Source organism: Hydra vulgaris, chromosome 14, assembly GCF_038396675.1.
Source record: "Hydra vulgaris chromosome 14, alternate assembly HydraT2T_AEP".
In the NCBI taxonomy this organism is placed as follows: Eukaryota; Metazoa; Cnidaria; class Hydrozoa; order Anthoathecata; family Hydridae; genus Hydra; species Hydra vulgaris.
This window is the reverse complement of record NC_088933.1, coordinates 42467315-42611493: the sequence shown is the minus strand read 5'-3', so window position 1 is coordinate 42611493 and position 144179 is coordinate 42467315. Positions and strand designations below refer to the sequence as shown.

General features: G+C 28.3%; 2 protein-coding genes across 10 annotated transcripts; one reads left to right on the top strand and one right to left on the bottom strand.

Annotated features, from left to right (window-relative positions):
• Positions 1-55945: 55945 nt before the first annotated feature.
• Positions 55946-120744, bottom strand: LOC136090522 (uncharacterized). 9 transcript variants are annotated; one of them, XM_065817270.1, is made up of 5 exons: positions 120398-120744; positions 111420-111487; positions 58375-59715; positions 56737-57744; positions 55946-56610 (listed from the first exon to the last, which is right to left on the bottom strand). In XM_065817270.1, exons 2-5 carry the CDS (start codon positions 111463-111465, stop codon positions 56045-56047), a joined length of 2961 nt encoding a protein of 986 aa, XP_065673342.1. In that variant the 5' UTR covers positions 111466-111487; positions 120398-120744; the 3' UTR covers positions 55946-56044. The 9 variants fall into 9 exon arrangements, with proteins under 9 accessions (XP_065673342.1, XP_065673341.1, XP_065673340.1 ...); XM_065817269.1 differs by having other exon boundaries at positions 57241-57870; positions 57997-59715; positions 120398-120600; XM_065817268.1 differs by having other exon boundaries at positions 56737-57366; positions 57997-59715; positions 120398-120537.
• Positions 113085-113892, top strand: LOC136090742 (uncharacterized). The gene is made up of 2 exons (XM_065817625.1): positions 113085-113402; positions 113497-113892. Exons 1-2 carry the CDS (start codon positions 113107-113109, stop codon positions 113675-113677), a joined length of 477 nt encoding a protein of 158 aa, XP_065673697.1. The 5' UTR covers positions 113085-113106; the 3' UTR covers positions 113678-113892.
• Positions 120745-144179: the final 23435 nt, after the last annotated feature.

Below are 144179 nucleotides of genomic sequence, written 5' to 3'. Positions count from 1 at the left end.
ATGAAAAGTGGTCTTTGCACTTTGATGAAAAACAAATAAAGAAAATGGAACATCAAGTAGTTGTTTTGAAAAATGAAAATAGAGAGGTTAGGCTTGCTGTTCTGGAAATGATGAATGGAAAAAGTGAAACAATATATAATGGGATAAAGCATGTGCTAGATGAGTATGAGCTGTGGCCAGCCATAAAAATGATTGTATCTGACACAACATCTACAAATACAGGATTAAGAAATGGTGTAGTTACACGGTTACAGAAACATTTTAAAACCATTGGACTAGAAAAGCCTGTTTTTATTGGATGCCAACACCATATTCTAGATACTCTTTTGAAACATGTCATGAATGATCTTTTGAAGGATCGACAATGTCACCATATCTCCATTACCCTTTTGTGACAAGGTTGCAGCAAGATTAAGAGAACTTGAAGCTATTGTTTAGTAATACTGGAAATCCTTTGACGAAAGTGAAGCGAACTCGCTGGAGAGATGACATGGATTTCCTGAATCACTTAATAGCATGTTATAGAAAGTTTAAAAGCACAGGTAACTTTCCAAAAGTTAATTTCAAATCACTTCCTGCTATAAGCAATGCAAGGTGGAATTCGAGAGCCATTTTTATTCTACTTGCTTACATTTTAGTACCAGAATACCAAGAATCAGAATCAGCTCAAGCAGCATGTGACTTCATCTGTGGTTCATGGGGTGATATATGGTTTGGGGGTCACTATTTCAATCCTGCAGACTTTGTTAATCTATTAGAAGCATGCAATGAGCATCCTAAAGCATTGAAATCATTGAAAAGGTTTTGGTCCACTGAGCCAACACCAATACCAACACAACGTTCAAATATATGTGCAGAACGTGCTGTGAAAGTGATGCAAGACTTAATGCCATTATGCCATAGCATAGAAAAACTAAATATTAAATACTTATTGTCAAATACACAGTAGACAAATTTTAATTATACATGTTTATTGGTTTCTATAAAGTAGTGGAAGATGTGTTGCAAAACTACATTTTTAAAAAAAAAATTTACAAATATTTTTTAATTGGGGGTGAACTTTTTTGACATATAGTAAAAATGCTTGTTATTTTTCTGATTTTTGCACAAAATCTCCACTAAATTTAGTATGGGGATATAGGGTTGCAAAATTGTCATATCCCTAGTGTATATATATATATATATATATATATATATATATATATATATATATATATATATATAAATATATATATATATATAATATATATATATATATATATATATATATATATATATATATATATATATATATATATATATGTACATATATATATATATATATATGTATATATATATATATATATATATATGTATGTATATATATATATATATATATATATATATATATATATATATATATATATATATGTATATATATATATATATATATATATTTACATACATATATATATATATATATACAATATATATATATATATATATATATATATATATATATATATATATATATATATATATATATATATATATATAATTAATATTTATTAATTAAATATATAATTAAATATATAATATATATATTTATTAAAATAATATATATATATATATATATATATATATATATATATATATATATATATATATATATATATATATATATATATATATATATATATTCATATATAGATTTTATTTTTTGTAAACAACTTTTGCTCTCCTACAGTAAGTGTAGGGTAGATTATGATGAGCATCTTAAGCGGAAATTGGAATACTTTCATATATAATTTTGCTGGATCCAAAATTTTTGCGAATAACCAATTTTTAGGGATCTCTATTCATGATTCACTTAGATGTTTGGACATTAATTAAATTAAAAAATAATAGAACTAAATTTTTTTTATCAAAAACATTTTCTAATTTTTGGCATATTCTTAAATTTTAAAAAAAAGAGCCTAATATCTCTTACTTCTGTTTTTAAATGTTTTTAGTTATATGTATATAGAAAACATGTCTGTTAAGATTTACTGTAATGTGATCTTACAAACATCTTGAGCTATTTGCTAATGCTTTTTTGTGATAATTGTTGTGATGTTATTGTTGTAATGTTTTGTGTTGATAGACAGCTTGGCTTACCTTCCGGTTGGTGTCTATCGTTAAAAATGATTACAGGTAGTTTCACTAACTGCTTTTAATCATTCACTAAAAGCCAAGAAAACATTTGATATTACTACAGTACAATTTTTATACCTCATATTAATTTTTTTTTATCTTTAGTGATATTAATTATTTTCCTCTTTGAATGAGATTAGTTAAATAAGTTGGCTTTTGATTAAAAGATTTTAGTTTCAAAACTGAACACCATTGTCAAAATACTCTGGGTTAAGTAGTTTTTAAAAATCCGGTTTCTATTTTGTTCTTTTTTATTTTTTACTAACTTACTTTTCTATAACTACCTGTAATTATGGAATCACGTAAATTTTTAAATATGTTTAATCATAGTCCCTATCGGTAATAACTATTTTTAATTATTTTAATATGGTTTTCTATGCAATTGGCAATGATTGGCTCCTCGGTCCTGTAGAATACGGCTGATATAACTGATTTTGAAAAGTGCCTTTAATGTTAATCAATTGTTTTTAATTGTCTTCTATTGTTTTTAATGAAAAATTTGTTTTAAGAAGGGTTTTTATTATATATGTATATATTTTGTTACACATTTAGTTACATATCATGTAAATAAATTTGTTTAAAAAAAAGTAAACACATGTTCAAATATACTTTTTACAACTACTTTATATGGTTTTAACATCTGTTTTATAATCTTTTCAGCTCATGCTGGGTGAATAAAAAAATCAACTCTTTTTACTCAGCGCTTTTAGGCTAATTGCTCACCTTAATGTGAATACATTTATCGATTTTGCTCAAATTTGTATTCACGTAAAGCGTAACGTTTACTTCAAAAATGTTGAGTAAAAGCCATCGCGTTCTTGAATAAAAGAAATTCTTTTCATACAAGTTGGCAAGTTATATATTAATAAGTTATATTAACATACAAGTTAAGGTATAATTTTTGTGAATATTTATTTTTTAAGCTTCACTCATCATTCTTAGAAAAATAAAGAACAGTTTAAAAAGAATTAGAAACTACTCAGTTAAAAGTAAAATTAAGAGAAAGAAAAGGGAAAATTTATTCCCGATATTTTACCTAAACAATTTTTCGCAATTTTAAAATAAGACTTGGATAATCTATGCACATAATTCAAGTCATATTTTAACATTACGATTTTGTTGTTATTTGCGCATATAATGTTCGAATCATAGATATATAAATTACTGAATACGGCATAGGCATGCCCAGCCTTATAATTTTGGAAAAATTTTTGAAGCCGACCTTCTGTTAAAAAAGTGACGTAGAGTGAGGCAAAAAGTTAAAATACAAATTTAAATGTTTAATAAGCTAAATCCAAAATTTATTATGTTAGCTTATATATTCCATATGATGAAATTACTAGACTAAAGACTGAAGTCTATTAACAATTTACTAGTATCGCGTTAATCGAGAGACCTGAAAATCCAATGATTGACAAATAAAATATAGTCTAAATATTACCAATATATTTTCGTTGAATCAATTTGGTTTTCCAAAAAATGGTGTTTTTAATAGACAGTAAACAAGTTTAAATACATATTTATTTATGTGTATTATATTTACTATAATATATATTTATATTTATGTATATTATAAATATTTGGTGTATCCAACATTGACGAAGAATTTAAATTTTTTAGTTGAAGGTAGTTCATTTTATTTAAATAAAATGTGTAAAACCGATCATAACAAGGATTGAACTTATACAAATTTTATATACAAATGTATGTATGTATCTATATTATATAAAAACATACAAACGTGCATACATACATACATACATACATACATACATACATACATACATACATACATACATACATACATACATACATACATACATACATACATACATACATAATATGTATATATATATATATATATATATATATATATATATATACATACATATGTATGTATATATACATATATCTATATATATATATATATATGTATATATATATATATATATATATACATATATATACACACCTTCATACATACATTCATACATATGTGCGTAAGTGTATACATGTAAATACTATATATATATATATTTATATATAGATATATATATATATATATATATATATATACATATATATATATATGTATACATATATCTATATATATATATATATATATATATATATATATATATATATATATATATATATATATATATATATATATATATATATATATATATATATATATATATATATATATATATATATATATATATATATATACATATATATATAAACATATATATATATATATATATATATATATATATATATATATATATATATATATATATATATATATATATATATATATATATATATATATATATATATGTATATATTAGGGTGGTCCTTGATTTTCAAAGTTTGATTTTTGTACAGGGCACCCTTGAATTTTATTTATATGCATGCATAAAAAATTCACAAAAAAAATCAGCTAAATCTGAAAACATTTAGAGGTCCCTACCACATATATAATAGTTAAGTATCATGTGGGGTTCCATGGCTGCATTTCACTAGTTGTTATGCTGGTGAACTCTTTCACCGCACACTATACCGCCTGCATAATTTATCAATATGATGTTACTTATTTATTGTTAAATTATCCAGAATGCATTTCACCAGCTGTCAACCATTTGTAATTAGACACTGACAGACAATCACTCAATATAACAATAATATTTGATGAATCTGAATTAGTGACTACTGACTCTCTCAGGGAAACTTCCGTTACAACTGACCTTGTGGATACTGGATCAAAAGTGAGTGTTTTCTTTGTTTATTTTTGCTTAAATAATAATTTGCCAAATTATATTGATTTAACAATGAATTATTATAAAACAGACAGAATGACCAATCCGCTGTGCTAAATCTATTTTAAATTGTTATTTAATATCAATTGGCTGAGTGCCATAGTATTGAACTTGAATTTTCATTTATGCACATAATTGTGTATTTTATTTATTGGTTTTAGACCTTGTCAGAGTTTTCATATGTCATTGTTGTTTATTTATATTGCATAACATAAATTTTGTCAGTTAGTTTTCTGAGTTCTATAAGTTTTTGTTAGAAATTACATATAATTTGAATAATTAAATTGGATGGTAACAAATAAAATTTATTATTTTAAGGGAGATAGCCAATGCTTGCTGTAGGACTTCGAAACCAACTACAAGACGAGAAACTGAGTTGTGGCTGATAGGCCAAATGTCTGAAATTCTCAGCTCTACAAAGTTTCCGTCAAAGAAGGAAGTTATGACACTTTTCTTCTATTACAAAAACGCGACCAAACAGACCATTTTTGAAGCATCACATTCAACAACTAATGACGTTCTTGAAGTGTGGGCTAAAGCCCGCATCCCGACACGGTTGAAGAAACACGTTGTTGAAAAAGTTGAATGTCTGTTCCATAAATATGACAAACTGAAGAAAAATAAGGAAAATAAAGCAAAGCGCTCTGAAAGTCTACTGAAGAAGGAAGAAGAATGGAAGGAGGGCTTAGAGAGTCTTTTTGACATTGCTCATGCGGACGCCATGAAGATGATTAGCAAGCAGGAGGACAGGGAGTTCCTGTTAGCTCAGCGTAAGGCGGGACAACGTGGTAAGATGGGAAGTGTTGACAAAGCCATGGCCAAAAGAGAAAGAGATGTTCACAGTAGAGAAGAAAACTTCAAGAGAAGAAAAGAGAGAGAAGAACAGGACAGAGTGGCCAGAGAGGAGAAAGCTATTCTTCAGAATTCCGAAAGCGAACAGGAGTCTGGTAATGATAATGAAGCATTTGGTGAGCCATCATCAAGCACAACATCAAAGAGAACTCAACGTAAACGTGGCACACACAAAATACTGAATTACAAGTTAGCAGTATGTCTGGATATGGCAAAGGTCAGTGATAGAAATGCTGCACAAGTCCTGATTCAAGCACTGCAGCATCTCGGTCATGACCCAGCAGAGTTTAATATCAATCGATCGTCCATTTGAAGAGAAAGGATGAATTGTAGGCAGAGAATGGCAGAGAACTTGAAAGCAGAATTCAAGCCAACAGTTCCACTAACAATACACTGGGATTGGAAATTGCTGGAAGATATCAGTAGCAAAAAAATTGTGGACCGGCTCTCAATCCTCGTATCTGGACTAGGAGTTGACCAACTTCTTTGTGTACCGAAGCTGCCATCTGGAACTGGAGAAGCTGCAGCAACAGCTGTTTATGCAACTTTAGCGTGGGGCATAGCTGATAAAGTCAAGTGCGTGTGCTTCGACAATACTTCCGTCAATAGTGGTCCAAGAAATGGTGCTTGCATCATACTGGAGCAGAAGTTTGACAAAGATTTGCTCTGGTTTGCTTGCCGTCATCACATTTTAGAAATAGTCTTAGAGGCAACGGTTACTCTTTCTCTTGGCCCTTCAAAAGGTCCAGACATCATGATTTTTAAAAGGTTTCAAAGCAGTTTGAAAATCATTGACCGGTCAAACTTTCAGGCATCTAGTTTGAATGACATCGTGCACAGTGCCGTTTCCAGTGTTGCAAATGAAATTATTGCATTTGCTGAAAACCAACTGCAACAGTTTCAGCCTTGTGATGATTATCGCGAACTGCTAGAGCTGACAATAATGTTTCTGGGAGGCGTTCCATCTCAAGGATGCTCATTCAAAGCTCCGGCAGGACTGCATCGAGCCAGATGGATGGCCAAGGCTATTTATTCATTGAAAAAATGGATGCTGAGAAGCCAGATGACAAAGAAAGAAGAGAAGGGAATAGCAGACGTGTGTCTTTTCACAGTGACTCTGTATGTCAAGGCCTGGTTTAGAGCGCCGTCAGCGCCATCTTCGCCTCGTGTTGATCTCGAGCTTATCAAGGAGATCAACAAATACAAGGCACAGAATCAAACAGTCTATCAGATCGCAATGAAAAAAATTGTAGGAAATTTGTGGTACTTGTCAGAAGAACTGATTGCATTGGCTTTCTTTGATGACGAAGTCTTCGATGACACTAAACGTCTGATGGTCAGTGCCCTGCAAGCACCAGGTGCAGAACATCCTTTGAAGAGGATAACTGTTGATCCTACGCTGGTGAGCTCCAAGAACTTGGAAGACTTTGTCACCGAGAGCAGTCGTAGATTCATCACCATCACTGGTCTACCGTCAACTTTCCTCAACAAAGATGTGAAGCTCTGGTCTGCAGATGCCGGCTATCAGTTGGCAAAGAACACTGTCAGTAGTATGAGAGTTGTGAATGACATAGCAGAACGTGGAGTTGCCTTAATGGACAGTATGTATATATATTTAAAGTATTGCGTGCATCTGTCATGTTTTTAGAAATATGTTGTTATAAATAACTTTTTCTTATCTTAATTTAATTGTATCTATGAATTTTGGGCCTGTTTATACAAACATGTTGTTAGGAATGAATACGTTGTACAGTGTAATGCTAGGAAAACATCTGAGATAGAGATTAGGAATAGTGAGTGTGCTTGATAAGATGCCTCAGGTAAAACGAAGTTGATTTGGGCAAGTAGATGATTAGAATAATAATACATTTTTGATGAATAAAAATGCTAATGTTAATGCAAAAGTTGATAAAACAAACAATAAAATCAAAATTTTTTATATTTATGAAAATAATATTTAAATTTGGTTTTGCATTTCATTCTTTTTAGAATTAAATCTTTAATATCAGAATTAAGACTTTTTTCGAGAAATGAAAGAGAATTAAGACCTATTTCGAGAAAACAAGCTGAAACTTGTAAATTGTCAATCACTTTTCAAAGCAAAATTTTTTTTGCATTAAACATCTGAAAAGCTTTCTTTGTAATTTTTTAGGAATTCAATACAAAAAAAAACAACAACTTCTTGATGACATGAATCTTTTTTCAGTATTATGTTTTTTTCAAAATTGCACCTATACTTTTTCTTATTTACATTTTTTAAAGGATTCTTTTAGTGCAATTTATTTTAGGTTTTCGAATATTTTATGGCTGGTTTTAAATACCAAAAATTTAATATTTTACGACATTTTAAGCAAGTAATTGTTGTTATAGCATCAATTGTTATAGCATCAAATTGTTGTTATAGCATCAGGACTCAAATATTTTTGTAAACAGTAACCAGTTTTTTTGCAATTTAAAAAACAAATATAACTTGTTGAAGAGGCGAAAAATTATTTTGCTTTGTCGGACTTTTATCAAAGGATATCTATTTAACAATGAATAGCTAAGATTTGTTATACATACTGTGCTTCTAAAATCTACACAAAAAATTATATTAAATTTATAAAAACAAAATGTTTGAAATATAATACAATTCAAACATTCTGTTCTTATACATAAACAGTATATAATAAGAATACAATAATACTAATATTATTAGTACTATATATATTTAGTATAAATATGTATGTATGTATATATATATATATATATATATATATATATATATTTATATATATATATATATATATATATATATATATATATATATATATATATATATATATATATATAAATATATATATATATACACTACTGCTCAAAAATTTAGCACACGTTAGATTTAAGTTGCGTTTTTTTCTTTAAAAATGAAATAAAAGTAAAAAATAAGAAATTCAGGGTTTTTTAAAAAACGAAACATTTATTTGACTTTTTTAATTACATTAAGAGAAAAACAAATAAAAAAAACAAATGTCTGCCACTAAATATCTTTAATCAAAGTTAGTATATAAAAAAATAGTTAAAAAAAAGCTGCTCATAAGTTTAGCACACCTGAATTTAAGTTTGCTTTAATAGCAAGATCAATAAGGGATATGTCCACCTTTTTTCTTTATGCATAGTTCACATCTTCTTTTAACTGAATCAAAAAGTTTTCGCCAATAATCAGTTGATAAGCTGTCGAACGACTCTTTCAAACTTTCCCTAAGATGTTCAGCTGATGTTACGGGAGCTTTAGTGAGTTTGCGGTCCAGTACAGTCCATATATTTTCGATTGGATTAAGGTCAGGTGATCGAGCGGGCCACTGAAGTACCTTAATGTTGTTTTCTTGAAACCAAATAGTCACCGTTTTCGCCTTGTGACAAGGAGCGTTGTCTTGTTGAAACTGCCACTCAGACTCATTGCTAAAAAAAATGTCTCTAGTCGGGATTAAATAATTTTCAAGCGTTTCTATATATTTATGTTGATCCATACGACCATCGCATAAGTAGCAGAGACCTAGGCCGTCATAAGTGATGCAACCCCATATGCCTACAGAACCTCCACCACCTTGTAGTCGCGGTACAACGTAGCGACTACGAAACTTCTCATTATAGTGTCTTTAGATAATCACTCTGTTCTTTCGGTTAATAACTGTAAAGTTTGATTCGTCACTAAATATTATTCTTTTTAGTTCATAATTAGTCATTTTTAAAATAGCTCTACAAAATTTGATACGTTTTAACCGATCAATTGGTTTAAGCAGTGGTTTTTTAGCAGCAACGTAGAAACAAAGTTTTCGATCAATCAATCTTCTATTTACAGTTTGTCTTGAGATATGATTTTTAGAGTCAAATTTACTTCTTATGCTATCTCTTTGGCTGAGTATTTAGGGTTTTTTCTTGCAATTCTATAGATACTATTATCATCGGTGATACTTGTTATTATTGGTCGTCCAGATCGGTTTTTGTCTGCAGTAGTGCCAGTTTTTTCAAATTTTTGAATTATTCTGAGTACACATGAACGAGCAATTTTAGAACTGTTGAAACCACCAAGGTGTAGTCCTACAATAGAAAAATACCAAGTTTAATTCAAATGAGATAATACATGCTATGCATATCTTAGAAGCTTTTGTTCAGTTAAAATGTAAAAATGGATAGTTAAATTTACTTTTTAGTAAAAATTTGACATCAAAAAGTAAAGAGCGGCAGTTAAAAGACAATAGAAGTGCAAGTGTGCTAAACTTATGAGCAGCTTTTTTAAACCGCTTTAATTAGCGGTCTCTGTTTAAATAAAAAATAGATGGTTAAATTAACGTAATTTTTTTTCTTTTTTTTTCCTATATAAGGTATGTTTTAATTAACTGTAAAAAAAACAAACTAAAATGGCGTAAGAAGTTTACCGCCTAAAAATTCAATTAAAAGAAGAAAAAGGAAACTTAAATCTTATGTGTGCTAAATTCTTGAGCAGCATTGTATATATATATATATATATATATATATATATACAGTTTATTTATGAACTATATTCCTACCTATGAAAACATCTTCAGATCCCTTCGAAAGATTTATCAGTACATCCAAAAGCACATTTTAATTCTTATATCAAGCCTTTAAGCATATAGTACACAAACATATATGTATATTATACATAAATATATTATACATATAAGTAGATGTAAATTTTTATACTCAAAGTTAATCTTCTTTAAACTCCATATAAATCTTGCAATATAAGAATTACATACTAAGTTACTTCGTGGCAAACTAATTTAATAAAATTATCACTTGCATTGCAGAGTTATGGAATAGATTTTTTTTTTTTTGAATTTAATTTTATTGAAATCTTGGACAAGTTTTTTCAGTTTATCTAAAGTGAACTTATATTTAAAAATTATTTATGAACTTTAAATGCCTCCAAAATAATTTTAAATTCTATGAAATGCAAAATATAACTTGAAATTGAAATATAAAATGTAAATATGTGAATAACATAAATGCTGTTCTCAACTAAATTTGTTACTTCTGCCTCACTCTACGTCATCACGGTAAAGTTTACCCGGCTTCAATTTTTTCTGCCTATGCCGCATCCAGTAATTTATATATCCATGGTTCGAACGTTCGAATTTAACTTAACTGTAATCTGTATTTTAAACGAAGTTTAATGAAGGCTAACTGTATCTTTAATGAAGCTTACAATTTAGTTGAACTAGGAAGCCAAGAAAAATAAATGTAAGCAGAACTAGAAAAACATTAATAAATTTATAATTCGTTAGAGAAAACAAATAAAAATTAAATTGTTTTAATTTATTTACTAACACTTTTTTTTACTTATTTTAATTACTAAATAAGACTTGGATGGATGCGTGTAATTCAAGTCATATTTTAACAAAATGATTTTGTTGTGATTTGCGCATTTAATGTTTGAACATTGCAGAATAAATGGTTAACTGTATCTTTAATGAAGCTCACAGTTTTGTTTAACTAAGAAGACAAGAATAATTAAATTAAGCACAACTAAAAAGTATTAACACATTTATATTTCATTAGAGAAAACAAATAAAAATTAAATTGTTATTAATTATTTATTTACTAAAAACCCGTATTACGGGTTGCCTACTGCTAGTAGATTACACTTTGTTTAAAATAAAAATCAATTTCTGGTTTCTTCTTTAATTAATTAAATGGAGCAATTGGTTGTAACATTTGAGTTTTGATTATAATACTCATGTGAGAAATTATTATTTATTTAATGTTGGTTTTAGAAAAATAAAATTTTGAAATTAAATATTATATTAATGGCTGGAATATCACAATGCTCAGTTGGCTTGATTTTAAAATCATATTGTCACAAGTTAAGATTTACAAACCACATTGAAATAAAATTTTTTAAAGATTTAGCCCGAGATGACCAAAATTTAATTTTGATTATTGACTTATGTTTTTATCATCAAAAGTTCTATCTTGAGATAGAACTTTTGATGATGAAAAGTTCCCTGTGTTTCAGAATAAATGCTGTGATCTGCTGTTAGTCCACAAAAGACCGTGCAAAGGTTAGGAAAGCTTGTCATAAATTTTTTTATAAATGTTACTTTGTCATAATTTTATGTTCTTTATGTTTAATAATACTAGGCACATTTTATTTGCTTAAGTTATATTATTTATTTTAGCATCAATCTGAGAAGTCATGTTAAAAACCATAGCTTTAAACAAAGGTTCAATATTGTACCTGGTCAAAAAATTTGTACAAATTGCTTAGTCGAATTAAAATCTTCCACTGAAATTAATACTGATAACATTGATATTTCTGATGATTACACAAATGAAAGTATAAATAAAGAAAACGTATTTAATGCTCAACAAGCTGATATAAATAAAAACATGCAAGAACTTTCTGATTGTCTCAGTATAATTGGCATGTCACCGGTCAAGCTTCATGGAAAACCATTTGCGAATCGTATGGGTATTGGGAAAAAAAAAATTAAAACTATTACAACAGTTTTCAAAGAAAAGTTATCGAGTCCTTTAAAAATTCCATTGACAGAAGTTGAAGTTTTCAATAATGAATATATTCTTGATTAAAAAAAAAAAAAGTTGTTCAGTTCATAAAATTGTTAATTTTGATAAAAGATTAAGTTGAAAAATGCTGTTCATTTACGGACAAAATTCAAGTGTTGACTTTGTGCCCACAAGAATGGTCAATTGAAGCAGCAAGTGAGTATTTTGGTGTTCAAAGTATCTAATAATAAAATCTAGATTTTTAGCAAAGAAGGAAGGAGTTCTTGCAGTTCCACAAACTAAGCAAGGTAAAATGCTGCCTGATCAAATAAATATTTTAGTGAAAAATGTTTACGAAGATGGTGAAAACTCTCGCCAGATGCCTGTTCAAAAAGATTTTGTAAGTGTTAGTTGGAAAGTCCATATGCAAAAGCGGCTACGTTTATCAAGCTTGAAAGAGTTATTTGTCTCATTTAAAATTCTATATCCACATGTAAAGTTAGGTTTTTCCAAGTTTTGTGTTTTAAGACCTAAATGGGTGTGTTTTGCCAAACTCATCAGGAACCCATTCTGTGTGCGTTTGTATCTACCATCAAAACATGAAGTTAATTCTCCTACCCATTAAAATTGATTACCACGAACTATATATAAATTTATTGTTTGTGATATGCAAAACAAAGAATGCATGTTAAATCGATGTCCAAAAAATACATCTAAATTAGAAGAAAAGCTATTCAAACTAATAGGGCAGTTTGAGGAAGAAGATACTATCGAATTTAACCAATGGGTTACTACTGATAGATCAGATTTAGTTATACAGCTTGTAAGCATACCAGATTATGTAGATATGGTGATGAAAAAACTAGTCAAGCTAACTGCCCATTCATATATTTCTAAATGCCAATCTAAATATTTAAAAAATCTTAAAGAAGAACTGCCGTCAAATAGTGCAATAATACTAGGAGATTTTGCAGAAAACTATAGTTTTGTTGTGCAGGATGAAGTTCACGGTTTCCATTATAATAATCGTCAGTGCACACTTCATCCAGTAGTTGCGTACTATAAAGAAAATCAGGTTTTGCATTCCACCTCATATTGCATTATATCAGATGATAAAAATCATGATACCAATGGTTTACGAGGTACAAAAATCAATTATAAATAATCTGAAGCAAAAGATACCTAGCATTGCAAACGTGATCTACTTTTCTAATGGCTGTTCATCTCAATATAAAAACTGCAAAAACATTTTTAACCTATATCAGCAAAAATCAGACTTTGGAATAGATGCAAAACGGGTTTTCTTTGCAACCAGCCATGGAAAGCAACCTTGTAATGGTATAGGAGGAACGGTTAAACGGCTTGTAGCTAATGTTAGTTTGCAGAGAATTTCTACAAATCAAATATTGAACTCACGTGATATGTTCTACATATTGCACTAACAACATCAAAGGTATAAACTTTATTTTTATTTCAAGTGAAAGTTTGGTTAAAACAAGATTATTACAATCTGAACGATTTAAAATTGTAAAAACAGTACCAGGAACAAGAGACTTTCATGAATTTATTCCTGTATGTCAAAATGAAGTTAAGATGAGATACTGCAGTGATGACACTAAGCCTAGTTTGACTTAAAAATTGTGAGATGCAAGGTGATGTGCAAAGCTGATGTTGAATTTAAATTTATGTACCAACATGGCCCTTGAATCTTGAAAGACATTTGCTTGCTTCTTTTTATCAATTATTACTCAAAATCGACTGTTTGTGTATGTCTATGATATGTATATGACAATATATTTCATTTGTTAAAAAAAAATTACCTAATTTTGTTTTGTTTTACAGTTCAAAGAAAAACAAAAAAATATTTATAGTTCACTAACTTGTATAAAAATTTGTCAATTCATAAAAACACAAAATTCTAAGAGTTAATGCGTTTTGATATTTAAAATTGAGTTTATTCATGTACATGCATGTCATGGATATTGCGGTTTTACACCTAAGTGAAAATACCTTTTATTTTTTTGACTAGCTCTGAGTGAATATACCTGTCTTTAATATTTAAATATTTTTAATTGAGTTCATTAAATATGCATATTGTAGTTTTACACATAAGTGATAACTCTTACTTTCTGATTGTGCCTAAACATAAATACTAACCAATCTTCTGTCCAATCTCAATATACTTTCAATCAAAAGTAAAAATTAAATTTTTTAGATTAGTCAAAAAAACAGCTCCAATTTTTTTTTTTTTTTAGATATTTATATATACTTTAAGAATAGGAAGTTTGGAAATATATAGATCATAACCTTTTCTGTAATTCTTCTTAAAGTAAGCATGTTTACTTTTAAATTTTATTAAAAACGCCGATTTACTCTTCTTGATTTATTAATAAATATAAAAAATTATTATTTAGTATAATTTTATGGTTTAACATCTAATAATATGTGGAAAATTTCAAATTATGAAATAATATAGTCAAGGTAACAACGTATGTATCGACATTTACTTGTTAGCAAGGACGTTGCTATGGGAGCGTGATAAGTAAAAATGCTACTTAGTTTTGAATTTCAAACTTCTAAAATATTCCGATTTGTTTAAAACAACTTTGGGAAATTCTTTTTAGCGTAGTTAAGTACCTTTGTTGGAAAAATTAAGTTGCTTAGAGATAGTGGGTTATTTTTTTGAATTTTTGTTGTAGTTTTGACATGGAATTACCCTGTTGCAAAAATTAAGTTATTTAGAGATAGTGGGTTATTTTTTTGAATTTTTGTTGTTGTTTTGACATGGAAATACCCTGAAGTGAGTTTTTCTTTTTTTTTAATATATATATATTAAATTTAATTAGGAGTTTTTCGAGTTTTATTGTAATATTGTTGTAACCAATGAAAAGTAATTATTAAAATGTTCAACTTAGTATTTCAAGTACAATCAAAGTATTTCGAAGTAATGAAATTCGAATTTTAATATTTCGAAGTTTATATTTTCAAAATTAAATAAATGTTTAGAAGATAGTATGGTTTGTTGAGCATTAATTTATAGTTTTAGATTTAGTAAATACAAGTTTTTAACAAAAGCAATAATTTACGACTTTAGCTGATTAAATATCAGAGTAAGTAAACAAATATTCAATATATTATCACGAATTATTTAGTTGTACAACTTGAAAAAAAACCTTTTTACAAGTTAAAAAATGGCTCCTTCAACAAATCATTGTGGAAAGAGTTTGACAAAATAAAGGCTCCTGATGACGCACCTCCAGGTGAGCGTGATCCTTCTGGAAAGTGTAAGGAATGCGGAAGAATTTTTAAAATGAAAAACTCATCAGTTAACGCTTTAAGGTTTCATCAACAGTCCATCAAACAACACTTCTCTGAAAACACACAAACAGAAGAAGTTGTTGACAGCCCAATCCACACCAAACAATTCAATTGTTGGATACTTTCAGCTTAAAGTTTCAATTTTTGACAAGCGCCAACTTGACTATGATTTCGACCTACTTAAGCTGTTGGTGAGTTGTTTCCTCTCATTCAACATTGTTGAGACGGAAGGATTCAAAAAGTATGCGGCCAAAAGGGAACCCAGGATGACGGTCAAGTCTGCAACAACTTTTCAAGGTGTGTGTGTGTGTAAAATTCTTTTCTAGTAAAGCATGCTGCTGTCAAAAATAAGTTGCTAATGTAAAACCGTTTGCATGGATAATTGTAATTGGAATTGAAACTCTGGCATTATATATATTTAATTGGTTATTATTTTATTTTTTAGGAAAAAACTCCCATTGCTTTACGGATAGGTAAAGCAATAAATCTGAGGAATTGGCTAAAGAACTCAATGACTGTGAAGGCCTTGGGGCTTCGACAGACATGTGGACAAGCAAAAGCGACAATTCTTACATATCTGCAACACTTCATTTCATCAACAAAAACTTTGAGCTGAAAAAGTTTGTTCTTGCTTGCCAGCCATTTAGTGGCCAACATACAGTTGCAGCCTTAGCCAAAACTTTGGATAAGGTTATGCAAACAGACCTTTCTTTTCCCAGAGCCAGCATTCAAAGAATTGCTGTGCACGATTCAGCAGCTAATATAAAGGCTACATTTCCAAAAACAGTAGAGATTACAGACTCTCTGCTTTGCGCTGATCACTTGATTAACTTAGTGCTGCAAAAAGCCAACGAAAAGAAAATTTTTAAGTCTACAAGCCACAATGGGAAGTTCCAATCTTCTGAGGAAGACGACAACGACATTTACAAGGCAATCAAACAAGCCCAGGATTTCTCTGCAAAGATTCACAGAAGTTCAAATTGTTAAAAGGACATAAAAAAAAGTGTCAAGAAAATGAAGGTTATATTAATAATATTTTGGTCTATTATTGAAACTTTTAATTTAATAAAAGTATTTGGTAAAAATTAACATTACACATCTCATAAACACTGAAATATTGTCCACCCCCTCCTCCTCCTCACACATGCAAATAATTGTGACATTTAATATTTATTTTTTGTTTTTCTATTTTTAGTTTCTTACGTCAAGATCATCACAGACTGCTTGAATAGATGGAACTCGAAGTTGTGATCGTTGTGAAAGTTGTGAAAGTTGTGATCGAAGTTGTGATCGTTGTGAAAGTTGTGAAGAAATGGATCACCTCTGTAATTCGGTTGAGAGAAATCCTTTAAGAATTGAGAGACAGTAAATGTGAATCTGCTGATGTCATCCCGTCAGAGAGTCAGTTTTTACTTTTGGCGGAAGTTCAACCCATCTTAGATTCAATCAAAAAAGTCAGCAAGGTCTTTTCTGATGACAAGCATCCTACACTTCATCTTGCCTGCAGCCAACTGGTCAACTTTCAGATGAAGCTAAACTCCATTGCTCAGACATACAATCTGGCACAAAAGACTTTATCCAAATTCTGACTGGTGAGCTGAATAGGCGATTTCCAAACAGTGGAACAAAGAATCACTACCATGCCATGGGAAATTTTCTCCACCCCTTCTTCAAGGGTGCATTGGTGAAAAAGTATGGTAATTTGGAAGGGCTCAAGGACAGGTTGGTGAATGAGCATCCAAGTCATCAAGAACTTTTGTCCTAAATCAGGAATGCTTCCCTTAATCTGCAGGGTCTGGCTTTGACCTTGAAAAAGCTGAAATAATGGCAGTAGAAATGTCTAGAGAAGTAATTCTGTTCAGGTCTGGAAAGACAAAAATTGAAATTGAGTTAGACATATACAAAGGTCTCCTCGTCCCAATTCCTCAAACACTGATATCCTTAAGTAGTGGGAAGCCCATGCAAAAATGATTCCACTACTTTCCCAAGTTGCAAGAAAATACTTGGCCATTCCTTTAACTTCTGCATCAAGTGAAAGGGTTTTCTCAGCTTCAGGCAGTGTGGTTGATTCGAGAGCAAAATTGGATCCCGAAAATGTTGACAAAATTTTTACCTCAAGACCAGCATTGGAAAGATGAATAATGCACGATCTGCTTTGACAATTGAAGCAGCAGAAGAAGAAACAGAAAGGAAAACCAAGACCTACCAAAAAGATCAATCTGCTGTCACTCCACTACGACAAAACAAGAGGATTCACAAACAGTGGTTCCATTTTATATTTCTGATGATTAAACTTACTTTGTACATCTGTAAATTGTAATACAAATCGATTACAAGCAATAATAGTTGTTACAAAGAATAAAATCTAAAAAATGTTTTATATATTTACTTTTCTGTTCTTTCATAATTTTTACACTCTTAAATCCATTAAAATTGGTCTAAAACTGGGTTAGATATACATTAGGAAAATTTCGGAATACTTCGAAAAAAATTTAAAATACTTCGGAAAAAAATTCGAACATTTTCGAAGTCCGAATTTCCTTTGATTGACTTCGAAACTTTAACTTCGATTTTCGTAGTTACAAATGTTCACTTTGAAACTTCGACTTCGAAAGACTTCGTCACCCGTAATGCAGAAGCTTAATTAAGGTGCCAGAGTATGCATATTTTTCAATGAAATTTGGCAGGTAGTAAGAAAAAAGGTTTTTAAAGTTGAGAGAATATATTAGAAAACGAACCAGCATTCCTTCGATATATACTTGATGTCCAAAAAACAAGTAAATTTTTAACAACAATAAATTCATAATAAATAAAATTTTAACTCAAAGAAATCCATGCAAAATTAAAGTTCCATAATTCTAGTATTCAAAAAACATCTATGTTGATACATATTTCTAAAAAAATAACAAAGCAAAACAAGTTCATACCACGCAACTTTTCAACAAACTTGAAAAAGCGTGTCACAGAATTTGGCAGTTAAAACGGCTCCGTAAAATCCGGATTGACGCGTACCTATATTTAATTAGTTAAGAGTCGTGTTAATAATGATACAGAAATTGGTACAGGTATTGAAAGAAATAGTTTAAAACTGGTTATATGATATACAATATATATTTATACTGATTATATACTTGATGCTTGATATAGTATATCAAGTATAATACTTGATATACTATATCAACAACCAAGTTTTGACTATTTGAAAGATTTAGACATGGCAGAATCTCATACAGAATTATATTTTTCAAAAGGAAAACCTATTAATGATACAGAGAGTTTGTCCTGATAATTCAATAGAATTTAATATCTTTAATTGAAAACTTTTAGATTGTGCTATTCAAAATAATTGAACCAGTACATTAGTTAATGAACTTATTGAAATATTACAAGTCAGGTTTGCAACTTCGCAATGATGCAAAAAAAATTTTGAAAAACACCTAGAGGTAAAACTAAGTTATACCTATAGGTGTTTTTAAAATTTGGCCAATATTAGCTTGCTTTGATTATTTTAATATTTGTGTTGTTGGCAATTATTTTAATGAAACCAAGCCTTATTTTGTAACTATATAACTATTTTTTTCTTTGAGTTAAGAAATAATACAAAATGGTTTTCTATACAACAAAAAGTACATTTTGTAACCGTCAAGTCTTTCTTTTGTGCGATGTTCCAGCTAAATTCTTTTTAAATTCTCATAATAGTTACAACTTTTGTGAAAAGTGTTCTGTTTATGGAACTTATGAAGGAATAATTGTGTTTAATAAGGAAATTTTCTACCCACCTATCTCTTATATAAATCAGCTGTTTCGACTGGTTAAATTTTGTAAATTAAACTTTTTTTTTTTTCAATTACCTCCTCAAGATCGAGAAGGCCACCACAGGTGAGGAGGCTACTTATTTGTGGTATAACCCTCTCTCAACTCTATAACTCCGAAACACGAACCTTGATAAACAAGACCGCTGGTACTTCCAGGGGCGTGATGGGTATCAAAATCGGAACCTCTCGCTTATGAAGCGAGCGCTCTACCACTACACCACTACCATTTTAGGGTTAGGGTCATTGTATGAATAATATTTGAAAGTATAATATTTTTTATAATATAATTTGAATGTAAAAAAAATCCCACAAAAGAATAAAGACGTTAGTTGTACCAGACATGTCAAAAGTCTGCTTTAAATAATCCTTTAGAAGATAGATGTAATTAATTTCTCTATTTTATTTATCGTTCTTTAAAAATTCCGGAAAAAAAATTATAATTAAAATCAATATTTATATTTATTATTTAGTTAGTTAGTATTTATTGCTGTAACTGGATTGGCCAGTGAGAATGCTTTTAAGCACACTGTGACAGCCGCTTCAATCGATTGTTGTTCCTCTAACAGTCAAATTCTGCTTTAAAGAAGTTTACAGACGATGATTTGACTAGTTCCAAAGGCAATGAGTTCCATAAGTTTACCGATCTATTGTAAAAGAAACTATGCCTTTGCAGATTTTTTGTTGTTTCCCTATAATACTTGAAACAGTGACCTCTAATATGATTTTGAACAGTTTGTATGTTATGTTATGTTTTATTAATGTTGTTCATTATTTTAAATAGACGGATCACATCACCTCTTTCTCTTCGTTTAGTTAGAGTTGTCAATATCAAAACTTTTAATCGGTCTTCATAACTGAAAAACCTAATTGATTTAATGAGTTTGGTGGCTCGACGCTGAATTTGTTCAATTACTTAACAGTACTTTTTGGTACTGAGAACTTTAGAAATGGATGAATAAAGGTTACTTATAGTGATTTAAGTAAATGACAGTCCAATCTTGCAAACGATTTTTTAATTCGACCTAACATTCTATTTGCATTATTTGTTACAGATTTGGGATTTTTAGAAAATATTACAACAATTTGCATTTATTCATTAATTGGCAGATCGTTAATGTATATAATAAACATTAAGGGTCCAATAACAGAGCCTTGTGGCACGCCACTAAAAATTTCAACTCACTCAGAAACAACTTCACCAAGAACTATTCTTTGTCTTTTATTATTTAGAAAAGCTTCGATACATTTTAGAACTAAGCCATTAATACCATATGCATTTAATTTAGCAAAGAGTCTCTTGTTAGGAACACTATCGAAAGCTTTAGCAAAGTCTAGCATTACTACATCAACAGTTATACCATCGCTGTTGCACGAAGAAATAAAGTCAAGAGTCTCTAACAAATTTGTGGTACAAGACTATCCTTTTACGAAACCATGCTGTTGGATTGTTAGTAAGTTGGTTTCGTCGAGATGTTTTTCAATTCTTTCTCTTATAATAGATTCTAATATTTTGCAAGGAATAGAAGTTAATGAAATAGGGCGATAATTGCTGGCCACTGTTTTTTCACCTTTTTTATAAATAAATGTTACATTTGCTGGCCTGAACTGGATCGGCAGTTGATTGGTTTTAAGTGATTCTCTAAATATAAGAGTTAGTGGTAAAGTAAACGATGTAGCACAATTCTTGAGGACTATTGAAAAAAGTTTATCAGCTCCAGGTGATTTATTGTCTTTAAGTGATTTAAGTTTAGATAAAACTAACTCAAAGCTAATATTATCAGGTTCAATATTCTCAAATTTAATTACATCATTTAATTCTAGATAAAAAGGTGGAAGATCTCCTTTTTCTTCAATAGTAAAGACATCCTGAAAATGTTTATTTAGGCAGTTTACAATTTTGTTTGGTTCATGGAATAAATTGCCATCAGGCATTCTCATGGCCTTTATTGAGTCTTTTATTGAATTTGTACTGTTTAAATACTTATATAACAGTTTAGGATTAAGTTTAGAGGTTAACACTAGATTCTTTTCAAATAAAAGTCGAACATTGTATATTTCTGTTTTAACTAATTTGCATAACTATTTATATTCTTTGGTGAGTTTAACATCATTCCTTCTGCGAGCACAATTTATGTATCTTAAATTACTTTTTCTTCTTATTAACTGCTTGATTTTGTTAATAATCCAAGGAGTTGTTAAGCTTTTGGTTCGTGAAATGTCTATGGTTGGAACAAACAAATTGCATGCTTCAGTGGTAAAGTAAATTAATTCGTTGTACATGTCTTGCACTTTGTTTTCGTACAACTTCACCCAACCAATATTAGACATAAAATCAGTAATTTTATCAAATTTAGCTTTGCTATACAAAAACTTAAAGTTACTACAAGCTAATCTGCTAACCTTATTTTTAAGACGAATTTAAAGTATATAATTTGATGACCCTTGTTTATGTCACCAAGCACAAAACTTGAATCAACAGCATATTCACTGCCAGATTCTGTTGTGAATAATAAATCTAGAACATTTGAGGTTGAGCCATTAGCCAATTGAAAAGTTGGTATGTTTATATGTTGATAGAGGAAAGTATCACTTAAAGTTTTATAGAATTTATGTTCTATGCCACTGTCATTTGAAATTGATGCTATACTACCATTTGACCATTTAATAGCTGGGAAATTGAAATCACCCATAACTAGTACATCTTTAAAGGCATTAATATCAACATATCTTCTTGCTATTTTAAAAATATTGTCAAAGTCTACCATATCAACAAAGTAATTTGGTCTGTATAGAAAACCAACTAGGTATTTATCTTGGCCAAAATAAACTACTGCCCAAACTTGTTCTATTTTGCTAATACTAAAATCAGTATCGACCAGCTCGTATGAATCTATTGAATTTTTTATATATAAGCATACACCGCCGCCTCTACGATCACCAGTTCTATCATATCTGTATAAAATGTACCCAGGAATATTTACAATTGAGTTTTTTTTGAACCATGTTTCTCTTACTCCAACAATTTTATGACAATACAAACTAGTTACAACCTTTAATTCATCTAATTTATGTTCGAGTGAGGTAGCATTCTCATATATACAATTGAGTTCTGTTATCCTTTCAGGTGATAAAGGTGCTTTAAGTACAGTTTTGATTTTTCTTGAACTTTTGCAATTGGTTACCACGGATACCAATATCGAAATGTAAAGTTTGTTTCAAGATTTGCATTAGGCCTGTTTCTTTCTTGTCTTAGCTTGAGATCGAGTTGTCTTTCGGCTTCAGTTAGATCTGGACTTATATAAATCTGTTTATGATCGATACTGTTTCTTAATTTTTTTGCTGCTAAAAGAACTGGATTTCTAATAGATGGTTCATTCAGTTCAACTAAAATTAGACCAGGCTTTGTTTTGTCTTTTGATCTAAGTCTTCTGGTATAAACTGGTTTAATATCTGCTTTGCCAATAAAATCAAAAACATCTGCTCTCTTTTTTTCATCTTCATTTTTCTTGTTTAAAAAATTTGTTTGAGTTAATTCTGGGATTCCAAAAACAATTAAAGTTATTTTTCTCTTCTCTCTATCATGAAGCTCATTTATGGTTGCATTAGCAACCACTTATTGTTCAGGTGGCTTTTTACCACTTTTGCTACCTTTTGTAACAATTAGCACCCATTCGTTGGGAATATTGGCTGAATTTTCATTTTGCTTTGATTTACATAGATCATCTTTCAGGCCATCAATGAATTTCAAATAATTTTTTTATTTATCCTCAAGATTTTTTATTTTGTTTGATAGTTCTAAGTTACTTGGAAATTTTACCGCACCACTCGTGTAACAGGTTTGAGGCTGGAGAATGATTTCCCTCTCCAAAAGATGGCCAGTTTATTTGGTATAAAAAATTGCTTTCCAATTCCATCTTCTATCACATTATTGGAAGACCATCCTAAACAGTGGATTACTTCCTGTATTGAACTTTTAACCTTGTAAACACAGTATTGCACTGAAAAAATATGTGTTATTTTCCTTATTACGCAGGGATTAAAAAGTTTCAGTATGTGTTTTTACCGATATTTGATTTCTGATATTTGATAATTTTTTTAGTTTCTTATCCAACTTCAAATAAGAATGAGAAAAATGTATTTAAAGATGGAAGTGAGTTAATATTTTTTTTCTATATGAATGAATTTTTGATAATTTATGGTTTTTAGTTTTAATATTGAGTAAAAAAATATATAACACAGCAAACATTTAAAAAGGAATTTCAGTAGACCTATATAAGTAATATTTTTTCTTGTAATATTTATCTTGGAAGTTATTTTAATTATATAGGTTTCTTTTTCTTTATAAATTTATTTTTTTAATTCTCCACATTACTCAAAATAGCTACCTAGTACCTAGTCAGTTTAAAGTTCCTAGCAAGTTTTCAGCAAGATAAAAGACCATTTAAGATTTTCCTTTCGAAGGATGAAATTATTAAAATTTTAAGTTGGTTGTTTATATATATATATATATATATATATATATATATATATATATATATATATATATATATATATATATTAGGGTGATCCAAAAAAACTTTCTTTTACTTTTTGTTATTCCTAAGCTCTAAATGTGTTCATTTATGAAAGAAAACATTGTACCAAAAAAATCAGCCAAATCGGTTAATATTTAGAGGTCGCGCTGGGGCGATCTTTATACCCCTCTAAAATTGGAATTTTCAAAAGTTCAGTAAAATATTGACCTTCGTTTTCTGTACACATTTCGGTTATTTACCGTTCGATTTTAATAAAATAAAAACGAAAATAATGCTCTTATAACACATAATAATTTTTGTTAAACAACATTAAACAACAACAGCTGCTTATTGTCGCCTGGTTTGTTGATTTTTTTGCATCTGGTTAGACAGCCCTGTTTTCTGCAACTAAATTTAGCACATACTTTTGCTGCTCTTCATCTTTTGTTAAGACAGCATTAACGTCTTGTACTAACTTCACCCCTCTTTCGGCGCAATCATTAACAACTTTAAGAGGCTTCACTACTTCTTTAGAGTCGGCATACGACTCATTGTTTTTCCAGTTTGAAGGATCTTCTTCAAGAAAGGAAATGTCGATATTTAAGAAATTAAAAAATGAAAGTGATTTACACGTTACAAAGTCCTCAAGGGATATACTCATTACATTTGTAATATCTGCTAATTTCTTTGATGGCCTATTATTGTCTACGCATTGACGCTGAAGGGCAGTTATCATTTTTCTTTTAACTTCAATCTCTACATCATCACTAAAAAAGGCCAAAGATATAAGTTCTTCGCTTAAATACCATAGATGCCGCTTCATTGCCTTGGTTGCAGCGGTCGCTATAATTTCATTCATTTCACGATATTCCTCATTATTTATTAGAAAATCTAAATCATTAAATGGGGCCGAGGCACTGAGTAATGCAGTAAACCACTGTCGAACATATATTAACGCAGCAAACACGCTAATATCTCTTATTGCGTTTAATTCATGTTGCAGCATTTTAAACTGATCTCTAAATAACCATATTTTAATTGAATAAATAAGTTTTGCCATCCACCGAGCATGATGGAAGGCTCCAGGTGCTTTAAATCTTATTTCCACAAGGAGGTTGCTTTCCTAAATATATTAGACATAATTCAAGAAGTTCTTTATAATCATCTTGTGGTTGTGTGTCTTGCAAACATTTTTTTAAGAAATTAATTATAGACGATTTTTTTTCAATCAAGACGTTTGAAAGATATCTTTCAGCTTCTTCATCTTGCACTGTTGGGCTAAAATCATCTTTCTTGATATTGATCCAGGCTTGTTTAAATCGTTTGAAAATAGCAACATCTGGTCCGGACGTTGTTGGAGAATAAATTTTAAACACAGATCCTGCAACAATTTCAGTAATGTGATGACGACAAGCTAAATTCAATAATTCTTTTCCTAACTTTTCTTCAAGTAAATTACAAGCACCTTTCTCAGATCCTGTATTGCTAGCTGTGGTATCAAACAACATGAGGCTACAACTGCAATAGCAATGGCTTCTCCTTTTGAATCAGGAAGTTTTAGCACTCACAGAAGTTTTTCAACACCACGCCCTGTTACTAAAACTGACAAACGCTCAACATTTCCACTTCCATTGATGTCTGCCATCATTTTTCCATCCCAATGAACTACGAGAGGTACATCCGGTTTGAAATTTTCTTTCGTTTCATTGTAATGAGTTTCACGATAATCAGTTCTTGCCCTATGAAAAGTAGTAACAGATATAGAAAACTCTTCAATGGGAGCTCCTAAACTTTGCATTGTAGCTGCTATAGTTTGCATTGCCACACGATTGCTTACTTTTCCTCTATCTAAGGAAGCGACAACTTCAGGGGTAATAATTTTTTTATAGAACGCTTCCTTTTTAGACCGGAGCTTTCAGCATCATCTTTTCTTTTCAAAACTACGATATCATCATGATCGCTACTAGCAGAACTTGAAGGCGAAGTTGAATTCTCAAGAACAACTACTTCTTCAGAACGTTGTTTCCTTAACGCTTCTTTTTGCAAACGTTTATCCAAACTTATCTCGCTGCAAAATTTATTTTCTTCTTTCTCTGCATCATCTTTATGAATGGAACCCAAGACCATGTTTCTATCATCTCGTTGATCTATGAGGAAATCGCGATCTTCAGCAATTTTTATTAAATCAAAAACATTAGTTGGCGCAATATCAAAAAGTTTCATAATTCTCTTTTCAAAGTCTGTTACTTTGCTTCTAGCAACAGCTGATTTCTTATTTCTGTCTTTTAATAGATCCGTATATTCTTTATGAAATTTTTCAAGCCTTGTAACTGCATTATCCTTTCGAATTGTAGCTTTTTTTTTTTTTTTAGCTTTTTCCCAAATTTCACAAGTTGATTTGATAACTGTTACCAAACTTTCATGTATACTCAATCCTTTCACCTCATGGTGGAAGAAAAAACATTTTAATACTTCCAAAATCGTTGGAAGCTTAAGATGGGAAAGCATTGATATTGGTTGACCAATTAACCATTTTGCTGTAGAACTGCGTGTTGACTTTGCGACTGCAGCCATTTTAAATTTTTTTGAATACAGTGTATGAATGAAAATATATTTTGTTGTCACCTATATTTCCAAACAAAATTAGTTTCGTTGAAACTCGCAATTATATCACTTTCTTAAAATACTGTAATTAATATTATTAGTCAAGCAAAATAGATAAACTATTGTAATTTTATTTCAGGAATCACAACACTCTCGATAAAGTCTCGAACTGAACTAAACCATATAATAAACCAATATAATAAAATATAATGACATTTGGCTTAGTTTGCAACTTATTTTGCCGCTTTAATATGCATTTAAAAAGGAAATGTTGTTTAACAAAATTTATTATGCGTAATAAAAGCTTTATTTTCGTCTTTATTTTATTAAAATCGAACAGTAAATAACCGAAATGTGCACAGAAAACGAAGGTCAATATTTTACTGAACTTTTGAAAATCGGTTAATATTTAGAGGTCGCCCCAGCGCGACCTCTAAATATTAACCGATTTGGCTGATTTTTTTGGTACAATGTTTTCTTTCATAAATGAACACATTTAGACCTTAGGAATAACAAAAAGTAAAAAAAAAAATTTTTTGGTCATTTTTGGATCATCCTAATATATATATATATATATATATATATATATATATATATATATATATATATATATATATATATATATATATATATATATATATATATATATATATATATATCATAGAATTTATCAAAACACTAATGAATTATCTTATGTCCAATATAACTTACACTAAATCGCCCCATATCACTTATCACTAGTGTTATTTTTTAAATTTAGAAATAGAAGTTATTAAATGCTGGTGGCTCATCATGCAGTGCAGTTGAGAAGGGCATGCTTTTTAAAGTAAGCATAATTTTTCTATAAAAAGAGCATTTTTAGTATCATCATTTTATATATGTGTGTGTATGCGTGTGATATGTGTTTGTTTGTATTATATATATATATATATATATATATATATATATATATATATATATATATATATATATATATATATATATATATGTATATATATATATATATATATACATATATAAACAATTTAAAAATGTTTATTTATATTTATACAAATATATATATATATATATATATATATATATATACATATATATATATATATATATATATATATATATATATATATATATACATATGTATATATATATATATATATATATATATATGTATATATATGTATATACATATATATATATATATATATATATATATATATATATATATATATATATATATATATATATATATATATATATATATATATATATATATATATATATTAGGATGATCCAAAAATGACCAAAAAAATTTTTTTTTTACTTTTTGTTATATATATATATATATATATATATATATATATATATATATATATATATATATATATATATATATATATATATATATATATATATATGTATATATATATATATATATATATATATATATATATATATATATATATATATATATATATATATATATATATATATCTATAATGGGTGGTTACTAAAAATCCGGACAAACTTTCATAGGCAATTACTCCCATAGTTTTTATGGTAGAGATTAAATAAAACTATCATTAAAAAGAGTTTTTAGTTATTTATTTATTTTAATTAAGTTTGTCTTCAACCAGTCTGTTTCTTCGGATTCGGCAAACTCTAACACGAGTTGATCCAAAAAGTGAAAATACAAGGTTAAGGTCAATTTTTTTCAGGCAAAGCTTTATTCTGGTTTGTAGTTGTTTCACGTTTTATGCTTGCTGTCATTTGTTTTCCAGTTACTCTCATACATTTTGCCTTTCAAAATAGCCCAAATGTCTTCTATTGGACGACATTCCGGTACGGCTGGCGGATTGTCAACTTTTTTGATAAAACTGATGTTATGGTTCTCATAGCAGCGGCCAGCCAGACAAGCATCTTAGATTTGAACTTGCGCTTTTTGCGATATTTAACACTTGGTGGAAGTCTCGTCTCTGTTGCTAAAGTAGTAGGTGCTGTTTCCATTAATTGTTGAGTGTGACAGCGTAAAGTAAGACTCGTCGTCAAGGATGACCGATTTTACTTTAAAATCACGATAAAGACGATCAATGCCGGTTTTGATTTGGTCATTCTGGTGCTCCTATCAATGAAGTATACCCTGTTTTGTATAACTTTTAATTTCAGTGTACTTGGCAAGAGTTTTAATGATATGTGAATGACTGAATCCATATTTTCGACCAGCTTGCCTCATCAAAACTTGGTCACTGTAATCAAATATGGTTTTCAGGCGCTTGATACCCTTAAGGGTCATGATTTTGGCCAAACGACCACTTCCTTGCACTCTTTTGTGCCCACAATCAATCTCAACACGTTTGATTATATCATAGATAGTGCTTCTTGGAATTTTTTCAGCATTGAAGTGAGCTACTGTGAACTTTTACCTTGTAACTTATTATTCAAATAGAACTCTTAAATCCGTTTTCTTACCTCTTCTTGCTTGGCCATCATTATTTTCTTATTTATTATTAATTATATAAAAACAAGTAAATTAACTTATAGAAAATTAAATAAGCTTTAAAATGGATATAAGCATGAAAAAAAAAAGATTTAGCTTGTGGCATTTAAAATTCAGTTAAAGTTAGTCCGGATTTTTAGTAACCACTCGTTATATATATATATATATATATATATATATATATATATATATATATATATATATATATATATATATATATATATATATATATATATATATATATATATAAGTATATTATTCTAATTAAAAAAATTAAAAAAGAGTACATAAAAATAAAAATAATAAATCGTAGTTAAATAAATAAATACAAATTATACTCAAAAATAAAGTTTGAACATATATGACACAAAACAATAAAACATAATTTCATCACAAAATAAATTAAAAATATTCTTAGATGCTTTCATTAGAGAGAGTGAATTTTTTATATTAAAAAACAGGATAAGTTAGAGGTAAGTCAAAGTTAGACAAAACTGTTTTGTTCCAGAGATGAGCTGCACACCCAGCTAACAATTAAGGCGGTAACCCTAGATTTATGATGATATTTAAAAAAACAATATTTCTATTATATTTAATTAAAAATTTTAATACCTTTTCAAAAATGTATAACATGAATAGATTTTTTTAATATGATTTTCAATATATTGATATAATTGTGAATTGGTTGCTATTACTTTTCCCTAGCAACGCCCTAGCAACATGTAAATACCCTAGAAAATGCAGCAGAATACTATTTTTGAAACATTTAATGGCTATACTTTAAAGCTATATAGTGACTATTAGCTATACTTTAAAAACTAAAACACTTTTTAAAGTTAAAAGGATAAGAATAAAGTTTGTCTTGTGACACGAATTGCTTATCGAAGGCAAATTTCTTTTTTTTTTTGAAGTCTATTTGGCTGAATTTTTTATTTTTTAAATTTAAGTTAGTATAAATGAAATTTTTAATAACTAAAATTTAAAATTTTTTAAATTTTAGTTAGTAAAAATTTCAACAAAACAAAGTTTGCAAAGAAAAAAAAAAAACCACCAAAGAATCGCCACATGGTTAAAACAAAAGAAAAAAACTTTAACAACAACAAAACTAAAGCAAGTTTAGAAACTGAATGTGCAAGCTCCAGGAAACTTAAAACTGCAGGTTTTGTTACTGAATCTAGTAATAATGATGATGGTAAATATTTTATGCTTATGGATATTGAACAAATGAAAAAAATAATTTTACCAATTCTGTACTTCCAAAATGTGATAACAAACAACCAATAGAATTTATTGATAACCTGAAAAGAAGAATGGGATTTGTGCATTTGTTAGAAATGTATAAGCTGTGATTGGATTAACTCCTGTTTCCCAAGTAAAGAGTGCCATGATTCTAATCGAAAAACTAAACGTGGTCGCAAATTGTATGAGTCAAATGTTCGAGCAGCCGTTAGTTTTTGTGAGATTGGTAGAGGGAAGACAGCATTGAAAATGTTTACTAACTATTTTAACATGTATAATATTGGTGAATCAGCTATTGAGAAAATTGAATGACAACTGCATTTCAACTGCATATGTTAAATTAGCTAAAGTATCAATGAAAAGAGCTGCCGGTGAATTTTCTCAAGGGAGTAGTCAGCTGGTATGCAAACGCGTTACAATAGATAGTTCTTGGCACAAGAGAGAGGTAATGCATCATTGAATGGTGTAGTTACATCTGTTGTTGGTGATAAAGTTTTAGATTATCAGGATTTCCCAAAACAATGTAAAGGTTGTACAATGTGTAGATCCAAGGAAGGTACACCTGAACATCATAGATGAAAAGTAAATCATGATTGTCATATAAACCACATTAGATCCTCTGGTGCCATGGAAGCTGCTGGTGATTCAAGTTTTTGCACGTTCCATCCAGAAAAATAATATAATTTATTCCCAATATTTAGGAGATGGAGATACTTCTTCTTTTAAAGAAGTTGTTGAATCTAATCCTTACAAGGAGAACGGAATTAACATTGAGAAATTAGAGTGTATTAGCCATGTACAAAAGCGACTTGGTACTAGAGTTCGAAATTTAGTGAAAAACTTTAAAGGGACAAAAACTCCAATACATGGTAAAGGTAAACTTATTGATACTATTATTAGTTCCATGCAAAACTACAATGGTCTTGCTATTCGGAAAAAACTCTGATAATGTATACGCAACAAAGAAAGCTATAGAAGCCATTCTCTACCATTGCACCGCACTTAAAGATTCTGCAGGTCGCCATGCTATGTGTCCAAGAGATAAAAATATTTGGTGTAAGTGGCAACTTGATCAACTAAATGGTACTAAGTTTCATAAAGATAAATTTAATATATCAATATGAAACTATTTAAAGCTGAAACCAATTCTTCAAGATTTATCTGATTATAAATTGCTAACCAAATGCCTCCATGGAAAAACCAAAAATGCAAACGAAGCATTTAGCGCAATAATAGGGACTCGCTGTTCTAAAATGTATTCTTATCCAGAGGAACGTTTAAATTGGCAATTAATTCTGCAGTTCTTCATTTCAATGATGGCGGGGATGGAGTAATATCTGTTTTGGAAAGTTTTGGAATTAAAGGACAAATAACTTCCAAAAAACTAATGGAGGCTGATAATAAACGTATCAAACATATGAAGCGCAAATCTTTTAATATGGTGTTAAAACAGCGTAAAAACTACGAAAAATTAAAAAAGGCATAGTGGATGTTGAGGTTTGCAAATGAAAAACAAACTTCATATATATCTGGTGGTTTTTAAGCATTATTTTTGAAATACTTTATTAAAACTCTCATTTCCCAGGTTTAATAATTTTCGAGACATTGCACATTTTAAAACATGGTTATTTAAAAATGGTATGGATTTATGAACTAAAATTTTCGGAACATTTTTATAAGACATTGATAAATCATTTCTCATACGACTTTGTAATATAAAGAACGAATTTCAGATTTATATGAAATTTAGTACTTATTTGAGTGATTAAATAAATAAACTCTGAAAAATTTTGCATAACTTAAGAGTTAACGAGACAAATCGAAAAATCCTATGACAAAAGAAAATATTATATATATAACAAACATTTTTGCAAAGTTTCAAAGCTGTAGAGTTATTATACAGTGAGATATGTTTTCAAATACACCCCATTGTTTGAGGTTTAATTTATTTATTTTTAGATAATCAAGGCAAAAAGAAATTTTGAATGATTTTTTTTTTAATTTTTTCAATCAAGTTTTACAACAAAATATCAATAATTAGCTTAAACTCAAAATATAAATTATTTCTAGGGTTACCACCTTAATGTTCAAGAAACTTTCCCACAACGTTCGCTTAGGTTTTCAAAAACTTGGGCTTCAAAACTTGTAAACCTAATAATAAGTAAAAAAGGACCATCAAATTTTATTTAATTTGTAAAAACCATAAAAACTTTTTTTAAATTTATTAACAAAAATAAATTAAAGCATTTTAACTTCTATCAACCATTTTCACTATGCATACTGTCAGTTGTTGCAATATGTGCAAGATTCACTTGACTAACAGGTGTAGAAGGTTGGTAAATAAGGCTTGCAGCATATTTTGGTGCAAAAGGAAGAACAATTTTTGTGCTTGGAGGATTGTGGTCATCAAAAGAAGTTTCAGTAAAAGAAATAAAATTTTAGTTACAGCAGAATGGAATTTTAAATGTTAGTGTAAGTAAAATCGTGCTAAACTACATAATTTAATTAACAAAACTCCAGACATATATGTCATAATAGTGATATAGATGGTTCTTTATGTCATATAAGTCATATAGACAGATAGTGCTATATGCCATATAAGTCATAGAGACGGATAGTGCTATATGTCATAATAATGTCAACACGGTTTAAATTTTGAACACTTTATTATTAAAACAGAAACTAACTCTTGCCTTTGTTTTGTTTTATATATTATTTTGGTGCAGATAAAAGTTTGATTTTTTTGCTTGGAGGACTGCGATCACCTTAAGAGATTTTGGTAAATGTAGCAATATAAAAGTAATAAAACTTGAGTTATAACTGCATGGATTTGTAAATGCTAGCGTAAGTAAAATCGTTTTACAATAAATAGTTTAATCAACTACACACCATCTTCAATATTAGAAGAAGTGTCTTTGTTTATATCAGTGTCTTCCACATTTGAATTTACTAAGGCTTTCAAAGCTAAATCTGATACCTTGCTATAACTTTCCACTGGTAATATATAAAACTTAATATACAATCCCTCTAAGACCTGATTATAATATTTTAATATATTTAAAAGAATAATGTAACATTATTGTATTAAACATATATTGAATCGATCGTGTATCAATAAACAATATCGTAAAATAACTATATTTTATTGTTATTATACATATTAACAGTGAATTTTTTACATGTTAATGCTGTAAAAATGCACCATTACTATATTCATTTTTGAATTCCATTTATATCATGTGACAAAATAAAAAACATTCAACCAACAACTTATTTTAAGTCTTTATCTGCTCCAAAAGTCTTAATTTTGTATAAAGGCCATTTCAGATGAGGTAGTTCACTCTTTTTCACTCTGCACACTGGGTCCTTTCTATGCCAATAATAAACCCTTGCTAATAAACAAACACAAAATCATTTCAACATGTATTCAATAACATTTTAAAGTATAGCGAACTCCCAATATAAAGTTTCGATCTCAAAGCGGGGTTAGAGATATTGAGACTTGAATATTACAAAACAGATAACTGCACTGCCTTATTAATTAATTGTAGTAATAATATACTTCATTCTCGTAAACTACCCAACTTTTCGATATTACCTCCACTGATTGCTCATCAATAAACTGAACAACAACGAAGGGACCGTCACTTATTTTCTAAACAAGAAAAATAAATTATTGTTAATTAAAAATAATTAAATTTGTAAGTTGATAGTTAGCTAATTAAAAAATAAACATTAAAACCTAAGCAAAATGATTCAGTCACATGAATACAACTTTTTTTTTAAACATATCTTTTACATATTCAGTTTTACATGTTGTGTAGGAAAGTCATAAGTATAATTTTTTCTTATTTTCTTTATTGAATCATAAAAACCTTTTATGGCTGCTGTTGATAAAACAACTTTAATAATAGATTATTCAAAATTTGCAGCATGGACTCCAATAAGTCGGGAGTCACAAGGCATATTAAACAACGACTTTATTCTTTGAAATATTCTGCAACGATATTGTTGTAAGTCAAAGTTTATTTTTTCCCCTACTTTGCAAAGAATTTCAAAGTATCTTCCATCATGCAACATATACAAAATGTTCGGGCGACTCATTCAAATTTTTTTAGTGTGCAATTTATTTTGTGGGATTATAACATCCATTTCACTAAGACGCTTAACACCCTGGCTAGACGGAGCTCTACCTATTGTACCTTAATTTTTAAAACATGAAGATAGTTTTCAAAACAAAAACCACTGCACATTTCTGCATTACCATATTTTTAGCAACTGCAACTAGGTGTACTAAACTATGGACATTATATACAAGAAACTGAAACAAAAATATAAAAGTAATTGATGTGCATAAGTTTCATATTGTCTAACCAATCTTGTACTGACTAATATAGACAAAGCGACACTTTTTTTGTTTAATGCATTTAAAAGCCATTTTGTTTTCAATGTTTGTATTACTTATCAACAACCTCAACGTTTTTACAAAAAATTGTTCGCCATTTATAGCATTTAAAAATACAACTTGTGACTATTGTCAACAATTACTGATTGTTATACAAAACGTTATAATAATAAAAATTTGCAACGTGTGACTTTTGGCAACAATTAGCAAAGCTAATTATTGACAAGTTAAGAGAGAAAAGTATCATGATTATGTATGAGCTCTCAACAAGAGCTCATACATAATCATGATACTTTTGATTAGGAAACACTCTTCTCCCATAGCGAATGAACCGAACAGGCTGTATATTCTGTCTCACAATCAGCGCGGTCCACACTATTGTCAGTTTCGCCATCGTCTTGGGAATTTATTTGAGAACTTGGATCTTCAATTATGTTGTGTTTTAAGTTCGTTTTGGGAGGTTTAACCAGGGTCAGATCGTAATCGTCATCAGTTGTTGTATCTTCTTCTTTTTTGGTTACACGACGATGTTGCAGATGAGAAAAATGTCGTGGCAACGTATGTCCGTTAACTTCAACTTCAGCTGTGTACTTCTTTTTAACCAACGCTGTGTACGCGGCATCGTATGCTTGGGCTTCACCAACACTTTATCACCAACTTTCTATTCTTGAAACTTTGTCAGGGACTTTTGTATCGATTCGACTTTATCGATTCCAGGAATTCGGACGCGTTTGTATTGTTGGTAAAAGATTTTAAAAGATGTGCCGTGTTTTGATAAAACGTTATTTTTTAAATTTATTAACAAAAATAAATTAAAGCATTTTAACTTCTATCAACCATTTTCACTATGCATACTGTCAGTTGTTGCAATATGTGCAAGATTCACATTCACACAAAAGAATACAGACATGGGTATACCACATTTTGCTCTCGCATTTGTTCTTTTTATCATCCGAACTTCGAAAGGAGGTCCAAGTGATGACCATATTATTTCTAAGATTGAACAACCATTGTTGAACTTTCGTCGCCTAATGGTGTCCACCACGTATATCTGCTCCGACACTTTGCTGACAGCAAGATTTCCTTTATTCCACAAAATCACATTAGGATCAATTGAATTGCATTCATCACATTCAGCGACAGCTTGTTTCACTGTGTATCTTTTAACGTGGATACCAGCACGCGAGCATAACTCCATACTCTTGGAAACTCCCATGTTTGCTATTGAATGAACTTTTTTGATCTGCTGATTATTGTGCTTATAAATGATATAAAATTCTTGCGTTGCAACTTTATTTTTTATCCATTTTGTTGGCACTCGCGTGAGTTCATGAGCGATATTTTTTGTTTTTGATATCCATGTAACATTTATATTTATGGCGTGATTCTTGACCAATTTTCCAAATGTTTGAAGCCTTCGTCGAATTAGCATTTAGCATTGCCCAGCACATTTTACAGGTTTATCACGAGTGAATTCATAATTTAACCAACTGAAAACACTATGAGAATCAGTCTTGATAGAGACATAAGTTGGGGTCTATTTTAATGCCATACTGAGATCTTCAATACATGCGTCTAATTCAGCTACGTTGATATGCATTGCATCAGAATTTGGTTGGAGCCATATTGCATCTTCTATTTTTTTGTCACCTTGCATTATCATAACTCCTTTTGCCAGAGAACTTCATCACACCATACAGTTAGAGAAGCATTCGGTTTGACATTTCATACGCCTTTTGCTGGATCGCATTTAATGACTTTATCCACGACTTCCTGCATCATTTCATTAACATGTTTATTTGTAATAGGTTTATCCCAACCTGCTTCGTTTGTACATCTCTTTATAAAGCTGTATGCGAGTCTCAACCATCCAGCAACTAGTAGATCAGCAACCAGATTACCACACAATGAGAATATCTCCCTCTTGGTGAGAACATATTTAATAATTGGAGTCTCGCGTCCTCTCTTCCAAAACATTTTCATTGTAAACGGGTTTACTGTTACTTCCAATCCTAGTGCACGAGCTGGGTTTTCGCCAAAATATTAAGGTGTTTTTGGCGTGAAGACCTCATCTCTTCATATGTGCCACCAGCTTTCATTTCCATTGGTTGCTAAGGTGTATACACAGTTATCTTTCATACTGTAACGTTGCCTGGGGTAGCACTAACCACATTAAACTAAAAAATACTTATAACAAACAAAAACACGCTTGCAGGATAATATTTGGGGCAACCAGAAATGCACAATGTGAATCTCTCTTATGTCATCTTGGAGCTTTAAATATTTATACGCTTAATACTCATCAAGTTTTACTATTTATGTTTGAAGTAAAATGTGGGTTATCTCCAGTAACATTTCAATCCTATTTAAAGTAAATCTCTCATAAATATCCTACCAAATCTTCAGCCAATAACTTTGTCGTTCCACTAATACATCTTAAATTAAGTTCGTGCCAAATACAATATCGGGGATCTTTTGTTTGGAAAAAATTTTATCCAATTTTTAATGAAAAACAAAACTTCGTTTTAAATTGCACAATTTTAAGGCGAATTTAAAACGGCATTTACTAAAAATGGACTTTGATATATTAGATTTCAAATATCTTTTTTAATATCTTTTTTGAAAATTTAAAAAGTTTGAGTTATATCATTAAAAATAATTATTTAAACTTTTGCATTTTCTTTAGCTTTTATTAATAATGGTTTACAAACCATTAGTAACAAACGATATACATAAAAGCAAATCTGCTTTTACGTTTATGTTTTTGTTGATATTTATTAATCAGCCCGAATTCTTATTTTTATTGCATTATTTTTAATAGAACATAGCTCTTGTTTATATGTTATGCATTTTTATACAAAAGATTTTTTGTGGATTGATAGCTTTCATGATTTTCCCTTGTTTGCACTTTTTTATTTTTTGAATTATTTCGTTGAATATTGTAGGCAAAAAATTATTTTATTGCTAAAAGTGTATGCATTTATACTGTTTTATTTATCATTTATGACGTATGTAAATTTTAAACACTTTTTAGAGAATTAATGTAACAGGGCTCAGTGAAAAGAAAACTTGTCTTCTTTTTCCTCCGGCCGGGATTTTTTATTAATGTAATATAAAAAATAAATATTTTGTAATTTTTAAAACACGGCATAAATAAATTAAAAAATAAAAAAATAAAAATAAAAGGTGTCATCAATGTGTCCTCTTGTTGATTTTGCAAGTGCAGAACTTTGTTGGAGAGCATATCGTATTATTGAGCTCATCATCACAGGTACTAGATTCAAACCAAAGCCCAAACGTGTAAGCACATATCGTTGATCTTTGTAAATGACAGTTTGGTAAGGCCAATGTTGTTTATGCACATGAATTTGTCGATATGCTCTTTTCAGATCCACCACCGAGTCGTTGCTATTTTTACTCATAAATCTCCAATCTCTCATTGCATCGTTAATGACATTCGCATCCCTTGTAGAGACTTTTACATAGGTGTTAAGCTCGCGATAATCAAGTACCGGTCTTATCTTCTTTTTATCATCTTGAATGAGGCACATTAACGGTAGTAATCCGTTAGCTTTTCCCATAATTTTGTCGTCATATTTGATAAGTATGCCTTCTTTGATCCGTTAATTAATTTCATTGTTGAACGTCATACGATATTGGTTTGATATGTTATACTGACTTGTTCTGTTTTTTATTTTATGTTTGTTCTCCCACTTCCAACTTACAATCCATTTTTTGCCATCAAAATAAGCTTTGTTTGTTCCAATTTCAATTGTCGCAACACGAGGTGTTGATAGCAACTTAATCAAAGAATTATAGAATTTCAATTTTCCAGTGCCAATTTTCAGTTCATTACACGACTTTATTAGATCCATACCCATAATCATATCGTTGTTGTTTATGTGTTCCACACATAACACCAACGCATCCACCAAACACTCGTTCGTTGGGTGGTGTATTTAAGCAACAACTTCTTCACATAGAATTATTGCGCCGTTTGTTGCAACATCTACAACGCGAATTACATTATAGTCAGATGACAGTAACTTCTTGGTGATTATTGATTGCGAGCATCCACAAGCGCTGTAGTTTTTCTTCCGTTTCCAAGTCGATCGTAGGTAGTATTGATTTGGGACAAGTTCTTGTAAAAATACTTAATACGAACTCGTCCCATTTAAGTTTTCCAGGTTTTGTCGACGTTTGTAGCAGTCCTTCGCAGCATGTTTATGGAACATTTCTTGCATAAAGAGGTACATTCACATGCAAAGTAATTTGATGATTCGCAATTGAAACATCGCATTTCTTTCTTTTTTCGTATAGAACTTGCCATTACTGTCCCAGTTGTTCAGTAACTTGCATTTACTTCTTCAGAACAGCACCATCATTAATCCCAATAATGAATTGATCACGAAGTCGGCCATCTCACTCTGACGGCAAGAACTTGCATTCTTGAGCTGTTCAGATCACTCGATGCACAAACGTATGTAAAGATTCTTCATTGCCACTATGATTTTCCCAAATTCATCTTTGATACTTTTGTGCTCTTAAAAAGCGGAAGCCCGTCAATGTTCAAATCGAAATCCAAGTCAAATAAATTGTTGAACTTGTCCTCTTCTTCAAGATAACATAGTATTTTTAACAAAAATTTTTTAATTTCTAGATAAACATATTCCATACCAGATTTGCAATCAATCTCCACAGTTCTGCATATTTGCAACAGAGTTCTTACTATAGCTGGCAATTCAGGGTACCCATTGATTTTTAGACATTTCAACAAATCATAATCAGCATTGTGTTTTACATCAGGGAACAGTTGCATCCATTCCTTTACACTGTCACTGAATGGCATACTGTTTTTATCAGTTAAATCAGAATCAGATTGAACGGAAACTCTTTTTCCGAGTTGGACTCACTTAAAAGCAATTGTTTCATCACATCTACACAAATATTACTAGAACATAGAGTAGCCACACCATTATTGCTACATCATACAATTATTTTTTCAAAACATTATATATCAGTGTCGCTGTCGCTTTGACTGTTGTTTTGTTGTTGCGATGTATAATGTTTCACTCTTTTGCGGCGTTCTCCAAGAGTTTTTAAACCCAGCCGTTATGGTCGGTCTTCATAGGGCAGGTGTTTAATAGTCGATATTGTTTTTGTTGTTCGATGTTGGACTTGCTTGAGAATGGCAATGTTTGATTTTAAATGCGGTGACCAGGCTTGCACAGCAAACTCAAGATAGGGGCGAATGTAAGTGAGATACAGAGTGTGCAATAAAAAAAAACTGCGACTGCGAAATGTTTTTTGGAGTCGCCCTATTCTATTATCTATTGATGCGGCTGACTCTATTTGCGGTCTGACGTTAAGGTCATTCGAGACCATCACACCAAGGTCTCTTTCGACTGCAGTTTTTTCGAGAGGACGACAGGTGTCGTCGAAGTTAGACATAGAGTATTTGTACGTTGACTTGTTACATCTGCGCCCAACATGCATTACTTTACATTTCCCAACGTTGAAAGGCAAGAGCCAAATATGTGACTATTCCACTGCTCTGTCAACGTCATCTTGGACAGTGATGTTGCCCGACTCCTTTTTAATTATCCATATTACTTTTCTGTCGTCGGCAAACAGCTTCATATGATGATTAATTGTGTCCGGCCGGTCGTTTACAATGTTACGAATAGCAATGGGCCCAAGACCGAGACTTGAGGAACTCCACTAGTGACTGCTTTCCATTCAGAAGTAATGCCGTTTATAACCACTCGTTGACATCGATTGCTTAGTCAAGCTGTGATCCAGTCAACAAGACCGCCTTGAATACCTTACGCTCTCAGCTTATGAAGAAGGCGTTTATGTGGAACTTTGTCGAACGCCTTTGCAAAGTCTGTGTAAATGACGTCTACTGCGTGTCTGCAGTAAGTTGCTTCCGTCATGATATCCCGAGTTTATAAAAGCTTTGATACGCATCCCTTACGATGAACAAAGCCATGCTGGTTTGGAGAAATAAGATTATTAGCAACGCAGTGTTCCAATATTCTTTTTTGTGAAACACTTTCCATAATTTTCAGTGTATGAAAGTGAGCGAGACTGGCCGGTTGTTGGATGCTTTTAGCCTACTCCCCGTCTTAAAAACAGGTGTTACATTCAATTTTTTCCACAAGTCAGGAACTACACCAGTTGCAAACGAGCACTTATAGATAAGCGAAATAGGCTTGGCAAAAGTAGCTGAACATTTACTAAGGACTCGTGGATACAAGCCATCGTAGCCGGTTGATTTTCTTTCATCGAGATTGTTTAGACATTTTTGTACTATATCGATAGAGAAACTTGCTGGATCAATGACAACTCGACAAAAATGTTGACCAATCTGTATTTCGCTATCAATATTTCGTGGCGAACCCTTTGTTGTTGATCACAGCCTTGCATCTTCGAGGCATAGATTCGATCAAGTGATCAATGAAATTTTGTGGAATTGCTGCCCAGGCCTTTTGAATTTGTTCAAATAGTTGATTCTTATTACGAACACCTTCACGGTTAATTCTGCGGTTGATGATCTCCCACAGGTTCGCGATAGGGTTGAGATCAGGTGATTGAGACGGCCATTCCATCACCAATAGGTGGTTGTCTTGAAACCACTGCTTGACTACTTTTGCAGTGTGTTTCGGATCGTTGTCTTACTAAAAAACCCATTTTATTGGCATATTCCATTCAAGATGAGGTAACAACATCATTCAGGATATTTTTATACATGAAACGGTCCATTATTCCATCGTTTCGATGTATTGGACCTAGACCGTTAGCAGAAAAACACCCCAGACCATTACATTGCCTCCACCATGCTTCACGGTCTTATGGCAGTAACGTAAATCGAGGCGTTTTCCGGCCGATAGACGTACACGGCAAATGCCATCGCTCCCAATGATGTTGAACTTCGATTCATCACTGAACAAGACAGTTCGCTATTTCTGAACATTCCAGTAAATATGAGATGTAGCAAACATGAGTCTTTTCTTCTGGTTTTTAAGTGAAATCAGCGGTTTCTTTGCAGGGCGTCGAGAAAACAGTCCGGCTTCAGCAGCACGTCGTCTGATTGTTCGGTCCGATACAGGCAGCTCTAATTGCTTTTGTATGATGATATCAAGGGATCCTTCTTGATGAATCTGACGATCATAGAATCCTCTCTAGAAGTGGTGGAACGTGGTCTTCCACCTTTGTTATCTGCTTCCAATTCCCCCGTAGAACGATATTTGGAACATAGTCTTGATACGGTCCATTTTTTCACGCGATATTTATCACAAATACTTTTTCGTGACATTCCACTTACGTAATCGCCAATAATTTTTTTTCTTAGTTCCAATCAAAGACTACCGGGAGCCATTTTTGCACTTGAAGTCATAAAAATAATAAAAATAAATAATCACGCTTCTCAAGGCTTACCGTGTTACATTTACCTTGTGATGCTACAATAATGCTCTGTGTAACACAACGTCTTGGTTGGATGTGGACTTTATTGATGTAATGAAACACTTGTTGTATTTCACTTCTTGTATTGATGTTCTTCGATAAAACACTTTGATAAAACTCACTTCGATAAACTTTCTTGATAATACTGACTGATTGACTTCCATATACTGACTGAATTACATGTCGATTTACATGTCTCTTAAATAGTAAAATGAACCTGTGTGAACCTGTTCTGGAAGATTCTTGGTGCTTTTTTTCGATGCTTCTGGAAGCTTCTGGTTGCGTCTAGATGCTTCTGAATGTTTCTGAATATTTCTGGATGCTACTGGACGCTTCCAGATGCTTCTTCTGGAAACTTCTGGAAACTTCTGGATATTTCCTTTAATTATTAAAAAGCTTCAGTGACGTTGACACGGAGCAGACATAAGAAAATGAAACAAACCAAAAAAGTTGCACTTGTTTTGTTGCAAAATGGCACTTGTCAACGAAATTCTTCCTGTGTGCTGTCACCTGTCAGCAGATTGCTCATGTCATGGCATGCTATGACTCCAGACTTCTGAACTGTTTGCTGGGGTAGTATAGTTTGTTTCGTTTTTAAGACATGTAAAATTAGGAACACTTTTTAGCATTGTTCGATGTTGGTTGCAAATGTTTTGTCCAATACTGTATATATATATATATATATATATATATATATATATATATATATATATATATATATATATATATATATATATACATTTATATTAACGAAGAAAAAACAACTTTTTTTATGGTACTTTAAGTTTCATGCCTATACGGCAATTATCAGCCATTGAATACAATTTCAAAAACAAAAAAACCGCTAAAATTACAAATTACTGTGTAGTGGGATCTTAATGTTGCTAAGAAATTTATTCTTGTGTTTGCATTTTGAAATCAATTCATTTCGTTTATTTAACAAGTTATTACCTTTATATGTTAAAATAACGAATTTTTCGTATAAGCAAAGATTGCAAATTTTTGACGAAGTGTTATAAGGATTGCAACGTTGTACAATTTTCCACTTAATTAAGGGTGTAAAAATTTTGTCTTTAATGTCCCAAATTTCTTTAGACAATTCGATATCATTTTTATATTTATTAATGTTAAATGATTTTAGATGGTTAGCATACCTAAATTTAAATAGAGTTTCACAGAAGCCAAAATATACTTTTTCTTTGTAGTAAGGTTCAATTGACGACACGGTCGCTTGATAAACGATGTTCTTCGACAAGCACTGATTGTTCATGGGACAGATGGATTTAATGACACAGTTGCATGTTTTTCCCTCATCTTTACCTTGACTATATAATATCCTGTGATTGTGCAAATGAATGATGGACTTGATGATTGGCATACATGAGTAGCTTATTTTAATGGTATTTCGATTAAATATCTTACGAATTTTGAGACCAACCGGAAAGTGCAGGTCTACGATGTTCAAAAAACGACTTCCTATTTTTGTTGCAACACTGGTACTGAAAAGTGGGTTGTACCAGATTATGTTTCGCTTGTGATGCTAGGTGAATTTGCAAATAAAACCTGATTTAAATAATGCATCTTGATAAGGAGGAATGGATTGTTTAAAAATATTTTCGTTAGAAGAATTGGTTGACAATCTTAGTTCAATAGTTTGAGGAAGGCTTTTTAGTATACTAGGAGGGTGGTTAGAGGCAGCATTTATATAACTGATGGAATTACTAGGCTTGCAGTAAGGTTGGAAAGAACTGTCATTAAAATAAGCGTTGTTCAGTATATTTTCATTAATTGAAGGATAAAAATCAGTTATATCGAAAATTAGGAATTTGTATAAACCTATTATATATATATATATATATATATATATATATATATATATATATATATATATATATATATATATATATATATATATATATATACATATATGTATATATATTATTATCATTGTTATTATTATTATTATGATTTATTTCGTCATTTTTACATATTTATAAGATACTCAATAAATTTAAACAAATATATATAATTACAAGCTGACTGGGGCGAATAGAAGTCAAAATGTCTTATCATCAAGCCCCTTCGTGTAATACAAAAAAATACAATAAAATTTCACATCTTCCAATATTATATAAAAGAGTGAAATTTATAAGTTTAAAAAAAAAAAAATTTAAAGGTTAAAAAAGAATTTAAAGTTTAAAAAAAACAAATTGAAAAAATTGAAAAAAATTATTAAACATAACAAACAAAAAATACAAATCAGTACATATTACAAATGACATATCAGTACATATTACAAATGAAAAATCAGTACATAGTACAAATTCAAATCAGTACATCTTACAAAAAAGAATAATGGAACACTGCGTTGCTAATAATCTAATTTCTCCAAACCAGCATGGCTTTGTTCATCGTAAGGGATGCGTATCAAACCTTTTAGAAACTCGGGATATCATGACATAAGGAACTCACTGCAGACACGCAGTAGACGTCATTTACACAGACATTACTCATCATATGACAGAATTACTCATCATATGAAACTATTTGAAGTTAAATAATAGGGACAATTAAAAAGGAGTCGGACAACATCACTCTCCAAGATGACGTTGACAGAGCAGTAGAATGATCACATATTTGGCTCTTGCATATCAAAGTTTGGAAATGTAAAGTAATGCATGTTGGGCGCAGATGTAACTAGTCAACGTACAAATACTCAATGTCTAACGTCAACGGCACCCGTCGTCCTCTCTAAGAAATCGCAGTGAAAAGAGACCTTGGTGTGATGGTCTCGAATGACCTTAACGTCTGACCGATAATAGAGTCAGCCGCATTAGTAGCAAATAGATTGTTAGGGCAACTCCAAAAAACATTTGTATCTCACTTACATTCGTTCCCATTTTGAGTTTGCTGTACAAGGCTTTTCACCCAATTTAAACTCAGGCATTGCCATTCTCGAGCAAGTTCAACATCGAGCAACAAAAACAATATCGACTATTAAACTCCTGACCTATGAAGATCGACTCCAACGGCTCGGCTTAACAACTCTTGAAGAACGCCGCAGAAGAGCAGATCTTATCGAGCAATTCAAAATCACTTGTAAACTTGTTAGTTTTTTCGTTCCGCAAAAAATTTTCAAAAAGTAAAGATAAGTATATTCTAAGAGACCATAACCATAAACTAGAACGTCAGATGGTAAAAAACTGTGAGGAGCGATATAACTTTTTTTTAAATAGAATTTTCGCCCCATTGAATGCGCTTTCGCAAGAAGCAGTGAACGCTCAATCCATCAACGCTTTCAAAAACAACATAAGAAAGTAACTTTATAGATACAATTGCTGCTTTGTCTGTAGCGTCTGTATCTCCATGTTCGTCAGCATATAGGGGCCTGGTGTAGCACCTCTTCATCAAATTATAAATAGATTAATGTATTTGTATTTGATCACTGAATATTAATAATAATAACATATGCGTATACATATTCAATACAATATTAAAAATAAATAAAATATATTAAAAATAAAAAATAAAAAATTATTTCAATTTATTAAAAAAATGAGAAAATGTACGTAATGTTTAAATTTAGTGAGTGTTTTTTTATAGTTCTTTTAAATGTATCAATAGATTTGATTTTTTTCATAATTTCATCAAGAACCGAATTCCACAAGCGTAATCCCTGGTTTATAGTCGAGAATTCAAGTTAAAATCACCTAATAAGTAAACCTTTTTTTTAAGCTTTGAAAGCAAGTAGTTTAAGTGGTTTTCAAATTGATTGTAATTACCGTTTGGTGGTCTATATATTGCAGCTATAAATGTATTTTTATTTGTTTTATTAATTATTTCAATAGTAAATGACTCACAATCAGCGTCGTTTACATTGAGGTTATCTACATGTTAGTAGATAACCTCAAAGAAAACCTTTGTGAAAATAGATACGCCGCGCCATTGCCGTTTTCTGTCGGTTGATGAATGGGTTTATATCCTGATAATTAAAGTTAGAATATATATATATATATAAATATATATATATATATATATATATATATATATATATATATATATATATATATATATATATATATATATATATATATATATATATATATATATATATATATATATATATATATATATATTAGGGTGGTTCAAAAATAGGTCATGTCAAAAATTTGAAAAGAGCCTTTGCTTATGATCTGCCTTGACCCCAAAATAGTACTTAAAATTTTTTACAAAAATTTTTTTGATTCTTTGAATGTTGATTTTAAAAAATAAACATTCAAAGAATTTCAAAAAGCGGGTTTTTAGTGGGTATTTTCAAAATATCTTACATTTCAATTTTTTTGTATAATTTAATATTTGAAAACATAACTTTTTTTCCTGAACAATTTTTGTTTTGAATGAAAAATAAAAAAGATTTTAAATAAAATAAAAAATAAATATTTCATTTTCAAAATTAAAATATAATCTTTATTTTTCATCTAACATACTTATATGTAAACATTTAATTTTAGACTAACATAAAATATTAATAATTTATATGATGCCACCCAGAAAGAAAATTGAAAGAGTTGATAATTTTGCAACTACACAAGAAATTCTTCAAAACTGCAACTTTCTGAGAAAATCTAAACCTGAAGTTAAACTGAGTTTTATTGTAGGATGTCCAAACAAAAGTGGATCATTCTCACCAAATTGTCCTACCAGCCAGTTACATTGCTGCATAATATCTAAACTTGTAGTTCCATGGACATGTGGTGGATTTGAAGTAATTACAACTCAGAAGCTAAGGTAATGATAGATCAAACTGTATATTCTTATCAAAACACCAAAATATATTTTTAAGTTTTTATAAGCATTTAATAATAATAATTTCATTTTATAGGATCAAGGTCACAAAAATGGTGAAAGACTGGATGAAGCTGAAAAGCCTAAGCAAAAGAAACAACGCTGCTGAAGTTAAAAAAAGAAAGAACTTTAAAGAAAATATGAAAAAGGTTTTCTGGATCGGAGAAAACCCACTAAATATGATTGAAAAAATAAGAAAAGATAGGTTGAGAAACCAAAATGACAAAGAGGAAGACATAGCTTTTCTTAAAGACCAATTAGAGGAAGGGAAAGGAAAGTTAGGGGGATTGGATAAGAGATTTCAATATTCATTAAAAAGAAAGTATAAATCTAAATGGAGTTATAATAAATTAAACAATGTATCAGATACTGATTCTGAAAATTCATTAAGTTCTTTTAATACTAATAAAAGCAATTCAAGTGATAGTGAGTTTGAAATTGAGTCAAATATTGATCCTACAAATTCTGTCAATCTACCAAAGGATATCTTGCACCGTACTGCTCACACAGCAGTTGGAGAGGGTTTAACTCCACATCAACATACAGCAATTTTTAGCAGTATTATTGTCAATTCTGGAGGATGCATGTCTGAGTTTGTATGCTCTAAATCTTCATCATACAGAGCAGCAGAGAATGCTGTGGTAATATGTGCAAATGAAATCAGAGACCATATAAAAAGCATTTCTAAATCTTCAAATTTTCTGATAATAATTCATTTTGATGGAAAAATTGTGAAAAAACTTACTGAAGGAAAACAGTTTTTAAAAGATTGGTTGTTCGTGCTAGGATTAAATGACAAACCGAGTTACTTGGAATTCCAGTAATCGACTCAGGTTCTGGAGAACACAAAAAAGAAGCTATAGAAGAACTTATTTCTAACTTTGGATCAGAGGATAAAATTCAGTGTCTTTGCTTTGATACCGCTAACGCCAACACAGGTAAAGCAAAAGGAGCTTGTAGCAGAATCATTGTGCACTTACAGCGCACTATGTTATTAACTGCATGTCGACACCATATTTTTGAGCGTCATGTTACCCATTTTTGGGAGCTTTATCCAAGTAGTCATACTTCAAGACCAGAAAATAAATTATTTAAACTTCTGAAGAACCATTGGAATGATCTAGGTACTGAAAATCAAGATTTAAAAAGATTATCAACTCCTGTTGATTCCTGGATTAATGAACAAAGGCTGAGTGCTATTCAATTTTGAAGATATATAATTAGCACTAAAGTTTTTAAGAAGGTGAGTAGTAATAGCTTTATAAATTAATTTAAAATCTAATTATCTCTTCTTACTTCCAAAAAATAGTATAGTAAAGTAGTACTTCTTATATAATTTTCCAGTTTTACAAATTTGTAGTAAGTAATTTAAGTTATTATAACTTATGAAAAAAAATTTGTTTAGGATGGAAAGTTTCGTAAAGATTATCAAGAATTGGCTGAACTTACATTGATGGTACTGTCACACACTGACAGGTTTAAACTTCACAATCCTGGAGCTGTTCATCATGCCAGATTCACGGGTAAAAGTTTATTTTACCTAAAACTGTTTCTACTTATGGAAAAAATCCCTGAAATCAATGAAGAGAGCAAGGATGAAATCACTGAAATGACAAAGTTTCTTTCCATTTTTTACACTGAATGGTTTCTTACAGCGGAGCTAAGTTCAACTGCTCCAACGCAGGTACACGGTCTGAATAATTGTTTTAAAATAAAGATATAATTTTGAATAAGTACAAAAAGTAGTTATATTACTTATTTTTAAATTAAACATTGAAAAATCTAACCCTTAACTATTAGGATATGAAAGCATACTGGCAGATGAAAAGGTTTGAGGAATTGAATAAAGCTGGAGTTCAGCATTTCTGAATCCATTATGCGACATACTTGATAACTTGACCCATTTTTAGTCATTATAGCAATTGCAGATCAGAAATGTAAAGAACGTAGCAACATGGCTAAGAGACTATTTGGTCTAAAACAACCCTCTATAGAGGAGTATTCCTTAGAAAGGCAGGTGTTGGATAAAGACATTCTGAAGAACTTAAACTTTTCACAGGATGAGCCTCCCAGTTTAGTTCCACTAGTTACAGAGAAGTCCTGGTTTATATTTGACATGCTTGGTCATGGAAAAGCTGAGGTTCAATGGATGAAGCTTCCTGCAGAGTATTGGATTTTAAATGCTTTTCATCAAGAGTTTGAAACAGCCATCATGAGTCTTGATGTTGTGAATGATTATTCAGAAAGAACAGTCAAATTAGTTCAACAACTTGTTAATAAAGCACATTCAGAAGAGAAAAGTCAAGATACGGTTCTTTTTACTCATGTGTACAAGCGAAATCGAAATGGTAGAAAAAAGTTGGATCATGCCAAAGCTGCGCTCAATAGTATTATTTAAGATATATTTTTTGATCCATTTTATTTTTGAAACACTTGTAAATTTTTGGTTTTTGTTTTGTATTGGTAAAGTTTTTTTTATTGTATTCTAAAAAATACTTATTTTTTTAAAAAAAACATTTTTATGTTTTGATGATTTTCAATGTTTTATTATTCTTCTGAAAGTTACTTAAAAAAATATTTATGAAAAGAGCCCCTTAAACTTAAGTTGTATTACTCATTACCATGTTAATGGATAATTTTTTTTTTTTTAATTGGTTAAAATTTAAGGGTCCCACAAGCGGGGTAAAGTTTTTCTTAAAACGGGGCAAAAATTGACCCATTTACCCTTTGTGGGGACCTTTCCGATGATCAAAAAAATTTTTGTAAAAAATTTTAAGTACTATTTTGGGGTCAAGGCAGATAATAAGCTAGGGCTCTTTTCAAATTTTTGACATGACTTATTTTTGAATCATCTGATGGGTCCCACAAGGATCTATTCTTGGCCAATTGTTATTCCTCGTTTACATTAACGATATATACTTATCTTCTAACATACTTAACTTTGTACTTTTTGCTGATGATACGCAAGTATTCTTTAGCCACACAAACATTAGCCTATTATTTAACTGTTAATCAAGAACTTGAGAACCTGAACGATTGGTTTAAGGCTAACAAACTCTCTCTAAATGTCGAAAAAAGTAAAATTATTCTTTTTACAAAATTATCAAAATCTGAAACCGTCCCCTTAAAACTACCTGATTTACTAATTAATAAAACTCAACTTAAACGATAATACTCAATCAAGTTTTTAGGCGTAGTTCTTTATGAACATATTAGCTAGAGTAATTATATCAAAGTAATAGAAAATAATATATCTAAAATTATTGGTATTTATATAAAACAAAACATCTCCTAAACACAAATTGTTTAAAAATATTTATTTTGCATTTATTTGTAGCTACATCAGCTACTGCAACATTATCTAGGCAAGTACTTATCCTTCAAAGTTAAATAAATGCGCTTTATTTGCATTTGATATCAAGCGAGTCGCTTGATAATAAAAGCAAATAAATACGCTTTATTTAAATGCAAATAAATATGTTTTATTTATATGCAAATAAATATGTTTTATTTTCATTTTATTAAAATGGTTAAATAATAGTTTGATTTTTTTTGAGTATTTATATTATGTTTTTCTGGAGTTTTTGCTAACTGATTGCCTGCTTCAATTAATTCCAATTACACAGAATACTGAGATAGGCTTCCAGATAGCTATATATTAACATGCTACTAAAAATAACTTTATATGTTACTAAAAATACAAACAACTCTCCATTGGAAATATATTTAAAGATTTGTTATTTTTTATTTAATATAACTGCAATTAATATAAATAAAAAATAACTCTATATTAGTATTATTTACACTGCGAAACAATGTTTTGCAATATAAGTACTCTATTATTTGATGGCGTATTTAGCCATCCAAGAAGTTTTTCTTTTGTCAATATATTTATATATGATTAACGTAGTTGTATAAAGCTTAAAAAGACTTAAAAAATGAGGGGTTATTCAATTTTAGAAGTTAATTGGATCCAAAGTTATTGGATTTTTTGTGCTGGAAAAACTGATGATTTTATTACAGATTGCCTTGACTTTAAGTATGGCAAATTTGGCGTGAAATGGCACCAAATTAACATAAAAAAACATCAAAAACCATACGCAATTATCGAAATAAACGATACGCAAAGGAATAAATACACTATATACATAATTTCTAAGCAAAATTACTAAGTACCATTTCTTCAAGAAAACATAAATAAATACTAGATTTGAATAGAGGAAAAGCAATACTTGCTTTTTTCAGAGGGAAATTAAAAAAAAACTTTAACAAAATCTTTTTATATAATAAACCAACCTTAAAATTTTTAAATGTTGAGAACTTAGAAACTATGTATAAATCTTAAAAAGGTTCCCTATTCCATTAGATTTCTTATCCTTTTTTTAATCTCTATGGGTATTTTCAAACATATTTAATGTGTTTAGGCACTTAAGAAATCTTACCTTAAAAACTACTTTTGAAAAAACGTGCCCCGCGGCAAGTTTTTTTTTATCAATAGTGATCGTAAGACATGAATAATTTATAAAACCAGCCATATTAAACATAGTACTTTCTATATATGATTGGAATAAAGTTCAGTCAAACTAATTGATTCAAAAAACTTCAAGGTACTAGCTTTATTATAAAAAAAATATAAGAGAGTAAAGTTCACAAAAATTACGTGTTTTTTGTCATAAATCAAATGTTTTTCGTTGCCCTCTGGAATCGCTAGCATAAATTTAAACATGCAGCAAATAAAATGCCACAAATTAGGCCATTTAATTACAGTATGCCTAAAAATATCTGTCACACAAACTGTTTTTGATTCAATAACTATTATAAAATCTTTAAATTTTCATTTTCTTATAAAGGCTATCATATTTCTTCAGCTGTTTCGCAGTGGCGAAAATTAAAAATTAATAAACTGTAGTATGTTAGAAAAAACGTGCAAATTAATCGTGTATTAAGTGACTGGATGCTTCCTGTTGGTGAAATGTATTTGCAAAAATTTGCCCAATATTAAAGCTGTAAGTAGTTTTGTGAAGATTGTGAAATAATTTTTTGAAAGTAGTTGGTTCCGGTTTAACGATGGCTTCAAAAATAAATTCTTATATTGTGAAATTCTCACCGAATGTTTGCATAACATGTTTATGGTTGAAAAAAGAAATTGATGAGTGTATTTGCTCAATCCACCAATCTAAATTTTAAGAAAAAGTTGTTGTTACCGATAACCATTCTACAATGTTAATGCATTTTCATAGTTTTATAATTAATGAAACCATGAAAATGCATTAACATTGATAGAATGGTTTATGACATAAAGCATATAGAATGGAGATAGAAAACTTTTTATTTAGCATCCAGTTTATAAAGGGGTATTTAAAACATACTTATTATTTGATATACTCTGTTTTATAAAAAAATGTAAGAAAGAACTTGTTAAATGCGTAAAATGTCCTCCTTCTTTGTCATTTGATTTTTCAAATTACTGCTGGTTGCATTGCAGAAAATATATTTCATAAAGTTTATGCAAAAGACCAGTTACTTAACAGAAACTAAAAAAGCAAGAAAAATTTTCAGATCACTTATCATGGAAACAACAAACAAGTTGTCAACTTTACATCAGTAATATTTAATGAGACAATTATAGCTGCAATATTGAGTTATTTTTCCGAAATAAATAATGCAGCACAATTTTTATCATTGTTTTACACATAGTAGTTTATCACATTTAACTTAAAGCAGAAACTCAATACATCCAATCAACTCAGCAATGCTGCTGTGAAAGGTGATAACAAATCCACACTTTATAGAGAAATTGCATATTGCATTGAAATTTGGTCAAAATGTGAATATTTTACATTAACCAAACAATCTTTTCATGTTATAATTACGACACTTTGAGCAAAGTCTTGAAGTCTTGAAGAAGTCTATACATTTGTTCTTTCATCCATTATAAAAATGGACCTTTTGGAGCCACGTTTTAGTAAAAATATATGAGCAGTGGTTGATTTTATATGAGTCTTTTAAATATGGATCAGTGAAAAGATTTTGGCTGAAGTCAGCTAAAGAACGGTATTATTTTTTGGGAAGAAAGTATTTAACCGACATTTGATAATCCTAATTTAAGAATAACATAGCATAGAATTTGCTAGTACTATAGCAAGTTATGTTGCTAGAAAATTATAAAAAATGATTTGAATGTTAAACTTTTGATCAAAAAAAGCATTGTTGTTAATAATAAATACAAGGAAATATTATACAGAGGAGAACTTATATATACAAGTCAACCTCTATATAGTTTCATTTGTCATCTTTTCATTATCATAGATGTTATTTTTCCTATTCTAATCAAACATCGCTGTTCATTTTTTTCAATAAAAAGTTTTGCAGAACAAATTTTATAGACTTATTATAGCAGTGTTATTTTTACAAGTGAGAATCACCAAGAGTGGGAAATTAAATAAAGATCTCATATATTTTTTTAAATAATGCAAATTATTGTAAAAATATTTTTTATAATAATTTGCAAAAATAAATTAGGTATTCAGTAAACAAAGATCAAGTGAAAGTATTTTAAAAAAAGACAGAAACCAAATAAATATTCTTTTAAATTATGATAAATACAAAATTGCAAACCTTTGATTTCATTTTTAACGGAAAGTTTTAGGTAATCTTAGCAACATGTAAGGTTAAGTTTAGTAGCATGTTAATAAATAGCTATTGAAAGCCTGTTTCAGTATTCTGTGATGTTGGAATAAACTGAAGCAGGAAATCATTTAGCAAAAAATCCATCACAAAATAATGCAAAGTACTTAAAATAATAACTAACTGATATTTAACCATTTTAATAAAATAAAAGTAAAACATTAATAAAAAAACACGACTCATAAAGCTTAAACTTTTACACATAAGCTGTAAAAAAAAACCTCTTAATTTTTCACGGAAAATGTAACAAATCAGGCCGTGTAATTTAAGTAAGCCATACATATATACACATATATATGTATATATACATATATTGTATATATATTATATATGCACAGACACACAATTACCATTGTGCATTTTCACACTCTTTAAAAGATTTTATTTGTTCTTATATATAGAACATATAAAACATATAAAGAGTGTAATTATATAAATAATATAAATTTAGATTGAAAATAGTTAAAATTAACTTAAATAAAGCAAAATTGATGTCTTCATTATAAAAAAAGAAAAGAGATTTTACGTAAACAACTGTTTCTTTCACGAATGTTTACTTAATTTATCTGTGTATTTTCCTTCTTTCATGCGATTCTGCACATAAGGAACCATGACGTATTATTAAATATGCGCGCGCACTATATAATCGGAACTGAAAAGAAGTCTATTCAAAGCAACAAGAATATTTACTTAAATTCATTATATTAACATAGCTAAATATCACATTTTATTATATATATTTTTTATAATTTATTTATAAATGTATCTTCATTTGTTTTTTGGTTTAATATTTTGTTTATGATTTTAATAAAGTTAATAAAAAAAAATTACCATCAGATAAATTTAAGAGAATCTCTTATATTAATTTATTTTTAAAAATACGATTATTTAAATTCCATAGGGAATATAATTCATTGGTTAATTATTGTTTAATTAAATAACATATATATATATATATATTATATATATATATATATATATATATATATATATATATATATATATATATATATATATATATATATATATATATATATATATATATATATATATATATATATATATATATATATATATATATATATATATATATATATAGGGGAAAGGCGCCTATGATGGCATACCGGTCATATTTCCATTGAAATTGGTTTTGGTAAAAAAATGATTAGACCTACATGACTATACTAACTTTACGTTAGTTTTAGTGAAAAAAGGTCCCTTGTGCACAAGTATTTTTTTTATAATCAACAAAAATCGATTTTGGGATGTGCTGTTGTAGTTTTATTTCCTTCATATATTTAAGATTGTGATTTTACTATTAACTGTGCAGAAATGAAATTTTCATGCATTTTATATTCAAGTTTTGTGCATTTAGTGGAATAGTTACTTTAATTTTATCTTTTGAACAAAGCAGACACAGCTTGTTTTAATGAAAATGATGAATTTTACCCATGATGGCATACTGACGAGTTGGGGGTGTTGAAATATTGACGAGTTGGGAAAACCTTTTTTTTTTATAAGAAAAACTTATTTTTAAGTAAAGTTAAAAGAAAGCGATGCTCCAAAATTTTTTTTTGGTCCAAAAAATACGTAAAACGCAATATATCCTATGCGCATGCGCAAAATTTTACAATGCTGGTGTGTAGCATGAAATGGTAAATTAGGATGGTTTCGAGTAATTTTAGGCTTTTCTGAGGGAAGACTCTAAGGTTAAATGAAATCATTAAGTTACCCTCGATCCTAACTAGCCCCATCCTCCCCTATGCCATCATAGGAGCAGTGGTTGCCTATGATGGCATACTTGTGCTTTTTTTTACAATAAGAATAACTTATAAAAAAAATAAAACTGATGAAAACTCTCAGGGTAATTATTGTTCTAGATGTAACAAGGAATGTATCCATATCAAAACTTTTATTATTGGTCTTCAGGATACTGAATAATGAAGCTTCAAAGTTAAGTATGCCATCATAGGCGCCTTTCCCCTATATATATAGACCTGTATTTAACAGTAATATAAAAATTTATAGATTATACAGGTTTTGTATCTACTATAAAGAGTCGACAAAATTTCTTCTCTATACTTGAAAAAGCGAAAATCAAATGTGAATAAAAATTAAAATATTATTTTAATTATTATTTAATATAATTATTATACACAAAATATAATTTTAAGCGCACTCTAACTTTAAAAAAAATATATCAGTTGCCATTTATTTATTAGTAGAATAACGAAACAAATAAATACAAAAAAAACGAATAAAATTTAAATAATTGACCAACACGTTTATCATTTTTTTTAAATTTTCAAACATAAAGTTATATTTTTTTTTGTTGCTATTGAATTCGGATGGTTGATACCAAAAATTTCAGTTTGTATTTTATCAACAGAATAATAAATTTCTAAAGCTTCGTTATATTTTCCCATAGCGTACAAACAGTTTGCGATATTATGTTTTGTTAACATTATATCTGGATGGTTGATACCTAAAATTTCAGTTCGTATTTTATCAACAGAATAATAAATTTCTAAAGCTTCGTTATATTTTCCCATAGCGAACAAACAGAGTGCGATATTATGTTTTGGTAACATTGTATCTGGATGGTTGATACCAAAAATTTCAGTTTGTATTTTATCAACAGAATAATAAATTTCAAAAGCTTCGTTATATTTTCCCATAGCGTACAAACAGAGTGCGATATTATGTTTTGTTAACATTGTATCTGGATGGTTGATACCAAAAATTTCAGTTTGTATTTTATCAACAGAATAATAAATTTCTAAAGCTTCGTTATATTTTCCCATAGCGTACAAACAGTTTGCGATATTATGTTTTGTTAACATTATATCTGGATGGTTGATACCTAAAATTTCAGTTCGTATTTTATCAACAGAATAATAAATTTCTAAAGCTTCGTTATATTTTCCCATAGCGAACAAACAGAGTGCGATATTATGTTTTGGTAACATTGTATCTGGATGGTTGATACCAAAAATTTCAGTTTGTATTTTATCAACAGAATAATAAATTTCAAAAGCTTCGTTATATTTTCCCATAGCGTACAAACAGAGTGCGATATTATGTTTTGTTAACATTGTATCTGGATGGTTGATACCAAAAATTTCAGTTTGTATTTTATCAACAGAATAATAAATTTCTAAAGCTTCGTTATAGTTTCCCATAGCGTACAAACAGCTTGCGATATTATGTTTTGTTGACATTGTATCTGGATGGTTGATACCTAAAATTTCAGTTCGTATTTTATCAACAGAATAATAAATTTCTAAAGCTTTGTTATATTTTCCCATAGCGTACAAACAGAGTGCGATATTATGTTTTGTTAACATTGTATCTGGATGGTTGATACCTAAAATTTCAGTTTTTATATTATCAACAGAATAATAAATTTCTAAAGCTTCGTTATATTTTCCCATAGCGTAAAAACAGCTTGCGATATTATGTTTTGTTGACATTGTATCTGGATGGTTGATACCTAAAATTTCAGTTTGTATTTTATCAACAGAATAATAAATTTCTAAAGCTTCGTTATATTTTCCAATAGCGTACAAACAGTTTGCGATATTATGTTTTGTTAACATTGTATCTGGATGGTTGATACCTAAAATTACAGTTCGTATTTTATCAACAGAATAATAAATTTCTAAAGCTTCGTTATATTTTCCCATAGCGTACAAACAGAGTGCGATATTATGTTTTGTTGACATTGTATCTGGATGGTTGATACCTAAAATTTCAGTTCGTATTTTATCAACAGAATAATAAATTTCTAAAGCTTCGTTATATTTTCCCATAGCGTACAAACAGAGTGCGATATTATGTTTTGGTAACATTGTATCTGGATGGTTGATACCTAAAATTTCAGTTTGTATTGTATCAACAGAATAATAAATTTCTAAAGCTTCGTTATATTTTCCCATAGCGTACAAACAGTTTGCGATATTATGTTTTGTTAACATTGTATCTGGATGGTTGATACCTAAAATTACAGTTCGTATTTTATCAACAGAATAATAAATTTCTAAAGCTTCGTTATATTTTCCCATAGCGTACAAACAGTTTGCGATATTATGTTTTGTTAACATTGTATCTGGATGGTTGATACCTAAAAATTCAGTTTTTATTTTATCAACAGAATAACAAATTTCTAAAGCTTCGTTATATTTTCCAATAGCGTTCAAACAGTCTGCGATATTATTTTTTGTTAACATTGTATCTGGATGGTTGATACCTAAAATTTCAGTTTTTATTTTATCAACAGAATAATAAATTTCTAAAGCTTCGTTATATTTTCCAATAGCGTACAAACAGAGTGCGATATTATGTTTTGTTAACATTGTATCTGGATGGTTGATACCTAAAATTTCAGTTTTTATTTTATCAACAGAATAATAAATTTCTAAAGCTTCGTTATATTTTCCCATAGCGTACAAACAGTTTGCGATATTATTTTTTGTTAACATTGTATCTGGATGGTTGATACCTAGAATTTCAGTTTTTATTTTATCAACAGAATAACAAATTTCTAAAGCTTCGTTATATTTTCCAATAGCGTACAAACAGAGTGCGATATTATGTTTTGTTAACATTGTATCTGGATGGTTGATACCTAAAATTTCAGTTTGTAATTTATCAACAGAATAATGAATTTCTAAAGCTTCTTTATATTTAGCCATTTTGTAAAAACATTGTGCGATGTTATACTTTGTATCAAGCGTGATTTTATTATGTTCACCATAAGTTTCTGTATTAAAACTTTGAATTGCTTTTAATATTTCGATTGCTTCATCAAATAAACCTTTGCATAATAATAATTTATTAATAACAGACGTCATTTGGTTGAAGGTTTTTGACATTATCTTTTGATTAATACGAAACACATAAAGAAAATGAAAAACAAAATGGTTTCCATAATCCACGTGATCGTTTACTTCAGTTAACTCAAATTTAAAATAACTTTCGATAAGTTCAATATAAGTATTTGTATTAGAATTTTTACTTCGAAAATATTTACACGCCAACTGTGTTAGTTCGTGTATTGAATATTTTTTGTCAGCAAAACAATTTAATAAAGAATAACTTATTAGTAATCCAATGGTTTCATCTATTAAATGTTCATCGTATATTTTCATGTGATTTGACATTTTGATTATAAATTCTTTACAGATGTTTTGAATATCGCAATGCGATAAACAGTTCAGTAATTGAAATAAAAAGTCATTAGTTTCTTGCAATTTCATTAATACTAAATTGATTGCATTTATTGCAGACTTTGATTCGACTTCAGTTGGAAATTTATCAGTGTTTAATATTTCTAAGGGTTTTGATCTATAACGACTAATATATTTTTCTATCGAAATTTTATGCATATTTATATATTTTATAGCCTGAGTTATAGCGAACGGATGATAACCAAGTTCTTTAATTAAGTTTATTATGTTTTCATCGGTGCATTTTTTAATATTATTTTTTACATAAGCGAATGCTTCTTTAGAAGAAAACACATTGATAAGCACTTTATTTACATTATATGACCACGTTCCCCATTGCGAAGAAATCAAGTTAAATGAATTCGTATTTTTTGATAAGTACGTTTTCAAAGTTTTAACACTTTCATCGTCGACGTTGTCAAAAATATACAAAGTCTTTTCATTTTTATAATAGTTATGAACTTTTTCAACGATCACTTCTATTTTAAAATAATCGCCTTTCAAATCCTGAATAATAAGTCCTAATAACTGGCAATGGTTTATCATTGAAATTTGTAGCTTTCCGAATGCTGCGTCTATCCAAACAAAGTTTTTATAGAAGTTATGATACATTTTACAATATCTTCTGGCAATTTGTGTCTTTCCGACACCTGACATTCCATATAATACGGTAGTTAACTTCTCTTTATCTTTTAATATACAACGATGAATTTTGCTGAGCAGTTCTTCTCGTTGAACACCTTAATATGAAGCGTTTAGTTACCTCAATGTTTGTTGTCGCAATTAAAATAAATATAATTTTTCTAGGGCAAAGTTTGAAATTAAACAATTTAAAATGCTACGCGATATGTTGTAATTAAAAAAAAATCGATGTAAGAAGTTGTTAGAAAGTTCTCTTATATTTGTGTAAATTAAAAAACTCATAAACTAATGCTTAATATAATACTATTACATTTTTCTGAATTTAGAATACAAAATTCTACAAACCGTACTCAATACAAAGCATTTTAAAAACATATAGTTAAATTTAGTTTGTTAATAGTTAAATTTAATATTGTTATTAGTTACTTGTAAATTGTTAATAGTTAAATTTAAATTGTTCTCTAGAGAATTTAGGAATATAAATTATTTTTGCACAAAAAATTTATTCTTAACTGAGCTATAAAGTTTAAAATTTCTGACGATAAATAAATATTACTTTCCAATGTTTATTTTAATCATTTAATTTAAATTACAATTTTTATATTATATTTTGTACATAGTTGCTTTTTAATGCAATAAAGCTTGTTTAAGCAAAGATAAATCATGACTAAAATCTTTAACAATTTTTTAAAAATACTTTATAGTAGTAGTAGAAGTAAATATATATATATATATATATATATATATATATATATATATATATATATATATATATATATATATATATATCAATAATAACCGGAATTACTTCGTCAATGGGTATGGATGGATATAAATTGACTATATCAAATGAAACTTGAACTTCGTTAGGACCTATTATCCATTGCTATTATCTCTTATCTATTGCATGAGTAATACCTAATTCAGGTGCTATAGGTTTATCTTTAATGGTTGTAATGCCGGAAGCGTTTTTACAAAATATAGAAAGAAAGGCCCTTAACATAGCAATTGTTTATGCATCCGAACCAAAAACTTACAAGAGATATGTAGATGATTGTCACGCTCGCTTCGCTTCAATAAAACAACAACAAATGTTCCTGAACATCTTTAATGAACAACATCCCGCCATGAAATACACACTGGAACTTGAAAACGACCTCAAACAACTCAATTTCCTAGATATTAATATTACAAACACAGGCTCTGGAGCTTATGAATTTCAAATAAATCGAAAAGAAGCTATTACAAATGTTCAACTTAAACCTAACTCGAACATTAATCCTAACATTATTATTGGCGTTTTCAAAGGATTTTTATGTCATGCAAAAAGAATTTGCTCTCAAAAACACCTTCAAAAAGAAATTGATTTTCTAATAGACATATTTGTTGAAAATGGCCACGACAAGAACATTCTAAATAATATTACTATAGACTATTAAAAAAACGGTTCAAAAAACACCACATGTCAACCATTAGATACCCAACCCTTTATAAAACTACCTTGGATACCAATTGTTGGTTCAAAACTTCGTAAAGAATTTCAAAACGAAACATAAAGGTTATTTTCACATCAACTCCCAATTTAAAAAATATTTTTTGCAACAATAAAACTAAACTACCACTAAACACAAACCCTGGCGTATACCAGCTAAAATGTTCATGCGGTTCGATATACATTGGTGAAACTAAAAAGAAGGTGATATCGAGATGTATTGAACACCAGAAAAACAGCTTAAAAGAAAAATGGTCCAGTTCGGATGCAACTGAACATTCCAAAACATGCCATGGTAAGTTTGATTGGTTGCACCCCAAAACATTATCTGTAGCCCAAGAATATCGAACTTGGAAAATCAGAGAGTCACTCGAAATAAGCAAAGCTAGGGTTCGACAGGAGTTGAGAAATGGTGATGTGGTTCTCAATCGGGATGACGGTGATAACGTGACAACTAAAACCTGGCGGTCATTTTTTAATAAAATCTGCTGACGTCAATTATTTGAAAAAATTTTTGTATTATATTTTGGCTTTTTAGTGTTATCTTTTTAACGGTTTGTTTTTACTATAACGATTTCTTTGTAACTATTTTATTTATTATACCTGATGACGCTGATCACGATAGATCAGCGTAATATCGAAATAGTTATATATTATTAAAAAATATACTGGGTTAGTCAAAAGTTTAGTCTCCCAACTGGTCTAACAATTTCAACTTTAATACAAAAACAAGTAATGATTTGCAAGAAATACATATTTATTAAACACAACAATACATAAACCAATAAAATGAAAATATAATTCATGCTTAGTACTTAGTATGTCCTCCATTTGCAGCTCGAACAGCCGCAACGTGACTCGGCAGGGATTCCGCCAGAGCCTTCAGATAATCACCATCCATCGATTTCCAAGTCTTTTGAACACGGCGTACCAGTTCTTCCCTATTTTTTGGCCGTGGTTCAAGCAGCACACTGTCTTGAAGTTTTGCCCACAAGTGTACGATACAGGTCATGTCAGGGCTGTTACCTGGCCACCGACCTTTTGGGATAAAGGCGGCAAAATTTTTACGACAAAATTCCTGGGTCTTCTTCGCAGAATGTGCTGGAGCACCATCTTGCTGAAATAACACATGTTGAGGGCTAAACACAAGTTGGCGACAGTCAGCATCATTACCGGCTTGTTTTCCTACACAAGCTTCTTTATAAACTGGAAGAATATTATTTATGTAATAATCAGCATTGATCGTAACTTTTTCTGGGACAATTATTAATTTTGTCAAACCATACCCTGATATTCCACCTGCAACCATAATTTTATGTCCATTTTTTGGCTTCTGCGCCGGGATAATTTTAGTTTTGTCGTCAGTGCGAATGCGGACATTTTGTCGGTTCGGAGTCGGGAAAAGCTCGATGGGCGACTCATCCGTCCAAAGAATGTGACTCCTCTTGATACGCCCCAAATGGTTATTGTCCAGATACCCGTTTTCGTCTAACCACTGGCACAGCTTTAAGCGATCGTCTTTATTTTTTGCAGTTAGAAGGGGTTTTATTGGCTGTTTATAAGCAATTTTACCCCACGATTGTTCGCGAACGAATCTTCGTACAGTTGACTCTGATACGATTTTATTTTTTTCCCGATATCGATGCGACATGTTCAGCTTTCTTGCGCAAGCACCTGGAGATGAACCCCACTTATTTTTTATAGTTTCGGTGATGATTTTTTTTGACGCTGGTGACAAAGCCTTCGGACGACCAGAACGAAACTTGTCGTTAAACTTTGATGATGGTGATTTTGGTCCAGTACCGCTGAACTGTTCGTGGATGACACCCCAACACTTTGGCAATTTGTGTCTTCGTCATGCCGGCTATCTGCAGTTCCGCCATTCTTTTTCTTAAAGCAGGAGCTGTATTTGTGACACCAGCTATTTTTCCCATCTAAAATAATAATACAAAACATAAGTTTTCCAGAATACTTCGCTTGTAATTGAAATTTATTTTTAGGGTGGGGGGAGACAAAACTTTTGACATACATGATGAAAATTTCACCTTTAAAATTTTGAACACTAAACTAAACCCTAACAATCCGTGTTTTCATTTTATAATAATATAGACAAAATACTATCTATTAATCATGCTCATTATAAAATAACTACGTTTATTTAATAACAGCACCTTATTAAATATTCTTACCTTCCTGCTTTATAACAAAATCTTCGTATATTAAATTAAATAGTTTTTATGTCAAAAACATATTTTTAAAAATAACATCAGTAAACAACAGTATTAAGGTCAAGGTTAGATACTGATAATAATTATCTATAAATTACAACGCTGACAAGAGATAAAACGTACTTCAAAAAAAGTGCCACTAAGGAGAGACAAAACTTTTGACTAACCCTGTATATATATATTTAAAAAAAGTTTATACGCAGCTGTATTTATTGAATTATACCCATATTTTAAGAAGAAAATGGTTTTCAAAGATTGTATATATATATATATATATATATATATATATATATATATATATATATATATATATATATATATATATATATATAAATGTATATATATATATATATATATGTATATATATATATAAATATATGTATATATATATATAAAAATATATATATATATATATATATATATGTATATATATATATAAATATATATATATATAAATATATATATATATATAAATATATATATATATATATATATATATATATATATATATATATATATATATATATATATATATATGTATGTATGTATATATATATATAAATATATATATATATATATATATATATATATATATAAATATATATATATATATATATATATATATATATATATATATATATGTATATATATATATATATATATATATATATGTATATATATATATATATATATATATATATATATATAAAGGGTGCGGAAAAAGTTATATATATATATATATATATATATATAGTTATATATATATATATATATATATATATATACATATATATATATATACATATATATATATATACATATATATATATATATATATATATATATATATATATATATATATATATATATATATATTATATATATATATATATATATATATATATATATATATATATATATATATATATATATATATATATATATATATATATATATATATAAAGGGTGCGGAAAAAGTTCCCGAAGAAAAGTATAATTTAAAAAAATTATCTATATGGTGTTTTCTTTCAATATATAGTGTGTTTTTAGTATTCTTTTGTATTCCTTCGTATTCTTTTAGTATTTTTTTAGTATTATTTTGTTTTAAAATTAAAGTGTAATTTGCTTCTAGTCTTGTGCAAGAACTTTTGCGGTTTTTAAAGTTTATATTTTTGTGCAAAGCAAAAAAAAACAATAATTGAATTTTTGAAATTTGAAAAAGGATTTATTTCTTTTAAATAAATATATAAATAATAAAAAAGCACTAAAGGCCTTTCACTATTTTCATCAGTAGTGCTATGTTTAATGCTTTATCAAATTTTTTTATATTACTGTAGAAAGTTAGATAATAGAAAAATTAAATTGCTATATTGTAACTATGAGTTACCATTGTAACATTTTTTTAAAAAAGGAAGTCTCAATTAAATGTGTCATTTTTTTGTTTATGTAAATGGTTTTCATATGACAACAAATTTTTTTCACGTTTTAATTCAAGGAAAACAAAGAGTTGGAAAAAAGGTTCTATAGTTGTGTTGTGCAATCTCTGGCATTCAAATACATGATTGTCAAATTGGTCTGTAGAATTTCCTGTTCTGATTTTCGGAAAAAGCAAAGTTTCTTCTAAAAATCCAATTGTAAGACATGCATAGTCTGGGGCAAAGTCTGTACCCATGGCTGTACCTGTAATCTGATGGTATACTTTGTCGTCAAAAATAAAGTTATTGTTTTCTAAAATGAAAGATGCCGATTCTAAGAGGAAATCGGAGGTGAATCGATCTGCTATTAAATCTTTCTGTTGTTCAATCCAGTATTGTAATGCTTTAAGACCTAGATTATGTGGAATACTTGTGTATAGATTGACAATGTCACATGTTAGTATAACACTGTCTGAATCAATATTTCTAGGGATTTTTCTTAAGAAATCCTAATCATCTTTTATATAAGTTTTTTGTTTTTTTACAATCGGAGATAATATTATATGAAGAAATTGGCTTAAGTGTGATGTTGGTGAGTCTATTCCAGCAATAATAGGTCGAGCTTTTAAATCTTTTGGAGGTTTCATTTCTATAAACGGAGAACTAGATTCTTGAACCTTTTTAATTATTTCATTGCATTTATGAATTTTTGGAATAACGTAAAAAGTACTAGATTTCCATTCAAAATTTGTAATGTAGTCTATTTCGTTTTGTGTTAGACATTTATGTTTAGCAATCATTTTTGAAAGATTTTTGAAAACTCTTTTATCTGAGTCAAATTTTGTTTTTTCATAAGTATTTAAAGAAGATAGATGATCTTGATTAACAAGTTTATCTTTATAGTATGTTGAGTCCATTACAATTAGAGTGTTACCTTTATCTGCTTTTTTGATAACAATGTCTTTCATTTCTTTAAGTTCTTTAAATGCTATCCTTTCCTGCAGTGAAATGTTATCAACTGATTGAAGTTTGACAGGATTCACTTGCTCAATTTTTGATATTATTTCATTAAGTTCAGATATATTTGTTTTAACATTATATTTAGATTTCTTTTTTATTATACTAATATCATTATTTTGCAGTTCGTAGAATTTTTATTTTAATCTAAGTTTTCTTGTAAATTGTCTAATATCAGAGTTAATATGTAAATAATTTCCTTTAGTTGTTGGGCAGATTTAGGTCCTTTTGATAGAATTTTTATTTGGGCAGTGATCAGGTATTTGGTGGATAAGTTGATGACCTTAGGTTGTATTTTTTCGGAACTGCATTTATCCAGTTTTTTGAAGACAGAATTTCTGATGTGTTGTTTTCATCAATAAAATCAATTGAGGAAAAACTCTTATGATGTTTTTTCTTTTCTTTTTCATCAAGACTTTTCAAATTTTTCGAGTTAATATTTAGTCGATCTTTCTGGAAAGCAGAGTTTGTAGAAAATGTTTTTTTTAACCATTTTCTATCAATTCGGCCTTTGTCTTCAAGTTTACATTCTTCATATCTGAGTAACAGTTTTTCTTTTAGAGCATCATTTTTTGTATTACTATTTATAAAGTTTGTCACTTCAGCATTTACGTTATTTAATGATGTTAAAAAATTATCTCTTCGTATTGATAGAATTTCATATTCTGATTTGAGGCGATGCAAATCAAATTTTTTAATAGCATTTTCTTCTTCAGATGAATTGAAATGAAAGTTATCGCTTCTGAACTTTCTTTGTATATAGAGTGGTTCTTGTTTTAAACAATCGTGGTAAATATTAAGAAGATTTGTGCATCTGGAATGCTTGTAATAAAGATATTCATGTTTTTCAAGAGATTTAATAAAATACCTTTGATGTTGATCTTTAAATTTCTGGTATTCTTTTTCAATGTCATTTTTTGAATTATTTTGATACTGAAAATTAGTTAAGCAGTCTTTAAGAGTCGATTCAATGACTTCTCTTATTAGAGGTTTAAATTCATGAATTATTGTCGGTAAAGTTTCCTTTAATTTTTTATAAAATAAATAATTTTCAGTATCAAAATAATTCAAAAAATGACATTGAAAAATATACCAAGAAAGTTCAGAAGCGATAACTTTCATTTCAATTCATCTGAAGAAGAAAATGCTATTAAAAAATTTGATTTGCATCGCCTCAAATCAGAATATGAAATTCTATCAATACGAAGAGATAATTTTTTAACATCATTAAATAACGTAAATGCTGAAGTGACAAACTTTATAAATAGTAATACAAAAAATGATGCTCTAAAAGAAAAACTGTTACTCAGATATGAAGAATGTAAACTTGAAGACAAAGGCCGAATTGATAGAAAATGGTTAAAAAAAACATTTTCTACAAACTCTGCTTTCCAGAAAGATCGACTAAATATTAACTCGAAAAATTTGAAAAGTCTTGATGAAAAAGAAAAGAAAAAACATCATAAGAGTTTTTCCTCAATTGATTTTATTGATGAAAACAACACATCAGAAATTCTGTCTTCAAAAAACTGGATAAATGCAGTTCCGAAAAAATACAACCTAAGGTCATCAACTTATCCACCAAATACCTGATCACTGCCCAAATAAAAATTCTATCAAAAGGACCTAAATCTGCCCAACAACTAAAGGAAATTATTTACATATTAACTCTGATATTAGACAATTTACAAGAAAACTTAGATTAAAATAAAAATTCTACGAACTGCAAAATAATGATATTAGTATAATAAAAAAGAAATCTAAATATAATGTTAAAACAAATATATCTGAACTTAATGAAATAATATCAAAAATTGAGCAAGTGAATCCTGTCAAACTTCAATCAGTTGATAACATTTCACTGCAGGAAAGGATAGCATTTAAAGAACTTAAAGAAATGAAAGACATTGTTATCAAAAAAGCAGATAAAGGTAACACTCTAATTGTAATGGACTCAACATACTATAAAGATAAACTTGTTAATCAAGATCATCTATCTTCTTTAAATACTTATGAAAAAACAAAATTTGACTCAGATAAAAGAGTTTTCAAAAATCTTTCAAAAATGATTGCTAAACATAAATGTCTAACACAAAACGAAATAGACTACATTACAAATTTTGAATGGAAATCTAGTACTTTTTACGTTATTCCAAAAATTCATAAATGCAATGAAATAATTAAAAAGGTTCAAGAATCTAGTTCTCCGTTTATAGAAATGAAACCTCCAAAAGATTTAAAAGCTCGACCTATTATTGCTGGAATAGACTCACCAACATCACACTTAAGCCAATTTCTTCATATAATATTATCTCCGATTGTAAAAAAACAAAAAACTTATATAAAAGATGATTAGGATTTCTTAAGAAAAATCCCTAGAAATATTGATTCAGACAGTGTTATACTAACATGTGACATTGTCAATCTATACACAAGTATTCCACATAATCTAGGTCTTAAAGCATTACAATACTGGATTGAACAACAGAAAGATTTAATAGCAGATCGATTCACCTCCGATTTCCTCTTAGAATCGGCATCTTTCATTTTAGAAAACAATAACTTTATTTTTGACGACAAAGTATACCATCAGATTACAGGTACAGCCATGGGTACAGACTTTGCCCCAGACTATGCATGTCTTACAATTGGATTTTTAGAAGAAACTTTGCTTTTTCCGAAAATCTTACCAAAGTACTTTTCAAAAGAAGAAGTTAAAAATATTGAACAGTTTTATTTTAGATATGTTGATGATGGTTTTAACATATGGCCAAAAAATCTAGACATCGCCAAGTTTAAAAGTTCTTTAGAAAAACTACATAGTTCAATTAATTTTACGATTGATTTAGGTACACAATACAATAAAAACGGAAATATCTACAATGTCATTAATTTTTTAGATGTATTGGTTATTCTTAAAAACAATAAACATATCAAAACAGATATATTTTACAAAGAAACAAATACCCACGACTATTTAAATTACAATAGTTTTCATCCTTTCCACATAAAAAAGAATATACCATATAATCTTGCTAAAAGAATAATTGTTTTTACCTCGGATTATGCTACAGAAAAACTACGTTTAACGGAACTAAAATTATGGTTAAAAGAATGTCTTTACCCAGATAATATTATAGAAAAAGCATTTCATAATGCCAAATTACAAGGACCAGCACCTTTAAAAAAATCCAAAGAAGTTTTTCCTCTGGTAACTACATTTTATAGCAATTTAAACTGCCAGCCTATTTTAACAGAAACTAACCTTTTACTTAGTCTATCTACTAATGCAAGGGTAAAGGAGGTTTTTTCAAATATACATCCAGTAATAGCCTACAAACAACCACCAAATTTACTTAGACAACTAACTTCTTCAAAATTTCATTCTATTTCATCTATCAAAAAAACGGGTTTATTTAAATGTAAAGATATTCGTTGTAAAATATATTTACAAGAAGTTGATAAGTTTGAGACGTCTAATGGAACTATTTGGAATATTAAAAGTCGCATTACTTGTAATAGCAAAAATGTTATTTATTATTTAAAGTGTTTATCATGTAATGGTTTATCTACTTACACTGGAAAAACAAATAATTTAAGAAACCGTACTAATGGTCATATTTCCAGTTGCAGAACAGGAAATTCTACAGACCAATTTGACAATCATGTATTTGAATGCCAGAGATTGCACAACACAACTATAGAACCTTTTTTCCAACTCTTTGTTTTCCTTGAATTAAAACGTGAAAAAAATTTGTTGTCATATGAAAACCATTTACATAAACAAAAAAATGACACATTTAATTGAGACTTCCTTTTTTAAAAAAATGTTACAATGGTAACTCATAGTTACAATATAGCAATTTAATTTTTCTATTATCTAACTTTCTACAGTAATATAAAAAAATTTGATAAAGTATTAAACATAGCACTACTGATGAAAATAGTGAAAGGCCTTTAGTGCTTTTTTATTATTTATATATTTATTTAAAAGAAATTTTTCAAATTTCAAAAATTCAATCATTGTTTTTTTTGCTTAGCATATCTTTTTCCATTATAAATATATATATATATATATATATATATATATATATATATATATATATATATATATATATATAAATATATATATATATGAATATATATACAAAATAATTTATAGTAATATATGAATATAGATATATATATATATATATATATATATATATATATATATATATATATATATATATATATATATATATATATATACAAAATTCTTTATAGTAATATATTTCTATATAAATGGTAATATAGTAATATTTTCTATATATATGGTGTTTTCTTTCAATATATAGTGTGTTTTTAGTATTCTTTTGTATTCCTTCGTATTCTTTTTGTATTTTTTTAGTATTATTTTGTTTTAAAATTAAAGTGTAATTTGTTTCTCGTCTTGTGCAGGAACTTTTGCGGTTTTTAAAGTTTATATTTTTGTACGGAAACTTTTTCCGCACCTTGTATGTAAAAATATATATATATATATATATTTATGTATATATATATATATACAAAATACTTTATTGTAATATATTTTATATATATATACATATATATATATATATATATAATCCACACGGTTAAAACCACAGATGTGACATTTTTCTTATTTTGAGAAAAATAAAATTTAGTGTTTCGTGATACATTAGATATCTGTTCATTAATAATATATTTAACTAACAAAATATTTATATGACTTTTTAGTGATTACACAATATATAAATGCAGTTTTTGTGGTAAACACAAGATTTATTTACTCACAGTGTTCTTTTGATAACAAGACATTTATTTTGGTTATCTGTGATTTTACCATTTAAATTCATCAATTCATAAACGACCTTAGCTTGCAACCTTTTAAAGCACTTATTTTTTTAAAGGATGATGGTAACCCATTTTAGTATAAAACCACAACGTAATAATTGCGTGGTGGGATAGTAAAGCTGTCCGCTTCCCCCTACTTTTTATACAAAAAATTCAAATAAAATATTATATGAATATTCATTTTTAACTTTATACAAAATAGCATTGCAAGCTTATCTCTTATCAAACCTCATCTATTTACCATTGATGATTCCATGGTATCTGTGTTCCATCACTTTATATCAAGTTTGTATAAACCATGCGAAAACCAATTGTGAACACAACATTAATAAAAATGTGTTTTTTTAATTTCAAAGAAAAATTAATTTTTCAAAAGTAAGATAAAATAATATCAAATAATGTCTTATTTTGTCCATTCAGAAAATGTTTAGATTAAGTAAGTCTTTACATTTTTAACAAAATAAAGGCAACAGAGCTATGTATACTTGTTTCAGTTTATCAGGCACTTCGATCTTTGATCTAAACATATGGGATGTAACACATAAAGTTAAATATTTTTCATATAATTAAATTTTAACTAGCTTTTAATTTTTCAATTTCCCTAAGTGAACATGTCTAAAGTGAACAAACAACCATTAAGTTTGGCTTTGAAACTCAGAATTTTTTCTTATACCATGTTTATATATAATATTGAATTATTGTGGTTTTTGTAAAATTGTCTAGTGTTTCTGCCAGAAAATTTTGATCTGCAATGGCCGTGTTTCAGTCGCATTCTATAGAGGATTCATGCCAATACAGAATATGACAGAATTAATTGGTAATGAAACAGTAATGCTGTCAAATTTTTCAGTTTTATAAACAAGATAATAAAATCAATCTAAAATTTTTCATTTTATATTTTGCCAAGCAAATAAAGTGCAAATCAATTTGATATCCTTTACATTTGAGATAACTGATAGTTTAAAATCATGCAGCATGGATCATACAACAACAGATCATCTGATTCCAACAGCTTTGTCACAGCAATAAAAATAAAACCTTTGAGTTGAAAGTACATTAGTGTTTAAAAAATAAAATAGCAGTTGCCTGGAATAGTATGCATATTCGTTTCAAACTTTATATATATATATATATATATATATATATATATATATATATATATATATATATATATATATATTGTATTTTATGAACGTAAACAAAAAAAGCAAAAATGCTACTTAGAATACTTAAAATTAAAAACCGCTTTACAAAAAATTATTGCATACTTATGCAACCTCATGATAAACAAAAGAAAAATGTTTTGTTAAATCTAATTATAAAAATCCGTTTTTAAAGAATACAGGGTGTTCGAAAATGTTTGACCCCATTTCGTAGCCCAATAATTTTGGCAAATTTTGTTGGAATGACCTCAAACTTTTTGCGTGTCTTCTATATTCATTTTGCAATGAAGGCACCAACTACAAAACAAATTAGGACTTGGCACCAAATATTTTATGAAAAAGGCTGTTTATGCATACCTAAATAACCAGGACGGTCATCGACATCAGAAGAGACAGTGGAGCAGGCTCGTGAAGCCTTCCTGCATAGTCCTTGGAAGAGTGTTAGAAGAGCAAGTGTGGAAAACCATATTCCACAAACAACAATTTGGCGAATTCTGAGGAAATGATTGCAATTTAAACCTTACAAGCTGCAGCTCGTTCAGACCTTGAGGGTATGTGATAAGCAAAAACGTTAAGAATTTTGTGCTAAAATGCAAGATAAACTTGAAGAAGAAAATTTCACACGAGCAGCAAAGTTATCAAACAATATCTTTGCATTTCTTGCGAAGAAAATCCTCATTGCACAGTTGGAAACATGCTACAGCGAGTTTGGCATGAGCACGAATACCGACTCGACGTTTGCAGAGTCACAGGCGGCGCTCATATTAAACATTTATGAATATCTGTCATAGAACCAACAAATATTTGTACTTTTCTTTGTAAATTTAACCAATAAAACTTATGACCTTCAACATAAAGAGTAAATAGTTTCATTAAGATCTATCAAGTATTTTTCGAGATATGGGTATTTACAATGGGGTCAACCATTTCGGAACACCGTATATATTTAAAACTTTTATATATTTTTTTAAATATATTCAAATTTGATTTTCGATATTTTTTTTGTGACTAAACTTCTCCTAAAAAACTCATTTTATGTATGTAAATAGCGTGTAAATGACGCTTGTAAAGAAAGCCTTATAGTACTCTGTTTTCTTTTATTGTAATTGTTGTACATAAATTACGTCACGCTTAGGGGGCGGGGGAGCTGTAGACGATATTGTGACGATTTATTACGAGGGAGAGGGGTTTTTCGATTTTGTGACGCAACTTTTTTTTTTTTTCAGAGAAGACCTTCTTTTAATTAAAATAGTATGTGGCTGTCCATTAATTACGTCAATATTTTTTGGCAATTTTTACCTCTCCCCTCCCCCTTCTCAACAACTTGTCAAACTTTCAGAGACCCCCTATAAAATTACATCAGCATAATACCTACCCCCACCCCCTTCTTTCTTATGTAAAATAAAAAAAATATGAAAAAAATTTTAAATAGTAGTAATAACAGTAGTTTACAACTTAAAGAAAAAGTATTTAAAAGTAAAATGTTAAGAAAAAAAAACTTAGTTCAACTTTTAACTTATAAAAATTTTTTTAATATATATAGCCATATAAAATTACAAAAACTTACTCTGAACAAATGTAAATAGGAGTAAAAGTGATTACAACATGCAACACTATTGGTTTATACTTCTTTCAGTGCATGATAGCGGGTAAAAAAAATTAAATTCACTCAACTTGTCGAAGAACAAGTTGATATTATATTATTGCAAGTTGATATTATATTAATAATAAAAAAATCGTTCCAGTTATGGAATTTAAAAAAACAAAGAGAAGCATTAAAACTTTGATGGAGAAGAGTATTCCTCGATGTTTCCGAAATTCTTACTTTGATAAAGAAATCGTAACTATTGAAATTTTTGATTAGATCTTCAAGATCATCTATTACAAAACTTATATTTATAAAGTTGATATTTTTAAGTTGTTATATTCCGATTAATAATTGCAAACGTAAAGTATATATATATATATATATATATATATATATATATATATATATATATATATATATATATATATATATATATATATATATATATATATAAATTAGTAAAAAACACTTATCTAACTTTTTTCTACTACTTGAAGTTTCACCATTGCTGGAAGAGTTACTAAATCTCAAAAAAACTTCAATTTATAGAAAAAAATATTTTACAGGAAGTTATAAATTGTTATAACTAAAAATAAAAATAAAATTTTTTTTGAATTACTATATTTTTTTGGTTAACGGGAAGTTACAGAAAGTAATTATTAAATAAATTTCTTTGGAATGGGGATAATTTAATTTGATCATTTGTTTGTATAATTTTTTAAGAGGTATTTATTTTCGTGCATACATTTAGAAATTAATTTAGATTTTTTATTTAATAAATTTTCCTGATTTAAATGAGTAATTATTTCAAATTTTTCTTGCAAACATAGCATACATTTTTTGGAAATGTTATTATAGGCAGGGGCAGATTTTAGAATAGACCATTGTAAATTGAATTTTTTTTTTCTTTTAAATCCCAAATATATTTTGACAGCATAGTCTCTTTTGAATATTCTTTTGTGTTTAAACGATTGTTTGTGGTTGGCATAACGTTTTTTCCATTCCCCTTGGTTAAGCCATTATATTGTTTATTAGGGTTTATAAGGACAAAGTTAAAGCGTTGCATGCTGCTAATAAGCTTAAAGGTTCCGGAACGTACATCAATGAAGATTTCTCTTTTGAAACAAATGAAATAAGAAAAAAATTAGTGGACGAAATGAAGTTACGCCAAAAGAATGGTAAATATTCAATTATTATTTATGACAAACTTATTGTTAAAGAATTTAAAAATAAGCAACCCAGCTATTAAAAACTATATTCTATATTTTAATATTACTCTTATTTAAAATGGCTGACGATCCTCCTTTAAAAAACTTTGAACTTAATTCATTACTAACTAAAAAGTCAATACTTTTAAAAAAACATTCTGATCCGGATATTATTTTTTTTAACAACGATTTAAATAAAAAATATTAACCCATTATATTATAACGTAAATTCAAAAAATATAATTAAAGGAATGGAGAACGACTCGTTCTCTATTCTTCATGTTAATATTAGAAGTCTACAAAAAAATTTTGATTCATTAAAACAATTTTTGTATAAAGTTAATATGAATTTTCAAATCATTTGTGTCAGCGAGACATGGTGTGATGATAAAAATATCGAGAACAATTATAATTTTCATTTACCAAATTATAAAGTGATTCAACAAATTAGAACCTCGGGCAAGGTAGGCGGGGGTTTGTGTATTTTTATTAAAAACTCACTATTGTACAAAGTTAAGTCAGATTTAAGTTCAACCACTATTGATTATGAGTCATTGTGCATTGAACTCGTTAATAAAACCTCCAAAAATATAATAATCCATGCTTTATACAGACCACCTTCAGGTTCTATTAAAGTGTTTGAAAACCACATTAGAAACGTCATTAAAAATAATTATATTAAAAAAAACTGTTTACATGGTTGGTGACCTGAACCTCAATATTTTGGATTATGACTCAAATGAAAACATTAAACAATTTTTTAACGTCATTTTTGAAAATAGCTACATTCCTGTCATCAACAAACCTACTCGCATAACCAACAAAAGTGAAATTTCGAAAGATCAAATTATCACCAATGACTTCATAAATATAAAGATAAAAAGAGGAATACTTAAAACAGATATTTCTGATCATTTTCCCATATTCATCGTTGTTCAAAAAAATAATAAAAGTGATTGCCAAAAAAATAAAAAAATAAAAACAAGAATAATAAACGACTCTTCAGTTAACCATTTTCATGACCTTTTAATCAAGAGTTAAATGGGATGACTTGTTATTGAATCTAAACGCTGATAAAGCCTACGATATATTTATATCAGAACATTATAAATATTATAACAAAGCATTTCCTGAAATTTCTAAATAATTTAAATCAAAAACGTTATCAAATCCTTGGATAACTAAGGGTATCCTTAAATCTTCTATAATAAAACAAAAATTATATAATAAATTTCTTAAAAAAAAAACCCTACGTAATGAAAGCAATTATAAAAACTACAAACGACTCTTTGAGTCAATTATAAAAAGATAAAAAAAAAACTACTATTCAGATCAACTAAAAAAGCATTCAAATGATCCTCAAAGTACTTGGCGCATAATTAACGAAGTTATTGGTAAAAATAATTCAGAGAGAAAAAATTTTCCGAAAATTCTTATATTCAAAGACAACTATGTTATAGAAAAAGAATTAGTGGCTGAAGCACTTAATAAATTTTTTATTAATATTGGTCCGTCTTTAGCATCAAAAATTGAATCCTCTAAGATCAACTTTGATGCATACTTAGTCTCTAATAAAGCTAATATTATGCCTAATGATAATCTAACTGAAGAAGAATTACTTTGCGCAGTTTCTTCAATTAAGCCCAAAAAAAGTATAGGTGTCGACAATATAAGTGGTAACATCATTATAAATTCAATAAAACTGATTACAATCCCGCTTTTGTGTATCTTCAACTTATCTTTAAACGTGGGAGTTTTCCAGAAAAAATAAAAATTGCTAGGGTGGTCCCTATTTTCAAATCAGGCGATCCTAGTGACGTTACTAAATATAGGCTGATCACTGTTCTTACATGTATTTTAAAAGTTCTTGAACGAATTATGTATAATAGACTCTATTCTTTTTTAATCCAAATTAATATTTTGTACAACAAACAATTTGGTTTTAAATATGGTCATTCTACTGATCACGCAATCTTACATCTTGTCCACGATATATTTAAAAGTTTCAATGAAAAAAAAATATACTTTAGGTGTTTTCATAGATCTAAGTAAAGCCTTTGATACTGTCGATCATTTAATTCTTTTGTCCAAACTCGAGTTCTATGGCATCTAAAATTCTAACTTGGCTTGGTTTAAAAGTTACTTGTCTTATAGGAAGCAATATATTTCTTACGATGGTGGTAAAACGGATAATATGATTATTACATGCGGTGTTCCCCAGGGATCAATTCTAGGGCCCCTTTTGTTTCTAATTTATGTCAATGACTTATATAAATTTTCTAATATTTGAAACACAACTTTATTCGCCGATGATACGAATTTGTTTTATTCTCATGAAGACATTAATATTTTATTTTTAACAGTTAACAAAGAACTTGATAACCTAACCCAATGGTTTAAAGCCAATAAATTATCTTTAAACATTACTAAAACTAAATACACATTATTCCATCGTGTTCATAAAAAAAGAAAATATTCCACTTAAACTTCCAAATCTTTTTATTGATAAAAATATAATAAAAGGGAAATATCGTTAAAGTTTTTGGGCGTAATACTCGATGAAAATGTTACATGAAGAGAACATATTAGTGTTATTGAGAATAAGGTTTCTAAAAATATTGGTATATTGTATAAAGCTAAACAGTTCTTAAACCAATCTTGTCTTAAATACATATACTTTTCATTTATACACTGTTACCTAAACTATGCTAACATTGCTTGGTGCAGCACCAATGTTACAAAGCTATGTAAACTTCTATGTAAACAAAAACACGCTATTAGGATTATTACAAATGAAAATCGCTTCTCTCATTCAAAAATACTTTTTAGTAAACTTAATATTCTAAATGTTTATAAATTAAATCTCTATCATGTTCTTATATTTATGTTTAAACTTGATAAAAAAATGACACCATATTTATTCAACTCTTTATTTAAAAAAATAAATCATATATTCAGCACAAGATTTTCAAATAATAACTATACTCAATCCAAAACCTACTATTCTGCCACTAAATACTCAATCACAAACCGAGGACCTAAACTCTGGAATACACTTTTAAATAATGATCTTAAAACCCTTTCTTCGCTCAATCAATTTAAAACTAAACTTAAGCAAAATCTTTTACTAAACGAGAATGAATTAAATTTCTTCTGAAGCGTTTAAAATGAGAGTACTATTATTAATAATTTAGTATTAATAATTGTTTATTACTAAGATTGTCTATTCAAATACATAAATATGATAAATAATCTTGTCTCTAGTCTTGTTTCTGTTTATTTTACTTTTTTTGTTTTGTCTTTATTTTTGTTTGTTTGTTTTTTCTTCTTTATTGTTGGTCTTTTTAGTAAGTAAAGTAAACTTAAGCGTTAATAAAAAAAATAATATATATAGCATATGTAACTTTTACGGTCTTTATTAGCATTGTAATTTACGGTATATTTATTACGGGGCTTAGTGATAAGGCAACTATAGTCTTCTTTTTGCCCCGGTCATATATTGTTTTTATTCATGAACATTGTCATTGTAAATACTATTAACGACGAAATATATAATAATAATAATAAAAAGGGTTATTTTGTGAGGAAACAATGCACTTGTAAATTTCATTTTTCGAAAGGCATTTTCCATTTAGAGGGCAATCTATTTTTTGTTTACAATTACAATAATCAGAGTTTTTTTCTTTTATATGTTCATTTTTATTAATTAACGCATAGTTGTGGCCTTTTATAATTCTTTCTAAATTTTTTGTACAACTATAACTTACTTTAATGGTATTTCTGTTAAAAATCTTATGTAATTTATTAGAGGGAGGAAAATGTTTGTCTACTAATTTTAGAAAAATTTTACCTATATTTGTTGAGACAATTTTTCTGTACGGGGGGTTGAACCAAATTATGTTTTTATTTCTATTACGCTTTTTTGCAATTTTCTGTTCAAATTTTAGCTCGAAATTTTGATAGCCACTTTTTTTAAGGGCATCTTCATAGAGGAGTTAAAAATATTTTCATTAGAAGAGTTTTGCTTTAGCCTATTGTTAATTGAAATTTGTTTTAGAATTTGAGGAGGATGATTCGAATTCACATTAATATACAATAATTCGTCATTAGGCTTTTTGTTGGGCTTATAGGAACTTTCCTAGAGGTTAAATGTGACATCAAGAAAATTCAATATTTTTAAATTTATGTTTATTTCAATTTGGAAGCCAATATTTTTAAAACTTTAATAATATCTTTTCAAATTTTATCGAGTTGTGGCTCTAATTTTTTATGCATTATTATTAAACCGTCGTCGCGATAAAGACCTAATTGATTAATTAGCGGTTTATGAGTTGATGAATTTAAAAGTTATTCATAGAAAATGTCATTAATACAAGTAACACAAAGCTACAAACGATGCCTAATTTTCGTTTTTTAAGTTTAGTTTTGTTGATTTTAGTGGTCAATAATTTAAAATGTTTACAACAATCCGTAATAAATTTATAGACTTTTGAAAAATCATAAATTTTCGCTTTTTAAATCATAATTTTTTGCTGTTTAAATTACCAATAAAGATGTGCTGTATCAGGCACCTCTAAACTAACAGTCTTACAATACTTGTGCCCATCTGCGACACAATAACTTTAAGAACATAATAGAATATTGGAAGCATGTGAAGAGAGTCTATTTCCAGTTATCGTTTAAAAATATTTTTTTTTTTTTTTTTTAAGTATATATTTCCTGTTTATATAATAAGAAAATATAGTTACAAAGAAACATTTACATACAAAAAAAAAGTTGATTTATAAAAAACAGGCAGGGGCTCAAAGAAAATATGGATGACTAAAGTCACCACAATCTTTTCAAGGAGCCCCTATGTGAGCTTTACAAGTTTAAAGTAGAATAAGATTGTTAAAAATACTATGTACAGTTCCAATATAATAAAAAGATAAAAAACTTTCATAAATATTTACATTTAAAGAAAGAAAGTAAATAGTATCAATATAATTTTAACGATAGTCATTTAAAATACTGACAAATTATTTTAAAGATAAAAATAAGAGACAATCAAACAAAAAAATAAAAATAGAAAAAAACTAAGAATAATGGAATTCGATGTTCATTTAGAAAAATTAAAAAATTATTTATATTGTCTAAAAATTTCATTTTTTATTAGAAACTTAAAGGAGTTTAGTGATTTTACCGTATTTAAATGTTTAGTTTTTTGAAATGTGTTCCATAGTTTCGGTCCACGGTATGCTATTCCATATTCAGAATACTTGATTTATAAGTATTCTTTATAAGTATTCCATTGATTTCTTCTAAGAGAGTAATTATTGTTAACATTTTTCGTAAATTTATTATTAAAGGTTTTTGGAATCAGGCTGTTATTATATTTATACATAAAAATTAAGTGTTGGTAAATATTAACTTCATATATACTCATCATTTGCATGTCTTTCATTAGTGGTTTTGCATGTTCATATTTTTTTTTCTTATATATAAGTCTGCATGCATGTTTTTGTAGAGAAAATATTTTTTGAAGTTTTGTTGGTTGAGTACTAGCCCATGTAATATTGGAATAGTAAATAAAACAATGTATTAGGCCAAAATATACTAGTTTCAGACTTTCTGATGTTACATATGGGCGAATACGGTACATCAAACCAATTGTTTTACTAACTTTTGATTGGATATAATTTATGTGAGGAAGCCATGATAAATTTTCATCAATAAGAATTCCTAAGAATTTTATTGACTCATTTTTTTCGATTAGTTTATCATCTAAAATTAAATTTGGTAATTTTAAGGGAAGGTTTTCCTGTTGTGATTTTTATGGAATAGAGTATACTTTGCAAGGGACCAAGAATTGACCCTTGCGGAACTCCACACATAATTTTTAGTTCACCTTATTAATAACATATTGTTTTCTTTCAGTGAGGTAGCTTTTTAACCAATCATAGATTTTATTTATTACTCCATAGTGTTTAATTTTTTCTAAAAGAATGAGGTGATCAACCGTATCAAATGCTTTTGATAGGTCAATAAATAATCCTAGAGTAAAGTTATTGTTTTCGAATCCTTTAGTAATTTGGTCTACTAATATTTTAATCATTGCGTGTTCAGTTGAATGGGTTTTTCGAAAACCAAACTGTTTTGTGTAAAATAAATTATTTTCATTAAAATGGTTATAAATTCTATTATAGATTACACGTTCAAATATTTTGGAAAATACAGAAAGTACTGATACAGGTCTATAATTAGAGATTTCTGATTGATCATTGTTTTTGTAAATTGGGCATACTTTTGCCAACTTTAGTGCTTTAGGGAAAATACCTTCATTAATTGAAAGTTTTATAATATGAATCAAAGGTCTGGAAATGTAATTTTTGTTTAAAATAACTATATTACTAGAAACGTCATCAAAGCCAGGTGATTTATTTTTTTTAAGAAAAGAAAAGGCTGTTTCATATTCTTTAAGAGAAAAGTCGCTATCGTGAAGTATTTCGTCATTTAACGATTTAAGATATAATTGAAATGAGTTGGGTGTGGTTATAATTTTTTTAGCAAGGTTCGGGCCATTATTTGTAAAGTGTTTTTTTAACTCATTCGAGATTTTTAAAGGACAATAAATAACAGTTTTATTGATATTTATTCTTTGAGGCAGTAAAGCCGTAGTTATTTTGTTTCTTCCCATTATATTATTAATTTCATCCCATGTTTTTTTTACATCGAATTTGTTTTTTGTAAGTTCTTCACTATAATAGTTTTTTTTAGCTTTCATGAGAAGATTTTCGTAAAACCGTTTATATTTTTTGTATATCTTTTCATTATCTTCACTTCTGTCTTTCAAAAATTTATTGTAAAGTTTTTATTAATTTTTTGAACATTTTATTAGAGTTTTATTCATCCAAGGATTTAGTATTGTTTTTTTTTAATTATTTTTAATTCATATGGGCAGGTTTTGTAATATATATCAAGAAATATTTGTAGAAAAATATTAAAAGCTTCATCTGTATTATCACATTTAAAAACCTGATTCCACGTCTCTTGCTTTAGTTTATTAGAAAGATTATTCTTAATAATTGTTGATAGGTTGCGTTTTTTAGAGTTATAATTTTAGAATCCCCTTTGGATGTGACATTTAAAAGATTTATTTTAATGTATATTTGGAAGTGATCACTAATGTCAGTTTTAAAAATACCTGTCTCAAATGACGTTTTATACAGGGTGTTCGGGATAAATTTGACAGTTTCGAAAGAAAAATGAAAATCTTCTTTGTATCTATTAAATTTAATGAGTTGACAAAAAAATTACAGGCATAGTAAATTACAATACTATGAACAAAATTCACTCAAAATAACCACCTTTAGCATCAATCACTGCTTCAATCCTGCTTTGGAATTTTGAACAAGCTAATGATACAGTCTCCCTGGGAAGGGCCTCAAAAACTGTTTTAATTTTATCCACTATCTGGGCTTTTGTATTACTGGAAGTGCGATTGGTGTCTTTTTCAACTGGGCCCGATACAAAATAATCCATGGGGTTAAGGTCTGGGGAGTTTGGAGGCCAAACATTTGGACTGGTGAAGTCGTAGAAATTTTCAGACAACCATTTTTGACTTTTCACAGAGGTATGGCAAGGGGCCAAATCCTGCTGCCATACATACGGTCTACAATTGGCTACCCTTGTTATCCAGGGCTTGACTACAGTGTTCAGCAACTCCACGTAGCCATCTGAAGTCAACCTGAGGCCCTCTTGGAAAAAATGCGGAGCCATCACATTACCTTCAGAGGATACACATCCGAAAACCATCACAGTTTGGGGAAATTTAGTCTGCATTACACGAGGAATGTCCTTTGTACTGCATGCAAGCCACCTGTTATTCTGCGTGTTGTGTTTTTGATCCTTGCAAAAGTTTTTCTCATCGGAAAAAAACCAGATTGTTTGTGGTTCTACAGGATTCTTCACTTTGTTTAGAAGTTTCTTCGAGTTTATCAAACGTTTTTCACGGGCCTTTTCTGTGAGTAGCTGACCTTTGTGGCGCTTGTATGAGTAGTAGCGAAGGTCTTCATTGAGTGCAAGCTTCATAGTAAAGGATGCAACATTCATTTCACGTGACAAAGCCCGAGTTCCAATGCCAGGGTTCTTCAACACCTGTTCCTGCAGACTTGCGAGGAATTCTGCTGTACGAACGCAATCAGATCGTCTGCTAGGGATCTTTCTTCTTACTAAATCCTCGTAGTCACCATTGCAAGTCTCTAGTTCATACCTGATTGTTTTTACTTTGTTCAGGGAGCATTGGGCAGCAGTCATAATATCCTTATTTTGATGGCCGGCACGAATCATCATGATGCAAGTTATTCTCTTCCATGATTCAGGTGGGTTCCAGTCATCCATCCTTTCTGGCATCTTGTATATGAATGAAGAAGGGTTCAAACTTTTGAATGACCTGTAGTGTGTATTAATACCTCTAATCTACAAAAAAATATAATCAATTATAAATATGTCAAATTTATCCCGAACACCCTGTATAATTATTAATAAAAATATTATCGATTGCAGTTGCAGAGCTTTTTGTTACCCTAGTTGGTTTATTTATAACTGGTAAAATATTATATTTAAAAAGCATATCAAAAAAAGATTTTGTTTTTGGAAATATTTTATAAGTCAGAGCGTTCAAATTTATGTCACCAGCAATATACAAACTTTTTTTTCTTTATTTGTTTTTAGGACCGTATTTTTAATAAATTCTTCAAAACATTCAATTTTACCACTCGGCGGTCGGTATACGCACCCAATTACAATGTTTTTGTTTTTGTCACTAATTATTTCAATGAATAGACTTTCATAATTAAGATTTGATGAGCATAATTTATTTTTTATTTTGTATGAATATAACTCTAAAACATATATACCAACGCCTCCTCCGTTTTTATTACTTCCTCGCGGTTGACTAATTAGCTTATTATTAGGTAATTTGTAATTAAAATTAGAATCAAGTGTATTTTCATGTCGAGTCTCTGTAAGGGATATGACATCAAACGTGTAATTTATAATATTCAAAAATTCCTTAAACTTGTCAAAGTTTTGATTTATGCTCCTAATATTTACATGTAATATAGAAAATGAATTTATTTCTTTTTTCCCCTTAAATTCATAGGGATCAAAATACGGTGTTTTCATTAAATTCCTTTGAATTTCTTGAAAAATATTTGTGTTATTTAATAAATTGTCTTCAAAAGGGTCAAAATTTATATTTTCAAAATCTTGTTCAAAAACATTATTCGAATCCATTTTTAATTATAGTAAATATGAAAGAATTTAACTATTAATATATTAATAAATAAACTATTCACCTTGAAATATTAAATTTTATGTTCTTTCAGAGTTTTTTTGTTGAAATTCATGGACAATTAGTTTATTATACACAACTTTAGCATAATAACCATTTTGTCTATGAATTTTCGCCTTAGAGAATAACTCTTTTCGAACTTTTCTAGTTGTACTACAATAATCTTCATTAATAAAAATATTGGTACCTTTTAGCTTTGGTACCTTTGGTACCATTGGTACCTTCGGTATAAATATTGGTACCTTTTAGCTTTCTTTAACCAATTTAAATGTTCATCTAGTCAATTTTTGAAAATGTTGACAGAAGTCGCGTCAATTACTATTTGCGGTGTTGTGTTGCAGTGGAATACCCTAGTATTCCACTGCATTACAACACGGTTCGTAAAGAATTTCTCTCTTTGCATACAATTGAGTACTCTTTGCTGTGCAAGTCTTGATTTTGACCACTTCTATGTCTGCCCGTTGGAAAGGACTACCCTTGGATAGCGTACTTTAGGTTATTTTTTTTTTTTTTTTTTGTTATTTACCTCCTCACGGCGAAGAAGGCCACTACAGATGAGAAGGCTACTTAATATTGGTTATAACCTCTCGCTTATGAAGCGAGCGCTTTACCACTACATCACTACCGCTAAGGTGAGGATGAACATACGTGGAGTACACTTCTTTCCATAGTGAAAAACTACAGTTGAGAACAGTTTTTTTCAGCCTCTCTAAGAAGCGGTTAGAGTTCACCGCATCTGCTGAGACTTGAGAATGGCAAATGGCAGGCTTTCTGATCCTGGTCTGTAATATTCTTTTTTTGATGCCTTTTTTCTCGGAAAATAAACATGAATAGTAACTAAGTAACTAAATTTATTTAAAAAAGCAACAGTGTGGACGTCAACTTTTCTTGACCTCCTCCCCCCCCTCCCCCTTGTCAAAAATTGTCAAAAATATCCATACCTCCGCCCCCTATTTTGTTGACGTAATTACTGGACAGCCCCTATCTGACCTAATCAAAACCCTCAGTTGATGTATCTACATATTGATTGTAAAATCAACTACGCCTAAATCTTACTTAGTTGATATGTACACTCCGTTAACGGAGTAGTTACAGTCTGTTAACGGACTGATACGACTGAATGTGCAGTTCAATAGCTGTATTTACAGTGCGAACTTATATGGTTCAAGTGCAGAACTTTATTTAGTTGGTGCAGAAAAGTGTGCAGTAACAAAAAAACAATCTTTGTGCACTAACTAAAAATAAAATAATATCGATATCGAGAAGCGAACCGGGAGCCCTCGGAAGGAGAACCTGCTTGACTACAATTACGTCGCTGGTTTAGTGAAAATTGTCGTCGTAAAACACATGCAAAACATCTAATTAAAATGAGTAATAATAATGATTTTAGTTCTCCGAACGCAATCTATTGATGACTTTAAACTATTTAGTGTAATAGGATTAAAGTCTTTTCTACCAGTACGTAAAAAATTTACATTTGGATGAAATTTACGATAATTTGGATAGAATTTAACAAGGAAGTTCACGCCTCATTATCTACCAATACATTGGTCAGGAATGATGTTTAAACTTCCCGGTTTAGTGTTTTTTTCTTCAGTGCTCTGAGATAAGACCGTTAGAACTTCTGGAAGGACCTAAATAACTAAAAAAAGCAACAACATAACAAATCATTGCAATGGTGCATATATGGTCAGAGCTGGCATTAAATATGCTAGGATATTATATCCGATTCAGGATATTTTATTTCTGGATATAGAATATCCTGAGTAGGTAATAGGAGATATGTAGTCAGCAAGAACAAGGCAGCTACTCAAGACACAAGTATATAGCTTTGCTTTCAATAGCCTTCCAGCCTGATAATTATACCCAGGATATTATTGTTTCACCCACCCCCTCAGTCTATTAAAGATTTATAAGAAGATAAAAAACCTTTCTTGATATTTTATATAGTAAACCATTTGGTGACTTAGAACTTATTATAAAGAAAACTCTAACTAATAACAAAGGATTAGGAGCAACAGAATATAAAAAAAGATTCTATTAAATTAATCGTGAACCAAAACTTTAACCATAATAATGACAGTTTACCAAATTATTTTGTTGCAATATATAAAACTACTTATTGTTTTATGAAACAAAAATAACAAATAAAAAAACTACAAATAAAAATATGCTTGAATTATACTTTTCACCTTTCCAAAATAATTACTAACTATATATCTCGTCGCTGGAAAACAAAATTATGACAAGTTTTGAAAAAAAATCAAAAGTAAAAGTTTTGATTTTAATTTTATATATATGCATATATATATATAAATATATATATATAAATATATATATATATGTATATATATATATATATATATATATTATATATATATATATATTATATATATTATATATATATATATATTATATATATATATATATATATATATATATATATATATATATATGCATATATATAAATTTAAAATCAAAACTTTTACTTGTTATTATATATATTTTTACTTGTGATATATATATACATATATGTATATATATATATATATATATATATATATATATATATATATATATATATATATACATATATATATATATATATATATATATATATATATATATATATATATATATATATATATATATATATATATATATATATATATATATATATATATATATACACACACATACACACATACTTTGAAGCAACGATTAAAAAATGTTTTATCATAAAATAGTTTTATTTCATGATAAATTCTTTAAAATTCAAAAGCGCTGTACAAGTTATGATAATGTCATTCAGACTGTAAAGAAGTGATATAGGAATTTTTTGTCTAACTATTCAAAAAGTTTTCATTCTTCTAATAATCTGCTTAATGAGATTTCCAAGTTTAGCAACATTACTTATTTTACTACTTCTTTGGGTATCATTTGAGAAGTTCCTCGTTTGCCAGGTGGGTAAAAAAACAAAATCCTATAAACAGCACACTCACTAGCCATATTAAAACCTTTCTCAGCCATAATTGATGAATAAGCAGGGAATATAATAAGATAGCCACAATCCAATGTGATGGACATTCTTCCAGTATATGCCTCTGAAACAAAATTTATTAAAGAACTAGAGGTAACTGATACAAGGAACTTCATTTTATTGTGGTGCTTGTATTCAGACCATGTTGTACTTTGCAGTTTGGTGTTTTTATTAAAATTTTAGAGCAGTCAAATATTCCTGACAGATTTGGATTATCTTTAAAACAATCAGGGCGGTTCAAACAAAAACTTTTTCTTCATCTGGAAAGTAAACAAATGATTTAAAATATTGTGACATACCTCCTATATCCAAGAGTTAAACATTTTCGAAACTGTACCGAGAGAAACATTAAATCTACAAAAAATATTATTGTTTTACGATCCAAGACGTAAATTCAACAGAACAGGTAAAAATTAATTTTGTGAACATAATTTTCTGTATTTACTACGTATTTTTGGTGTCTTTTTATTTGGGATTTTTTAGGAGACCATCTTATTTCAGTTTTGAAAATAAATCAATGATGTACAATCGGTTTTATAAGGTCATGGAGAATATTTAAAACTTTCATAGAGGGGGTGTTTAAGTAAAAGTGTCACTTCTTGTAATTTGTTAATAACTGTTTGTAGATTTTGTTTTGAAAATTTTTTTGACTTTATATGTAATTAAATTCAGCTTAATTTGTAATTTTCTGTTTTGAATAAGAAGGTAATAATTTAACTTTTGGAATTTGCCATATTAAGTTTTTTTCAGGTTACTTTCAAGTACATAAAAAAAAATTGAGTAATGAACTTAAGACAACTCATTAAGATTAGAAAGTAATAGAACCTTAAAACACAGTTTTTTTGTTATGAATTTTTAAATTAAAATAGCTCTGTACTTAAATATCATAAAAATATATAAAAACTTGAAATTTTCAAAAAATGGACATCTGTGGTTTTACCCGTGTGATCTTCATATATATATATATATATATATATATATATATATATATATATATATATATATTTATAAATATATATATGTATATAAATATATATATTTATATATATATATATATATATATATATATACATATATATATATATATATATATATATATATTTATAAATATATATATGTATATAAATATATATATTTATATATATGTATATATATATATATATATACATATATATATATATATATATGCATATATACATACATGTATATATATACATATATATATATATATATATATATTTATGTACATATATATATATATACATATATATATATATATATATATATATATATATATATATATATATATATATATATACATATATATAAATATATATATTTATATACATATATATATATATATATATATATATATATATATATATATATATATAAATATATATATATATATATATATATATATATATATATATATATATATATATATATATATATATATATATATATATATATATATATATGTATATATATATAAAAAAATTCATCCTTATGGTGAAAAATTTGTTTGCACTTGGGTGCAGTACAGCAACAAAAAAGATTCTTTTTTTTTGTTGCTGTTATTTTCAACAACAAACACCAACAATTTCTCAGAAATTTCCAAAGGGTTTTGTGACGGGAAAAACTATTCCCAAGAACTCCTAAGCATGAAAACAGCAAGGAAGGAAAGACCCTGGATTCTGATCTGCAAAGAGTTATCAGTGAAGAGATGATAAAGTGGAGAGACATCTTGAAAGTGATTGTTGATGCAATTTTGTTCTGTGCCAAGAACAATCTTGCCTTTTGGGGAACAACAGAAAAAATTGGCAAAACAGTGGCATTTTTCTGAGCTTAATTGAGTTGATTAGCCATTATTATTCTTTAGTGGCTAAACACATTGCGTCCGTTAAAGCAAAAAAAACCACAACACCCTTTTGTTCTCCTCAAATTCAAAATGACCTGATTGAGTTACTTGGGCAGAAAGTCAGGAACAAAATTTTGTCAAACATCAAACAAGCTAAATACTACTCTGTTCTGTTTGACTGAACTCCAGATGCCTCTCACAAAAAGCAGATGACTCATATCATCAGGTATGTCTACATCAGCGATGAAACCTGCACAATTAAGAAAAGCTTTGTGGACTTCATTGAATCTCACCAAAAACCGAAAAAGATCTTGCAACAGAGGTAACTGAAAAATTGGAGAAAAATTGGATGGTCTGAACATTTCCGATTGCCGGGGCCAAGGCTATGACAATGAAGCCAATATGTCTGGAAAATACAATGGCGTCAAAGCTCACATCCATTCTCTTAATGAGTTAGCAAGATTTGTTCCATGCGCAGCTCACACTTTAAATCTTGCTGGTGTTCATGCTGCTGAGGTTTCCCCACTTATAATTACGTTTTTTGGAAAGGTTCAAGCCATCTTTAACTTTTTTTCAAGCTCCACGTCAAGATGGGAAAAACTGATGAAAACGTTGAAAACGATTTCAGTTTTTTGTATATGTTGGATTTCTGGTGTTAAATTCTTTCTCTATTTGACCGGGAAAAGAAACTGCTAAAGTCAAAAACCATTTCAATTGACATTGCCGCAAAAAAAATTAAAGGATTGAAGGCTTTTATTCGGAATCTTTGAGATGTTGGGGTGGACAACATTATCAAAGATACCACAGAAAAAGCTAACCAGAGCGGAATTGACGGTGGATTTCCAATCAAGAGGAAGCGCAAAGTGAAGCGGATGGCACTTTTTTTTTTTTTTTTTTTTTTTTTATATATATATTTGCCGTATATCAAAATTTACAATGAAATAAATCGTGTTAATAAATAAGAGAGCTGGAGCAAGCAGAAGACATAAACTGTCTTATCATCGAGCCCCATTTACATTGAAAAAAAATCGTCAGCTTATATATAAAAAAAGAAAAGTAGCAAAGTACATAATAAGCATTTTACACGTTAGTTACAATATAAATATAAGTGTTGAAATATAATGCAATATATCAAAAATTAACAAAAGTTAAATATAAATAAAACAGCAACAAAAGAGAAGTAGTGTCAATAACTATTTTTTAGATAATTTATATTATTTGTTTTAAAAGAGATATTTTAAATCAAGGTCATTTTGCAATAAGAGACTCTTAGATTCTTTCCTGAATTGTTCCAAAGAGATGTTTTGAATATTATTTTTTTTTGTAATAAATTTTAAAAAATGTTTCCACAGAAACGGTCCACGATATTGAATTTGGTAAGAACCTAGTTTTAAATTAGTTTTTGGTACAATGAAGTTGTTAATTGAAAATTTAGTAGGATACTTGTGCGAGATTTCACTAAAGTAAGACTGAAACACAATAGGAGAAAGCCCACGTTTTATTTTAAACATGAATTGTAGAACCTGGTGTATATTAAGTTTATAGATACTTAGGGCACCAAGCTTCCTTAAAAGAGGTTCGCAATGAAAAGTTCTGTGTGCACCAAATACAATCCTGCATGCGTGTTTTTGCTTACTATAACGTTTTTTTAATTTACTATAATTAGTACTACCCCATACAATATTACAGTACGAGATAAAACTATGAATAAATGAAAAGTATATTTTTTTTAAGGAAGCAGTGTTAAGATATGGTTTAGTTTTATATAATATGGAAATATTTATTGAGATTTTATTTTCTATGTATTTTATATGTGGTTTCCATGACAAATTTTTATCTAGTATTACTCCTAAAAAATTAACGATTGGTTCCCTTTTAATAAATGTTTTATTGATTATAAGATTAGGTAATTTTAGAGGAACGTCATCACCTTTACTAGGTTTGGAGAATAAGATAAATTTAGTTTTTTCTACATTTAACGAAAGCCTATTACTTGTAAACCACTCGTTTATTTTTAATAGTTCTTCATTAAATATATTAAAGAGAACTTTTATGTTTTTGTCGGAATAAAAAAGATTGCAGTCGTCTGCAAACAATATAACATTTAAAATATTTGATGCTAAGTACAAATCATTTATATACAATAAAAATAATAATGGTCCTAAGATTGAACCTTGGGGCACACCACAAGTTATGTGTTTTTCTTTTTCAGTTTTTTTATAAATAATACATTGTGACCTGTTTGCTAGATAATCTTCAAACCAAAGTAAGTTTTTATTTCTTACTCCATAGAGTTCCAGTTTTTTTATAAGTATTTTATGGTTAACAGTGTCAAAGGCTTTTGACAGATCAATAAAAACTGCTAAGGTAAAATAGTCATTAATGAATGCATTTGTTACATGATTAATCAGTTCAATTACCGCTTGGTTAGTTGAATTATCTTTTTTAAACCCAAATTGTTTACTGTACAGCAAACTGTTTGACATCAAATAGTTATAAAGTCTGTTATACATAATTCTTTCCAATAATTTTGAGAAGCAAGGTAAGACGGAAATTGGTCTGTAGTTGGAAATATTAGTTTCGTCACCAGATTTAAAAATTGGAGTGATTACGGCAACTTTAAGTTTTTTTGGCACAACACCTAGTTTTAATGAAAGGTTAAAAATATGAAATAATGACGGTTCAATGATATCGTAAACTGATTTAACAACATTTACACTAATTTTGTCAATGCCGGCACTTTTATTACTTTTAAGACTATTAAAAGCATTTCTTAACTCGCTTAGAACTAAATTAGATTCTTCCATAATAGTATTACACGGTTTGATATAAGATTCAAACTCTATGGTACTTGGTGGAATTTTACTCGCCAAGTTTGGCCCTACTTCAAGAAAAAATGAGTTAAGTTTTTCAGCTATTTTTTTTTTATCGTAAGTCATTTCCCCGTCAATTAAATGCTTTTGGGGGAGATTATTTGTTACACATTTATTGTTACCAATTACTTGTTTAATTATATTCCACGTTTTTTTAGTGTCGCCGTTGGTTTTTTCTAGCAACTTTGCATAATAAATTTTTTTAGAATGTTTTTTTGTTTTTTCAAATAAGTTTTTATATTTTTTGTAGTTTATTTCATTTTTATATGTTTTATGCCTTAAATATTTAACATATAGTTTTTGTTTTTTTTTAGACGATTTTATTAGACCCTTGGTCATCCAGGGATTTAGAAGAGACTTGCATTTTATAACTATTTTTTTAACAGGAAATGCTATGTCATACTGTTTACAGAATTGTGTTAAAAATAGTTCATATGCATTATTGACTTCATGGGATTGTAAAATAAGATTCAAATCGAGATTTTCTGATAAAAGAGTTCGAAAATACAATAAGGAGTTTTCATTGATCTGTCGCATTAAAATTGTAGAGTTCGAGGGAGGATTAGTTTGGGTAATGTTATCAGTAATTAAGAATATTGGATAGTGATCTGTTAAATCAGTTTTGATTATGCCCGAACCTAAACGACAATTTTGAAAATTGTTAGTAACTATATTATCAAGTAATGAAGATGTAGTCTTAGTTATTCTCGTTGACTTATTTATTGTTGGTAATAGATTATATTGGGTTAAAGTATCTAAAAAATATTGAACATTTTTATTTGAAGCATAATTAAGCAAGTTTAAGTTAAAATCACCAGCCAAGTAAACATGTTTCCGTGTTAAGCTAATTTTGGTTAAAAAACTGCTTAAATAAGTTTTAAATTTTTTTAAACTACCAGATGGTTGTCTATAAATAGAATTGATTACAATGTTTTTGGTGGTTTTGTTTATGATTTCTATGCACAGCGACTCACAATCTGTTTCATTAACATTAAGATCATTACGTAAAATAAAGTTTATTGATTTGTGAACAAAAATACTAACACCACCACCAGCGTAGTTAAAACGCGGTTGGTGAACTGATACGTAATTACTTAATTCAAGATTTGAATTTTTTCCATTGGTTTTAAGCCAAGTTTCCGTACTAATACTCGCTTTCTAAATTTTTTCCATTAAAATAGTTATTATCACTAGCATTCTCATCACTAAAATTAAATGAAAGATTGACCTCCATTTTTATAAGTAAAATTTAAAATAATTAATAAAGCAAAGTAGCATATAGAAAGTAAAACAAAATATAAATAAATAAGTAAATATAAATGTTACGAAAATAATATTTTACTTTTTGTTCGCAGCCCAATCCCGAATGATCAACTTATCGTAAGAGATGAATGCATATTTTCCGGCTGCTCGTTCAACTTTCATTTGTTCCCGTAGCGCTTTCCTAATTGTGACAGTTTCGGCACAAAAATCTTCATTAATATAAATATTTTTACCTTTTAATTGAGATGTTTTTTTTAAAATTTCAACTTTATCTTTATAATCTAACAGTTTTAATACAATTGTTCTGGGTTTGTTTAAATCTCTCTGACCAGTTCTATGAGCTCTTTCAATCCTAATATTTGTTAACCCCAAATGCTCTTCAAAAACTTTACTGACTTTTAATTCGCTTTCAATCCACGTTTCACCTTCGTTTTCTTTTATCCCGTCTACCCTTAAATTGTTTCTGCGAGATCTATCCTCCATCTCTCTTAGTTTACTTTTTATTTTATGATAGTCGGAATTATGATTTTGCTTTTCAAACTTTATGAAGCTGAAGATGACTCTCACTTTCTCACAGCAGAAACAGAATTTGGATCTCAGTGCTACCCCAACGGAATTTTTTTTTCTTGCCCGAAGCGCAAAATTGGCTCGGTATGGCCCTATATATATATATATATATATATATATATATATATATATATATATATATATATATATATATATATATATATATATATATATATATATATATATATATATACATATATATATATATATATATATATATATATATATATATATATATATATATATATATATATATATATATATATATATATATATATATATTAGTACAAAATCACTTAATAAAATTTTTTTTCCATTCTACACTGTGTTTTATCAACAAAGATTCATCAGAAATGCTCATCAAATGCATCAGAAATTTCTGATGAATCTTTGTTGATGAAACACAGTGTAAAATGGAAAAAAAATTTTGTTAAGTGATTTGCTACTAATATATAATTGCTCTGTTCTTTTAAGAACATTGAGCACTCTATTGTGTAGAATACTTTTAAAAGTTGTTTAAATATATATATATATATATATATATATATATATATATATATATATATATATATATATATTATATATATATATATATAAATATATACATATATATATACCATATACCGATAAAATGCAAATTTTTGCATTTGGTCAAATAAGAATCTTATATATTAAATTTATTTTTTTGTTATAAAAAAATTTATTTTATAATATCGGAAAATGTTTAAAAATTATAAAAAATAGATTTTTCATCCAATTGATAGAAATTGCCAACCCATGCACAAACACTCAGTCAATATATATATATATATTCGGGGTGTTAATATTTTACAAAATATTTTTTCAGAACAGGTATGCAATCTAAAAAGATGTGTAGTCATGAGTTGTTTTAAGATATAATATTAATTTTATCAAAAAAAACTTTTTCTCCTTAAAACACCCAATCTAAGTTAAAATTTGTAAAGAAATTTGTCACTTTTTACTAGATTTTCTATTTCTGAAGATCTGACATACATGCAGACTTATATACAACATATTATTTAGTTTATTATGTCTAGATCAAGCTTGAAAAAAATTGGCGCCCTTGCTTTATGGGATCACCTTGGTTTTTGAAATAGTAATAATCCGGACAAACTGGTCGGGGGAAGGGGGAGAGGGATAGTTTGGTGCTGTATATAAAATTAAAATAAAAATTTCTTTTATAAAAAGTTCTTTAAAGAATTGTTTTTTTTTTTTTACTTTTGCCGTAAAAAATATGTGTCAAATGGAATTAAATAAAAAACTATATTAAATAGAGTAATTAAATTGATTCGTTTTGAATTGATCAATAAAATATAATAAGCCCACAAACTTTAAATTATACAAATAATAAAAGGGTAAACTATTATTTTCAAATGTACGCGATGAAACACGCAAAAAACCAGATAGTTTTTAAATCAAAAAACCAATTTAATATACTAATTTACTTCTTGAATAATTTAAATATATTACTACAATTGTTACTATAACTAATTTGTGTATTTTACACGCAAAGACATTCAGGAGACCAAATAGTTTGATTTGACCAGATTTGACCAGTTTTTTCAAAAACGTATTGATTTATTAATATAAATATAACTTTTGTATTTTACAAAGCCTTATGTTAGAAGCTGTTTGTGTTAGAGTCACGTGATATCAAAATGTAAGATTATCAAAAAACAGATAAATACTGAATTTGGTACACTTAAATATTCTATTACATGATTTATAATTCTTATTAACTACATACTTATGTTCAATTTTTTTATAATAAAAATTGATATTTGGAGTTTATTCGTTGTCTTGGTTTAAATTAAGGGTATACCGGATTGATAATTTTGGATTCCAGCCGGAACCGGATTTGCAGGGATTAAAGGTTAAAAAAACTACATAAACATAAATCTCATTCAAGCCGGAATTCCGGCCGGAATGAGATTTATATTTATGCAGTTTTTTACCTTCAAGATTGAAAGTGAAAGTCTACACCTCAGCATTGTGGCTCCATAGTATATATTCATTACCTATAATATTTATACATATATCTATAATATTTACTGTATTAGACATCCTATACTTTTTAACTAATTAAAAGTTAAGAATCATTAAAAATGAGACTATTGTCAGAGGCAGATAACATTTTTGATGAAAAAAGAGCTTGTTTGTTGCCCAAAATTGGATAGCAACTCTTTTTGCACCACATTACTCCTAAACTTTTAGAAATCTGTACATAAGTGGTTACTGTAAATAAAATTAGACAAAGCTACAGACATGTGGTCTAAAATAATTTTATTTTATCGCTTGTTGTGCTTTCGTGTGGAGACTAAAGCCAATAAACATAAAGAATATTTATTGGCTTTAGTACTATCTTATAGCCTGCTGCTACAAGGGAGTGCTGCTACAAAGGAGTGCTGCTACATCCATTATCTTATAGCCTTACCGCTACAAGGGAGTGTTGCTAAATCTATCTTATAGCCTGCTTCTTCAAGAAAGTGCTGCTACATTTAATGAGTATTTGGCATAGGGCAGCAATATTTTTTCTTTTATTATTTAAAATAAAATTTCTAATGTTTAAAAGCTCTCCACTAACGAGAGCGCTAAACTGTAGCTTTACCTAACATTACATTGCACGGCTTAATTTTTGACCATAAATCTTTCGGCGCGTATTGTTCGCGCGACTATGAAAGCTAAATGTCGCACAGTGAAGCAAAATGGTCAAAAAGCGGCCAAAACTCAAAATTTTGTAAAGTAATATACGTTTTTATTAAGTTATTGTTCCAATTCAAAAACAAACTTAAAAAGTGGGTAATTAAAAAATTTTCAAGACCCCACTCGTTACCCCCTCTTTCCTCCCCCTCCTCCCTTGAATTTTCAATGCAATTTTTTTTAATTTTTAGATTCAGAAATTATTCTAAAAATGTTTTCTAAGTGAAAAAAATATTTGCCTTATTTATTAGGCATTACTATGTAATCCCTGATTATATATACTGATAAGTGAATTATTACATGAAAAAGTTTAAATTTGAAAAGATAACATTTATTAAGAAAAAAAAACTATTTATCTCCTCTGAGGAGGTCCTATACGTCAGGATCAAGGTCAGGACCAGAAAATATCTTGGGGTTCCTGAAAGTAATCGAAGAGATGACAGGGTAGCTTCTTATTAGTAAATTATGTAATTGGTTCTGCATCACATTAATTCTAGATATTTTGCATGTGTGATTGAGTCTTGCATTTCGTATGGCCTTATTTTGTGCTTCCTAAGCCTCCTCCGAATACGCTCCGATGGGAAGATCCAAATGCTCAGCAATTAAAAATCCATTTTCCAGAACCTTACGAAGTGTAGGTGGCATAATTTACCAAGGATAGGTTTCCACTATCAGCTCTGAAGTTTTATAACAGTATGCTTTAAAAGCATACTGTTTTAAAGGTTCATGCAGACTTTCTATTTGCTTCCTAACATCTAACTCTTCAGCTCTTGTTTACTCTTTTGTTTCTTTTTGGTATTGCAGGTGAATCTGTAGTCAAGATTCAAGAAATACGGATGAAACACTTTTCAAGGCATGTGAACTTAAAAAATTTTTATTTTATTACTATTGTCAAATGAGAATGTGTTACAAAATATTACGGTTATTGGAGCTTGAGAACATAAAGAACCCAAATAACGGCCCCCTCCAATCCTTTGAGAGGGGGGACAGTATTTTAAACAAATTTGTTTTCAAAACTTAAAATAAAATTTAATTTTATCAATAGAATTCAAATTTCATTAAAAAATCTTTTGGCGTTCAGAAGTAATGACCACGTGCAGTTTACAACCCCCTCATTCTGGGGGGAAAATTATTTTACACAGATTTTTATTTTTTATACTTATGCCCATAAATCCATTCCAGGCAATTTGGTGCAGCTGATTTTTTTTATAGTTATCCATGATAACATCCCCTAGGATAAAAAAGTAATTTCAGGTTGGAACTCTGCGGATCTTTTGAGATATATTATTTTCAAAAACAATGTTTATCGGAAAATTTACATTTTCACCTAATATTTTAATTTAAATAACTGGCAAAAGCTATATTCAATATTTATTCAAGCTTTTTACTTTTGAAAAAGATAAAATGTTTTAATAAAGCTTTATGATAAAAAAAAATTAAAAAATCATATAAGTGAGTAAAAAAAATAAAAAATAGAAAAGTATAAAAAGTTCGCGAATTTTAGCGAACTTTTTTTACCTTCTACTAGGTAGGAAAAAATGCTTCTCTGACAAGGATAGTAGACATGAGAGAACAAAAATATATATTTTTCTTATCATTTGATACTTTTTCTAATGAGTTGTAAAAAAAAAATTAATGAAAATGGTGTATTAAAAAAATTCCACTTATGGCGACTTTTTAAGCTTTTCGCTTCATAGTGTGTCGTGCTGACTAGAACATTTTTTCGTTTGGTTCAGTCTACACTAAAATATGCAGTTAAGTAACGTAGGCTCATGGTTTAATTAGTCAAAAGTTGAATATTTTAATTTGTTAATATGTTGAAATATAGGTTGTATTTTTTGTTCATGGGAGAATATATGTATTTTTACACATTCTTCGTGTTATTTAAATCATAATAAATAAGTCTACAAAAAGATGCTCGATAAACCATTATCTTACCTCTTCTATAAACACAGTTTTACATTTGAAATTATTACTTGCATTAATACCTTTCTTTTTAGCTAGAGATTTTGAAAGTTAATAAATATATCTTGAAATATCTTAATTTTTTTTTGTAAAAATTGACATTTTTTGATTTTCAAAAAGTCTTAAAACCTAAAATAATGAATTAACTTTAAAATCTCTCACTAAATATGGACCTAACACACTAAGGAACATGTGCGAAATTTTTTTATAAATGAAGTAAAAGATAAGTTTATCTCTGATGTTTCTATGTGACTTTTGGACTAATTTTCAGAAAATTGGCAGCCATTTTTAAAAAATATTTTATTATTTGAATTAAGAAAAAAGAAAAAAAAAAAAAATTTTCAAAACTTTATCTTGTATGTTAAAACGTAAATGTTATAAAAATTTTTATTTATTTGTCACTTGACATTTAAGAAAATTTGTTTTAAATTTTTATAGGTGATAAAATATATTTCGTAAAAAATAATAATTATTAGTAGGTATATATAGTATATATATAAAACAGATAATAATTAATATATATATTAATATATATAATAATAATTAATATATATATTAATATTTATATTAATTATTATTTTTACTTTTATATTTTTTTTTTGTATTTTTTGCCGTTTTATTTTGTATTCATGAATTTAAAAGTTATGTTTATTAAATTTTAAAATTGTCTGGAATTTGTACTGCATTTTTTTCTTGTATATTTGTATTGTAACTTAATTAAATATTTATATGAAGGATAAGATTTTTACTTGGTTACATATTATTATCTTATTATTAAGTTATTAAATTGATAAACATTTTTATTATTGAAGTTTATTATTGATTACAACAGTTTCATCATTGAAAGACCTCCAGGAATGCAAAGACTGGTACTCTGTCAATAAAAAGTATAAACTGCAACAAAAAAGTATTTTAGGAATTATAATTAATATATTCAAACGACTATTTGAATATAATGTTACATTATATAAGTAATGAACTAAAGTGTTCAAAAAACTTTTTATTTTTACAGATTTAAATATTTTATATTAGTAATTTTTAATACAAATGTTGGTGTATATCTTGAAAAACTGTGTTTCTCTTGTTTATATTTATTAATATCCATTCATGTTGCATGTTCAAAAGCAATTTGTAGTTGATAAACATCTGATACAAGTTATCAGATATACTTTGTATGAGTTTCTAGTAATCTGATACAAGGTATCAGATTATTAAAAACCTTGATGTTTATGTTAAGGTTATCTAAGTAAAGCCATGATCGAAGTAAGTATTGTGAATATCAAAATAGATATCACAGATGTAATGATTTGCTAAGCTGCTCAGTTTTATGCCTTTTTATTAAAATATTTGAGCTTGCATATATCTAAAAGAATGTACAAGCAACAAATTTTTGGTTTCATTTCATTTCTGAAAATCCTTTCGCATTTTCATTACATATCGATTTCAAAAATTATATTTATTCAAATTAGTTAATATACTTTTTATTTATATCATTTCAAGATATTTTCATTTAACCTTCATAAAAAAGATAGTATACTCAAAATATGAAAATAATTTGTTTCTATTAGTTTTTATAAATATTACCTGGTTTAAAAATATCAATAAGGTGACACCTTTCTTAATGTTATGCTTTTTATTTTTGGAATAAATTAAGTCGTAGATGTATATAGTTGTTCTATTAGTTTAAGATTAGATTATTCTATTGGTTTAAGTTTAAGTTAAGGTTAGCTATTTAACCCACAACATATCTAAAGCTAGACTGTTCAACAAGCTATGCAAATTACAGTGTGAGTAGACTTTTGCAATAAAATTTACAAATTGAATGAAAATAGAAAACGTACATAGATTGATTGTACAGTAGTAATGTTTTAATTTTTTTTTTTAGGTATTGGCAGGCTGTACTTGACAACTTACCGGCAACGAAATTAATAGAACCTTTAACTACAAGCCAATTTACAATAATTTTCTTGGCAGCATTTTCTAAGAAGAATTTTACCTTTATTTTATCTCCAAAATTATTTTTGGAGACAAAATTTTTAGTTTTAAAAGATTATTTTACATATAGATTTTTAGTTTTTTATTAATTAATTTTTATTCAGGAGTATAATAATAATTGGAATGTCCAATTTTTGTAACATTTTTTCTGCAAATATCAATTTGATATTATGTGGAATGGGAGAGTATAATCTCAAAATATAATTAAAAAATGAGAGGACACGGTTTGTAGATTTGGGGTCCTAATATCAATGAAATAACCTATGAAAATCCTTTTAGGTGGCAACTGTGTATACTAATTGTAACACAAAATGAGTAATTTCAAAATCCTGCATTAAAATCCAACGGACTTATTTGACATTTAAGTTTTTATCCAAAAGTGTTCCTTTCATATACATATATGAAAGGAACACTTTTGAATAAAAACTTGAATGTCATATAAGTCCGTTGGATTTTAATGCAGGATATTAAAATTACTCATTTTGTGCTACAATTAGTATACACAATTACCTTCTAAAAGGATTTTCATTGGGTATTTCATTGATATTAGGACCCCAAATCTACAAACCGTGAGGATGAGGTATATAAACATACGCTTTGTTTTCTTATAAATCAAATTCATGTTTGCGGAAAATATCTGTATCGATAGAAACCACTCGCAAAAACTTTTGATATTGATTGGCCTATAAAAATTTTATCGTTATTTTCACATGGTTTCCACATACTATGACTGTTAGTGTGAAAACCATAGATATATAAACTACGGCATGCCGTATCCAGGCTTCAATTTTTTCTGGCTTCAATTTTTTCTTCCTATGCCGCGGCATAGGAAGAAAATGATTATATACATATATATATATGATTTTTTATCATATATAAAACAATATGTTTAATCATTATTATATCACATATTCATTTTACATATTCTAATTAATATTATTTTAATTTATAAATTAGTTCTTGCTATAACATAGAAAACGTATATACACTATACATGTAGAACTTCAGTTCTGTGACCTAGAGGTATAAGAAGCAGATCATTAATAAGTCAAACAATCAATCCCAGTGAGTAATTTGCATGAATTTTTGAACACCATGCTCCTGAAAGAAACAAAAATAAAATCCTTCACTTATAGGAATCTATAATTTTTAATGAATTATGTTGACGCTGTCATCATTAATGTTAGATTTCTGTTGAAATTATTATTTTAATTGAACAAAATATAAATTCTGATCTTTCCAAGTTGAGTCTTTGTCTATTTATTGATGGATTACCTCTTTTTAACAGCACAGTGAAATGTTTTTGGGTTATATGTGGGTGCATTCTAGAAATCTTATCATCTGAATTCATATAGGTTTTGTATGTTCTTATCATGCAGTTCACAAGAAATCAATTTTTAAAATTTTACATCATTTTATGATATGACTTTATGAACCAATTATTTTTAAATCGAATAATTATGCTATTGAATACATAAAAAATACGTTTTTAAAGATCACTTTTACGTTTTACTTTTAGATTAATGTCAATACGTAAAAGTGGTTGGGAGCGAGCGAAGGAGTTAGAGAAGAAAATGCATAATGAAGATAATCTGTTAAAGAAAATACCCAAAATCAATTCATTTTTCACTGCCACGAACAAGGTTGATGCTACTGATAATTTTACTCTCAATTCCCCACCATCCTCATCAACGTCTCAGGTAGGTATTGATCACAAGGAAGAGGCTGCAAAAATTGCATTTGAACTTGGACATACTGAAAAATTTGAAGACAGAGCTGATACTGGTTCAGGAACCATTCCCAATGATGTTGGGAGTTTTGGTGACATAACAGATCATGTGCGTAACATGTGCATCAGCCTTGGAAAAATCCATTTTCGAAACTTGGCAGACAGTTATCCAGAAACAAAGCGGGAATACAGTAGAAGTGAATCACTTCCTAAATTCTATTGTCTTCAAACGGGTTTTGCCAAATGGTGATATCGTTGATCGTGACTGGCTTGTTTATTCTCCAGCCAAGACATGTGTCTTCTGCTTTCCCTGCATTCTGTTTTCATCTAAACGGTCACAGTTGTCTGGCTCAGGATTTAAGGATTGGAAGAATATGACACAATACTTAAAATCCCATGAAATCAGTGCAAAGCACATACAATCAGTTTTCACTTTATGTCAAAGAAGTGTTGCTGCTGAGAGAGTTGACGAGCAATTGCACAACAATATGTTGGAGCAGCGCAATTACTGGAGAAATGTTCTGTCACGCTGTGTGCAACTATTACTTTTCTTTGTGAGAGAGGTCTCCCTCTTCGAGGAAGCAATGAAGTTGTTGGCTCCAGAGAAAATGGGAATTATTTGGGCATCTTGGAGCTGATTGGTCAATTTGATCCATTAAAAAATGCAATAAATGCATTAAAGAAACGCAATAAAGCTTACTCAATTGTGCTGCAGAGATTTGGAGTTCTGACTGAGTATGACTCCATGACCGATGAAGATATTGACATTGCTGTTAAAGGAATGGTTACTGTGTTTTCGAAAGACCTTTGTTCTGATTTTCCAACAGAATTTCGACAATTTATGTGCTGGTATAAAGAAAAGAGAATCTATGAAGAAGGATCAAGTGCACAGAATAAAGTTGAATCAAGTGCTCTGAAGATGTTTAAAATACTGCACAATTCTGGTGTATATCAAGCATTTCCAAATACTGAAATAGCACTCCGGATCTACTTATGTCTGATGTCAACCAATTGTTCAGGAGAACGTTCATCTTCTCAATTGAAAAGAATTAAAGATGCAAAACGATCAACAATGGCTCAACGACGTCTTTCTGTACTTTCACTTCTGTGCATTGAAAGTGATTTGCTGAACAAGGTCAACTTCAAAGAACTAATTGACAAATTTGAAGTTATAAAAGCGCGAAAATTTTAAATTATGTAGTTTTTGCCTAATAAATATTCTTTTTTAAATTTTACTTTTCTTCTTTTTGTGGGGAAGTCCGTATTATCTGTATTTTCAGGCCATTTATTAAAATGTGCCTTAGGGCCAACAAATCCTTAATCCGGCACTGATTTTATTCTTAGTATATACTGTTTATGTGTAAGAACAGAATTTTTGAATTGTATAAAATTTCAAACATTTTGTTTTTATAAATTTAATATAATTTTCTGTGTAGATTTTAGGAGTACAGTATGTATAACAAATCTTAGCTATTCATTTTTAAATCGATATCCTTTGATAAAAAGCAAAATAATTTTTTTGCCTCATTAGCAAGTTAATATAATAATATTACTTGTTTTTTAAAATGCAAAATATCTGGTTACTGTTTACAAAAATATTTGAGATCTGATGCTATAACAACAATTTTTATTTGCATGTGTATAATATTAAATTTTTGGTATTTAAAACCAGCCATAAGTAAAAATATTCAGAAACCTAAAATTAATTGCACTAAAAGAATCCTTAAAAAATTGTTAATAAGAAAAAGTATAGGTGCAATTTTGAAAAAAAGAAAAACTGAGAAAATACTGAAAAAAGATTTATCTAGGAGTTTGCATAGGTTTAAACAATCTGCTAACTGTTATCAAGAAGTTGTTTTTTTATATTGAATTCATAAAAAATTTACAAACAAAGCTTTTCAGATGTTTAAACCAACAAAAATTTTGCTTTCAAATGTGATTGACGATTTACACGTTACAGCTTGTAAATCATCAACCACATTTCAAAGATTACAGAATTAAAGTAGTCTTATTTCTGATAGTAAAGATTTAATTCAAAAAAGAATGAAATGCCAAACCAAATTTAAATATTATTTTCATAAATATAAAATATAAAATTTTAATTTTATTGTTTGTTACAACAAATTTTGCATTAATATTTGCATTTTTATTTATCAAAAATGTATGATTATTCTAATCATCTACTTGTTCAAATCAACTTTGTTTTACCTGAGGCATCTTATCAAATACATTCACAATTCCTAATCTCTATCTCAGATGTTTTCTTAGTATTACACTGTAAAACGTACTCATTCCAAACAACATGTTCATATAAACAGGCCCGAAATCCATAGATACAATTAAATTAAAATAATAAAAGTTAATTATAAAAACTTAATATTCTGCTAATCTTAATATCCTGTTAATTGAATTAATAGTGATATTGTTTTTTTCACAAACAACAAGCTGATTCTTTAAACTGAATCTACAGTTAAACATAATTGTACTAAAAGATAGTAACCAAATTTCTAAAAATATAGTGTTTACATGTATACACTTACGCATGTATATATGTATGAAGGTGAGTATATATATATATATATATATATATATATATATATATATATATATATATATATATATATATATATATATATATATATATATATATATATATATATATATATATATATATTATATATATATATATATATATATATATATATATATACTCACCTTCGTACATACTTACGCATGTATATATGTATGAAGGTGAGTATATATATATATATACACACATAAATATATAAATGTATAAATATATACATATATATGCATGTATGTATTTATATAATATCGATAAATTATGTATATTTATAATATACATAAATATAAGTATATATTATAGTAAATATAATACACATAGATAAAGATGTTTATAAATTTGATTACTGTCTTTTAAAAACGTCATCTTTTGAAAAACCAAATTGATTCAACGAAAAAATATTGTTAATATATAGACTATATTTTATTTGTCTTCGCTATAAAATAGCTGCTTATTGTTGGATTTTCAGGTCACTCGATTAAATATGATACTAGTAAATTGGTTATAGACTTAAGTCTTTAGTCTAGTAATTTAATCATATAGAATATATAAGCTAACATAATGAATTTTAGATTTAGGTTATCAAACTTTTAAATATTACCAAAATTTGTATTTTAACTTTTTGCCTCACTCTACGTTACTTTTTCAACGGAAGGTCGGCTTCAAAAAATTTTCCAAAATTATTAGGCTGGGCATGCCTATGCCGTATCCAGTGATTTATATATCTTTGGTGAAAACACGCTCAAACTGACAATAGGGAGATTTTTAAACAACATTTTCAACGCCGTGTTGTATTTGTTAGGAAATTTGTTTTACCTAGGTTTACCCATAGTTCTTTATTGCACTGTAGGACAATGATTTTTTGATTTAATTTACTCAGTCTGTGTCACATGCCTTGAATAAATAAAGTAAAAAGAAATTCCGGCATTCCAGCCTGAATTATTATACTTCAGCCGGAACCTGAATGACCTAAAAGCCACATATTCCGGTCGGAATCCGGTACATCCCACGTTAAAAGATTTTAATTTGGTTTCAGGTTTAATGCGCATTTTATGTTTAATTTGATTTATTTTTCAATAGTTATGTTCAATTAATTTTTTAATTTGCAATTTTTGAAGACCTGCGACCTTGGTTTTTTTAGAGTCTTAAAGCTTTAAAATCCGTAAGGATTTTTTAAAAAGAAAAAGGTTAATACTCATACCAAGGAATATTTTTTGGTTGGGAAAACCAGTTAAGATATGTTCCATGTTCCATTAAGCTAACAACTCGGGCTGATGTGGTCAAACATTTTCTCTATATTAATGAAAAAAATGAGCCCACTGCTCAAAATAAACGTTTTATTTACTGTCCTCTCAGCAACAATTTCAGGTTTAATTTGTAATTTATACTTTAATCGGTTTAAACTGACTCAGTACATAAAAAGAACCATTTTCATTTAATATTTCAATAGCATTAAGGGAGAAATATATTCGTATATGAAGTTTCGTAAAAATTATTATTAGGAAAAAGTTTTCTGATAAGTGATTTTTTTGCCACAAAGTTTTAAAAAAATTTTATGCTTATTTTAATGCGCAAAACAATTACAACAGTGTTTAGAATACTTCCGTGGCTTCTACTTAAAAGAGGAATGTGTACTAAGTGCACTTTGGTTTCAATGGCTAAGATCTGGTTTCCTCATGATTGAACCTGTCCCCCTAAAATAAAGTATAGCAAAATATATTAACAAATATATGAAGCTCAAGAAGAATCAGCACAACAGTTAGGCAGGGTGGGCATATTCTCGGAATGATTTTGTGAAACCGTGGAAGGTACTAAATGATTTTTCCTGTTTTAAAAATCGTTAAAAATCTTTATACAGTTGAAATTAAACAAGCCTTAAAAAAATTATTGACATATACCGTTAATAATTTTATAATATAAATATTTTCAAGGGCTGTTCTTGCTCAGTAACACACAAAAAAATGTTATCAAAGCAATTAAGCTGACAAAGGTAGGCTTTATTCTAATAAGTCTTAGGATTTGCTTTTTCTGAAGGACCAGATGGCAAAAAATGACGCTTGTACCTACAGACAAACGTAGAGCAAAGATTGAACAAAAGAAAAATAAAAGGGTTCAGAATAAAGTTATAGCATAAACAAGTATTTGTGAAAGTTCAATTGTTGTTTCAATAGGTATTGAAGTGTGCGTTAATAATGTTGTACATTTATCTAAAATATTTTCTCCAAAACAAAGCTCAGAGTCTGAATCAAAAAAAACGATTACATAAACTGTTCAATAAGGTATTTTGGCAGGCAGGACAGACCATTGTTTTCAACAGAGAGGTTAATAAAGAAACAATGAGAATAGCTTTAGGCATGGATATAACAGCTCATAAAATAACTGCAACCCTGTTAAAGTTTGTCACCACAGCTGGAGGTGATCCGAATAAGTTGCCTATTTCTTATAATTAAGATAAAAAAACGTTGTTAACAAAGATGTTGATAACATTAAGCTTCTAATTAAAAAAAAGATCAAACAAGAGAAGATGAACGTTCAGTTACACTTTGACAGAACGTTAATCCAGGTTTCTATATATTTATTTATAACTAGTAAGTTAATTACTTACAATAAAAAGTTTTTCTTACATATTCAACCTAATACAAATTTCAGGACATGATTTCAATTCATAGCAATGTAGCAATTAATAGGATTTGTATTCGTTTGAGAGCTGGAGCAACAACTTATCTACTTGGTGCTCCGGGGGTTTATTGTGATACATGACAAAACCAGTTCAAGGCTATCAATAAGATTTTGACAGAGTTTGAAATTGCTGAACATGTAAGAATTGTTTGCTTCGACACTACTGCTAGCAAAACTGGAAAGGTTCGTTGCGGTATATACAGGTAAACTGTTTTTTAAAACAATTTATCAAAAGGACTCTAATTACAATAAACTATTTGCAATAAAGAGCTGATTACAATAAACGATTTAGTTATGGTCTCAATTTTTTAGACTGAGAAACCAATATTGGTAAATCGTTGTTGTTGCTTGCTTGTAGATATCATGTTTTGGAAGTAAACTTGAAACATTACTGGTTAGCAGTTACGATAGACAAAACCAAAACAGGCCTGAATAACAGGTGCAATGATGTTGATGTAGAAAACTGTGTAATTTCTCCCCTTAATTGGTAACCAATTTGTGATTCTTAGTTTAAAGAACAAACTTCATTGCTTTTCAAGCATTTGTTAAAAGCTTAGCAGTTGTTAATGATGAGGCAAAGAAAGCAGTGAAATCTGTACACAAAGTTATAAAATTATAAAACTTTGTTGCCAAATAGAAAACAGGTTATCTTATAATTTTTCTGTACTTTCAAAGTAATGTGTTGCAACTTAACCGTTCACAAGTTTTCCCTAGTGCTGAGTAAGTTGCAGCATTTTTTATTTTTTTGGTTTATTTTCACTATTGCGAAATAACTTTTATACTATATATATCAATTTTAAAACTACGCGTAACTAAGCTAAACTAATAGTTATGAAGTATCAAAATTACTGGAAGTTTTTAAAATTTAAAATACCCTAAAAGTAAATTATTGGAAGTTTTTATTCAAAATTACTGGAAGTTTTTAAAATTTAAAGTACCCTAATTTTAGAAACCCAGTTTGAAAAGTTTTAAAACCGCAAGGTTTTCAGAAGCCTGTTTTGCAGAGTTCTAGATCCCCGGGGTTGAAGAACTCTGAATTTAGGTCAGGGATCTAATCCCTGATATATCAGACTGATATATCAGATCATATCATTTTATATCAAACTGATATATCAGACCATTTTCCGATATTCCTGAAACTTAATAAAACAAACCCAGAAAGAAACATGAATACTAAAAAAGTAATACAAAAACGCATTAATAATGAGACTAATATTAAACTATTTCAAGACCAACTATCATTGGAAAAACATAAATTTTGATGATAACGCAAATAATATTTATGAAACTTTATCAAACATTTTTTTCTGTTTAAGAAGTTAATTTCCCATTAGCAGAAAAAAACATTAACAACTAAGAATATCAATACACCCTGGATTACTAAAGATTTTAAAAAATCATACAGAATAAAACAAAAGTTATATATAAATTTTATTTGAAAAAATTCGCAAAAACCTGACAAAAAAATATTACTCCCAATTAATCAATACATTTAAAAACGACACAAAGCGCACGTGGCAAATAATGAAAGAAATTATTGGCAAAAAAAATCATTCTTTGGTTTCCTGCCACAAATGGTTAATAACAAAAGTCGATAACAAAAGCTTATATGAACCAAAAACTATTGCTCAAGAATTTAACAAATATTTTACTTATATAGGACCAACACTGTCTGAAAAAATCCCTAAGACAAAGTCATTGTTTACTGATTATCTAGAATCCCTGGATAATTGCATTTGTTCAAATGAGTTATCTTCCGAATTAATGTTTGATAAGTTTGAAAGAGCCTTTAAATCTGTTAAAAAAAATAGGCAATTGGAGCAGATCAAAAAATGGAAACGTGGTTATTGATTGCTTTGAACAACTTAAAGTTGTTCTTTTTAAAATCTTTAGGCCTTCTTTCCATCAAGGAGTAATCCTAGAACAATTAAAAATTGCAAAAAATATTTCCATTTTTAAATAAGGGGACAAATCTGAAAATAATAATTATTGCCCTATCTCTGTTCTCTCCACATTTTTGAAAAATCTAGAAAAAATTATGTCCAACAGAATATACAAACATTTTCATGATAATAATCTACTTCAATCAATTTGGTTTCAAGAAAGATAACTCAACTGAACATCCAATTATCCAATTTGTACGTGAAATTTCAAAATCATTCAAAAAATCACAATATACAATAAGAATTTTTATTGACCTATCGAATGCTTTTGATACGGTCGATCACCATATTTTGATTTATAAACTCAAATACTATGAAATAAAAAATAGAATTTTAAAATGGTTTAAAAGTTATCTATCTAACCGAAAACATTTGTAACATTTAACAATGCTTATCAACCCACTATTCTTAATATAACCTGTGGAGTCCCACAAGATTCAATTCTTGAATCTCCCCTTTTTTTATTTATATAAATGACTTGAATAAAGCTACCAAAACTCACGAGCATTATGTATGCAGATGATACAAACTTATTTCTTTCAAGCTATGATATCGCTGAACTTTTTAAAAAAGTAAACGAAGAACTCAGACATATATTTAAGTGGTTCAGGTGTAATAAGTTAACCTTGAATACTAATAAAACAAAATGGGTTTTATTTCATTCAATCACAAAATAGCGATTTCCCTCATCAAAATTACCTCAAATCTTTATCGATCAAAAGGAAATAAAAAAAGATTTTGTTACAAAATTTTTAGGTATTTATCTTGATGAAAACATTACTTGAAATCACCATATCAATTATATAAACACAAAAATTTCTAAAAACATGGGGATCCTATATAACTCACGAACCATTCTCAAATAAAAAGTCTTAATCCAACTTTATTACTTATTTATACATAGTTGTTTAAATTAAGTCAATACTGCTTGGGGAAGTACAGAAAAAAGTAAGTTGCAAAAATTGTTTTGCCGAATTTTAACTTTGAAGTATCTATAACTTTATGCCTTTTTAAAAAAAACTGATAGCCTCATTCTTTCATTAGATATATTGAGTTATTATTAGTTGCAAAAGTTAAAAATATATTTTGGTCTACTTTTTTTAATTGTTTATATACATGTTTACGTTTATAGAAGTTTGTTCCTTCTTATTTTATTTATTGTTCTTATGCTTTTTACTTTTTAATTTATATGTTGGTTTACTGTAGTATAAAATTCTGATGTGAAGATTCTCCTGATCTTTCTTCAGACTCAGATTATTTACCTTGCAATTTTGTAAAAGTTTATTTTTTTATTTTATCTTTGTTAAATGCTTATTTAAAGTTCTGACGACAAGGTCTTTGCGATCTTTTTTCAGATACCTTGTTTATAATTCTTTTTTTCTATCATTGTAAGTTTATATTATTATTTTTATTATTGTTTATTTAAAGCTGTACAACGAATAATAAATATAAACCAAAACAAAAAAAAAAAATCATTAAATATTATATATTTTTTATTGAATTTAGTTACAAAATAAATTTAAAATAAATACAAATAAATGTTTATAAAAATTTTTTGAGTATATTTTTAGTAAAAAAATACTTGTAATTTTGATCAGTTACAAGTTTTTGTTTTAAACACTGCTTTGCTGTTTTTCAAACAATACAGCCAGTACTAAAAACCATAGCAGGCCGTCTCACCTGATAAGTCTAAAATGGACAACAGACTTTTATAAAAAAATTTTGCGCAAATTTTTATTAAAGAACGTAAATTACACTCGTTATAAAATAAGAATTATTATTTTTTGAATATTTTGTACCCGCAATTTATTGCGAATTTATTTATTTAATTGAATTAGTCAAAAAATAATACTAATTTTTTTTTAATGATATCATAAGTTCATTGAGTTTATGTTAATCATTAATTTATATTTTATCCCAATTCGTTATTTACATTTTAATATAGTATGAAAGTTAGAAAGTCATTATTAATCTTTAATTAATAAATATCTTTATATTATTGGGTTTTTATCAAAACACAAAACAAAATTTGCATTAAAAAAGCTGAATGTTTTATCTTTTATAACAAACATTTACGATATAAACAAATCTCCAAATTATAGAATTGTAAAATCTACTTGGTCGCCATTTCAAAACGCAAAAAGGTTATTTATTAAATTTAATCTAATTTAATAAATGGTATAAAATTTAATTTATAACCTAAATAAATAAACTCTAGTTAAACTTTTCAATTATTAAAACATAAATAAAAATATATTGAACGTTTAAATTAAAAGTTACCTTTAAAAGAATTAAGTTCCTCGAAATCGTCTTGATTCGATTCCATTTAGATTTGAACAGGAGTTTTGCTTAAAAGTAACATAAAGTTATGATAAATATTGAACGTGTGAGTTTTGATAAATATTGAACGTTGCTTTAGATATATGACATTATTAATGTCGTTTATGTAAATAAAATCATGCATGCGAACTTTTTTTAACGCGCGAATTTATTTGAAGTAAATGTTTTTTAACGTTATTAAAGGCTTTATTAGATAAATAAAAACATCAAACAAAACTTTATTTACTTAGATGTTTTACATTTGTCGAAAAAACAAATCATGTTTAGTATTTTAATGAGTAAAGATGGACGCTTTGCCTTATAGGGGAAAAATCTCATGATACGAAATATGATAAAATTTGGTCTTTCAGTTAAAAGTTAAAAATCACATGAAAAGGATTTTTTAAAAATGTGATTTTTAAATCTGTTCTTGATTTAATGTAAACGGGTAAGGTTAAAACTTTTTAAACGCTTCTTTTTTTAAGTATTAGAACCAGGGCGATTACAATTTTGGACTACTAAAAAAAAAACCATCGTTTTTTGATCCTCCTTTGCGCCAGTCTTGATTAGAACTAGTGACTACAATAAATGGATGACTTTGCGCCAAATCAGCCTTCACAACGAATATGTTGAAATGAGATAATTTGACGCAAAGTTTCAAAGTCATTAACTAAAGCCACTAAACCGAAAAAATTTAAAGTAATTGCAGTTCAGTGCACTTGAAAGTTTTAATTATGGTATTTTGGTGTTTGCAAAGAAACACTACATAAATCATTTTTTAATATAAACTAATTTTTTTCAACTTTGTTGTATAGGCTGGTTTGGCGCTTAACCATCCAAATGTCTTAAAACCGCGTGAAGAGCAAATCTAGAAAAAAAAAGAGAGCGATAAAAAACTATTGCACCTAGTCGAATAAATATCTAACTATATCTAACTTATCTAATATTTTTCAATAAGTTATTTTGCAATCATTAGATTCATCAGGAAGGAAGGAATATATATATATATATATATATATATATATATATATATATATATATATATATATATATATATATATATATATATATATATATATATATATATATATTAGGGTGGTTCAAAAATAGGTCATGTCAAAAATTTGAAAACAGCCCTTGCTTATGATCTGCCTTGACCCCAAAATAGTACTTAAAACTTTTTACAAAATTTTTTTTGATCATTGGAAAGGTTCCCACAGAGGGCAAAAGGGTCAATTTTTGCCCCGTTTTAATGAAAACTTTACCCCGCTTGTGGGACCCTTAAACTTCAACCATTAAAAAAAAAAAAACTATCCAACAACATGGTAATGAGTTATACAACTTATGTTTAAGGGGCTCTTTTCAAAAATAAACATTCAAAGAATTTCATTTTTTCAGCAAAAAGCGGGTTTTTAGTGGGTATTTTCAAAATATCTTACATTTCAATTATTTTGTATAATTTAATATTTAAAAACATAACTTTTTTTGCTTAACAATTTTTGTTTTGAATAAAGAATAAAAAAGATTTTAAATAAAATAAAAAATAAATATTTCATTTTTAAAATTAAAATATAATCTTATTATTTCATCTAATATACTTATATGTAAACATTTAATTTTAGACTAACATAAAATATTAATAATTTATATGATGCCACCCAAAAAGAAAATTGAAAGAGTTGATGATACTTTTTTAGTGGGAAAAAGAAATTGTATTATTCCTAACAATAAATTTGCAACTACACAAGAAATTCTTCAATACTACAACTTTCTGAGAAAATCTAAACCTGAAGTTAAACTGAGTTTTATTGTAGGATGTCCAAACAAAAGTGGATCATTCTCACCAAATTGTCCTACCAGTCAGTTACATTGCTGCATAATATCTAAACTTGTAGTTCCATGGACACGTGGTGGATTTGAAGTAATTACAACTCAGAAGCTAAGGTAATGATAGATCAAACTGTATAACCTTATCAAAACACTAAAATATATTTTTAAGTTTTTATAAGCATTTAATAATAATAATTTCATTTTATAGGATCAAGGTCACAAAAATGGTGAAAGACTGGATGAAGCTGAAAAGCCTAAGCAAAAGAAACAACGCTGCTGAAGTTAAAAAAAGAAAGAACTTTAAAGAAAATATGAAAAAGGTTTTCTGGATTGGAGAAAACTCACTAAATATGATTGAAAAAATAAGAAAAGTTGAGAAACCAAAATGACAAAGAGGAAGACATAGCTTTTCTTAAAGACCAATTAGAGGAAAGGAAAGGAAAGTTAGGGGGATTGGATAAGAGATTTCAATATTCATTAAAAAGAAAGTATAAATCTAAATGGAGTTATAATAAATTAAACAATGTATCAGATACTGATTCTGAAAATTCATTAAGTTCTTTTAATACCAATAAAAGCAATTCAAGTGATAGTGAATTTGAAATTGAGTCATATATTGATCCTAAAAAATTCTGTCAACATACCAAAGGATATCTTGCACCGTACTGCTCACACAGCAGTTGGAGAGGGTTTAACTCCACATCAACATACAGCAATTCTTAGCAGTATTATTGTCAATTCTGGAGGATGCATGTCTGAGTTTGTATGCTCTAAATCTTCATCATACAGAGCAGCAGATAATGCTGTGGTAATGGGTGCAAATGAAATCAGAGACCATATAAAAAGCATTTCTAAATCTTCAAATTCTCTGATAACAATTCATTTTGATGGAAAAATTGTGAAAAAACTTACTGAAGGAAAACAGTTTTTAAAAGATAGGTTGTTCTTGCTATGATTAAAGGACAAACCGAGTTACTTGGAATTCCAGTAATCGACTCAGGTTCTGGAGAACACAAAAAAGAAGCTATAGAAGAACTTATTTCTAACTTTGGATTAGAGGATAAAGTTCAGTGTCTTTGCTTTGATACCACTAGCGCCAACACAGGTAAAGCAAAAGGAGCTTGTAGCAGAATCATTGTGCACTTACAGCGCCCTATGTTATTAACTGCATGTCGACACCATATTGTTGAGCGTCATGTTACCCATTTTTGGGAGCTTTATCCAAGTAGTCATTCTTCAGGACCAGAAAACAAATTATTTAAACTTCTGAAGAACCATTGGAATGATCTAGATACTGAAAATCAAGATTTAAAAAGATTATCAACTCCTGTTGATTCCTGGATTAATGAACAAAGGCTGAGTGCTATTCAATTTTGCAGATATATAATTAGCACTAAAGTTTTTAAGAAGGTGAGTAATAGCTTTATAAATAATAAAATAATAGCTTTATAAATTAATTTAAAATCTAATTATCTCTTCTTACTTCCAAAAAATAGTATAGTAAAGTAGTACTTCGCATATAATTTTCCAGTTTTACAAATTTGTAGTAAGTAATTTAAGTTATTATAACTTAGGAAAAAAAATTTGTTTAGGATGGAAAGTTTCGTAAAGATTATCAAGAATTGGCTGAACTTACATTGATGGTACTGTCACACACTGACAGGTTTAAACTTCACAATCCTGGAGCTGTTCATCATGCCAGATTCATGGGTAAAAGTTTATTTTACCTAAAACTGTTTCTACTTATGGAAAAAATCCCTGAAATCAATGAAGAGAGCAAGGATGAAATCACTGAAATGACAAAGTTTCTTTCCATATTTTACACTGAATGGTTTCTTAGAGCGGAGCTAAGTTCAACTGCTCCAACGCAGGTACACGGTCTGAATAATTGTTTTAAAATAAAGATATAATTTTGAATAAATACAAAAAGTAGGTATATTATTTATTTTTAAATTAAATATTGAAAAATCTAACCCTTAACTATTAGGATATCAAAGCATACTGGCAGATGAAAAGGTTTGAGGAATTGAATAAAGCTGGAGCTCAAGTTGTTTCTGAATCCATTATGCGACATACTTGGTACCTTGACCCATATTTAGTCATTATAGCAATTGCAGATCAGAAATGTAAAGAACGTAGCAACATGGCTAAGAGACTATTTGGTCTAAAACGACCCTCTATAGAGGAGTATTCCTTAGAAAGACAGGTGTTGGATAAAGACATTCTGAAGAACTTAAACTTTTCACAGGATGAGCCTCCCAGTTTAGTTCCACTAGTTACAGAGAAGTCCTGGCTTATATTTGACATGCTTGGTCATGGAAAAGCTGAGGTTCAATGGATGAAGCTTCCTGCAGAGTATTGGATTTTAAATGATTTCTATCAAGAATTTGAAACAGCTATCATGAATCTTGATGATGTGAATGATTGTTCAGAAAGAACAGTCAAATTAGTTCAACAACTTGTTAATAAAGCACATTCAGAAGAGAAAAGGCAAGATACGTTTCTTTTTACTCATGTGTACAAGCGAAATCGAAATGGTAGAAAAAAGTCGGATTATGCCAAAGCTGCACTCAATAGTATTATTTAATATCTACTTTTTGAAACACTTGTAAATGTTTGGTTTTTATTTTTGAAACACTTGTAAATGTTTGGTTTTTGTTTTGTATTGGTAAAGTTTTTTTTTTATTGTATTCAAACAAATACTTATTTTTTTTTTAAAAACATTTTATGTTTTGATGATTTTCAATGTTTTATAATTCTTCTGAAAGTTACTTAAAAAACTATTTATGAAAAGAGCCCCTTAAACTTAAGTTGTATAACTCATTACCATGTTATTGGATAATTTTTTTTCAAAATTGGTTAAAATTTAAGGGTCCCACAAGCGGGGTAAAGTTTTTCTTAAAACGGGGCAAAAATTGACCCTTTTGCCCTTTGTGGGGACCTTTCCGATAATCAAAAAAATTTTTGTAAAAAATTTTAAGTACTATTTTGGGGTCAAGGCAGATCATAAGCTAGGGCTCTTTTCAAATTTTTGACATGACCTATTTTTGAACCACCCTAATATATATATATATATATATATACATATATATATATATATATATATACGTGTGTGTGTGTATATATATATACACACACACACGTATATATATATATATATATATATATATATATATATATATATATATATATACACACACGTATATATATATATATGCAATATATATATATATATATATATATATATATATATATATATATATATATGCAATATATATATATATGCAATATATATATATATATATATACACATGCACATTCACACACACACACACACACACACACACATATATATATATAAGCGTGTGTGTGTGCGTGTGTGTATATATATATATATATATATATATATATATATATATATATATATATATATATATGTATATATATTACTTCTGACTGTTGTAAAATGATATGAACTGCATCGAGTAGATAGAGATAGCAGTGAAGATGATGTAGCTATATACACAAGATGTGATATAATTACAACAGAAGTTAGAATTAAATAAATTCATTCTAAGCCTATCGAGTATGTATGGTGCATAATGAGATTTTTTTGCGAATTCTTACTCACTTATCTTTTTGTATGTTAATTGAAAAATAGTTTTCACTCTTGAGATTAATGGTGTTATGAAGAAAAGAATAATGATATTTTTAGAATATTTCATTTCATAGTTTTTAGTATTTTTGCACAGGGGTGTGGAGTCGTAAAAAAACGAGTACTAACTCCGACTCTGACTCCAACTCCAACTCCGACTCCAAAATTAAATTTTTGAAAAATTCTTTGAATTCTTTTAAAAAATTACTCAATAATAAAAAAAAAAATTTTATTGCCGAATGTATGAAATTCTTTGAATGTTGAATATTTTGTACTTGCATGAAAAGTTTAATATTGGGAGTTATAGTCGCGATTCTTTTTATCGACTCCGACTGCGACTCCGCTGAAAATGTCCCAACTCCGACTCTACGACTCCAACTGCGACTCCGCTAAAAATGTCGCAACTCCGACTCTACGACTCCGACTTCGACTCCAGAGCCCTGCTCTTGCATTTTCATTAAAAATGTTAAGCTCGAAAACAAACTTATCTTTCATTATGTTCTATTTGATTCTTAAAATTTTTATATAACTACAACTGTTTTCGTTTTTCATGATTTTGCTATCAAAATATATCATTTCATCGACTTCTAAATTACAGTTTGAGTTTTATTTTTTGAAATTTTCTTTTCTGTTAATATTTGCAATTCCTAATAATTAGTTATCCAATTTCCTAATTGGATAAAATTTCTGCATCTAACAGCGTACTTTAGATTTTTCATGAAATACTTTTCCTTCTGAAAATGTTTCACATCCAGATGCTACCCCAGCGAAACCTTTTGTAGTGGAGATTTATTAGATTCTTTGGTCTATATATATATTATATATATATATATATATATATATATATATATATATATATATATATATATATATATATATATATATATATATATATATATATATATATATATATATATATATATATATATTATATATATACATATTAAATAATTTAAGGTGGTTTGCAAATCTGAGCTTGAATGCGTTTTCACTAATACCGATGTAAGATTTTTCCGTGAGACTGGGGTTAGGTGATGCTAAAGTGGCTTTATATACAACATTTTTTGATAGACATTGGTTATTTAACGGGCATGCAGTTTTTATAATGCAGTTGCAATTTATATAATTAGCGGTGAGTTTGTTGCGAAAAAATTTTTGGTTGTGTAAATTAATAATTGATCGAATATTTGGCATGCAGCTGTAACTAATTTTTATTGTGTTTCTGTTGATAACTTTGTGGAGCTTATGATGCAATGGAAAATGCGAGTCAATTAAATTTAAAAAAAGGTATCCAATTTTTGTTACCATATTTTTATTGGAAGGTTAGTTAAACCATATAATTTTTTTTTTTTTTATTAGTAATAAAAGTATTTAGATTTGAATGATATTGGAGATCGGTGTGAAATCTAGAATTTTCTAATGCGTCGTTATAAATAGGAGCAGACTTTCGGAAAATTTTTTCGCTTGAATAATTGGAAGATAATCAAAGTTTAATTGAGGTTGGTAATTGTTTTAAAATGCTTGGTGGATGGCTGGAACTAGCATATAAAAATTATTTACAGCTATTGTATATAAATTATTATAATATATATAAATTATTTACAATTTTTACGCAATAAAAGTTACTTGCATGCCAAATATTTAATCAATTATTATTTCACACAACCAACTGCATTAAGAAAACTGCATGCCCGTTAAATAACCAATGTCTATCAACAAATTTTGAATATAAAGCCACTTTAGCATCACCTAATCCCAGTCTTACGGAAAAATCTTATATCGGTATTAGTAAAAACGCATTCAAGCTCAGGTTTGCAAACCACCTAAAATCATTTAATGCAACCAGGTATAGGAATGATACACAACTTTCCAAGGAAATCTGGAAACATAAAGACGCAGGTAACATGCCTATAATTTACTATAATTTAGTGGAACATAATTAAAAGATGCCAATCTTATAACTTATCTACAAAAAAGTGTACTCTTTGCATCAGTGAAAAATATATATTATGACTTTTGATAGTCGTTTACTACTTAACAAAAAAAGGTGAATTGGTTTCTGGTTGTAGGCATAGGAAAAAATTTTTACTTTCTAACTTTGATTCCGGCGATTAGCAAATATCAGATCACGTATACTTGACGTCAAATGCCATTGCAACGCTAAATTTGCATTTTTGTGACGGTTTTTATTTTATATTTGAATAATATGGCTGATAATAGTCGAATGGCATAAAACTTCAAGTCTATAAAATTGTATTTTTTCATTTGAAATATTTTAATATTATTTGATCTGTTTTTTTAAAAAAGATATTGGTCACTCTTAAACAGACGAGAGTTGTATTTCCAGCAGTGTACAACATTTATCAATAAATAAATAAATAAATATATATATATATATATATATATATATATATATATATATATATATATATATATATATATATATATATATATATATTTATATATATATATATATATATATGTATATATATATATATATATATATATATTTATATATTTATATACATATAAATATATATATATACATATATATATGCATATATATATATATATATATATATATATATATATATATATATATATATATATATATATATAGATATATAAATATATATATATACTTATATATATATATGAATGCATATATATATGTATATATATATACATATATATACATATATATATATAAATAAATAAATAAATATATATATATATATTTATATATATATATATATATATATATATATATATATATATATATATGTATATATATATATATATATATATATATATATATTTATATATTTATATACATATAAATATATATATATACATATATATATGCATATATATATATACATATATAAATATATATATATATATTTATATATATATATATATAAATGCATATATATATGTATATATATATACATATATATATATATATATATATATATATATATATATATATATATATATACATATATACATATATATATATATATATATATATATATATATATATATATATATATATATATATATATATATATATATATATATATATATGTATATATATATAATGTGATATATATGTTGATATATCACATTATATATATATAATGTTAAAGCATTTTTAAAGCTTGGTTACAAATTTAGGAAAGTCTCAATCTTAAAAACTTTTAATATGTTTTTGTTTAACAAGCAATTTAAACAATTTTAAAAGTTGTAGTTAACACCTGACACAGGGACTAATATTTATATAAACTAACATGATCGGGAGACTTTGCTCAATTTGTAATCAAGCATCAAAAACCTTCAACTAGACATAGAAACTAATAAAATATTTATAATATCGTAATTCAAAATTCAAATTTTGTTTAATATACCGATGTATAATGTACTAATGTAAAACATCACGAAAAAATAATACCTGTATTCACAAGAAAATAATTATTTTGTTATATCAAATATATGTCTTGAATAATTTCTTAATTTTAACGGAATGTGTTTTCTTTAAAGTATTAACTCGTATTTTTTAACGGAATAGCAAAATCTTTTTTTTATAATGTTAAGCGATTTGGATCATTAACTTTATTTCAACGTATTGTTTGTTTCTATAACGTAATAAAGCCTAAATTTTTATGGACTTATTTCAATCCGTTAAAAGTTTACACAGGTAATTAAGCGGAAAATCCGTTGGTGCAATAACGACGATTTGATCTGTTATCTAATATTTGTATAGAATAGATTTTTTGTAAATGTAGGAATTTTTTGAGCTAATTTTTTGCATCGATTGTACTGCTTCAGAAAAAACTAGTAATTTTAGAATTACATAGGTAATAAACTGAATTTTGTGCTAAAATTCTGTCTTGTTTATTTTGCATTTTTTTCTAGGTAAGGTTAGGGAAACCAAACATATATATACATAATATTTTTGAAAAAATGAAAGTTTAACCTTTTTTTGTGTATCTGTATGGTTGCTAATTCTTATTACAAAAGTTTTTGCTTAAGAATAATTTATTGATGTACACATGTTAAATTGTTGTGGAAGAACCCTTTACTCCGCTTTTTTTTTATTTTTAAATAATTTTCTGAATATATGTTCCCTTTACGTGCCAAATCTTATCGAAAAAAATAACTGATAGTTTAATTAGTTTAGCACTTTTGGTATAAAATAATTTTTCGATAATAGCGGAAATATAAAGAGGAGGGGGGGGGGGGACGTGCGGGAGAGGGGGTTAAGTTGAGGTATTTCATAGAGAAAATATTGCAATTTTTTTTTAATTTTTTGTATAAATTTATTCAAACCGTAATATAAAAAACGTAACATAATATAAAAACATATAGACAAAAAAAAACAAAAAAAACAACAACAACAATTTTGCAAGAAAAGACATATTTTGTCTTACCACCAAGCCCCTTAAACTATGACGTAAATATAAAATAACCAAAATTAAAAAACCGTAACTCAAATTATATAAAACGTTTTTATAAAGGCTTTATAAAAAAAATCAGTAGTCGTAATGTCCTATTTTAAGTTTGTTAAACAATTTTTAAAACTTTTTGTTTTTGTTTTTCTTAAAAAAAAATCTTAGATATAAATAAAAAGTATTTAGTATAATAAAAACTATTTAAGAGCATGCAGTCAAACACTCATTATCCTGAAGCTTTTCTTTTAAACCAACATATACCTTGAAATATTTGAATAATTATAATAAATCATAAGTTTTTATAAAAAAAGAATTAAACAATATCAAGTAAAATGATCACCGTCGTTTAAAAGCTGCAAGTTATTAAACGCAAGCGCATTAAAAGTTTCAAAAGTTTTTTAATGAGAGCTATACGGTCTTTAGTTACGAAAATATTTATTTAATAACAACCATAATTTTAGGTATTAATACATGCCTAAATCTTATTATTTAATTAAAATTATTAGTGGGATTAATCAGTTTATTGATAATAAAATGAAAATAATAAAAAGGAAAATGTCTCTAATACTTGCATAAAAAGTATATTAAATTATGTTTTTTATGCAAGTGTTCTGCTAAAGCCTCATTTGTTTACTTTTTTTAAAATTCATTAAAAAAATTTTAAAGCGTTAAAACTTAATTTTTTTTTTTTTTAAATTTTAGATTAATAATCTTGTTTTTAAAACCCTAGTTTTTATATTTATGTTAAACATGTATATATAATTAATGTATACACATATATATTTTTGAATATATACTTTAATATAATATTTCATTTTATACTGAAAAGTTTGTATAAATTTAAGATATAAATTTATACATTTAAACAACAATCTAGATGCTATTTCGATATTCCTTTTTTGCATGTTTTATTTTATCCTCCGATTTTAATGTTTTTGAGATTTAAAAATCATAATTGTTGTTGAGGGGTAACTCGATGTAAAAGTGGGACAAAAAATTGAAAATTTTCAGTCACCTTCTCAGATTTCTTTCAAAGTTCAACCAGTGTTACCTATCAATATATAAAAAAAAAAAAGTTACGTTAGAGCTCCCAAATTAAACGGTTCAAAAGTTATGACATTTTAAAATTTAGCCTAAAATGCCCTATTTTTTGCCACATCCGCCATTATTGACTTTGTAGTAGTACTTTTGGATGAATATTTTAAGATCTAGTCGATGAATGTTGCTAAAAATTGGTTCCAGACCATTTTTGAATGTTTTGAACTCAAAAGTGTAGAGAAAATAATGAAACTAAAATTTTTTTATTATTATTTTTTGATTTTAAAATGATCAGTCGAACTTTTTGTCAAGTTACTATGGGTTACGCTTTCACTAACTCTCAGAGTTGCCCAATCTTCATAGATTAAATTTTTTTTCCCAATGAACTATCTTTATAATAAATACGGTTTTAAATTCTTCAAGAATAATTTAAATATCTCATTTTGAAGCTTGTACAAAAAATTCCTTATTTGGTCATTTTCTTTTCTACTTTAAACTCAGCAATGGGTCAAAATTACTTTACTATAAAACGAGGTAATGTCTTCTCTAATTTCCGGAGTTTCCTGACTCATGGATTCAGGTATGATGTGTAAAAACAATTTTTTGAGGTTGGCTTTAATACAAAGATAAGGTTTTGTGAAATGATATGTCATGTAAAGATATAGTTTTCTTACATCTGCTGTGATGTCTAAATATAGTTTTGGAACACAAGTTGTATAAACAAAAAAACTATTTTAATTTTAGATTAAATAATTATTTTGTCTTATTTGGTAACACAACTTCTCAGAAATGGCAAACAGTCAACAGTGCTCCATTTAGATCAAGCTCGAAAGTGAATGTCATCTTGCAACATATACATCGTTGCTTGGAATCGAATCTTTTGAAGATATCCCTCAGTATAAAAAAGAAATATTAATATGGTGGACTGGGCTATCAATAATCAATGTCAAATCAACAACTTGTATCTCCATCATAAAAATGTTTATTTGAAGCGTTATGCAACTAAATTAACACAGTGCTGCAATCCGTTTAATAATCATAAGAAAGTTATTAAAGTTATTTATAGTTATTACAATTTTTTGTGAAAGTGTTGTGAGTTACAATAAAATTCTTGGTCAAATTCTGTTTTAGCTATATTTAACTTTACTTTTTGCTTACTTCTATTCTAAGTGCACTATTAGATCCCATACAACTTTAAACTTTAATATTTCAACTTTATTTTTATACATATAAAAAGAGTTCTTTCTTTTTTTAGGAAGTCTTTGTGAGATCAACTTAGATACAACAAAGTATCTTTGCAGTAAAAGCAAATTTGTAGTACCGGGTGAAATGCTTTGTCCACAATGCAGACATAAATTAGCGTTAAGTGAAGAATCAGAAGAAAAAGGCAATATAGAAAAAGAAATTATACTGGAATCAGCAAGATCGTTGCTCAACAGTACTTTGCGTGAACTTGAAGCGTCTTCTCTAAAAGTTTATTTACCCAAAACCTCTAACAAGCCTTCACTTGGAATGAGAAAGATAAAGCAATTTAAAGAAGCAGTTGTTAAGAAGCTTGCATCTGCTCTGGATGTAACCGAGTCCAATCTTGTTGCACCAAAAAATAAAGTTCTAAAGGAAATTCAAACTAAAGCTGGCGATCTAGACTTCCTTGTAGAGTGCATGAAAAAAAAACTTAAGGTTTCTAACTGAAGGCAGCAACTTTAATTTTTGACATTAACTCTAAAATCTTGGTCTCTCAGAAAAGCAGCAAAAAAGTTTTTATTTTCCAAACACAAAATTCAAAATGCAAAATTTTTGTGCGACTAAAAAGGCATCAGAGCATACCATGATGTGGTTGAACAGCATTGAATCAGTAAAGATGTTATATAACTTGTACAGCTTTTTACTGTGGTGATGAGCATTCATAAGGCAAATGCCAGGTAAAAAAGACTGTTTAAGGGTTGGGGAAAAAAATACATGTCAAAAAAATTGATTTTGTGTAACTTAAAGAAGCTCGTTGTGGCATTTAGGATAAAGCAACCAAACCTTAAAATTGGATTTTCTAAATTTTGCAGTTTTCGGCTTAAATGGTGCATTTTTGCTGGTCCAAAAGGTACGCATTCTGTTTCCGTGTGTGCAATACACCAAAATGTTAAATTAATCTTGAGTTCTGTAGGCTTTGAAACACCGTACCATGAAATCATTGAAAAGACTGTTTGCAGCAGAAAATCGAAAGAGTGCATGATTTACCAATGCAATAGTTGTCATGGCATACAAGCTGCCCAAAATTATTTCCAGCAATATCTCATTCAAAATGATGATCCAAAAGAGCAATATGGCAGTGATGAAAATGAACAGTCATTAGATTTCAAATAGTGGATAACAACACATAGAACTGAACTATTAACTATAAAACTCCCCATTAAATGAATTCATAGAGCTTCTGTGTGAAAAAACTTGATAAAATTACTTCTTATTCATTTATAGCAAAATCACAATCTAGCTATCTGAAGCATCTCAAAGAAACAGTTAGTATTGATGAGGCTATTGTACTGGCAGGACTTGCAGAGAATTACACTTTTGTATTACAAGACGAGATATAGAGTTACCATTGGAGCAAGAGTCAATACTCTTTTCATCCAGTTATCATCTACTACAAAAAAGTGAAACTAGAAATATCTTCTTTTTGTGTAATTTCAGATGACTTGAATCATGATGTTAGATTTATCAATGATGTTAAACGCAAAACTATTAATCATATTAAAACTCATCTTTGTCCCACAATTACAAAAATTCATTATTTTTTGAATGGCTGTGCAGGACAGTATAAAAGCTGAAAACATTTTTACAATTTATGTCACCATGCTTAAGATTTTTCTGATCGTTGCTGATGATAAATCTTCATGCGATGGAATTGGTGTTAAAAGGCTTATTGCAACTGCTAGCTTGCAGAGCTAGCTGCTAGCTAACCACAGGTCAAATACTAGAAGTTTCCATCAATTTATACTTTCTTCTCATTCAATTATAAAAATAAAAAGGGTATCAAATAACAATGATTTTGCTCTAACATTTGATTTCCTCAAGAAACAAAAATATGAAACTAATAAAATTGACTACTCTCGAGTCCTTAAGAAAAAAAGGGCGGTGGGGGAGACGTTTAATAATATTTGCAAAAGTTTCTCACCCACCCCAAACTTATTAAAAACCCTCCCCTCCCCCACGCCCGTTTATTAATTTTTACTTTTTGACAAAAAAAACTTTACACCTCAAAACTACAAAATCAAAAATAAATGAAAATCGGCATTAAAAATTTGAAAATAATTCTTTCAGTCACTGATAAAAACAAAAACTTTCAGTGTAAACAGGCTTTAAAAATTGCCGACCTAGTAAATTACGGTTTGTCGAAAATGTGCTTTTGGTTCATTTCTTAACAAAGTATAAAACTTATATAATCATATTAAATTCTATTGAAATTATGATAAAACAGCTGTTCGAAAATGCGCATTTGACCGCAAGCCACACTATAATTAAATAGTTTTAAACTTGTTTTTTAAAAAATATCTGTTTGGATTTATAAACTAAACTTTTTTATAAAAAGTACATATATTGTACCTTAAAAAAATTCACACACACACACCCCCACCCCTTTTATAAAAACCTCTCCGTTTATTAAATCTGGACTAAAATTCCAACCCCTTTCCCTCCTATTATTCCCACCCCCTTTTGTATTAGGGTCTTGAGAGTATGTTATAATGTCAAAATACTCAGTTTGCAAATACGACGAACTTTACTGGCTTGTTATGGTTGCTTAAGTTGATAAAGAGAATGATGATTTTATGGTAAAGTTTATGCATCCATATTATCCAAGTCGGTCGTACTACTGGTCAAAGCGGGATGATAATTGCTGGGTGCCAAGAATGAATGTCATCTCAAACACCGTCAACATCTTCTGGGCGTCAGTACCACATCTCAAAAGAAGATGAAACTCTATTTGAACTGCTTTTATCTTGTCAGTGAAAGTTTATTAATATTTTACTTTCATTAAATTTAAATGATATTAACTTCAACTTTAGTAATATTGGATTATTCCTTTTGATTTCTATTTTTGAGCTTTTTTCAAAAAAGTAGGTTTTTTACTATTTTTCAAAAAAATTGGCATTTTAGTTTTTCATTTTTTAACACAACATTTGAGCTTGCAAACTAAAATTTGAAAACCAATATTTTGAAGCTTTTTTACTTAATATTTTGAAACAACATTTAATTATTAAAAATTAAGTAATAGTGTTAGGTGAAATTATTATAACTAATAAATAACGAAATTATATCCTAAGTGTGATGTGTTGCAAATTATATTTCGATGTATACTTTTAAAAATATTGATCATAATTATGCAAGTTTTGCAAAGCAATATAATTTTCTTTCAGAGACCTAAACTTTTCAAGACCTCTTATTTCACATAGAGTAATGCAACTCCAGAAATAAGTGAAGTGTAAACCATGGTTACGAAAGAAAAAATTTGACTGTTGATATTTAAAAATTAAAAAATTATTCTCAAATATTATGAATTGGGTTATTTTCTCTTTCTCTCTTTAAAAATGGTCAAGTACCAATTTTCATTCATATGCTTTCTGTAGAACTTAAATTATTCACACAAAAAGTATTGCTATAAATTCTATAATAGAGAATATAGGCCAAAAAAGGATTTTTTTTGTCTAAATTTTATACATTTCAGATATTTTTGTCTAAAATGACATATCTGCATTATGCTTTAAGAAACCAAAACTATCTTTTTTATAAAGACAGCCTAAGATCTAATACTTCATTTGAAAAATAAATTGAATCCATAAGACTTGGGTAACTCCTTGAGTTAATAAAAGCGCAACCCATGGTGGCAGAACAAAAAATTTTCCTGATCATTTTAAAATTAGAAAATAACTATCAAAAAATTTATATTTCAATATTTTCTCAACATTTTTGAATTCAGCACCATCAAAAATGGTCAGGTAACAATTTTTAATCGCATTCCACTAGTTCTTAAATTATTCATTAAAAAGAAATACTACAAACTCCATAATGGCGGATTTGGTTAAAAAGGAGCATTTTAGGCTGAATTTCAAAAAGTCATAACTTTAGAACCGTTTGGATTTAGGAGTTTAAATTTTAGAATTTTTCACGTTTCATTAATACGTACCACTGGTTAAAATTTAAAGAAAATTCAAAGTGTGACTGAAATGACTGTCCCACTTTTACGTGAATTACCCTGTGCTTATGTATCAGGCAAATATTTTGTATAAATAACTAGTACTTATATTATATGTAAGAATGTGTTACATGGAACAAAGTATATACAGTTGAACATACTATAAGTAAAATTGTATTTAGATGCCTACTGTATTTATTACGTGTCTTTGTGTATGTGTGTGTGTATGTACGTATATGTGTATGCATATATGTTTTATATATATATATATATATATATATATATATATATATATATATATATATATATATATATATATATATATATGCATATATATATATATATATATATATATATATATACATATATATATAAATATATATATATATAGCCATGTATGATATATAACATATACATATATATATATATATATATATATATATATATATATATATATATATATATATATATATATATATATATATATATATATATAGCTATGTATGATATATAACATATACATATATAAATATATATATATATATATAAATATATATATATATATATATATATATATATATATATATATATATATATATAAACAATTTTAAAATGTATTCTACAAAATAGAGTGCTCAATGTTTTTAAAAGAACAGAGCAATTATAAATTAGTAAAAAATCACTTAACAAAATTTTTTCTAATTTAACACTGTGTTTCATCAATAAAGACTCATCAGAAATGAATCATCAAATTAATAAAACTGCAATTTATACCAAAAACTAAATTACAGGAAGTCGCGAATGTCTACTATTGTAAATTTTCACACATTTAAGAAATTTGCTGACACCGTTATTAAAAGAATTCTTTGAAAATGATTACTTATGCTATTTTAGAAAAATATTTTTTAAAAAAGGGAGACTTACTGTAACTATTATTTGAGCTCATTTATTTTTATAGTTTTTTAGGAGAAACTCATTTTCGAGGCTGCATTTAGAAATTAATTCCGATTTTTTGTTTAATAAGCATTCTTGGTTCGCTAGTGTAATTATTTCAAATTTTTCATGTAAACATAGTATTCATTTTTTGGAAATATTGTTATATACAGGTGCTGTTTTAAGGATGGACCAATTCAGTATAAAATCATCAATATTTTTATCTTTTAATTCCCATATATATTTTAACAGCGTGGTGTCTTTTGAATACTTTTTATTTTTCAAAAGATTGCTTATGATTGGCAAAACGTTTTAGCAAAAAAAGTAATCCGAAATGAAAAAACTACTGAAAATTGTAATTGTAAACACAAAAAAAAAAAACAATTGCCAAGTGAGTGGAAGTTGTTTATCAAAGTTGTTTATCAAAGAATGTACCTGATAAAAAATAATTGGCATAACAGAGGATAGAAGATAAAAGTTAGATGAGTGTTTTTTACTAATTTGTATATATATATATATATATATATATATATATATATATATATATATATATATATATATATATATATATATATATATATATATATATATAAAATAGCCTCAAAATTTGTGCCCCCTCCCTGCCCCAAACGTGAGAGCAACAAGTTGATAAAATATTTTTTGTACGATTTTTAACTAGACTTATATTTTTAAACTTTAAATTTTGTAGTAAAATATTTTAGCTTTTGAAAATTATGACCATATAAAGTTTAAACCCTCCTCAATTTGAGAGGGTTGTAAATTTTATATAGTCATTATTTTTGAACGCTGAAAAATAATACTATGAAACTTCAAATTTATTGATGAATATAAGTCTAGTTAAGAATAGTACCAAAAATATTTCATCAACTTGTTGCTCTCACGATTGGGGCAGGGGGGCACAAATTTTGGGGCTTTTTTGTTCCCAGCCTCCAATCATCGCAATTCTTTGCAAAGCATCCTTATTTGACATAAGTATATTATGAAGTATTTTATGGAAATGGCAAATTTAAATAGAAAAAAAAACAGCATTTGTGAAGTCTTTTGCCAGCTTATCAAGTCCAAGTTATTTTAATGCATGGTATCTTCTGTAAATAAAAAGTAATTTGATCCTTGGTATTTTTTATCCATAGTATCTAATATTATTTTATATAAGAGTACATTTTTTCGAAAAATGATTAGATAGTGATCATAGATATGATAATCACATTTGAAGTTTAAAATTGTTGCAATAAATGTTGATATCAATAACATTTTCTATCCTTGTTTTAAAAATAAAAGAGTCAAAAGAAGTAATTTTGGATCCCTCAATATAGTAAAACTTTATTAATGAATGTCCATTGTTAAGAAAACAATATAAACTTTCTGCATCTGGAAGGTCACAACCCATATTAAATAATTGATCTGCCTGACGTTTCACAGATCCTCCTAGCGCATCTGGTGCTCCTTTGAAATGCCCACTTTCAAAAAAATTCCAAATGGCTAAATTAAATTTTAATTTGTATATCAATGTAGAGAATAAAAAGAAGTTTTGCTTATTCTTATATTGTGTGGTTGGTCCATCAGAAACAAAATGAAGTTCTGTAATTTGTGGGTTATCTATCTTGATTTCAATTAGCACGGGTTCCAGATGTGCCCATATAGAAGGAGGATCGTGCCTCAAAGAGTCGGATATAGTTGTAAATGACTGAGTTCCATCCATTTTATAAATTACTCCTGTATGCAATGTAGCTTGTTTGTTACTTGCTCCAAAATGTATAGATTGAATTGAGGCAAAGTTCTTGCACACATAGTTCTTAGAAAAATCTATATGTATAACAGCTTCGTTCACATTTACTGTTTCTTTTAATTGTTTGTACATTCTGAACTGGTGTCTTTTTACAAAAACATACTTGCATAGCTCGCTTCGAATTGATTCACAGAATTTTAATTTAAGATCTTTAAGTGTTCCACGCTTCACACTTTTCCTGATAACATTTGTTGTTTTCTTTTCTCCCATCTTTTCGTATACCTGTTTTTCTTTTTCCCACTGGAACCAAACTATAATACTTTCATCTTTTAGCAATCCTTTTGCTTAAACACGAGAAATAAAACAAATGTTACATTCTCTGAACATGCATTCTCTTCTATCAGTGCTACAACAAACTTGTTTCACTACTTCTTCAATATTTTTTTCTTTCAAAACACGCTGGTTAATAAGTTTATCACAAAGTAATTGTATGTTCTCGTATTTTTTGCGCAGACATGTATGCCGACGGTTTGCGGACAAAAAATGGGCGATAACGAGTAAACGTTGTATATGAAATGTTGTTTCTCGTATATTCTGCGCTAAATTTTTCATAAAGGTTTATTAATGATTCGAGTAGTAGTCGCTTTTGTTTTTTATCTTTATTTTTTGTTACAGTATGTTTCTTTCCAGTTGTTATTCTAGAATTGTCATCACGTGTAAGAAACTCTCTGATCAAATCCTGTATTTCAGCATCAAGCGATGCAATACCACGATGGCATTCGCTGTTTGGAGTTGTACTTTTTGATGAAAAAGGAGAGTTTGGGGTTTTATTACCTGCTAATAAATTTGACATCCTGCTTGTTTCATTTGTATGAAAACCGTTTTCTACAGAAGAAGTAGATGATTTATCAGTGGTTGTAGGTAAATTTGCTTGTAAACCAGGCAAGAAACTTTTAAGTCTTAACCAACGTTTTTTGTATTTTTGGGCTGAACAATTAGCTGTTTCTAACTCGTCCGTTAATGTTTGTATTTTTCTATAGGACTTTGTTTTTTGGTAAGCAACCTTTGCTCTACCTCTATGTTTGCGTTCGTTATTCCTACTCAACTCGCGTTCCGGTGACTCTGATAACGATGCTTCAATCTTTCTTTTTACAGCTCTTAATTTTGCTTTCTGGACGCGCCAACAACGACCAACAATTCGTTTTTTTTTCTGATAATTCTGATATCACTTTAACCTTCTTCTGCTCACGCTGCATATGCCAACGTTTGGTTTCTTTTTCACGAAATATGTCTTTTTTTTCTAATTGTCTGTCCCGAAACGCTTTCTGAATTTCAGCACAAGATTTCTTTGAAGTTTTCAATTTATATGCCTAGTTGCATTTCTTTTGGAAAAATAGTATAATAACTGTAATTGTTAATATGGTAATCATATTTAACGCTGCAAGGTAATCAGATTTTATCGCTACAGTAAGTCCTTAATGGTTGACGTGTTTATTTAATGGAGAAAATAGCTTAGTTTAAAGCTTTTGATTTTTTTATCTCCGTGATGTCAGCTCCGTTATGTTGTTGTCAACTCTGTTATTAAGAGGAAATCACGGAGTTGACAGTAACGGAGTAGACATAATTATACATAATCAATAATATCTTATTACTCATTGGAAAACATCTTTAAAATCTTTTATTGCTATATTGTCCAAAAGATTTAAAGAGTACTAAAACACGCCATATAAAAATTTGTAATTTTACGGAATGAAAAAGCGTAACGGAGTAGACTTCGAATAAGAATATCGTTTTTAAAATAAGGTAATTAGGCTCTCATTTTTATATAAATAATGCTTGCAGCACGATATAACTTTAAATGTTAATAAATTCCATAGAACTGGACTTTTTATCATTTTTTTAATTAGTAAAGAAGTAAAAACTACAAACCTGTGACTATTTTAGAATGTAATAACGGAGTAAACAAAAAATTGTGGGGACAGCAAGTTTTTGACAAGAGCTACAACAGGATAAGGTGTAAATTAGTACATGTATTAAAAAACCAAATATTAGCATGTGTAAATCACCGAACTATGTTTCCGATTAGCCTTGATACAAAAGAAAAAAAATTATTGAATACAACAATATAGTCCTAGATGCAGGACATCTACGGAGTGGACATTTTTGATTACCAATTGTGCACACAAAATTTTAAACTTTAGTTGGAAATATCCGATAAAATGCTAGTTTATATTAACGATGAGTATTACTACCCACGGTGCTGTTTTTTATGTTACTTGTACAAGAATTGCGTTTTTATAACTGTAGGACAAAATTTCAATAACGGAGTTGACGGAATGAGAAAATGACTCATATACCTAACGCTACAAAAATGGCGGAATTGCGAAAGGAATATAATTTATTAAACGAGGGGACAGTCATTGCAAATCTAAAATCGAAGTTTCAAATTTTCTCCTTTATTAGACGATATGTCTTATCCAAGCGGAAAATATTTTTAAGTACATTATTTCAAAAATATAAAAAATCAAAACAAAACACTATAAGCACAAAAGACTATTATTAGAAAAGCGTTCTTATATCCATGTTCTTATACTCAAGTTCTTATACCCATGTTTTTATATCCATGTTCTTATATAAAACGTTATACAAGTGGGTTTTTTACATTTGCATATAAAATATTTAAATATTGTAATATTATGTCATTTTATACGCTATCCAATAAAAGATGTGCTTCTTTAGAGAACCCGATTAAAAAATTTTAAATAATTGCGATCGGTATTAAAGCTTATAAAATGATACTTAATATATTTAACTTTTTGAATTGCGTGCGTAAATATAATATATCAGTTCTAGATCAGTAATAGATCAGTGGTTTAATGCCCTGTCATTGGTGTCCTTTTGCGAGGGTTTAAATCCGCCCATTAGCACAATATAATTTCAATTTTTTCAATCTGGCAGAATATTTATCAACGGCAAAAAAATATATTTACCAAAAAAGATTTTTAAACGTTGAAATAACTTAAATAAATTTTAAGTTTTTTTCTAGCTACAGACTAATCTTTTTTATTTTGTCTCCACAGCAGCACTGTCTCATAAAATTTTTTCTTTACTAAGTTTAAGACCGTAATTTTTTTTTAAGACCATCCGCATCTTATTAGGATTAATTACCTGAGCCCATTAATAACATAAGTATCTTTATCATGACATATGCGCAACAAATTTCTCCAGGTGTTTTGATAATTTCAGAAATTTTCTAAAAAAATTTTCTTTTCTAAAATTTCTAAAAATTTTTTCTTTTATCAAAATTTTATCCATTTCCTTTTTTTTTTTTTTTTTGATCCATTTATTTATCCCAAAATTGAAAATTACAATTTTTTTAATAATTTTACAAAATTAGGTTAGGTATCACTTATATACTTAAAAACTAGTCATTGGAGTGACACCTAAATAAAATAAAAAAACAAGCAACAACAAAAAATTCAACAACAATATTTATAAATAAAAGCAACCATAAATTAAATTAATTTAAAAAAAAATGACTAAGTTATAATAAATTAAATAAAAAGTCAAAAAAGTACGAAAACACTCAATTAATAACAACAGCGAACAAAAATAAAAATAATAAGCAACAACAGCACAAATAATTACGCAAACGAAAAGATAAGCACAAAAACAACAAAACGAAAACAAAAACTACACAACGAAATCGTAAAAAATTTGTTGCGAATTATTTTGTTTTAATTAGTTCTTTTTAATATTTTTTCGAACATTTTTTGAACTTCTTTTCTTTTAACTTGTTACGTCGCATTTAATTGATTGTTTTTGTTTTATTTTATTAAATCTATTCGTTTGTTTTAATCTTGTATTCGTTTTCTTGTTTTATTTTTTCTTTAATGTTTTAGTTCGTTGTATCTTTTAATATTTTTGTTAGGTTACTTTATTTTTAACTTATCTTTTTTGTTCTTTAAAATTTTTTCTTTTGTTTTTCCTTATCTCTCTTTTCCCTTTCACCGTTAAATAAATGCTTCCGCCATTTGCAACGTCATTGCAAAGTATTTTAGTCTATAATATCTCTACGTATGTTATGCGCTGGGTAAACTATATTGCTACGGTAATACGGTTATTTGCATTTAATGCGATAGGATTTAAAATACAAATAACAATACAAACTTATCTTATAAGTTGCTGCAAGTATGATATGGCAATGATATAAAAAAATAGTCAAAAAGGAACTTTCTCTACTTTTCAGTTATAAAATCAAAAGCTTTTTTACAATTTTTTGTTTGTAGAGTTTTCAATTTTTTGATTGAAGAATTTTAATTTGCCAGGGTAATATCAATCCTAAGTTTTGAATAATTTAAATTTTCACTGTAAAAATAAAAATCATTTTTAATCAATCTTTGTTAATTTACTGAGTTTTTTAAAAGAAACAATCTGTTCTAATATTAGAACAGGTGGTTTCTTTTTAAAAAAGCTATTGGTTCCCTAAATTTTAACACTTTGATTCCATAAATATAATTATGGAATCAAAGTGTTAAAATTTTAACACTTTATTTATATCCATAATATAATTATGGAATATAAATATCATTCACCCCATAAATATAATTATGGAATCAAAGTGTTACAATTTAGGGAACCAATAGTCTTGATTGGAACAAAATTGCATCTTTGCAAAAACAAATTTATTTCTATTAAAAGTGCATTCAACTAAGTCAAATTTAAAGTATAGTAAGGGTTGTCTGTTGTCATATGAAAGCTGTTATCATATAAGATCACTTCTAACACGCTGTTCATATGTAAAACGCTCCACTATAGGAGAGAGTTTTTTTTTTTTAAACATCTTCGCTTCCAACAAGGCTGCAAGCAACCACTAGTTAAAGTTGGAAGTTACTGGAAGAGAAAAGATAAAGATTGTAGGGCAAGATAACGATTGACGGACGATTTAAAGGATTGCAAATTATATGAATCAGGAAAGCAAAATGAAGGAAGCGATATCCAAAGAACTGATGTTCTAGGAAAAATACTAGACGAATAAGAGTTATTGGAGCACTTAGGAACAGTAACAGAAAATGGATGAGACTTAATTGAATGACGAGTAACACGAGAATGAATTTTAGTAGATGGCACAAGAGACGCTATCATCAGCAAACAATGCCACCTTAGATGTAAGAATATCTGGAAGGTCGTTAATGTAAATTAAAAAGAGTATAGGGCCAAGGATAGAACCTTGAGGAACCCCTGAAGTTACATAATAAGAAGAAGAGTGCTGTCCATCGAGGAGAAAATTTAATACTACGATTGGAAGGGAAGGATTCAATAATCTTAAAGGTATTGCCAGATACGCCATAAGAAGATAGCTTATGGAGAAAACCAGCATGCCAAAGTTTATAAAAAGCTTTTGAAATGTCAAGAGCGATGGCCTTAATCTCTCCGCCTTTATCTAATGCACGATAAAATCTTTCAATTATTACTGTTAGCAATTCAGCTGTAGAAAGAGAAGATCGAAATCCATATTGATGGTCAGAAAGTAAGTTATTAGATTCAAGATGAGAAATTAAGTGTTTGTTAATTAAAAAAAAACCTTGCTTATGATTGGAAGAAGAATAATGGGACGTTAGTCAGACAAATCAGATCGCTCTCAAGAATTTTTGAAGATAGGGATAACAGATGCCGTTTTCCAGCAGGCTGGAAAACAAGACTCTGATAAGCACTTGTTAAATAGTTTTGAGAGTATAGACAACAACTCTGAAGAACACTTTTGCAAGACAATAACAGGTATGTTATGTGGTTCACAAGCTGTAGAAGAGTCTAGGCAGGAAATCACTTTAGATACAAAAGCTGGATTGATACGAATGTCAAGCAATTGATCAACCTGTTTGTTGGCAATATCAGTTAGAACGCAACTAGTAAAATCAAGAGATGATATTGATGAAAAGTTTTTAGCAAACAATTCAGCTTTGTCTTCAGGTGTGGTGACAAAGTCTGAACCATACAAGAGAGGTGAAATTAAAGTTTTCACTTATTATTTATACTATTTAAGATTCTCCAGAAGTCACGAGAGTCTAATTTTTGAGATGAGATACGAGATTTAATGACCTGAGAAAAGCGGGCTTTGGCGTTAGACAAAACCTTTTTACAACGGTTTCCAGCAGTAATAAATAGACGTCTGTTTTCTGGAGAATGGTTTTGCTGATAGATATGGAAGTAACGGTTTCGATTGGCAATCGCAGCAGCACATTGTGAGGAAAACTAAAGAGTGAGGCTTTACCTGGAATCGTCGAGAGGGAACAAAATGGTCCATGCCTGCCTGAACCCACGAAGTTATGTAAGAAGCACATTTGTCGACAGGAAGACGAAAGATTTCTACCCAAGGGCTTTAAGGTAGTTGTAAGAGGTACGATAATAGGGGATTCAGGTGATGAAGAAAAATGAGATATTAGTTTTAGAGAGATCAAACCGCGATCAGAATTTAAGAGTGAATGCGGAGAAACTGAGCACTGACTAGGATTAGAAACAAGACATAAGTCGAATAGAGAAGGTAAATGATTCGGGTTATCTGGAAAGCGAGTTGGAAAGTTGACTATTTGAGTTAAAGATAGAGAAAGGCAAAAGTTGTGGGAGTTGCTCTAATGGGAACAATTAAGGAATAAATATTTATTAACCAAAGATGGCTCAACAATGAAATGTTTTCATAGTTGAGCCATCTTTGGCTAATAAATATTTATTGAATTTTAAAAATTAACGAAAATTTTTTGATAATGTAGCATAGACAGATATTTTACTTCATTTTTTTTTTCTATTGTAATTGCTTTTTTTTTAATTTGATTGTTTTGCCATAATTTTATATTTATAGCATATAATATTTAATATTATACGGATGTTATATTGTGGCGAAATTTGCGGCTGTGGCGCAGTGGTTAGAGCGCTTGCTTTCAAAGCAGGAGATCCAGGTTCGGAACGAGCTCTGGACAAATTTTCGCGTCACGGTAAGGAAGGCGCAAAAGGAGGCGAAAGGGCGCGAAAGGAGGCGCGAACTTCCTGGTTAAATGCACTTCCGCGGTGCTCTGTGATAAGACCATTAGGACTTCTTGGGGCACCTAAAAAAAAAATAAAATAAAAAAATAAAAAAATCCAGGGGAAAGTGTGTGGGGGGGGGGGGAAGAGGGTCGTATCCCCCACGGTGGTTTAATATTGAACAATCGCGGCATTTTATAACGCATGCGCAACTTTTATTAAAAATAGATATCGTTATTTTGCTTTAATTTAGTAATTATTTTTTTAACCATATCCTAAAAAAGTAACTTATGGCTTTGCTATAAAGATGTTCAGTGGTTTTTATAAATTTAGACGCACACATTGTTTTTTAATATAAAATTTTTTATAAAAATGAAATAAAAGTGCTACCGCTACGCTTGATATATAATTTAATATAGGAACTCTATTATAGAGTACCTTAATTTTTTTTTTACAGGATGTTTATTACTCATTCTATACCAATTAACACAAAAAAGTTAATTGATAAGCTTGATTTTTATTTTATTTGTTAATTGATAGTTAATTTGTAGTTTTTTTTCCCATATTTCTCATTAATAGGCCTAAATTAATTGATTTTGTCAAAAAACTTTATATAAATATGACTTACCTGGAATTGGTTAATCATTATTTAATAAATAACAAAACTTAAGTTAGTTTTGCACTAAAAAGACGGAAAAATGGGCCAAAGACGTATCACTCAAGGTGAAAGATGGCAAACTATTGCTCACATCAAAAAAGGAACCAAAAGGAATAGAGAAATCGCCAGGTTAATTGGAGTTTTTGAGAATGCGTTCGGACAACGAAACAAAACTTTCTTCACACTGGTGGTGCCAGCGAGAAAACGAGGTCAGGTAGACCCTTGTCAACTACAAGAAAGGACAACAGAACGAAACAGAAAGAAAGGACGATAGTGCCCTTTTTAGAGCTAATCCAAAAATTAGTTACAAAGAATTCAATACAACGCGTAATACATCTATTTCTCAAAGCACAGTCCACCGAATACTTATTAAATACAAGATTGGAGTCTACTCTGCATTGAAGAAACCGCTCCTGCGTCCATATGATAAACAAAGGAGACTAAAATGGTGTCGTGAAAGAAGGTATTGGACAATAGTACAATGGAAAAACATTATGTGGAGTGTTGAGAGTAACTTTGAGCTTATCAATCGTAAATCTAACATAGCAGTCAAAAGAATTGCTCACAAAAAGTATTACGTCATGTACATTAGACCGACTGTACAAAGTGGAGGAGGCTCGATAGGAATCTGGTCATGCTTCAATTACAAAAGTGTTGATATGTGCCTAACAAACACTGGAAGAATCAACTCCAGAATATACGTAGAAGTACTGGAAAACAACCAAATTCTATCAATTGACCTGCTTAATCTCAATGATAAACCGTGGAAACTTCAACAAGATGGCGCTACTACACATACTGCATACTATAAAAAAGAGTGGTTCAACGATAATAATATCAAGACAATACGGTGGCCTCCATACTCACCTGATTTGAACCCCATTGAACTCATTTGGGCTTGGATTGACCGTGAATTGGCAAAGGTTCAAATTTTCACACCTGGCCAGCTGAAGCACATCCTTAAGGAGACCTGGTATAGGGTCCCAGAAGCGATGTATAAAACTCTTGTTGACTCTATGCCTAGAAAAGTTCTTAGTTAAAGCAAAAGGCGGATACACAAAATATTGATTGGTTCATAAATTACGCCTCCTAATGTATCGTGCGTCTAAATTTATGAACAATTTTTTTTTGTCTTATTTTTTTAATACCATGTAGTTGTACCTAATTAATACTTAGTATTAGCATTTTTTTTTTTTTATAAATTTTTTTTAAATTTTGTGTTCTGTATTTATTTATCTAATGAATAGAAAAAAAACTAAGCAGAGATCTTTTTTTGTTTTTGTTTTATCGTTATAAAACTAAAAATTTCTATTCTCAAATACGTCTAAATTTATGAAAACCACTGTATAATTGATATCCCATTATCTAAATTGATTTAAATATGGCCATTGAAAATGGGTTTTTTACAACATTAAAATCTTTAAACTTAATCTCTAAATACGTGGGAAACGCAGACTTGATTTTATGGCTGTGTATACTACTAAAACTGGATAATTAAGGGTAAATTTAACTTTTTAGGCTTTCAAACCTAATGTATTTTAAAACTAGAAGAGTTTATCTTTATATAAAAAAAAAAAAAGAAAATTAGAAATGGGTTACTTTTTTAAGTTTAAAAACAGCGTACATCAAATCCTATTTTTTGGCTATAAATAAATTTAAAAATGACTTAGTCTCATATAACAAAACTACAAAAGTTTTGTCGAATATGTTGATAAAATCTTGTAAATCGTAGTGTTCATTTAATAAACCATGTAATTAGAATAGAATTGCATTTTTTTATACGAATTGACAAGGACAACTAAAAGATGCACCCAAAAAAGATGTGTTACAGATGCTATTCAATAATGAGAAACATTGAAAACGGTTCAAATACTAATCTTAAACTAAGAACCTAGATTAGTAATTGCAAGAAACGTGAATGTGTTTGCTTCAAAGTAAATAAAGGAAGGAAACCATAGAAAATTGAAAAGGGAAGGCCTTTGAGTATTGCCATTGAAGAAATTTGGACTCAACAAGCAATAAATAACATACAAGCTAAACTTTCACCTCTACCAACTTTAAATCTGAAACTACAAGACATTACACACCAAATCTTTGTGTCTTTTATATTTGCAATGGTATAAACCAGTTATTTTAAAACCAAATGTATAAACCAGTTATTTTAAAAAACTGTCTGCATTCGTTTTGTGCACCATGAATATTACTACTTATCAATAATAAATTAGTATCTAAATCAAAATGCCCTAAATGCTCCTTTTCAATTTCAATTGATAGATTAATTTTCTCTAACAATGTTGCTAAAGTGATAAATAATATTCAAGAAGAATGTAAGCAACGTTATGGTAGATTATTTAAAGTTTCACAACTGTCAGAACGCATGAATCAGCAAAAACTTTGTCAGACTCCAATACCAATTTCCTCAACCTTGTCAACATCATCATCACAAATAAGTCTATCAGTTATATTTGCATTAAATTCAACAAGTGTTGTTACAAGGGATATTGATGCATATTACTAAAAAAATTTTTTGCAAACATTTGCCAGTTAACAACCAAACACTTGAATGTGAAGAGTTTAACAAATATATTGAGAAGCAACATGTAATAAAACAACTTCAGATAAGTATTCATGATCTTGAAGATAAAACACATATCATAACAGATGCACTTGAAACTCATATATTATCTAACCCTGAAAATGAAGAACATATGAAGTTAATATTTAAACCACACTTAACTTACTTTGAAGAGGAAAAAAAAAAAAGGTAAACATTTTAAATTTTATTGTTCACTAAAAATATAAATTATAAATAATCATTTTGTTCTGACCCTAATAGATATGTTATTTCTAAGATTTTATGTTTTGGTATTTTGTATTTTAACGAGAATCAATCGCCATATTTATATTCATACATCTCAGAATTAAAAATAATGAAAGAAACTGACCATGTAAAGATGTCATTTGGTTGACAAGGTACTTAGTATGTTAGGAGTGCACATAAGAGCATACCATGTGAAGAGTTTTGTTGATAACCATGTTAACAAAATGTTAAAGGTAAATTAATCATATAGTTCTTAAATATAAAGTAGTATGTTCGAAAAAAGTATATTGAGATTGTTTATATGTATATTAGCGGTGTTCAAAAAGATAAAATTTTTAAAACCCAAATACACAAGAAGCCAAATTTGGGGCAAATATAAAAAAAATGCAATCACAAAAAAAATTCCAAAAATATTGATATTTACCTCGTGCTCAAGCGGCAAAATACCCCAAATTGTTCCAAAATTATTTGGCTTTGAGCGCAAGGTAAATCTCAATTAAAAAAATTTTATTTTTAATGTGATCATAATGTTCCAAATTTTTTATTTAGATTGTTGTGTATCCTGGTTTTTTCATAAGTCTTGTTTAAAATTTAAAAAAATTTCCCAAATTTGGCTTTTTCTGTATTCACATTTTTAAAATTTTATTTTTTTGAACACCCCTAATGCATATCTAATACATATACTGTTTTAAATGCACTAACAGATTGTAAGTTTAATTTTTTTATTCATAATAATAGTATTGATAACTATTTTCGAATCCAAAAAATAATGGTTAATGTAAAAAGTTCTTTATGTAACATATAACTTATTTTATTTAAAAAACATTATTAGATAAAAAGTATCCTCAAACTATGCAACTCAACACTAAAGCTCGTAGTCGAACTTAGGTTCAACAATACTGACATACACAAAGAAACTAATTAACTTTGTCAGAACTTTAAAGTCCAATTTGATAAGTTTGAGGTTTGCCATAAGCTTATTAGCTTCTGCAAGCAGTTCAACAAAAAAAACATTCAAAATATTAGTATGAAATGTATTATTATCATTATATATACATTATTATTATTATTATTATTATTATTATATATTATATATATATATATATATATATATATATATATATATATATATATATATATATATATATATATATATATATGTATATATATATATATATGTATATATATATATATATATATATATATATATATATATATATATATATATATATATATATATATATATATATATATATGTATATAACTGTTCACAGAAAATCATATTGAAGATTTTACGAAATAATTCCATGATAATTGGCCAAATGATTCAATTACACCTAAGCTTCATATGCTTGAATATCATGCACCATCTTTCATTAGGAAATAAAATAATTATAAGCAATTAGTTTAATTAGTGTTATACCAAGTATACCACTTTTTTCAGGTAGCCTTAGGTAAACAGGTTTTTGAGGTGGTTCTTTTTAGAAACATTTATAAACCTTGACAACTTTTGAAAAGGAGAAAAGTTTAGCTTGATTTTTATATAACTATTGTGTATCGCTACCATGCTTTTTTATGGAGTATTTTGCTGAGAATTTTGCATAAAAATTTGGTTGCTGTTGTCACTTGTATTTGTTGTCGAAAAAATGTAGAGTTTGCTTTTTTTATTATTAAAATAGTTTGCTTCATGCATTTTCTATGAACATGCCAAATTTCAACAAAAAATAATTATATGCAATTAGTTTAATTGGTGTCAGACTTAAGGTACCTAATTTCGGTTTTACTGTTTGTTTGTTTTTTGGTAAGCAAAATCCGGTTGGGGCCGAAATCCGGATAAGGGGACGATTCAAATAAAAATCTTATTTTGAATTATTTTGATTTAATTTAATAAGGACAAGCTTAATAAAACCGTTTTAGATGCACTAACAGATTGTAAGTTTAATTTTTTTATTCATGATAATAGTATTAATAATTATTTTCAAATCCAAAACATAATGATTAATGTGAAAAGTTCTTTATGTAACATAAAAAAAGATTAATGTTTTAGATTAAAACTGTTGGTATTCAATAGCAACAGTTTTAATATTTTAAAACACTAACATTTAATGTTTTAAAAACACTAAGAAGTTTTTTGTTAAGATTAAACAGTTCCTAAAAATTATATTTGCATTATTGATGTTGAAATACTAGTTTCTTGTAACCGTTACTTGTTTATAGAAGGTATGAGATTTTTAAATTATTTGAAATTTTTTTGGTTTATATAATTTAGTACATTTTTTTACATTATTTATAATGTTATTAATTTCTAATAAATTATTATATATTTCTTTGATTAGGCAAATTGAATTGAAACTATAATATATTAAGTCTTTATATATACTTTTTAGAGACATTTTTGGGTGGATACTCCAACTTGCATCTTATAATGTGGTAAGAATTGTAAAGTTATTTCTCCCTTTTTAAATAAACACAATTAAAAAAATTTTTTTTAATTTTTATTGACATTTTTTTCAAGTTTGAATAAGTAGGGGGGGGGGGGGAGCAATTGGGCGTGGCACACGCCCCTTCTCTAGTAAATAATCTTGAATATTTATTTCTCTTTTTCAATAAACTCAATTTAAAACCTTTTTTCAAATATCTTTTAAATTTTTTTAGGTTGGATAGAACTGGGCAAGTGGAGGGGGGGAGTGCGTTGGGCGTGGCTCATGTCCCACCTCTAATGTCAATTTATACACCACTTGTATATGCTGTAAAATAAGAAAATGTAATTTTAACTTTTTAACACAAAATATAATCAATGTTTTTTAGGTTAAAATATTTATAAGAAGTAACATTTCACTACGAGGGTGTTAAAACGTAACAAAGACATCCACCCTTTAATCTAAAATAGACCACTAATATTTGGAAATGGAATGGAAGCAAATTAGATTAACTTTTTATGTATAAAGATAACATATTTTATCAGAATAACACTCTTTCGTGTGAAAAACTTGTATTTTTTTAAGGTTACGATGGTGTTCCGGTACCCCCTCTGGCCCTCTAGACACCCCTTTTATCTATGGAGTTATGTGAACTTGTAACCTACTCTTACATCTATCTTTTGATACCAAGTTATAGGCATTTGGAAAAGATTTGACAAAGTTATAACAATTTCAGTGAAAAAAAAAAAATTTCGGAACCAGTTACTTCAATAAATCCATATATCGAAAATTTGCTACTAAAAACGTTATAACTTTTTTTAAATTGTTTGTTTTTAATAATTTTTTCACCATTAAAATACTGTGTTGAAGGGCTTTCGAATGATATATAACATTCTAGTATATGCTCAATTTAAAAAAATCAGTCCACCTACCTAGTAAATTCAAAAGTATAATGAGCACTTCATA

Coding starts and splice junctions, on each gene's coding strand:
- LOC136090522 (XM_065817262.1), bottom strand. CDS start 111,465: ATGGAATCGAATCAAGACGATTTCGAGGAACTTAATTCTTTTAAAG. Junction 59,716..111,419: donor GGAACTTAATTCTTTTAAAG/GTAACTTTTAAT, acceptor CTTCATATTAAG/GTGTTCAACGAGAAGAACTG.
- LOC136090742 (XM_065817625.1), top strand. CDS start 113,107: ATGATGCCACCCAAAAAGAAAATTGAAAGAGTTGATGATACTTTTTTA. Junction 113,403..113,496: donor ATTACAACTCAGAAGCTAAG/GTAATGATAGAT, acceptor TTCATTTTATAG/GATCAAGGTCACAAAAATGG.